This window comes from Procambarus clarkii, chromosome 6, assembly GCF_040958095.1.
Source record: "Procambarus clarkii isolate CNS0578487 chromosome 6, FALCON_Pclarkii_2.0, whole genome shotgun sequence".
Classification (NCBI taxonomy): Eukaryota; Metazoa; Arthropoda; class Malacostraca; order Decapoda; family Cambaridae; genus Procambarus; species Procambarus clarkii.
The window spans coordinates 32,255,734-32,387,705 of NC_091155.1; the positions used below are offsets into that span (position 1 = coordinate 32,255,734).

General features: G+C 44.3%; 4 protein-coding genes across 8 annotated transcripts; all 4 read right to left on the reverse strand.

Moving 5' to 3' along the window:
• Positions 1 to 10,113: 10,113 nt before the first annotated feature.
• LOC123753956 (lymphotoxin beta receptor inhibitor-like) lies at positions 10,114 to 22,960 on the reverse strand. Of its 2 annotated transcripts, none has more exons than XM_045735976.2 (3): positions 22,702 to 22,960; positions 14,257 to 14,442; positions 10,114 to 11,908 (listed from the first exon to the last, which is right to left on the reverse strand). In XM_045735976.2, exons 1-3 carry the CDS (start codon positions 22,864 to 22,866, stop codon positions 11,483 to 11,485), a joined length of 777 nt encoding a protein of 258 aa, XP_045591932.2. In that variant the 5' UTR covers positions 22,867 to 22,960; the 3' UTR covers positions 10,114 to 11,482. The 2 variants fall into 2 exon arrangements, with proteins under 2 accessions (XP_045591932.2, XP_045591931.2); XM_045735975.2 differs by having other exon boundaries at positions 14,254 to 14,442; positions 22,702 to 22,959.
• Positions 22,961 to 30,207: 7,247 nt separating this feature from the next.
• Positions 30,208 to 90,154, reverse strand: LOC123753955 (uncharacterized). 4 transcript variants are annotated; one of them, XM_069308018.1, is made up of 14 exons: positions 90,028 to 90,154; positions 82,075 to 83,432; positions 79,185 to 79,320; positions 64,933 to 65,145; positions 64,350 to 64,439; positions 63,286 to 63,414; positions 58,057 to 58,254; positions 53,504 to 53,626; positions 50,509 to 50,612; positions 50,016 to 50,175; positions 46,407 to 46,430; positions 44,900 to 45,054; positions 38,041 to 38,587; positions 31,158 to 31,446 (listed from the first exon to the last, which is right to left on the reverse strand). In XM_069308018.1, exons 2-14 carry the CDS (start codon positions 83,256 to 83,258, stop codon positions 31,306 to 31,308), a joined length of 3,204 nt encoding a protein of 1,067 aa, XP_069164119.1. In that variant the 5' UTR covers positions 83,259 to 83,432; positions 90,028 to 90,154; the 3' UTR covers positions 31,158 to 31,305. The 4 variants fall into 4 exon arrangements, with proteins under 4 accessions (XP_045591928.2, XP_069164119.1, XP_069164113.1 ...); XM_069308012.1 differs by lacking the exon at positions 90,028 to 90,154 and adding an exon at positions 88,765 to 89,634; XM_045735972.2 differs by lacking the exon at positions 46,407 to 46,430 and having other exon boundaries at positions 30,208 to 31,446.
• A 1,258-nt stretch (positions 90,155 to 91,412) lies between these two features.
• LOC123753954 (histone H1-delta) lies at positions 91,413 to 92,214 on the reverse strand. The gene has a single exon (XM_045735969.2). The coding sequence runs from the start codon at positions 92,135 to 92,137 to the stop codon at positions 91,580 to 91,582; it is 558 nt and encodes a 185-aa protein (XP_045591925.1). The 5' UTR covers positions 92,138 to 92,214; the 3' UTR covers positions 91,413 to 91,579.
• A 10,647-nt stretch (positions 92,215 to 102,861) lies between these two features.
• On the reverse strand, positions 102,862 to 103,404 carry LOC123753710 (putative uncharacterized protein DDB_G0290521). The gene has a single exon (XM_045735677.2). The coding sequence runs from the start codon at positions 103,402 to 103,404 to the stop codon at positions 102,862 to 102,864; it is 543 nt and encodes a 180-aa protein (XP_045591633.2).
• Between the last annotated feature and the right edge of the window lie 28,568 nt (positions 103,405 to 131,972).

Genomic DNA, 131,972 nt, shown 5'->3' on the forward strand with positions numbered 1-131,972 from the left:
CTGCTTGTCGTTTCCTGCCGACCTTTTGCTTGTTTTGGATCTTTCTTTGGACTTCTTCTATTTTGACGCCCGGGTGCTTGAGGAGGCATACTCTTGCACCCGTAGAACTGTTGTACCCGACGTCTCGAGCGAGGGGAACCTTTTATTGTCAATCCCCCTTTCGTCGCTGAACCCGATCTCGACGAACTGACGGTTCTTAAGGTGGCGTTTGTGGGGCGTATACTCACGACACACTCCTGGGGGGGCCCCGGCATGATCGGCGATAGCTTCCTGTTGGGTGTCCTGCCTCTAATTGTGGCTCCATGGTGGGTGTGGGGGCACATTCGTGGATGAGTTTCTTTCTCTTCATCTCTGTCGATAAATGTTTCCGTTGTACCCTCTCAGGCTCGTGGGGTGGGCGACCAAGCCCCCGAGTCGGCCTGAATTGGAAGACCAGGCTTTGTAGCTCCCGCTGCGTTGGGCCCCGACCTTGCTGCTCCTTTGACCGTCCTGACTTCTTCCCCCAGCCCCCCTCCCTCTGTGGTTGGGTCGAGCCTCCAGCCCCCAGTGGTGACCACTTCGTCCCCTGGTGCGGCTAAGTCTCTCGTTGTGACTACTGCGGCTTTTAACCACTCTCTCTGGGGGTTCTCAACGCCGTTCGCGCCCCGGCCGCACTCGCTCGATTCCTTCCCGCACTGCCGCGTATCAGGCCTTGTTTGGTCCCGCTTCATGGGCCAAATACTTTGATCTCCTCCCTCTTGATTCTGCGCCGCCTGACGATTTCTCCCTCCATCGGCATCTTGTTGATTCCGTGGATGCGTCCGTTACCTTCAACCCCACTCGTCTCGGTACGTGTCGTTGCTGCTGCTCCTCAGGATGCAGCTTCCCGCTTGGCTGCCTTATCCTGCCTTGGCGAGATCCCTGTTCGGGGCTCAAAGAACGCTCGGTTGAATGCCAGTGTTGGCACTATTCTCCTTCCGCCCCATGTTGCAACCGGTGTTCGGAATCTGCAGGACTGCCACGATGACATTCGGCATATCCTTGATGCCCAAGGCCGTTCTGTCCTCCAGGTAGACTCGTTTACTCGTCCCCCTCGTGGTCGTCGCCGTCAACACCTTCGAGTTGTGAAGATCACCTTTGATGGTAGGACCCTTCCATCCTCTGCCATTCTTACTGGTGCCAGGTGCTCTGTCCAGGAGTATATTCCTTCTCCTCGACTTTGTAACAAGTGCTGGAGGTTTGGGCATGGTGCCCTCCGCTGCTCTGGGACTGTCTCTCTCTGTCCTTTATGTGGGGGTGAAGGTCACTCTAAGTTGGAGTGCACTTCTCCCCAAGCTCGCTGCCTCAACTGCGGTGAGGCCCATCCTACCTTCTCCCGTGCCTGTATCCATTACAAGCTTGAGGCAGCCGTCCTCAACTTGAAGCACCGGGAGCGTTTATCCTTTCCGAGGCGGGGCGCCAGGTTCGCCGGCTCCCACCTCATGCTAACGTCTTATGCCCGCGTGTTGTGCTCTTCCTCTCCTCGTCCTTCCCACCTTCCTCAGACTCGACCGTTTCCGGGCCTTGGACCCTGATACGCCCACTGCCCCCTTCTGTTCCTTTGCGTTCTGCCCCGAAGGGTCCCCCTCCTGGTCCTCTGTCTGGGGTTCCCCTTCTTTCTACCCGGTCTGTCGTGTCTCCTGTATCTTCTTCCTCGTCTCCCTCCGATCCTCCTTCCCATCCTCTTCCTCCATCTATTGGCAATCCCCGCCGCCTGTCGGTGCAGGCGAATGTCCATCGCTCTCCTAACGGCCATCGTGTGTGCTCTCGTTCAGCTTCTGTTGAGACACTGGAATCCGTTGCCCGGTACATAGTTGCTGGTACACAGGTCTCTTTCAGTCAGAAGCGTAAGCCTGGCTCCTCTCCTTCCTCCTCCCCGGCGGGTAAGAAGGCTTTGCTTTCTTTCTCAGCCCCTACTTTTGGCTCTGTTGCTCCTTCCCTTCCCATTTCTGTGCTTGCGCCCCCTGTTCCTGCTATGGAGGTTTCTTTGGCCCCTGCTTCCCTTTCGGTTGCTGCTCTTGCTGAGGTGCGCTCCCCTCTTTCTACTTCCCCTCTTCCTGCTGCTCCTCCGTTGTTGTCTTCTCTTCCTCCTCCGGACCCCGCCCGCCCACCTCTGGTCTGTTCTCCCGCTTCCTTCCCTCCATCTTTGCTCGGTTTATCCATGCCCCCTAACCCTGACTTTGCTGACCCCTGATCCTGACCCTGATATTCTTTAACGTGCTGTGTTGCTCTTTCGCCTTTGTTTCTTCCTTGTTCTCTGTTGTTGTCCTTTCTCTTCTCGTCGATGTCTATTCTTCAATGGAACGTTCGAGGTTATTACGCCAATTTCCTCGAACTCCAACTTCTGATTTCGCGGTTTTCGCCCCTTTGTGTGTCTCCAGGAGCCGATGCTTGGTGCTCGTCCTGGTCGTTTTCGTGGCTATTCCTTTCTCTCCCCCTCTCCCCCAGCCGTTGCTGGGGCTCCTTATTCTTCTGTTCTCTTTATTCGCGCTGATGTTCCCTTTGTCCCCTTACTTTTTCCTTCCTCTCCATTGTTCTGCTGCTCGTATCTTTGTGGGGAAATGGTACAGTTTGTTCCATTTATATCCCCCCCTGAGTGTCACGTTTTCTCTTCCTGATTTGAAACACCACCTGGACACCTTGCCGGAGCCTGTGCTCCTGCTGGGTGATTTCAATTGTCGTCATTCTCTTTGGGGTGATGTTCTGACGAATACCCGAGGTTGCCATCTTGAGCCGTTTATCCTCTTCTGAATTCTGGTGAGCCCAATCATTTGGACTCTCGGACTCGCACCCTTTCCTGTCTTGATCTTTCTCTCTGCTCTTCTTCTCTTTACTTAGATTTCACGTGGCAGGTTCTTGATGACCTCCATGGCAGTGACTATTTCCCCATCCTTGTTTCCCTTTTCTCTTTTCGCCCTTCCCTCTCTTTCCCTAGGTGGCAGTTTGCTAAGGCGGACTGGAACCTCTTTACCCTCAGTGCTGCTCTCTCTGACCTCTCCCTTCTGCCTCTCCCTCGTGCTCTCCTCCTTTTTCATGACACTGTCTTAGACGCTGCCCTCCGCTCTATTCCTCGCTCTTCCTCTCGGGGTCCACGGAAGTGCGTTCCTTGGTGGAATGCGGACTGTGCTCGGGCTGTCCGCTGTAAGCGTGCAGCCTGGAAGAAGCACCGCCGTCGGCAGACGGCCGATTCTTTTCTTTTCTTTCGGAAAGCGAGTGCGGTGGCCCGTAGGGCCATCTGTACGGCTAAGCGTGAATATTGGGCATCTTATGTCTCCACAATTACGTCCAAAACTCCTCTGCCACAGATCTGGAAGCGTATCCGCAAGATAGCGGGCAAGTTCGTTCCTGATGTTTCACCGGTCCTTCACCTCCATGATACTCTTGTGGTGGACCCGTTGCAGAGACTGCAACGTTGCAGGGACTGAAACGTTGCAGGTCGCTTCTGAACTGGGTTCCCACTTTTCTTCTGTTAGCTCTGGTCTTCATCTTCCCCAATCTTTCCTTCTTCGTAAATCTGTCCTCGAGTCTCGTCCTTTAGATTTCTGCACTCGTCTTCCCTATGTAGCACCATCAAAGTGCGAAATAATCAGAGGGCGCTAAATATCGCCAAGAATGCCAATACGAGAACAAAAACGCATAAGGCGAACGATATCGGAAGTATCCGATTCACCTAGAATTCTATCGAGGGATAAGTGACCACGAGGGACGGTTGGAAAGCAAGACAGACGCTCGTCCTGGAAGTCAGGACATTCAACTAGCATATGCACAACTGTAAGAGGGACAATAAGGAGCAGGGCGGTGCTCCATTAAGTGACCGTGGGTTAAGCGAGTATGACCAATCCGCAGCCGCGCCAAAGCAGTTTCCCACCGCCGGTTACGGTGGAAGGAGGACTGCCACGAGGAAACAACATTTAGAGTACGTAGTTTGTTACCAGTAACAGACAACCAAGAAGCCTGCAAATGGGTAAGGACGGAGGAATGGATAACCGGGTAAAAGTCGGAATACCTTTACGAGAGATGGGACAAGAGCGGACAGCTTCCTTGGCGACAGCTTCCTTGGCGGCAGCATCCGCACGCTCATTGAAACACCAATATGGCTGGGAACCCAGCAAAACACTACTGATTTAAATTTACTAGAAATAAGAAAGAGCCAATGTTGAATCTCGATGACCACCGGATGGACAGGATTAAAGGACCCTAGAGCCATGAGGGCACTACAAGAGTCAACTACAACTACAAAGGAATGAGAATGAGAAAGCAAGAGACGAAGAACATAGAGAATAGCATAAAGTTCTGCTGTAAAGACGCTAGCCTCCGAAGGGAGGCGACACAAATAAGTAGGGTCAGGAAAAACAACAGAGTAGCCCACACCGTCCGCAGACTTAGACCCATCGGTGAAGATGGAAATAGAGTGGGAGCGCGAAGAAAAGTGCTCAAGGAAGAGGCTTTTCAGAATTGTAGGAGGGGTAAAGGCTTTAGTAATACACGTCAAGGACGTACAAAACTTGGGAAGGGGGACTCTCCACGGAGGTAAGGAAGGAACAATATGAGGAGAAACATTAGAAATATGAACAAAGAGAATCCTGTAAACGAGATAACCGGACAAAGTGGGAGACAATGAAGAACAGGAACCACAGGAGGAGGCAAAGTCAATGCACGACAGGCAAGAGGAAGGACGTTGGAAGGACCGCGCAAGATAGCGAAGACAGTAGCGATCACGGCGGTCCTGAAGAGAGAGAAAGCCAGTGTCAACATACAAACTGAGGGCGGGAGTCGAACGAAAGGCACCAGAGCTGAGACGCAACCCAATATGGTGCAAAGCATCAAGACGGCAAAGAGTAGGAGGAGAAGCAGAAGAGTATGCAGGGCAACCATAATCGAGTTTAGACAGGATGAGAGAGGAGTGCAAATAGAGAAGCGTGCACCTATCCGCTCTCCAAGAAGTATGGGACAAAACCTTGAGGAGGTTAAGGGCCTTAGAGCATTCAACTCGGAGGTAAGAGATATGGGCTGACCAAGACAAACGAGTGTCAAAGACTAACCCCAAAAGCTTTGCAGAATCCCTGTACACAATGGGATGACCATAAAGCGACAAAGAGGGACGAAGAACGACATGCTTCCGAGTAAAAGTCATAGCACAAGTCTTAGACGCAGAGAACTTGAAGCCATGATCGGTGGCCCAAGACACGGCATCAATCGCAAGTTGAAGCCACCGTTGAAGGAGAGGTGAATCATCACCCCGACAGCAAAGGGTAAGATCATCAACATAGAGAGCAGAGAAGACGCCAGAAGGAAGAGAGGAAAGAAGACCGTTGAGGGCAACTAGAAAGAGTAGTGTTCAAAACACTACCCTGGGGTACACCCTCATACTGCTGAAAAGGGGCAGAGAGAGCAGTACCAAGCTGCACACGAAAGGAACAACGAGAGAGGAAGCTCTGGAGGAAGAGAGGGAGGTACCCACGAAGGCCAAAAGAATGAAGTTGAGACAGAATATGATACCGCCAGGTAGTGTCGTAAGCCTTTTCCAGGTCAAAAAGGACGGCAACAACGGAGGTCTTCGCAGCAAAAGCAGTACGAATATAGACCTCCAAGTTAACCAGGACATCCATTGTGCTGCGGCACTTGCGAAAACCAAATTGAGAAGGGAAGAGGTGGTGATAGTGTTCTAAGCACCACATCAAACGAACGTTAACCATACGTTCAAAGAGCTTGCAGACAACTCGTGAGGGCAATAGGGCGGAAGTCCTTGGGGGATGACCCGAGAGACCCTGGTTTCCGAACAGGGAGGACAACAGCATCGAGCCAGTCTTCAGGGACTGATAAAGACTCTCGGACCCGATTGTACAGACTCGGTAAATACCAAGACGTGCACGGAGGGAGATGGCGAAGCATTTCATAATGAATGCCATCGGAGCCCGCTGCCGTAGAACCACAAAGGGCCAGGGCAGATTGAAGCTCAGAGAGAGAGAAGAGATCATTATAGGGAATTCTGTACATTATATAAGTACAGAAATTTAAAGACGAGACTCAAGGAGAGGCTTACGAAGAAGGAAGGATTGGGTAAGATGAGAACCAGAACTAACAGAGGAGAAATGGGAACCCAGTTTGGTTGCAACCTGCAACGGGTCCGCCACAAGAGCACTATGAAGGCGAAAGACCGGTGAGACATCGGGAACGAACTTACCTGCAATCTTGCGGATACGCTTCAAGACCAGTGGGAGAGGAGTTTTGGATGTAACGGAGACATAAGACGCCCAGCAAGCACGTTTAGCTGCACGGATGGTCCTATGGGCCACCGCACTCGCCTTCCGAAACAAAAGAATAGACTCAACCGTCTGCCGGCGGCGATGTCTCTTCCAGGCTGCACGCTTACAGCGGACAGTCCGAGCACAGTCCATACTCCAACAGGGAACGCACTTCCGCGTTTCCCGAGGAAGAGCGGAAGAAGAGTGGAGGACAGTGTCATGAAAAAGGAGGGGGGCACGAGGGAGAGGCAGAACGGAGAGGTCGGAAATAGTAGCACAAAGAGTATAGAGGCGCCAGTCAGCCTCGGCAAACCGTCACCTAGGGAAGGAGAGAGTAGGGAGAAAAAAGTGACAAGGATAGGAAAATGGTCACTGCCATGGAGGTCATCAAGTACCCGCCACCCAAAATCTAAGGAAAGGGATGACGAGCACAGAGAAAGATCGAGACAAGAAAGGGAGCGCGTCCGAGAGTCCAAATGAGTGGGCTCACCAGAATTAAGAAAAGACAGGGAAGAAGAGAGGATGAAAGGTTCAAGGAGGCGACCCAGGGTATTTGTCAGCACATCACCCCAAAGGGCATGACGACAATTGAAATCACCCAGTAGGAGCACAGGCTCCGGCAAGTTGTCTAGGTGTTGTTTAAGATCAGGAAGAGAAAGTGGGACATTTGAGGGGAGATAAATGGAACAAACCGTGTACTGTACCATCTATGCACAAAGGCACAGGCAGCAGAACAGTGGAGAGGCGAGGAAAAAAGTAAAGGGACAAAGGGAACATCGGAGCGAATCAATAAGCAGAAGAATTATGAATTAGGGGAGAGAAAAGAATAGCCACGGAAGCGACCAGGACGAGCACCAAGCATCGGCTCCTGGAGACAGACACAAAGGGGCGAAAACTGTGAAATGAGAAGTTGGAGGTCAAGGAAATTGGCGTAAAATCCACGGATGTTCCATTGAAGAAAAGACATCAGCAAAGAGAGAGGAGAGCAACAGAGAGCAAAGAAGAAAAAAAGGTGAAGAAGGAACACAGCACGCTAAAAAGCGCAGAGTCAGCGAAGTCTGGGTTAGGGGGCATGGGTAAACTGAGTAAAGAAGGAGGGAAAGAAGCGGGAGGATGGACCAGAGGTGGACGAGCAGGGTCTGGAGGAGAAGGAAGGGGAGGAGGGGGGGGGGCAGAAAGAGGGGAGCACACCTCAGCAGGGGCAGTAATCGAGATGGAACCGAGGGCTAAAGAAACCCCCACAGTAGGAACAGGGGCTCCACCACTGAAGCGGGAGGGGAAGGAAGGATAGAATCAGAGATAGGGGGGTGAAGAAGGAAGCAAAGCTTTCTTACTAACAGGGGAGGGGGAAGGAGAGGAGACAGGTTTCCGCTTCCGACTCAAAGATACAGGCGTCCAAGCAGCAATGTACTGGGCAACAGACTCCAGTGTCTCGATAGGAGAAGAACGAGAGCGAACAACACAACAATCAGGAGAGCGATGGACGTCGGCCCGCACAGTCAGGCGGCGTGGAGAGCCAAGAGACTGAGGAGAAGGACGGGAAGGAGGACTAGAGGGAGAGGAAATAGAAGACACAGGAGACGTGACAGACTGGGTAGAAAGAAGGGAAGCCCTAGACAGAGAACCAGGAGGGGAACCCTTCGGAACAGAACGGAGGAAACAGGGGAGGTGGTGGTGGGCGTGTCCAGGTCTAAGGCTCGGAAACGGTTGCGAGACTGAGGAAGGCAGGAAGGACGAGGAGAGGAAGAGCGCACCACGTGAGCATAGGAGACACCAGCGAAAGAGGGAAGACGATGAACTTGGCGCCAAGCCTCAGGAAAAGACAAACGGTCCCGGTGCTTCAAGTTGAGGACAGCCGCCTCAAGTTTGTAACGAATACACGCACGGGAAAAGGTAGGGTGGGCCTGGGGAGAAGTGCACTCCAACTTAGAGTGACCCTCGCTTCCACACAGGGGACAGAGAGAGACGGGACTAGAGCATTTGAGGGTACCAAGCCAAAACTTCCAGCACTTACTGCAGAGCCGAGGAGATGGCATATACTCCTGAACGGAGTACCTGGCACCAGCAAGAATGACAGAGGGCAGAAGGATCCTACCATCAAAGGTAACCTTCACAGCCCGAAGGGGCAGACGGCGATGACCTTGAGGGGGGACGAGTAAATGTATCCACGTGGAGGACAGAATGACCCTGGGCCTCGAGGATATGCTCGATATCCTCGTGGCAGTCCTGAGATCCCTAACACCGGTCGCAACATGGTGCGGGAGGAGAACAGTGCCAACACTGGCATTCAATCGAGCATTCTTTGAGATCCGAACGGGTTTCGCCAAGGCAGGATAAGGCGGCCAAACGAGTGGCTGCATCCTGAGAAGGAGTAGCAACGACATGGGTACCAAGACGAGTGGGGTTGAAGGTGACAGAGGCATCCACGGAATCGACAAGATGCATATGAAGGGAAAAATCGTCAGGAGTTGAATCCAAAGGTTGGAGGTCAAAGTACTTAGTCCATGTAGCAGGACCAAACAAAGCATGGAACGAAGTAGGATGGGAAGGGAGCATACGAGAGCGGCCGTGGCGGGTACGGCGATGAAAACCCGTAGAGACGGGTCGAAAGGTCCAGTAGTCACAAGAAGAGACAGAGCCGTGCAAGGGGACGAGACTGTCACCACAGCGGGCTCGGGGCTCGACCCAACCACAGAGGAGGGAGGGGAGCAGCGAGGAAGAGTCTGGTCTGGGCTTAAACCAGGCCCTGTAGCAGAGGTTACAGAACCCAGTCTTCCAGGATGGTCCGACTCAGGGGCCTGGTTGCCCACCCCATGAGCCTGGGTAAGAATAGGCAAGTCGTCATCCATACAGGAAACCAATATATAAGGGATGAGACCTGGAACCAAGGGATACCACCTACCAGGGCAGCCAGGAAGGCCGAGCACGGGCCAGTGCAGGAAGGGTGTGTCGTCCCCAGCGGTGCTCCCCCTTTTCAACAGGGAGTCCTACTACTTCGTTCATTCTCCCACACTGGTGCTAAGACCCCAGCCCCCCTATCGCCCCAGCCTGGACACCCAACCATCCACTCAGGGCGGCCTCTCACAGGCAACCCCTCCAGCAGGTGGTCCGATGGCTCACAAGGCCCCTACATGGTGCCCTTCAGCACGTACACCACCCAAAGAGGGGGCACAGGAAACCCACACCGGTCCCAGGGAGGTGTACGTGAGCCCCTCACCAAGGCAAGGCGGCACCACGGAGGGGTCTACGGGTGTGAGAGTATGCCTCCTCAAACACCCGGGCGTCAAAACAAAAAGAAGGTCGAAAGAATAATCAAAACAGGCAAAAGGTTGGCGGGAAATGACAATTAGAAAGAAGAGGGGTGGAGAAAAACGAAACATAATGAAAGGTCGCCAGGCAGAATTCGAAAGGACAGCAGCAAGAGCATAAGGCCACAGAAGGACAGAGGACTGTCCCACAGAGCATCACATTCAGCAGCCGCCCACCAAGCCCCCTCACGGCAACAACAGGCCAGACAGGAAGGGGCGAGGTTGGGATAGGATGCCTGTGTATACATACTCTATTTAGGCTTGTACCGAGGTTTTCCCTTCCCCACCCAAGGTCAAACTAACTTTCCCAAGGATGCAACCCCACAACAGTTACCCAACGCCCAGGTACCTATTTGCTGCTAAGTGAACAGAGGCATTAGGTGAAAGGAAATGTGCCAAACCATTTCTTCCCCCCCCCCCACCTCCCCCCTCTAGGAATTGAACCAAAGATCCCCAATTGAAAGAGAGATATGAAGATCATAATTTATATCAAGCCACCTTGCTGTAAATGAGATTAATAAGGTAAATAATATTCGGTCAAGTGAACTTAAATTTCAAAAGGCTTTATGGAAAGAGAGTTCCCTTTTATGCATAATTTACATTATAGGTTATACAAACAATTTATATATTCCCTCCCTCCCTTTTAAGACAAAACACCAGCCTTCTTTAACATATTGCCCTCAAATTGGACGTGTTTAAACACTTGGGTATTCATCAATAATCATAAAATGGGAATTAATTTTGCCTTACCACTAAAAAGATTGGATTTATCAGACTATAACAACTTAATCATATACCTTCCAGCTACTAAAACATTCATATATATGCTGATAAGTATCAGCAATAAATACTAGTTACACATCATATATATTCCAGTTTACAGGTTCATCATTGTTTCGCCAAATTTCAAGCACCTATAAATGTAATCATTTCTCTACACACAAAAGACAGACAATTAAAGGTACCTCTCAGAATGTTTGGTAATATGTTTATTTGTGATGTGTGTCTATGTATATATTAACACGTTGTACTGAATGGGGTGAGAATAGCTTGAGCTACCTCATCCCTGTGTGTGTATTTTACCTCAAACTTATTTCAATTTAAATTAAAGGTATCCTAAACCAATTTGAAAATACTGTAATACTAATGTTGGCACATTTTGCCAACATTGCCTTAAGCCTTTAATAATAGCCAAAATAACCTTTAATCCAGCAGACTCACTATCACAGATCCGTGGACTATACATTTACCTCAACAAGCACTTCTTAGTGATGCCAACCCAAAACCAAATTTTTTTTTATAAATTTTACCAACATTTAAAAAGATTTGTTCCTATTGATTCCTAATATTAATACAGTACATTGTATATTTAAAATTAAGACACTTGACAGTACTGTACAGTGAATTTAAAATGATATTCCTGTATATCAAACTGAAAATGAAAATTTGTAATTTTATTTATATATATAATTTATTTATTTATTTTACACAACCTAATTAATCCCCTAGTTTCTATGTTTACTAATTATGGTAGTAGTGCAACTGAAAAATTAGACAAGTACCTTTTTGACCCATATTATTCATTGTCAACTTTCACAACCACATCACAAGATGTAGTTTTCCTCATTAATATTGCACATTAAGATCTATAAAATACTATACAGCTTCATGATGTGCAGTTAACATTACTAAAAAATTTGTAAATAATTAACTCATTGTTTTCACCTTGTTCAAATTAACTAAACTACAGTATTAAAAAATATAGTAATATATGCTTGTAAAAAACTACCCAATCCCATTCAGTTTGTGAAATCAATCACAGCCTTTAATATCATTTTTACAAATAAATATCACTTTCAGAAAGCAATGATTATTAATGGCAATTATATTTTAATAATACTTGTAAATGAGTTAACCAGCATTAGCAGTTGCTGCTGCCGCAGCATTACGCTGAGCCTGGACAAATTCTGGATAATCAATAAAGCCATCTTTATTCTTATCATCTTGAAGCAGAATTGGGTCAATCATATTTACCAACTCATCATCAGTAAAGAGTTTTGGCTCAGGTGGAGCGTGGCCAGACTTCCCAGCATCATGGTTAGCTGCATCATGCCAATGGAAGAGAGATTTTATGAGTTCTTGTCCATCAAGCTTATTATTATTATCAGCATCGTGCATTTTGAAGTAATGGAACTGCAATTCCTGTTCCGACATTCCAGATGTGTCTATAGGAACCTCAAGATGATCCTTCAAATGGTCACGTTCCTGGCTCAAGTTCGGGTTGTGTAGGACTCTCTGGTTGTTATGAGGCTGATGGGCCACTCCACCCTGCTGTGGCTGTGGAAAATATTCATTTTGTTAGCAACACCAGGAAAAGCAGCACTGAAATGACAACCAAAGCAAGCCAAAGTAGCATCAAGAGAAGTACTGTACAGCATATTAGACAAAAATAATGCTAGCAAAACCAAATTGTCTGAAGAACCATTAAATTTTGATATAATGCCTGGTGAACTCTAAATTTAAATATGTATCCTATGTAAAAATATACAAAGAATAATTTAGAATGAAAATGTCAAATAAACTATCAACTTATTGTAATGTTTGAATCTTTAGAGCACTTTAATCCCTAAGCTGCTCTGGGCTATTTGACCTTTATCATCATCATCTTGAAGCAGAATTGGGTCAATCATTTACCAACTCATCATCAATAAATTGTTTTGGCTCAGGTGAAGCATGGCCAGACTTCCCAGCATCATGGTTAGCACAGGCGCAAAAAAAAAAAAAAAAAAAAAAAAAAAAAAAAAATTAAAAACCTGGTGTTCCCTGGTCATGGGAAAAATAAAAAAAAATCATAAATGGCATATTTTGGCCACAGTAAGGCGGGGAAGTTTGACAAAAGAGAGGCGCTCACTCGGCAAGCGTCGGGGAAGTTCTGCTCCGCCACAGCTGTCAGGCGGGAGTTGCCACAGATATAATTATCTAATTATTTCAATGTGTGATTTTTTTCTTTTTTTTTTCTGTAATATTACTCAATAGTGTGTAGTGTGATATATTTATATAATAAAGTGTGTGAATCATCGCTGTACTCAAAATTATGGTGTGCATATTACCGATTCAATTACAGTATTTTTCATAAAACAGACAAATACTTTGTCGGTTATTACATTATATACACAAGTTATATACGAGTATTTGCACGTTTTGTTCACCATAACGAATCACCAAGTTAATATTGCGAGTCAAAAACCAACGAGCAGTGGCCACCACATCTACCAGCCAGCCTTTCGCTGTCACTCCCTCCCTCAATGACTCCTCACTCGCCCACATCCTCCTCCCACCTTACTGTTTTTGCTTTTATTCACTATATACAGACATTATATACAAGTATCTACACGTTCTGTTCACCATAACTGTTCATCTAAGCTGGTATAAAGCACAAAAAGCATAGGCCACCCTTACACAGCAAGACAAAAGTCAGGAAGATACCACCTCCCTCACCAAAATGGCTTCTCCCAAAACTCCTTTTGCTGTTATTACACTATATGTACACGTTATATATAAGCATCTACATTTGTGTTCACCACAGTGAACCACTAATCTTGTATGGTGACGGCAGACAGTAACAGGTGGCCACACAACTAATGCTCCCTCCCACCCTCAGTGGTTCAAGGCCAGACGCACTAACATTCCTCCTTCCAGTATACCGTTTATGGTGTTATTACCCTATATACACACATTACATATAAGTATCTACATTTGTGTTCATCATAACGAACCACTAAGTTGGTATGCTGAGTGGCAGTGGCAGCCAGTGGCAGTGGCAGCCAGCCACTGGCTGCCACTCCCTCCCTCACCTGACTTGCCAACATTCTCCTCCCACCATACTGTTTTTGCTTTTATTCACTATATACAGACATTACATATAAGTATCTGCATGTTTTGTTCACCATTGCGAACCACTAAACTGGTATAGCGAGTCCAGACAGTAAAAGATGGTCACACAGTCAGCAGACAATGCTACCTCCCTCCTCACCAAGATTACTCCTCCCACTACAGCACTAATTATCACCACAAAACTGCTATTATCAGAATCCTGGTTATTTTTATCAGTCAAGGGTCTTCTGTAATACTATCATCGCTAATAGCACGTACAAATATATTTCAACATTTTTAGGCGATGCTGTGATCACAAGCTGAACAGCAATGCTGGAGCTCATGCTGCATGCGCCAGTCTTGGTTGCTCACTCAGTATTGAGGCCCTCACACCCGGGAATGTTGCCCATGATTAAAAAAAAAAAAAAAGGCGTCTGCTTACTAAAGCCCTGATGAAGGCGAGGTGAACCCCCATGTATCTGCGGGCCGTTTAAATCTTGCGTAGTACTCCAACATCATATGATGTGTTACGCAGTTTAAGGGTTAATAAATTCTTGGAGAGCAAAGTAGAAAAACAAAAAGGTACTTTTGGAATTCAAGACTAGCCAAATATAGATAAACATTAATTATTTTGTCTATTTAGAGGTTATAAAAATTTGTATAAACTTTCATCCTTCGGCAACCAACTTTTCATTTTAACAAGACTAAGCTCAAAATCCAATTATACTTTGAGTAACAAAAGCAGCTTTCAGACATAACTAAAAATTAACAAGCAAATTTGAAATGGAAAAAACTGTGCTTCAAAATACTGCCTGGTACTGCTGTTGTGGAGGTGGAGGGGGTTGTTGAGGTGGGGGTTGATATTGTTGTTGCACTGGCTGCTGGAACTGTTGCTGCTGCTGCTGCTGATATTGTGGCTGCTGATACTGCTGTTGCTGTTGTTGGGGTGGGACACCTGGGGCTTGCCGGTACTGCTGCGGCGACACACCAACATTACCCTGAAAACACACACACATTATGCACAGTACTTGTACTCCCTCACTCTCCCCTTCCCCCTCTCTATCCAAGTTCAAGTACATTTATTGAGGTTTTATTATAAGCCAGGTTTTATTATAAACCTGTTTAAAATTATTGTTTTACTGCCAGGTTTTATTATAAACCTGGCAGGTAGACCAGCATCGCTAAGTTCAGGCTCCCGCACAAGCCCTTGAGCAACCGCTGGGTGACCCGGGAGTCCCTCAGAAACAGGCACAAGCGGGACCGCACCTGAAGGAGAGACTCTGGAGGGAGAGACAAGGAAGCGGTTCGAGAGTCCCACACAAGACCAAGCCAGGTCCGAACCCGAGAGGTAACCAGATGGGACTTCCGCCAGTTGACCAGGAACCTGAACCCGGCAAGCTGGGAAAAAAACAAATCTCTATTGAGTGGACACGCAGACCGACTGGGAGCCCAAACCAGCCAGTCGTCGAGGTAGGCCAATACCCGAACTCTTAAGAGACGCAGACAGGCCACAACCTCCTAAATAAGGCGTGTAAACACGTGAGAAGCCAAGTTCAACATGAACGGGAGACAAGGAAAGCAGTAACCATGACGCCCCAAAACAAAAACAAGCCAGTCCCCGAACCTCAGATGAATAGGGACATGCCAATACACGTCCTCGAGGTCCAGGGACACCAAGCGTCTCGCCCCAACAGGCAGGAAACCAACTTGAGGGACGTCGTCGTTTCGACCACACCCAAGCGCACCCACTCCGAGACGACCTGACAGCGCGCAGGAGAAGAGGCCTGTCCTGCCAACCCCGAACCCCCCGAAGGAGGAGGGGGCCACCCAGCTCCACCGCAGGTTTTGGGAAACGACCCAAAACACCCGCAAATCGTGAGACCAGGCGCGAGCGAACGAGCTAGCCCCATCCACTCGTCAATGGGGCAAACCGCGAAAGGGCCAATGCCCCTTACAAGAACCCGACCTGCGCACAGAGCTATCACTGCGCCGACCAGACACAGACAGCTCCAAACGCGGCGCCGGACCCGAACCTGGCACCTGCGGCCCACCTCAACGAGCAGAACCCAGAACCCTGGCACAATCCCGACGGGAGGAACACCCATGGAACCCTCGAAGAACCAAGAAGTTGGACATTGGACGACAGTTAGAAGCTGCTGCCTGCAGAAACTGCTCCACCGCAGAGTCCGCAAACAGCAAGGGACAAAAGGGTGATGACAATCTAAGAGCCAGGGCCCAAGCAGATTTCAAGGAGGAAGCGAGCACCACCTGCCGACACGTGAAATGCACAGAGAAAACCGTGACACGGCATCCAGCAGGATCGGCACAAACAACTTCAGAAGCGCAATCGACACACAAGCAGCCGAGACCAATGCACCAGACCCAGGAACAGCCCCAAGCACCTTAACTTCCTCTGTAGGGTGATCGAAGTCCCCCCCCCCCCCGTATACAGAGCTAAAATTCCTTGAAACGTTGTAAAATGAAGCTATACGTCTCATCCTCAAGGCTCCAAAGTGCACGCGAATACTTAATATGAGAGCAGAGTTAAAATAACCTACCATAAGCAGGAGAATTTGGTCTATTAGCACAGTTTTCGGCGTGAAGGCATTGAGTAGATCTCGGCAACACGTGAAATTTTAAGGTAACCAACTTCAAAATATTAAATATTTACCCAACTCAATGATTAATCAAACAATTAATTCATGGAATTACTGGGATCTATCAGTTTATTTTGTAATTGCATCCAAGATAGTGTACACCCTACATTATTAAAACAGTTAACACTGAAAAGCATCACATAGTACCCAGGTTATGGGTAACGATGTTTATCAGTGCTATACCGACGGTTCTGTAAAAAGTGGAAGATGTACCGGATGTGCATGCAGTATATTTAAACAATCTTCTCTCGTAAATGCAGCAATGAAGTGCATCAATGATTGGGCAAGTACAACTCAAACCATACATGCAGCCATATACCTTGCCACTGAATTTTTAAGACAAAGGCAGTAGACTTATACTGTGACTCGCAAAATTCGCTCTTAGCATTTAACGCACATAGAAGTAACACCTAAAAAATAGCCAGTGATATACAAATACAGTGGTACCTCGGCTTATGAGCGCCCCTGGTTACGAGTTTTTCAGGCTGCGAGCAGGATTTGCTCAGAAAATTTGTATCGTGATACGAGGGTTGTCTCAGGATATGACCTAGCACATGGTGGAACGGAGATCACCACTCGGTTTACCAGTGCCTCGCAGCCAGTGACTATCCTGCCTGAATTCTTCATAAGAATTTACCACTAATTTTCAGAGTTTTTGCTATTTGAGCATAAAATTTGTTATACGTAATATACATCGCAATGGGTACCAAGAAAGCTGGTGGTAAAGTTCAAGGCAAGAAATCGCACGTGAGGATGACAATAGAGGAAAAGCAGGAGATCATTCGGAAGCATGAAAATGGTGCACGTGTTGTTGAACTTTGTAGGCAGTACAACAAATCCACGTCAACGATATGCACTATACTTGCCAAGAAAAAGGACATTATAAGAGCTAAAATGGCAAAAGGTATACCAACAATCACGAAACAAAGACCATAAATACTTGAGGATGTGGAAAAGTTGTTATTTATTTGGATACACGGCAAAGAGTTAAAGGGTGATAGTGTTTCAGAGGCCATCATTTGTGAGAAAGCCATGGTATTGCACGAAGATCTTGTAAAGAAAACCCCTGGAACGAGTGCATATACGAAAGACTAAGGCAAGCAGGGGATGGTTCGAGAAATTTAGAAAAAGAAGTGGTATTCATAGAGTTGTGAGGCATGGGGGAGGCTGCCAGCTCAGACAAACCAGCGGCTGAAAGATTTATTGAAGAATTTAAAGAGTTTACAGAGGCTGAGGGATACCTACCGCAACAAGTGTTTAATTGTGACGAAACAGGACTGTTCTGGAAAAGATTGCCCAAGAGGACTTACATTACCGAGGAAAAATCATTGCCCGGACACAAGCCTATGAAAGATAGGTTTACGCTTGTGCTGTGTTCAAATGCAAGTGGCAATTTGAAAATTAAACCCTTGCTAGTGTATCATTCTGAAAATCTAAGGGTTTTCAAACGGTATAAAGTGCAGAGAAACCAAATGTGTGTGATGTGGAGGGCTAATAATAAGGCATGGGTGACTAGGATTTTTTTTTTTTTTTTGAGTGGGTGAATGAAGTGGTGTGCCCTGCCATAGAAAAATATCTGCAGGAGAAAAATTTGCCACTCAAGGCCCTGTTTCTCGACAATGCTCCTGCTCATCCTCCAAGCTTAGAAGATGAATTGTTGCAGATACAGTAAATTTCTCACAGTAAAGTTCCTTCCTCCTAACACCACTCCTCTAATTCAACCTATGGACCAGAAAATCCTAGCAAATTTTAAGAAACTTTATGAAAGGGCACTTTTCCGAAAATGTTTTGAAGTGACTGAAGCCACAAAACACCCTCAAATAGTTCTGGAAACACCATTTTAACATTTGTAGTGCTTTAAAACTCGTTGACAAAGCCTGGCAAGAAGTGACTCAAAGAATCCTGATCTCTGGCTGGAGAAAATTGTGGCCTGAATGTGTGACAGAACTAGACTTTGAGGGGTTTGAGCCTGTAAATGATGTGCCTATTGTTGAGGAAATTGTTACTCTGGGCCAGCAAATGGGCATGAAATTGGATGGTGCTGATGTGGGGAGTTGGTGGAAGAACACAGCGAAGAACTGACCACCGAAGAACTCCAAGCCCTTCAAAAGGAACAGCAAAAAGACACGGCTGAGGATGTTTCTCCAGTGGAGGAGGATGAGGCTTCAGTGAATGTCCCTTCTGCAACCATTAAGAAGTGGTGTCAGATGTGGGAAGAAATGCAAACTTTTATTGAAACGACTCATCCAGAGAAAGCTGTAGTAGGCCGTTGCATTAATCTTTTCAATGGCAATGTGATGCCTCACTATAGACACATCTTGCGAAGAAGGTAAAAAAAATCTTCCATGGACAGATTTGTTGCGAGAAAATCTAGCAGTGAGCCACAACCAGGACCAAGTGGTATGCAGGCAAAACGTGCCAGAAAATGCACCCCAGAGGTCCTCGCTGCCTGATGTTATAACGGAAGGGGACTCCCAAACAGTAAGACCTCTCCTCCTCCCCCTTCCTCACCATCTTTCATATGCCAACAGCAGTCATCAGCAAGGGCAAGTAATAACTAACAGTTTTGTAGTGTAGATTTCGATGAATTAGGTATAAAATTTAGTTAGAAGTGAGGTTTTTGGGTAGTCAGGAACGGATTAATTCATTTCCCATTATTTCTTATGGGGAAATTAGTTTCGGTTTACGAGACGTCTCCAGGAACAGATTAAACTCTTAAACCGAGGTACCCCTGTAAATGTTTTAGCTGCTAAAGAAAACAGATTTGAAATTAAATTCCTTTGGATACCATCACATGTTGGCATCTCAAGGCATGACACTGTTGATATGCTTGCAAAGACAGCCTGTAGAAAACCCAGTAATAGAAATAGATACGGGCATTTCATTAGCAGTGACGAAGAGAACACAATCAAATATCTAATGAAAATTTCACTGACCTAACAAATTCACAAAGGCCTGAAAGTTGCAGCATTAAACATTATGATAAATATCGTGAGACATTTATATATGGAACTAATAGGCTAAGAACTCGGCAATGTGATGTTATAATGGCCAGAATACGTCTGGGATGTTGATGTATCTGGCAGCTCTCTCAAAACCCAAATGCCGAATACACCATGTGTCAACTTTTTGAAAGATAAAACATGCATTCCCTTGAACATTATATTGTAGAATTTCCCATTTTGACCGACTTTTGTCCAACTGGTCTGAGGTATGCTGAACTCTAAATACTATATGAATACTGCAATAATTGACATGTTGAACTTGTTCCCAAGATCGACTACATAATACACCTGTTATACAGTGTATGTAAACTACCTATAACATGAGTTTGTAAAAAGCATCTTAATCACCTTCCGTGGTCAAGTGTTTAATAACACTAGTTTCTATAGAAGCAATCTTACCCTCTCAAAGTAGGAGCAACATAGATGTATATATGTATGTGTATGTGAATATATGTATGTGTGTGTATTTGTATACAGGATATGTGGAAGCTGGTCAGAACTGCATTTCAACTTTTTAAGTTTACAAAGCATTGTAAAAAGACGCGATGTAAAAAGACACCTCGAACACTTTATGTAGGGCAGACGTAAATCTGTATTTATGTTTATAGGTTAGATTAGCATTTCAAAAGCATACCATCACTTTGTGGTTGATTTTTCAATAAATCACTAAATTATATGTTTAACAGATCTCTAACCCCTGTACATGGAGGACAGAAGAAAATTTATCTATTCTGGTTAGCATTGTATATGTGTGGCCACATTTGTGGCAAGAAAAAAAAAAATAAGTGCAGATAAAGTGAGAGTATATTTACATTTATTTAATATATTTATTGTATTTGTGAGTGTATTTTTGTGGTCTGGAACAGATTAATTTAATTTACATTATTCCTCAAGGGAAAAAATTATTCGGTACTCGAAAAGATTGGCACTAACGGTCTTCTGGAACCAACTAAGCAAATGTTGAGGTTTCACAGTACAGTACTGTAATTAAGATGATTCCTCTTGGCAATAATACAGTGCCGACACATGAAATGGCACAGACAAATATTTTGTGCAGCATACCAAGGACAACAGAATTTGCATTACAGATGAACAAGTCAACTTTACCGAACAATGTATCTTCCCTTGTGTGTGCTTTATGAAGTATGAAAATTGGACCAATGTTATTTGCAAGGCAACTATAAACTAAAAAAGGAGCTTTTTGTGTTAATCAGTTCTTCAAAGAAAACACAATTCTGTTTGACATGCTTGTACAACTGATTGAGTACCGTCAAGGAATGGTGATCTTTATTTTGTTGCTCTTTTTAAAGTCAATATAAAGCTAATATCTTCATTTATTGCATTATTCATCACCATAATGCAATGAATGGTGAAGATTTTGTTAGACAATTTATTGCAACCAGATGGAGTGATGCAAAATGTAGTAATTTATTGCAAAACACTATCTGGTTGTAATAAAATATCTTTATGACTACCTGCATAATTCATTGCACTCTCATTACTGCAGGTAATAAATAATATACCCCATTCGCTTAATAATCAATTCTGGAAGCTGTGTGTTGACAATACTCAAAATTTTAAATATTTACCATTTCATACTGAAGTTGTCTTTTGCTTGACTGTCAAAAGGCAACTATTTAAGAGGATTTTGCAAACGTTGTCACCAATACATTTCTGAAAACACAGAGGCTTTTCCTAGCGATAATTGAAGAAAGATTACGTCCAATTATCAGACTTGCGTGCCAAGTTAAGCAATACAAATATGTAGTTGCATGGAAATGAGATCAATACTTATTAAGGCTAAGTTGCTTATGTCTATTTCAAAATTTAAGATGTTCAAGAGCAATACGGGCTACCATGAGCTGTACCAATTTTCTAGCTTATTGAAACTAGAAAAAAGTGGGATGCACGACAACGATTTATGCAAGTGTAATCATTTGGACACACCGGGCAGGAGGAGCCCCACACGCCAGGCTGCCCCCGGGACACACCGGGCAGGAGCAGCCCCACACGCCAGGCTGCCCCCGGGACACACCGGGCAGGAGGAGCCCCACACGCCAGGCTGCCCCCGGGACACACCGGGCAGGAGGAGCCCCACACGCCAGGCTGCCCCCGGGACACACCGGGCAGGAGGAGCCCCACACGCCAGGCTGCCCCCGGGACACACCGGGCAGGAGGAGCCCCACACGCCAGGCTGCCCCCGGGACACACCGGGCAGGAGCAGCCCCACACGCCAGGCTGCCCCGGGACACACCGGGCAGGAGCAGCCCCACACGCCAGGCTGCTCCCGGGACACACCGGGCAGGAGCAGCCCCACACGCCAGGCTGCTCCCGGGACACACCGGGCAGGAGCAGCCCCACACGCCAGGCTGCCCCCGGGACACACCGGGCAGGAGGAGCCCCACACGCCAGGCTGCCCCCGGGACACACCGGGCAGGAGGAGCCCCACACGCCAGGCTGCCCCCGGGACACACCGGGCAGGAGGAGCCCCACACGCCAGGCTGCCCCCGGGACACACCGGGCAGCAGCAGCCCCACACGCCAGGCTGCCCCCGGGACACACCGGGCAGGAGGAGCCCCACACGCCAGGCTGCCCCCGGGACACACCGGGCAGGAGGAGCCCCACACGCCAGGCTGCCCCCGGGACACACCGGGCAGGAGGAGCCCCACACGCCAGGCTGCCCCCGGGACACACCGGGCAGGAGGAGCCCCACACGCCAGGCTGCCCCCGGGACACACCGGGCAGGAGCAGCCCCACACGCCAGGCTGCCCCCGGGACACACCGGGCAGGAGCAGCCCCACACGCCAGGCTGCCCCCGGGACACACCGGGCAGGAGCAGCCCCACACGCCAGGCTGCCCCCGGGACACACCGGGCAGGAGGAGCCCCACACGCCAGGCTGCCCCCGGGACACACCGGGCAGGAGGAGCCCCACACGCCAGGCTGCCCCCGGGACACACCGGGCAGGAGGAGCCCCACACGCCAGGCTGCCCCCGGGACACACCGGGCAGGAGCAGCCCCACACGCCAGGCTGCCCCCGGGACACACCGGGCAGGAGCAGCCCCACACACCAGGCTGCCCCCCGGGACACACCAGGCAGGAGGAGCCCCACACACCAGGCTGCCCCCCGGGACACACCAGGCAGGAGGAGCCCCACACGCCAGGCTGCCCCCCGGGACACACCGGGCAGGAGGAGCCCCACACGCCAGGCTGCCCCCCGGGACACACCGGGCAGGAGGAGCCCCACACACCAGGCTGCCCCCCGGGACACACCGGGCAGGAGCAGCCCCACACGCCAGGCTGCCCCCCGGGACACACCGGGCAGGAGGAGCCCCACACGCCAGGCTGCCCCCCGGGACACACCGGGCAGGAGGAGCCCCACACGCCAGGCTGCCCCCCGGGACACACCGGGCAGGAGGAGCCCCACACGCCAGGCTGCCCCCCGGGACACACCGGGCAGGAGGAGCCCCACACGCCAGGCTGCCCCCCGGGACACACCGGGCAGGAGGAGCCCCACACGCCAGGCTACAATATGTATTCAGATGATCCAAAATGGGGAGAAAATAGCAAGTTTTCAAGTACAAGTTGTTGAGTGACCTGAGGCTGAGCGGCAGGCTGGGGCGATGCAGGTGGCCGTGCCTGCTGCTGGACAGGACCTCCTTGCTGGTACTGCTGCTGGGGCACTCCCGGGGCCACCCTCTGCTGCGCTGCCGTCAGCACCGCCATGCACACCACCACCACGCTGCCTGCCACACTCAACATGGCCAGGTGTGTCACAGGTGTGAGAGACAGGTGTGAGACTCTTCAACAACGTCCCACCGTCACGACGGCCCAGTTGACACTACCAGTGACGTGTACCATCACAACATCCAACATATGCTCTTATCATTTCATATTTACACTCCTCTCTCCCCACTTTACATCACGTGAATAATTAATTTTATTGTTTGATAAAATAGCAAGTTGGCTAAACCCGAGAGGATATTTAAAAATATTAATATCAGCTTCTCTTGTTGAACCCCCTCACCCCCCCCCCACCCCACCCCACCCCGAGCCAGACTACCTGTTTATTTACCTGGTGGGCCACTTAAACTAGAGGGGAGGGGGGGGGTAGAAATAGCCTAAGCTACTCTATCCCTTTGAAATGTATTTCTTTCTTGTCTCAATAAACATACTTGAACTTACATTAGTAACCTCGACGAGGACAGGAAGCCGGAGGCTTGTCGAAGGTCTCCCCACTTGCCTTGATGATCTTTTTCAGCTGTACTTTAAAAGTTAGCAGAGTTTTGGCATTTACACCTTCGGCGGTTTAGTAGTTTAGTTCATTTATTATGCACCCCATACCCATCTTGTGGGTGGTAGTGGAAATGGTTACAAAGGCACATAATGGGCTCAGGGACTGAACCCCGGCGGGTAGGCGGTTCCATGGGTTAATACCTTCCTTGTAGCGAACATGGCCATAACACCACCAGCTAACAAGAAAATTACTTTTAGGTTACACAGTGAAGCAGCAATAGGCAATTTCACAAATGCCCTCCATAATATAAACTGGGAAGCTGAATTAAATAATACACAGGATATAAATTCGTTAACTCGCCTCTTCCTTTCCAAAATTCTAAGCCTTTACAATACTTATTGTCCTCTCCTCACCAAGCAAGTAACTGGCAAAAGTTAAATAATAACTGGCTCACTAATGTCATACTTAAAGCAATCGACAAGAAACATGAATATGAAAAACACTTAGAATTGGTCTAGTTGCAAAGGAAGTAGTTAAGAGGTACTCGTCAGTGCTTACCAGTATGTAACGTACGTTTAGTTACGTTGTTGAGTAGATTAGATACACAGTATTTAGTGGGTTTTCATAATTATTTAGTAGTCTTGGATACAGCAGTGTCGTAGACGTTGAGACGGAGCTTGGAGCAGAGAAGAGAGCTGAGTGAGAACGGAGTCGCAGCTCTATGTGGGAGAGCGTTGTAGCTGGATGCGGTCCTAGTCTGCTGTCTGTTCTGTGTCGAAGCTGTAGCGTCTTGGGGTCGATTAGAACTGCATACGCCGAGTGCTACATTATTGACTGGAAATTGTATTGTTTGCTCTTGATTGATGATTGATGCAGATTAAGCCACCCAAACGGTGGCACGGGCATGAATAGCCCGTAAGTGGTGACCCTTTTGAGCCATTACCAGTATCAAGAGCTGATACTGGAGATCTGTGGAGGTGCGACTGCACCCTGCGTGACGGGAGATGTCTCCCCCGTGTTTGCTCTTCTGTTGTTGTTTTAGATTCAGCTACTTGGAACATAAGTAGCACGGGCTATGGTGAGCCCGTAGTGGACTTACCTGGCACAGGAGCGGGGCAAGTAGCACGGGCTATGGTGAGCCCGTAGTGGACTTACCTGGCACAGAAGCGGTACTGTGTGTTGCTCTTCGATTGATGAAGATTAAGCCACCCAAAAGGTGGCACGGGCATGAATAGCCAGTAAGTGGTGGCCCTTTTGAGCCATTACTAGTATCAAGAGCTGATACTGGAGATCTGTGGAGGTGCGACTGCACCCTGCGTGACGGGAGATGTCTCCCGTGATGTTGCTCTTCAGATTGATTGATAAAGATTAAGCCACCCAAGAGGTGGCACGGGCATGAATAGCCCGTAAGTGGTACAATTTTTTTTTCTCAGTATTCTGAGGTTGCATTTAACCATCAAGCTGTTATCGCGGGGGAGGATACTGCTTCACAGTCTTTATGAGGGTGTCCAGCTGCTGGACACCTTTGTTGACCAGGAGAGTGGCTTTGTTGATGGCTTCAGGATGGCCACTGCATGATTCAGGAACTCTTAAAGCTCTTCTAAGGTCATTGGTTGCTTCACATTCCAGAAGATAGTGAAGTAATGGCTTTTCTGTGACAGTTTGGCAGAAGATGCACTCTCTCTGTCGGGGTTCACCAATCTCCCAGTTGCATCTGTAACCTAGACGTAGTCTATATAGCCTAACTGCTATTTCCCTGTGGATTCCTTTTGGGATATTTAACCTTTCTAATTTGGTTGCCTGAAGATACCATGTTGCAGATGGCGAACCTTCAGCTATTCTCTGGTGCAGGTAGGCTTTGTTGAGATGTGAGAGTTTTTTGGTGATGATGTTTTTTATGTTCTCTAGGCTGGGTGTTGCTCTTCGATTTGATTGATTGATGAAGATTAAGCCACCCAAAAGGTGGCACGGGCATGAATAGCCCGTAAGTGGTGGCCCTTTTGAGCCATTACCAGTATCAAGAGCTGATACTGGAGATCTGTGGAGGTGCGAATGCACCCTGCATGACGGGAGATGTCTCCCGTGAACACTGCTAACGATTGATTGATGAGGATTAAGCCACCCAAAAGGTGGCACGGGCATGAATAGCCCGTAAGTGGAGGCCCTTTTGAGCTATTACCAGTATCAATAGATGATACTGGAGATCTGTGGAGGCGCGACTGCACCCTGCGTGACGGGAGATGTCTCCCGGACCAAGTGGTGACCAAATGGTTGTTGTTGCTTTTCGATTGATTGATGATTGATGAAGATTAAGCCACCCAAAAGGTGGCACGGGCATGAATAGCCCGTAAGTGGTGGCCCTTTTTAAGCCATTACCAGTATCAAGAGCTGATACTGGAGATCTGTGGAGGTGCGAATGCACCCTGCATGACGGGAGATGTCTCCCTTGTGAATGTGTTTAAGATGAAGATGAAGCCACCCAAAAGGTGGCACAGGCATGAATAGCTCGTAAGTGGTGGCCCTTTTGAGCCATCACCAGTATCAATAGATGATACTGGAGATCTGTGGAGGTGCGACTGCACCCTGCGTGACGGGAGATGTCTCCCGGACCAAATGGTGACCAGATGGTGTTGTTGCTCTTCTCATATCGCTTGCTTATATATGGTGACTACACCTCAGCTCCCTCCAATAAGATAGGAGGATGGAAGAACTGTTAACTGTAAATAGGGATATGATTATAGCTTGTGTAGTTAGTGCTAATTAGTTACGCCACATAGTTTCTATGCAACTCTGAAATCAGTCCCATTTTCCTAAGCGGAGTTCCAGGCTTCTGGTGGAGGTAGAGGTGGGGTGGGTTGTTCCAACTTTAGATAAAAATTTGGACCACATAGTGGTCGCTTGTGAGTGTGGGCTCAACTGACGACGTTGCTGCATCTCTCAGGGAGGCTGAAACGAAGGTAAGGTCTAATCTACCTCCTTGGATGTGGGTGGGTTCATTCTTGTTTAGGATTTGGATTTCTGGAAGCTGGTCTAATAGATGTGCTATGTGAGTGCCGGCCTCATTTGTTGTGTTCGAGCCCAGTGCTAAACGATGATGGGCATTAAAATCGCCACAAGTTATTGTTTGAGGTGGTCGCGTGTCCAATTAACACAGAGAGATCAATTTCAGCACGTGGAGATCTGTAAACATTAAACACTTTAAGTTTGTCGTGTCTTAGCTCAATCCATACTCCCATCACCTCTGCCCCTGGCCCACAATCGGGTGGGCTGATTATGGGCTTAGAGATCAGATCACATTTCACATAGATGGCACATCCCTTGGATTGCCCGTTCACCCATGGAAGGAAGAAGCCTCGATAGACTGAGATTTTAGGTTCTAATCCGTCTCGAAGCAAGCTCTCCTGTAGTATCAGGATGTCTATGCCTTTGGTTATGCTATGCATTGCAAGTGTTGCAATTTTGTGCACTTTCCATTGCAGGATCTTTAGTCCTCTAGGTTGTTGGAACTTGCTGATATTACCGTGGCAGCCATGGAGTCAAATGAACTCGCCATGGAAGGTGAAATTGGAGTTGAGGATCTTGGTGTACCTGAAACTGACTCATCAAGGGCGCTTTCAGAAGTACTGGAGTGTTTCCTGCCCTGCGTTCTTGAAGGTGAGGATAATGTTTTTTCGAATTTCTCGAGCTTGGCCTCAATTGTCTCGTTGGTTTGCTTTATACCGCGTTTCGAAAGCAACCTTTCGACAAATTCCGTGACGAAGGCCTTAAGCATTGGCCAGAGGGTGTCTCGTTGTGCGGGAGCACTACTTACTGCTGTGCTGGTTTGGGGCCTGTTTACTCTTTGGAAAGAGTATTAGTGGAAACTCGGACACTTACCTTCATTGCCCCTAGTGTGCTTATTGGATGCAATGGGCGGGCGATTACGTTAAACTATTTTCTTGTACTATGTGTATAACATGATCATGATATAAGATAACAGCAATGATTACAATGGTGAAGTTGTATGGCATAGGTACATATATTGGGGAATTGGGTAGCACTAGATACAGAGTTTCAAGCACTAGGTAGGAGATTATGAATATGAAATTAGGTACTTTTTGGTTATATTTCTGAATAAGGCAAAAATTTGACAGCTTTTCAATTCGTTAGGGAGTGAGTTCTATAGACCAGGTCCCATTATTTGCATAGAGTATTTACACAGATTAAGTTTAACTCTGGGGATATCAAAGATATATTTATTTCTGGTGTGGTGATTATGGGTCCTATTACATCTGTCCAAGAAGTTTCAGAACAGGGTTTACACTTAAGAACAGGGTTTTGTAAATGTAATTGGCACAAGAGGTGTGGAGTGAGGTTATGTTTAGCATGTTTAGGGATTCAAACAGGGTGGGGGGCTGAGTGTTATCTGAAAGCAGAGTTTGTTATAATTCTTATAGGCAGATTTTTGCTGGGTGAAGATGGGCTTGAGGTAGTTTGCAGAGGTTGAGCCCCATGCACAGGTACCCTATGTAAGATAGGGATAGCATGTAGTATAGTGAAAGGAGGGCAGAGTTTGGAACATAATATTTGATTTTAGAGAGTATACCAACAGTTTTTGAGACTTGGTTTTGTGTTGTATGTGGGCGCTCAAGTTGAATCTCTTGTCTAAGTATAGTGCAACTTTCCATCATTTTTATTGCTGATGTTAACATTGTCTATCTGAAGTTGAAGTAGAAACCTTGTGTGACAGCCTGGGTGGCAGCAAATAAGGTGGTGAAAGTAATCTTCATTGATGATTTGTCGGTGCTGCAGAACCCTAGGTTGAATACACCCAGGTTCGGATTTTCGTCCTCGCCAGTTGTCGAAGTAAGTCGGAACCCAAACCCCTAACAGACGCAAACAGGTCACCACGACACAGGTAAGGCATGTGAAAATGTGAGGTGCCAGATTCAGGACGAATGGAAGGCAACAAAAGTAGTAAGCTCGCCACTCCTCGACAAAACCAAGCCAGTTCCTGGGATGAATCACGATATGCCAGTAAGTGTCCCGGAGGTCCAGGGACACCATCCAAGCGCCCGGATCCAAAAGCAGCCGGACCTGGGACAGAGTAGCTCATGCGAAAGGAGGTCTTGAACTGAAGAAAGGAATTCTTGAAGAAGTAAAAAAAGAGTCAAAGTATTATTCAATAAGTGTAGATTCCACTCCAGACATCTCACACACAGATCAAGTGATATTTACTCTCCAATACATTAAATGCTGCGAGCCTGTGGAACATTTCTTTATGTTCATCCCCATCTTTTCTCGTGGAGCAAATGATCTAGCAGACACTGTCATAGATTTTTTTTATGAGAACAAAATTCCACTATCAAACTGTCATATGATAATGCCTAAAATATGTCTGGACTATATACTGGAGTACAAGCATGGAATCAACTCAATGAGTTTGCCATCTATGTCCCCTGTGCTGGACACAGCCTGAACTTGGTGGGAGTAAAAGCAGCCCAGTGTTGTCTATAAAGTGTCAATATTTTTTACTTTATTCAGCATTTGTATTCATTTTTTGCTGGTACTACTCATTGCTGGAATGTACTGACATCTTTAGGAAAAGATTTTGTTGTTAAGTGTCTGTCCGACACATGATGGTCAGCACATTTTTTATGCTGTTTATGCTCTGTTTGGGGGATTTTGAGAAAATAAAATATACAATGGACTGCTTATCAGCTGACAATGAACAACAAGTGAATACAAGGCGAGAGGCAGAAGGATTGAGCAAAAAAAAAAAAAAAAAAAAAAGAAAACCTAGAAACAATCTTTCTCACAATAATTTTGAATGACATGCTAGAAAGAATGAACAAAACAATCAAAAGGTGTGAACATTCTTGTTGCCACGAATCATCTTGAGTCTATGATAACCTATCTTCAGAAAACTAGAGGCAAATTTAGTGAAAATAAAGTCAAAGTCAAGAGTATGTATCCAGATACAGATTAAAGTGATGGGAAAAAATGGGAACGAAAACGTAGTACAGTATACGTCTTGGTAGATATGATGGATCAGCAGAAGAGGGACTTCTCATTAAAATTGAAAAATTCAAGGTGGAAACTTTCCTCCCCATTCTGGACACTGTAATCTTTTTGCTTCTGATGTACTAAAGAAAAAGTGTGAACATTTGGCTAATATGTATCACAAAGACCTGAATTATGAAGGCATTTTAAATGAATGTGAGCATCTCACGCACTTCATGGCTCTTGATGAAATCTGAGACTCCCTGCACTGTACAGAGAAATAATTTGAGACAATTTGAAATCTGTATTCCTGAATGTTGAAATTGCACTCAAGTGCTCATTTGCACAATAGTGACCAACTGTACAGAACATTATTTTCCAAGACTGAAACTTATAAAAAATCTGCTGTGTAGCACAATGGGGCAGCATCGTTTGAACTGGCTTTCACTCAAGTGCATGGAAAATGACATCCTGAAGACCATTTACTTCAAGCTAATAATAAAGCAATTCTCTGAAAAGAAATGTTGCAAATGCAAGTTATAAGTAGTAGTTCGTAGTGCAGATATTTCATACTGTGGTATATAATCTGTGTAGCTTACTGAGTATTATTGTGTTTGTCAATCCTTGTGTATTGTTCAAATGTTTATCATGTTGATTAATTGCTGCTCTTCAGCATGTTTTTAATGTTTTAACACCAGTTTTGTTGAAGTGCCAATAAAATAAATATGTTTAATATTATCAACCATTCACTTTTTATTCCTGCGAGTGGTTGTTGTAGGGGGCCATAGCTCGCTGGTTTGCCCAGGGGCCCATAATGTTGTTAAGACGGCCCTGCAGCTAAAGGCATTATTTAGCTACCTATCTCAGTTGTAAATAAAATTGCATTTCAAGTTACTAAATTTTATTTAAAACTAAGCCCATTTCAAATACATAAATACACAGATCAAAATTTTAAAAAGAAATATATTCTTTGTGATCATGATTAAAATTAGGATATCATTAAATGCTCAAACAGATAAGAGGATTATCAGGTGAATATATGAAATGAATGAAGTGAGAACCATATCCACCATCACCACAATCCTCTACAAATCATGCTCCTAAATGCTAGGAAATGTATCTTAAATGGTCTGTCCACAGATCAAGTTAGTAACACAGTACTTTTAAACAGCTTTTAATCAATGTTCAGTATGCTTTAAAAATTAGCAACATTTAATAGTGCCATGTACACATTTGGGGGAGGGGGCCAAATATTTTTTATTTTTCAAATAATATTGATTAGAAAGAAACGGGTTAAAAGAAGAACCAAGAGAGTGGACGATTAACTGTAGGTCAAACAAGATATTGTATATTAAAGCATTGACCAAACAATCTTTTATTTTGGTTGCCAATTTGAAGAATGAATAATTGAAATATAAATTAATAAAATCATTAGCATAAAAACATTGTTTCAGGGATGTCACTATATATCTGCTGTGAGCATCAATTGAATTGCTCAAGGAAACTAGAGCCAACATGGGTCATAAAATACTGTCCTAATTCTCAAAAAATTAAAATTTAAAGAAAAGACATTGAAAAAGTAATGTAATCTCATTTACCAGTTTTGTGGGGTGGCGTGAAAAATGCCATCGACAGAATGGAAGCAAGAGGTTTAGTAAAGGCTTTAAGCAAACACTACTCTACTGAAGACTAAAAGCCAAATAACAATGGAATAGTGAAGCAGCTTAGCACCAGCCATAAAGTAATGACTAATGAATGATATGATAGCAAAATACGCATATGCAAATAATAATGAAGAATGAGAATGTCAATGAGAGCAGATAAACAATAATGTTTTAACAGGGATAATTATAACTTTAAGGATTTGCAACATTTGCAATATCACAGCAACTTTGATTTAACAAATTTAAGATCATAAACGAGCACAACTAATTAATAATTTTCATGGAAATGATAAGTATGAAATAAGAAGTTAGCCTTTCTTAAGATTGGGAAACATATTGAGAAAGAAGTGTAGACACTTGATTAAGCTTTTGCAAGGTAATACTTGCCGGGTCTTCATCAATGAATGTGTCATGAGTAGGAGCCTCTATGCCTGGTGCTTCTTTAGCAATGGTTTTCATCTGAAATTAAAGGCAAAATAAAATTTACAAAATACTGTAACTGAAATGAATCATCTACTTCATTACTTCCTGCGAGTGGTTGTTGTAGGGGGCCATAGCTCGCTGGTTTGCCCAGGGGCCCATAATGTTGTTAAGACGGCCCTGCAGCTAAAGGCATTATTTAGCTACCTAAATAATGCCACTCCTCCTCCTTTTTTAAGGGGGAGGAGTGGCAGGAGGGTATGGAAGGCACTTGCCCATAAAAGGTAGGAAACCACTATTTGGGGGGGAAAAAAAAAAAACAGCGTTGAATGTAATGAAACGCCATTTTCTGGGTGAGCCCCGGAGGCTCCCTGGAGCTTATCGGGTTAACACTTTCGCCCGGGCATGACGCAGCATTGCGTCATCCACTTTAAATAATCGCCAAAAATCAGGTTTTTATCCGATTTTTTGGGGACTGGTTTTAAAATGTGCGCCGATGTCTTCCCATTTTCTTTGTTGAGCCTCGTGGCCCTCAGGTGGCTTGGCACATGCCGTGGGCCCATTGTTTTCGCTCCACTGTTGTGACCAATGTCGCCTCCCCTCGCATCTCAAACGTGTGAACATTTCGGCTATTTTCCGTGGCTATATTTCTTACTGCGGCTTTAGAAACTATCTACCCTTACTCCACGATGGATAGTGATCATGAACAAGGCCCTTCCAGGAAGAAAATTGCGAAAGAAAGACTTGAAAAGGGAGGGAATTGGGAGTGTAGCTGGAAGGCATCTGAGCGCTCACTCCCGGCTAACGCGTGGCCCGTCTTCAACTCGTTGGCAGTTGGAGCGTGACCAGGTTTTATATTTTATATGCTAATGTTCCTCTAGAGAATTCTATTGCGAACCCATTGAGACCAAAAAGAAAGACCTAGGACAAAAATTGAGGTGACCAGAGTGAAAATAGTGAAAACATTTTATCGCGTTTGCACGCTCCTGGGTAACTCGTTCGTACTTTCTCTGTTTGCTGCGGGTAATTAGCCGGGCTTTTGGAGTTTATATGCATTTAGTGCTGTAGAGAATTCTATTGCGAACACAATGATACCAAATTTAATCTCGTAGGACGAGAATTAAGGTGACAAAGTTGAAGAGAATATACACTTTTCAGAATTTACGCGCGTTCCCGTGACACCCTGGGTCCCATATCGCACTATTGAGGGGTGGCGTGCGGGGTGAGCGAAAGTGTTAATGTATGTTATATTAGACCGGGGCATTAGCCAAGGAGTTCAGACCTACCAGGGACCAGCGCCAGAACCTGGCTGCTTCAGAGAGGTTTCAGGGAGCAATGGCCCTGAAAAACCCCCTTGTGATTGGGGTTTTCCTTATCTGCCATCGACCGGGGTTAGGCACCTAGAAAGGTAGGCATAACAAAAACCCCACATGGTAAAAATCTAAAAAAACAAACAAACAGAGAGGTAGAAACTCCATACAATCCCAAGGAAACAAGAAAACAAGCAAACATCACACTTTACTGCCGTGCCAATCGTCCGCGCAGCCCTCCCCGCCCCGAGAGGGAGAGGGGGGGGGGGAGCCCCGGACCTACCGTGCCAGCTGCCTAGCATCAGTTCTAAAGCTAAGCTTCAACCAACGCAAAAAAAAAACGCCGACTGGTGGGAGGGAGGGTTGCCAGAGAGCCTCCGGGGCTCACCCAGAAAATGGGGTTTCATTACATTCAACGCTGGTTTTCTGTGGGGAGCCCCTACAGCTCCCTGAAGCTTTATACCCAAAGAGAAGGAAATGAAAGGTCTGACCCGGGAGGCAGCCGCCATAAACTCAGCAACGCATAGCCGAGACAACAGGCTGCAACCTGCGACCCAAGGCAACAAGAACGCACAGGAGCAGACGTGCATAAAGAATGGGCGGCCAAGAACCTGTGCGACCCTCAAATCCCTGTGCCCGAAATGAGCCCTAGACTTCACAAACACAGCAGCAAAAGCTGCAAACATCCGAACAGCACGGGCACAAGGACAGACCACAGGCTGGAAGACTTAAAAACTCTGCAGACGACCTGAGAGACCCAAGCCCTGAAACAGGGAACGAGGGGAACCAGATCAACCCAAAGCGCAATCCCCAGACACGGTACGCAGGTAACGGCAAAAAAGCACAACTTGACAACACAGGATGCACCCCCGGCCGAACCAATCAAGCATCAATAACCCAAGAACCCCTCCGGAAAGCAGCCATCTCGAACGTCGCCAGAAGGACGGAGAAAGGCTGCAAACGTACAAACCTACCACTAGTACCAAAGAGCAGAAATCTGAACCGAAGGGGCTACCACAAACTGGGGAGAAGATAAGAAGGCACCCTGATCAAGGACCAGGATGGCTCAGGCAACGCATAAGCAGGCCGGAGGTAAAACAAAAAACACAAGAAAGCATACGAAACGGGGCAGATGTGATGTCCACCCCGAACGCAAGCCGGAGCGGCTCCGCCAGCGCCACACAAAATGAGGCGACAGTAAGAAACATCAATTAACTGTAGTCCTGAAAACCCAAGAAAGGACAAGAGAACCCGTTTCGAAAGAGAAGACAACCTACGAAGAGCAAGAATAGAGTGCATAGAAACACCAGGAACGTCATACTGTCGCCAAGACGAAGCTCGCAGGTGGGACACCGTCAACAAAGCCACCTGATCACCACAAAGATGGTGATACCCGTGTCAATATACCAGACGCGTAGAGCCGAGGAGAAGGCCGAACCAGTCACGTACAGGACTGGTCCGACCTGCCGAAAGAGGCGGAGCCGCGGGAAAATGCCCCGGGTTCGGACACCTATCAAGCAGTGTCTGAAAATAAAGCTGGGCCAGCCACCAAGGGACCATAAGGACTACTCTCGTGGGAATGGGCTCCAACCGAGCCAGAACCCGAAGCAACAGCTGGACCAGAAGAGGAACAGGTACCCCCACCTCGACCAGTCCTGCCGAAAAGCATCCACCATGAATGCCTCGCAGGTGGGAAAGGGCGCCACATAAAATGGGCAACGCCTAGACCACGCCGACTCGAAGACGTCCACGGCCAGGAGTCCATACGTCCGACAGAGCCAACAAAACGAGTCGGCGATGACTGGCCAATCCGCGAAGAGAAGAATGAACCGGGACAGCTGTCCGCCAGAACGTAGGACACACCCTGGACATGAACCTCATGGTTAGCCAAACCCCTTTGGTTCTGGCAAGAACCGCCAGAGAACAGTCCGAACAGAGATGAATGGTAGAGCACCGAGTGACCCAAACCCTCCGAAGCGCAAACCAGACAGCCACGAACTCTTGAACCGTGCTGTGAGCCCGACGGACGGACAGACTCCACCAACCTCGGCCGACCTGGTGAGCACTGGTCACAAAGCCCCAGCCGAGAGATGACCCGTCCGTGAACATGTCGAGCGAAGGCTCGGGGAGGTGCCAAGGCACGGAACCCCGAAAACCCCAAAGAGGAAGCTGGTGACAGCACAAACACAAGATCCTCGGAGGAACGAACCCAACGAATGCAAGAGGCGGAAGGGAAGTCTCCGAAGGAACCAAACAGACGCCAAAGCCAAACCCGACTCAGTGGGCAGACCAGCACGTCGAAGTTCAGACTCCCACACAACTGCTCAAGCAACCGCTGAGCAACCCGGGACCCCCTCATGTACAGCCGAAGGCGGGACCACAGACGCAGTAACACTTCTGGAGGGAAAGACAATGAGTGGCCCAATAGCCCTAAACAAGGCCCAAGTCCGAACCCCGGGACGGAAACAGATGGAATGGCCTCCAGATCACCAGGAAACCAAACCCGACGATCTGGAAAGAACCACACCCCTGGCGAGCAGACAAGCGGACTGACTGGGAGCCCACACCAGCCAGTCATCGAGGTAGGCCAGACACCGAATCTCAGACTCAGACAGGGCACTAAGATCTGGTAAAGATGCAAAAAAAAAATATACCAAGTGCCCATTACAAAATAGGGAAGGCAACAAAAGCAGCAAGCCTGAAGCCCTACCACCAACTGTGCCAGTCCCAGAAAACTGGAGAGGAATGTGCCAAGCAGTGACATGGAGATCCAGGGCCACCATCCAGGCACCCGGCCCCAACAAAAGCCGGACAGGAGACTGTATTCCGAAAAACTCGTATACAGGGACACTCGTATTTCGAGGTACCACTGTATATATAAAGAAAAAGGAGCTTAGCAAAATTAGTAAAGAAGGCTGCAGGACCACAAGGCTCTAAGAGGGCATGAAATGCCATCCAATTAAGCGTCACACCCCAGCAGCCACCCACAAAGCCCCCTCATGTCAACATCTGGCTAGACGGTGAGGGTGTATACTCATTCAAGTTTGACAGCTTTAATGCAAATATCAGGAAGAAAGTGCTAACAAAATTATTCTGCCAAGAGTCCAGTGCTTGCTTTCAAGGTGACAGGTGCATGGAACTCTTACTGCATAGGTCTGTGCTGGGAAATAGGTAGGGGAAGGTAGGGGAAGGTGGGGGGAGCTTGTTTAACTTGTCATATCATAACCCTCTGTGTACAGGTTTTGGCTTCCCCATTGCAGTCTATCATCAACTCTAGGGTTCACATACCCTTATTATGAACATATTCTGTATTATACACTATTCTACGTTCATTGTTGTGTGACTTTCATTCCCTGTCTTAACCACTGCACCTCACAACACGCCTTGAGGCTCCCAATGGGTGGTGCGCAATGTGCCTTGAGGCTCTCGTAAATATAGCGTAGCATTCAAAACTCCTGCAGCTACACAAGGTTCACATCAGCTTTCTCTCATAAACAGATGCCATTTTAAAAAAATCGTGGGCAACATTCCCGAGTGTGAGAGGCTTAGTTCTGAGTGAGCAACTTAAGGCTGGTACATGCAGCATGAACTAACAGCACTACTGCTCAGCTTGTGACCACAGCATCACCTAAAAATGTCAAAATATGTAACTGGTATTATTTAACCATGATAGTATTACAGAAGAGCCTGAGTGTGATAATGACTGTACAATGTTTAGATATCAGTGAATCAATGCTGCTCAAGATGTTCACAGCAATAGCAACAGCAGACATTATTTCGTCCATCTAAGAATCTTCAAATGACTTCTCATGTTCATTTACAAAATAAACTTGCTGAAACTTATTCATTTACAGGATTTAGTGACCAGGATTCTGATAATAGCAGGATTGTGGTGAGAATTAGAGATGTGCGTAGTATTATGGGAGGAGTAATCATGGTGAGGAAGGAGGGAGGAAGGTAGCGTCATCTTCCAGCGGCGACTGCTGGATGCTGTGCGCTTCTCATGCAGTGTTTGGTTGCAATTATGTTGTTTGGACACCATACCAGCTTACTTGTACAGTTTTGGTGAATAAAACATGTAGATACTTATAAATAACATGTGTATATAGTGTAATAAATCCACAAACAGTATTCTGGAAGGATCAATGTTGGCGAGGAAGGTGTTGAAGGAGTGAGAGAGGGCTGGCTGGGTGTGGCAGCCCACACCAACCCTTTTTTGGGTTCACCATGCCAACTTAGTGGTTTGTTATGGTGAACACATATGTAGATAGGTATATACAATGTTTATATATAGTGTAATAACAGCAAAAAATTGTTTGATTGATCGTAGAATATACTGTATACATGTGTCTCGTATATTAGTCCCATTATTTTGAGAATATAGATGTTCCACACATTGAACTAAATAAATTCCACAAATTACACACTTTTGAATAATATTACAGCAAAAAAAAAAAAAAAAAAAAAAAAAAAAAAGACAGAAGAAACAAATGTAAAACATCAAAATAATTGTGAAACATTATATTCGCGACACTTGTCTCCCTGCGGGGTGGCGGGGCCGAGTGACTTTCAGCACTCCTTCGCTCAGTGCCCATAATTTGCTCAACTTCCCAGCTCCACCATGGTTCAAGTATGTCATACAATATTTTTGTTTAGTTTCCTTCAATCAGGGAGTGCATTTTAACAACAGAGGAGAAATTAATTTTTTTAGAAAGTATTGATTTTTGGCACACCATGGGGGTGTCATATTTTAATGCAGAGCAGTGCAGTGGTTAAGTTAAGTATGGCTCACCATGTAACTACTGGCACGAGTGGTTATGGGTCACATCACCCACGCTTCGAGAGGAGAGGGGGGGGGGGGATGTGAGATGACGTCTAGGGTGGTGTACCACCAGACAGCAATTGATATTGGATGCTCATCTGGTGAAGGTTGAAATTCCACTGGTCTTAAGAAAATGCCCGGGCAGTTCGGCAAGATTTGTGGGTGTGGTAATATAATTTCCTTTTATTGCTTTATTGTTGTGTACAAGTCTGAGTCACTGAGTTATAATTTGTTTATCTGTGTTTTTGTGTCATTATTATCTTGTGTGTGCAAGTCAGATGTATTGTAGGTGATAGGTTTTATGTTTTATTAAAGTGATGTTTGTTTTTTATTTTGGATTTTTAAGTTTGATCCTGTTTACTCAGAAGCACATAAGACTTAAATGTGGCTTTGTTTTAATGTTGTGTTTAGCAGTCGATCAGCTGGGTAACCGCAGTTCCTTAATTAACGCTGCAAACTACATCAAGCTATTAATGAATGAAATACAAGTACTGTAATTACCATTTTGCATTTTTGAAAAATTCTTTCCATCTCTATATTTGCTTGTGCTTCTCCGCCATCTTCATCTGTATAATCACTGGCCTGGATAATTTCTGAAGCCATAAAGATTTTCTTAGAATATGATGGATGAATGGACTCTTGTGGAACTTCTTGATGGCTTATACTCCCATGTCTTGTTCTTGCCCCACCATATGTAGTTGCTCCTCTTGATTTACCATTTCCAGCAATTTTACCAGTATAATTATCTTTTAAACTGGACTTGCTTTGAAGATCTGGAAGTGACCTGTACTCCCTATCTGAATTATTAATGTGAAGATTTCCATTACAATGATCTGATTCAAGGTACCCAGCCATATTTTCACTTCTTGAATTCCAAAGCTTGCCTTTACTAACAATGTCGGCATTCAAGTTACCAGGGAGAGTACATAAAGATCCTCCATGCAAGGGTCTGACTGTCTGCCTGCCTTCCTGAAACATACTGGCATCAGAGTCACTGGAGGATGAGTTTCCAAGGCCAAGATGAGGAACACCACTGGCACTCTTGCCACTGTAAAGAAAAATAAATTATTAAAAATAAGGATCTGATTAAATACAAAAAGCTTATTTCTGAACAGAACACAGTTTCTCCCAATTGCAAGATCCCTCTGGGTCCAGAGTACAAGATCATGAACTGTCAAGGCAGATCAATATACTTCATATTTACTGCAAGGAACCTTTTAAATGTTCCTGCAATCATGGTGGTGCAGAAAAAATATAAAATTCACCCTACAATGATCTTCAAAAGGCTAATTTACAAAACTCAGCTCTTCCAAACACACCATTTCATCGCAAGTGACTGCCAAGGTGTGTACATTAACCACTGGTTGGCCAGCCAGGCCACACGAATTGACCTCCACAACTTTGTATCACCAAAACTACAACAGGTTTTCTTAACCCAAGCCATCCCACATACTTCCTGAAGTGATCTGCTCAGTGTCATTAACTGAAGAACCTTATTTTGGACTATGCCACTTAGTTGCTCTCTAAGGTAAGGACAAAAGGTGAAATATCCCTGAAAATAAAGTCATTGAATAGGTTCCCCTGCATTGCAGATGGTTCCCTGCAAGTTCCCTCTGCAGCTTACATCAGGTTTCCCCGATGGAAGCTGCAGAGGCATCCACAGTCACAGATCCTCTGGAGATACGCGTACCAAAACCTCCCACTAAATTTAATTCACAGTGGTTCCCAAACTTTACCATCATTAACCGTTTACATATAGCATCCCTATTAATGACCCTCTACACTTGGTAGAGGGCCATGCCTCCCACATATTGTAAAATAATATAGGCCCCCCCTTATGGCCCCCAGTTTGGGAACCAGTGGGCTAAAAGATGCCATGGGTAATACGAGGAGCCCAAATCCAGTGCCAGTGACAGCCCACATAGGGAAACTTTGGTAGGTAATGTCCCATACAGATACTGTATACTGATGGAGAGTTTAAATCAGATCCGGATAACTTTCTACCGATGTGTCCATATCTGGACTGAAATCTGGACAACCAGAGATTCTTCTGAATACATCAAGCATCAGGCCGCACCATATTAGTCCCGTACGACTGTGGCTCGAGGCGCGTGGTATAGGTGTTGGGGTGGCTGGTTTGAGAGTAGGGGGAGTCAGGAGAGAGGGGAGAGTTGGGAGGGACTACCTGTGGGGATAAGGAGCATGTGGAGGGGCCTATAATAACCAATAATTACTTTAGAACAATTCATCACAGTAAAAACTAAAGAAATATTATCTAATACAGTATATAACAAATACAAGTTTCTTAAAAACAATTTGCACAGGCTGAAGACTAGTTTGATTCTACAGTACTGGAATTTTTTCCGCCTGGTGGCCTATGTAACGTGCTTGCCTGTCCCAAGTGGACCCGTCTAGGCCTGGTCAAGCAAAACAGTTCATGTGCTCCCGACCCCTCTCGTTATACCACAGTCCCACGCCATTACTGAAATATTTTCTTACGTAACTTTTTTGTTTTCATACTACTTTGATCATTTTTTGCCAAGACTGTGTCTGGAAGCAGCAGCAATCGTTCTGGAGGTGTTAAGAGGAAGAAAAGTTGTGCTAACAATTAAGGACAAATTATGTGTTACAGAAGTCTGTGAAAGTGGCCGGTTGGCTGTAAATGTTGCCAAGGACTCTGGTATAGGCACTAGTACTGTTTCTGACGTAAGGAAACAAAAAGCTGAATACATGAAATACATTTCAACAAGGGAGAGTGAAGGTGAAAGCACTAGCAGAGGGTGCAGTAGAAGAACTTTGAAGCCTTCAAGGCATGCACAGTTGGATGAGGTTGTGTAGAAGTGGTTTGCTCAGCACTGCACAGCTGGCTTGACAATTCGCAGTCAAGAAATAAGAGATGCTGCAAGCAGCTTTGCAAGCAGCCTTGGAATACAGGATTTCCAAGCAAGTGAAGGGTGGATTGCAATATTCAAAGGGAGGCACAATATTGTGAAGAGGAAAATTGTCAGTGAAAAATTGAGTGCAGATACAAGCAGTTTAGAACCATTATTATTATATAAACCACAAATTAAGAACATACACTTTGTCTAATAATTTATATTCTTATCAAATCTATAACATTGATGAAACCGAGCTGTATTGGAGGAGTTTACCCGAAAAAACTCTAGCTATGAGGGGTGAGGGTTGTGTGCCAGGCCGTAAGGTTAACAAGGACAGGCTGTCGGCCATGATGTGTGCCAATGCCGACAGCACAGACAAAATCATGTGTGCAATTGTTGGCAAATCAAAGAAACCAAGAGCCTTGCAACACTGCTTGGACAGACTGCCTGTGAAATATTGTAACTCAAAGAATGCATGGTTTACACAGATGATCTTTCTTTCTTTGTTTCATGATGTGTTCTGCAAGGAAGTTCGCGATCATCAAGAAACTAAAATTAAGGCCAAACAAAGTTCGGGCTTTGCTGTTGCTTGATAATGCGTCAGCCCGCCCCAGAATTTACACGTTAATCTCACATGATGGCCCTTCCTCCTAATACAACCTCTCTCATCCAGCCTATGGATCAGAGAGTTAACGTTGACGCCCCACCACAAAACCAAGCCAGACCCTGAACCCCAGATAAATCGGGATGTGCCAATATGCATCCTTGAGGTCCAGGGACACCATCCAAGCACCCCAGCTCCAACAAAAGACAGACCTAGGACAGAGTAGTCATCCGAAAGGAGGGGCAAAAAACCCAGGGGTTCAGACAGTACAAGTCCAGAATGAACCTGAGGGCCGCGCAGTCCTGTTTCGGAACTGGAAACAGGGGTGAGACCCACCTGAGTGACGAGGTCGTTTCGACCATGCCCATGCGAACCCACTCCGAGATGACCTGACAAAGCGCAGGAGAAGAGGCTTGTCCCGCCAACCCCGAACCTCCAGGAGGAGGAAGGGCCACCCAACACCACAGCAGGCCGCTCGAAACGACCTGAAAGGCCCACAAATTGTGGGATCAGGCATGAGCAAACAGTGCGAACCTCCCCCCATCACTCTGTCAATGGGACGAACCATGAAAGAGCGGATGCCCCTTACGGGAACCCAACCTCTGCACAGAGCAAACACCGTGCCAACCAAACAAAGATGGTCCCGAAGGCTGCACCGGCTTTGAAACTGGCACCACTGGCCTACCACAATGGGAGAAACCCCAAAGCCTGACACAACCCTTCCGGGAAGACCCCTCATGGTCCCCTCCCCGGAGAACCAACAAATCCGACATGGGACGGCAACTAGAAGAAGCTGCCTGCAGACTCTGCAAACAGCAATGGGCAAAAAAAGGCAAAAAATCTTAAGAGTCAGGACCCAAGCAGATTCAAAAGAGGAAGCAAGCACCGCCTGCCAACACAAGAAACAGGAAGCAAACAATAGCGACACTGCATCCCGCAGGATCGGCGCAAACAGAGCAGCCGATACATGCACTGCCGGGGCCAACGCACCAGACCCAGGAGCAGCCCCAAGTGCCTCCACGTCGTCCTCAAGCCAGTCCGAGGACAGTTCGAGAAGGGAAAAGAATCGCAGGACCAAAGCTAACAGGCCACGGACACGCAAGTCCTCGGCAACCAATGCAGCCAAAAGGGAAGGAACCTGCATGTGAAGGTGCACCACATCAACATCCAGAGGAAGGGCAGGGGCGAACAAACACGCATAGAGGCGCTCAAAGTCGCCCCCCCCCCCCCCCAGGAAAACCTGGACCACTGCATAAGCCTCGTGCCACTCAAGTGCACATGACGGACAGAATGAATGCCATGTCTCCGACAAGAAAAAGGGGCAGTGGGCAAGCCAGGATGACTCCGGAATGCATGTAACGAACCCAGTAGGGACAGGAAGATCCATACACGAAAAAAGAGGAATCCATTATGACAGCGTAATCCAGGTCTCACAGGGGTAAGCCGCAATGGCCTCCTGCACAACATGAGGCGGGATGCAGGAGGCCGAAAACCTCTGGAAAGATGGGACTGAAGAACCCATGGGATCATGGAACCAAACCCGGGGAGGGGTAGATGCCAAATATAACTCATACGAGGACAGGGAAAACTCACTCCCTATTACACCAAGCCCCCTTAGGTGCAAAAACCCAAATGGAGTCCTACGGAGCCCAAGGCCCCCTCTAAGTCAACCCCCCCTCCGCTCCGGGAACCTCACCACGAGGACCCAGGGTTGAGCCGTCCTCCAAACCTCCCCCCTCGAAAGAAAAAGCAAGAGCAGCCGAAAAAGCAGCAACAAAGGGGGCCCACTGGTCAGACCCAGAAGATCTAGCTGGTGGACAAAGCTTGAATGCCTCTGTCGCCATACCGGAATGGGCACCCCCCCCCCACCCCTTGAGTCTCAACGCTAACTAAAACCTGCCCAGACTCTGAAACCCTCAGACACTTCGGAGCCGAAAGCAAGGGGTAAGAACCAGGATGAACAACAGAAAGGGAAGGACAAGGGGGTGCAGACGGAAGCAAAGTCGAGGCGACTAACACTCCCCCCCCCAAAGTCCAGGTCCTTATAACCAAAACGAGATACATGCCTGGATGCCCCAGTCTTGGGGCATCCGGGTTAGCAATCTACCTAGTGCACTGCAACAACTGAAATCGAGCATGCAACGCCGAAGCTGCCTGCACCCGCATATCATGATCAGTGAACTGGGTGAATTGGAGTACAAACAAGGAACAAAACTCGCAAGACTCTGGGTCAAAAGTGTCACCAACCCAACAGGCAGCATGACGGAGGCACAGCTGGTGAGTGTCACCCCGAGACATGAGGACAGAGCAACCTTCAAACTCGCACGAAGGGAGAGGGGACCCAGGGGTCACGTCCATTGGACCAAAGAGCCCCTGCAGGGTTTCCCAGGGCCCTTAGTCACATTATCTTGCTTAGGGAAGCCCAGGCAGGGTACTGTTAGTCGGCACCCAAAAACTTCCAAGCAAACTGCTAAAGATGAACCCTCGTGATGTGTACACTCGTGTGAGCCTAGTGGAGGACCGCCAAAATACAAAGGGTATGACCAAACCAAGGTGTAGACCCCCCCACCAGGCAGGAAAACAAAAATAAAAAGAAAAAACCCAGCAAGAGGACAAAGTGCCCAGGCAGAACAGAGCTGACCGCTATGAGAGCTTATAACTAGATGCACAGTACTCTGCTCCCCAATTATTGATGAAAACTACCCCCTACCCAGAGGCAAACGGGAGCAAGAAACACCCCTGCCGACCCCAAGGACGGTCAATTACCGATCAGCAAATGACACAGCGGAGGCACTGTAGATCCCAAGGTGACTTGTGAAAGGTAACCCAAAGCCCCCAAAGGCAGTACTTACAGGGCACCTAGGGAAGGGAACCCTAGGTGCATGCAGCCTGAATACTGAAGAAATTACTCCTGGCTACCACACCACCAAAGAGACAGCACCACACCACAAGGCACAGATCTGGAAAATTCTGGAGCCAGAGGCACACAACCTTGCCAGTTCCACATCAGCCACAGAAATGCAGGGTGGATAGCCGGCACTAAGGTCTGGGGTTCTCCCTTCCCCCTCCTGGGGAGGAGGAGGGGGGTTGCGCAGACAGCGGCGCGGTGACGTGGTGATATCATGCTCATTTGCTCGTTTTCAGTTGGGAGAGTTCTGTCCATCAGTTCGGCTTTCAGTGGTAATATTTTAACCAGAATAGGGGTTTGTTTTGGGGTGCTTAACTTTCTGGGTGCCTGACCCGGTCGATGGCAGACAGAATGCTTCCAACCACATGGGGGTTTCTATAGGCCATTGCTCCTCGTGCCTCTCTGAGGGGGCCAGATTCTGCCTGGAGGTCCCTGGTAGGCCACAATGCCACAAGTTCTAAGCCTAGAACTTCATGCACATTGACTGATGCCAGGGTCTAATACATTCGTATCAGCCCGGATAGCTCCGGGGAGCCGAAGGGGCTCACCCCAGAAAAAAATAAAAATTTGTATGAAATAATATGCAAATGAAAGGCATCTATATATTGAAGTAAAAGGAATACTAAAATATACACAGTGAAGCTCTAATGTTGGTCAGATAAGTGCATTCATATGTTGATAAGGGACGCCAGGAGTTGAAGTACCTCCGAATCAATTATTTTGTGGACTCTCATGACTGCTGGGAAACTCTATTGAGCAACTGGAACTGTATGGGCATCATAAGAACTCATATGCTCATGCACAATAGACATTTACTTCATGACGACCACATTCCCCTAAGCGATTAGTCCAATGAAGATAAAAACACTTTTGAGGGTTAATTAAACTTCTACAATTGAAACTAATTTTTGTTTTCTATATTACTCCTGATCTTTAATCATGTTCAAAATTAACACAAATAACACATACCTTGCAGGACGACTACCTCCTTGAGAGAACATCTTTCCTCGTGAACCTGCTCCTGACGCTGGTCTGTTTAACAGTTTACATCTTAAGTTGTTACTTGCCTCTTCATGATGTTTACCTTGTATTTTGCTTGAGAGGACATGTGTATTGTGGGTATCCTAGAAGGAAAAAAATATAAATAAACAATTTAGCAGTCTGCTTGCAACTAATTGGGGCCAAAGTTGAGTCCCAGGCTGGGAGAAACATTTGGGCAAGTTTCTTTATACCCCAATGCTTCTCTTCATTTAACAGTAAATAAGTACCTGAGAGTTATTCAACTGTAATGGGATCCATCCTGGGAAATAGGCGGTCATTGACCTAAATAAGTAACAGCTTCCTGGTCCCAACACTGGAAACATACTGTTATGTCAACAGAACAGAATCCTTATTTATATGTTGTCTAGATATGCAGAAACATATATAGTATATATATATATATTTTTTTTTTTTTCTACAAAAAACTGAGATATTGAGAGATAAATTGCCAAAAAAAGAACAAATATTCTGAAATCTAGATTGATGAACATCCAAACCGAGTTTCATTCATCATCCGGACCACGTTCCAATCATCATCCTCCAGATGTGGAGATGCTACTGTATTTGTAGTTAGTACATGCAGTATTTATTACTTAAAATAAAAATGAAAGGATTACTGAATTGTGTACAGCAACAACAGTATGGTTTTCGTGTTGTCAGGGACTAAGCCCATTAGACTTGTTGAGTCCATCCTAGCCAGTGACTGGCTAGTTGTTAGCTACTGGGAGAAGGGTTGACAACACATGATATGGTAAAAGATAATGATGGGAAGAAGCAGTTTACAAGAGGGAAATGAGTGTATTTCTAAATAATGTATATGATAATTCACAAACAACAAACAATTGCTGTACACACCTTCTCATGAAGCAGTTGGGAGGGTGTGTGCTACTGTCAGTGACTGCTCGAGTATAATAATGCTTGTTTACAATGATATAACCAACCAACAACTGATACTTTTTAATGTTTTATTATTTACAGTAATACCTGCAACTTCACATAAATAACGTAACATTTTATTCCAGGCTGATGCTGACCCATTCCATGACTGACCATTTCCAGCACTTCAACACTCACATTGATTTCACACAATTTTCCTCTCCCTCCTATACACAACAATAACTTTACAGTAACTTTGTTCACCTTAAGTTCTCTCTACACCTCAATATAATTTGAAAAGTCTGCACAGTATTTTTCACTCCGATAAAAGAACCATCTTCACACATCAAGCACTTAAGCAAACTTCAAGCAACACGTAAAAGATTTGGGAATTATGATGTCTGACGACCTGACATTTAGTAAACATAACCAAGCAAATTATGGCCAGGAAAATGATAGGATAGATTATGAGAACATTCATATCATGAGATCCCACAGCAATGCTAACACTTTTTAAATCACTGGTGCTGTCCCGTCTTGAGTATTGCTCGGTACTCACTTCACCTTTCAGAGCAGCAGATTTCTGAAATAAGAGGGAATACAGAGAACATATACGGCATGCATAGAAACAATAAAACATCAAAATTATTGGGACCATCTCAAAGCTCTCAAAATGTACTCTCTGGAAAGGAAACAAGGAAGGTATCAAATAACATATATGTGGAAGATACTGGAGGGCCAGGTCCCAAATTTGCACAGTAGAATAACAACATACTGGAGCAAAAGATACGGAAGAATATGCAGAATAGAACCAGTGAGGAGTGGAGGTGCCATCTTATCTTGAGGTTATCTAGAGATAATTTCGGGGCTTAGCGTCCCGGTCCTCGACCCTGAGCCCTGGACCAGGTCTCCTTTTTGTTACACATCCCCAGGAAGCTGCCTGTAGCACCTGTCCAGCTCCCAGGTACCTATTTACAGCAAGGTAACAGGGGCATCAGGGTGAAAGAAACTGACAATTTGTCTCCACCTCCACCAGGGATCAAACCCGGAACCTCAGGACTATGAATCTGAAGCACTGTCCACTCAGCTGTCAGGCGCCCCTAAGCACTAAGATGTGCCATAGGCATAATCAGAGAACACCGTCTGAACATTAGAGGTCCACAGCTGTCCAACACCCTACCAGCAAGCATTAAAAATACAGTGAAACCCCGGGTTACGAGTGTCCCTGTTTATGAGTTTTTCGGGTTACTAGCCCGATTTGGTTGGAAAATTTGCATCAGGATACAAACATTACATCGGGTAACGAGTTTGTCAATACGTGTACGGGCCGACCTAGCGTGTGGTGGCACAGCAATCGCGCCTCAGTTTACGAATGCCTCGCGCCCAGTTACTATCCCGCCTGAATTCTTCACAAGGATTTACACTTTTTTGTCAGATATTTGGCCATTTGAGCATAAAAGTTGTTTTAATATATCTCGCAATGGGTCCCAAGAAAGCCAGTGGCAAGGTTCAAACCAAAAAATCGCACGTGAGGATGACAATAGAGGAAAAACAAAAGATCATTTGGAAGCATGAAAATAGCACACGTGTTGTTGAACTTTGAAGGCAGTACAACAAAGCCACGTCAATGATATGCACTATACTTGCCAAGAAAAAGGACATTATGAGTTCTAAAGTGGCAATAGGCGTATCAACAATCACGAAACAAACCACAAATACTCGAGGATGTGGAAAAGTTGTTATTAATGTGGATACACAACAAGGAGTTAGTGGGTGATAGTGTTTCAGAGGCCATCATTTGTGAGAAAGCCAGGGTACTGCACGAAGACCTTGTAAAGAAAACCACTGGAATGAGTGCAGATACAATAGACTTTAAGGCAAGCGGGGGATGGTTTGACAAATTTAAAAAAAGGAGTGGTATTCGTAGTGTTGTGAAGAATGGGGAGGCTGCCAGATCAGACAAACCAGCGACTGAAAGATTTATTGAAGAATTTAAAATTTGTAGAGGCTGAGGGATACCTACCGCAACAAGTATGTAATTGTAATGAGACAGGACTGTTCTGGAAAAGATTGCCTAAGAGGACATACCCAAGAGGAGAAGTCATTGCCTGGACACAAGCCTATGAAAGATAGGTTTACGCTTGTGCTGTGTGGAAATGCAAGTGGCGATTTGAAAATTAAACCCTTGCTAGTGTATCATTCTGAAAATCCAAGGGTTTTTAAAAAGTATGGTGTGCAGAAAAAACAAATGTGTGTGATGTGGAGGGCTAATAAGGCATGGGTGACTAGGCTATTTTTTACAGAGTGGGTGAATGATGTGGTGTGCACTGCCATACAAAAATATCTGCAGGAGAAAAATTTGCCACTCAAGGCCCTGCTTCTCCTCGACAATGCTCCTGCTCATCCTCCAGGATTGGAAGATGCATTGTTGAACAGATACAGTAATTTTCTCACAGTAAAGTTCCTTCCTCCTAACACCACTACTCTAATTCAGTCTATGACCCAGAAAATCATAGCGAATTTTAAGAAACTTTATGAAAGGGCACTTTCCGGAAATGTTTTGAAGTGACTGAAGCCACAAACCTCACCCTTAAAGAGTTCTGTAAACACCATTTTAACATTTGTAGTGCTTTAAAACTCGTTGACAAAGCCTGGCAAGAAGTGACTCAAAGAACCCTGATCTCTGGCTGGAGAAAATTGTAGCCTGAATGTGTGACAGAACTAGACTTTGAGGGGTTTGAGCCTGTAAATGAAGTGCCTATTGTTGAGGAAATTGTTACTCTGGGCCAGAAAATGGGCTTGGAATTGGATGGTGCTGAGGTGGAGGAGTTGGTGGACAACACAACGAAGAACTCCAAGCCATTCAAAAGGAGCAGCAAGAAGAGTCAGCTGAGGATATTTCTCCAGCGGAGGAGGATGAGGCAGACGAGAATGTCCCTTCCGCAACCATTAGGAAGTGTTGTCAGATGTGGGAAGAAATGCAAACTTTTATTGAAACGACTCGCCCAGAGGAAGCTGTAGTAGACCATTGCATTAATCTTTTCAATGACAATGTGATGCCTCACTACTGTTCAGACAAATATTGCGAAGAAGGAAAAAACAATCTTCAATGGATCGTTTCATTGTGAGAAAATCAAGCAGTGAGCCACAACCAGGACCTAGTGGTATGCAGGCAAAACGTGCCAAAGAATGCACTCCAGAAAAATCCTCACTGCCTGATGTTATAATGGAAGGGAACTCCCCTTCCAAACAGTAACACCTCTCCTCCTCCCCCACCCCCTTCCTCACCATCTTCCATACACCAACAGCAGTCATCAGCAAGAGTAAGTAATAAGTTGAACATACTTTTGTAGTGTAGATTTTGATGAATTAGGTATAAAATTTAGTTTGAAGTGAGGTTTTTGGGTAGTCAGGAAAGGATTAATTCATTTCCCATTATTTCTTATGGGGAAATTTGCTTCGGTTTATGAGCCGTCTCCAGGAATGGATTACACTCTTAAAATGAGGTACCCCTGTACTGCAATGCCTGAAAGAAGGTGGATTTATTAAAGAGGCACTTGGACAGGTTCTTGCTAGAAATGCCAGACCAAACATGCTGTCGTGACTATGTGGGCCTGCGGGCCACTCCAAGCAACAGCCTGTTAGACCAAGTTACAACAAGTCGAGCCTGGCCTCAGGCCGGGCTCAGGGAGTAGAGCTCCCGAAATTCTCTTCAGATATCCAGGTATACATTAAATTTTCCAATACTTCATTTACTCATATTAGGCTTATACACAATGTCTACACCCTCATCACAAAACCCTTACATAAACCTACATTAATATTAAACCAGCAACACACTACACAACTCTTTATACATATACCTATATAGAAACTTTAGAGCATTTAACAGTACTTGTGGTGACTCCATACATGCTCAATCTCTAAAGTCCTGCACTTTAACTTTCATATAATATTTTCCAAATTAAAAAATGCCATGAATAAATTAGTAAATACATTAAGGTAATAACAAAACATTAGTGACAACCCTTTATTTAAAAGCCAAAGATCATCCAGAGCAAAATTTAATCTACAAGATAGGCTTATCTATAGACGTTTTCTTCACAGTAATCAATAACATCGTCAAACGTCTGCATTTCACACAACATGTACAATATGGCAAACATACCTCAGGTTGCAGGCCCAGGATGGAGGACACAGCAGTGACGATGCCCTGCCGCTGATCCTTAAGTTTCACATTTTCTTCCTCCAACATCTTTAACCGCTGCTGGAGCTCTAACAATTGTGTTGCATTAGATGATTTAATCTCCTTAATTTGTTTTTCATGCCTGTAACACAAGATGTATTTCCTATGAACATACTCTTACAACATGCCACTTCAGTATTGTGCGATTATACAACAGCAAACACTCCATCCACCTTTATAGCACAAGCCTCACTACCTTCCATACCATCCATAATCTTCCTCTTTCAGTCTTACTTTTCACACAAGTGACAAACAATTGCTTCACTATTAATGATGTTCATGCTAAAACAAAGATTCTCTTGGGAAAAAAATATAGAATGAAAAGGTAATCATTTAATTATTATTTAAATAAGCTGGCATATTAAAACAAAAAATACCAAAATGCCCCAAGACCAAAGATTGAAGTATTTCTCACTCTTTCTGGAGGTTTAGGCAGGCATGATAGTGGCTCTTTCGCTGAGCATCTAGCTGTTCTTCAAGATTCCTCTTCATGTTTATCTCCAACTTATTCAGCTGTTCCTGTAATGCACAACAATTATATCAATATAAAATTTCATTACACTATCAAAGTTTGCTCTTTATAAACTTACATTTTAATGAAATTGTATTACTGCACTTTTTAACCACTGCACTGTGCAGAGCACCTTAAGACTTTTGCACACATTTGCCGCTTGAGAGTGGCATACATTTTTCTCTTCAATCCGCATAAGTGCCACTCTCAAGCGACCAGAGAAAAAATATTTCTATAAAATCCATTTTTTATCTGATCGACTTGGGAATAGTTTCAAAGTGTGCACCATGAAATTTCCGTTCTCCCAAATAGGCGATGATATGGCATGGCCCATTCTCTTTCAAGGTATACTATTTCCAAAAAATCGCTGTGTGGAGCTCACGCTAGTGATCTATCTTGAGGTTATCTTGAGATGATTTCGGGGCTTTAGTGTCCCCGCGGCCCGGTCCTCGACCAGGCCTCCACCCCCAGGAAGCAGCCCGTGACAGCTGACTTACACTTAGGTACCTATTTTACTGCTAGGTAACAGGGGCATAGGGTGAAAGAAACTCTGCCCATTGTTTCTCGCCGGCGCCTGGGATCGAACCCAGGACCACAGGATCACAAGTCCAGTGTGCTGTCCGCTCGGCCGACTGGCTCCCATTATTGAATATTATTGAATAAAATTACTGCAAAATACTAGATATAAAACCATTCACAGACACTGAAATAATTGTATAAAAATGTATTTGGGGCAGCCCCTGCCACACTCGGCTGTCGATGGCTAGGCTGACCTTTGATTCTTTTTTTGTGTATATAATCTCTCAACACACAATCTTTGTGGTTCATTATGATGCACAAAAATGTAGATACTGTAGTTATATAGTGTGTGTATATCGTGTAATAACAGCAAAAACACCATTTGATTAATCTTAGAATATAATACACGTCACATATAAGAGCCCCATAATTTTGAGCATAGCGATGTTCCACATATTGACCTATATAAATTCCACAAATTACACACTCTTGAATAATATTACAGCAAAAAACTAGAGAAGAAACGAATAAGAGACATTGATATAATTGTGAAAAATTATATTTGTGGCAATTGTCGCCCCACGGGGTGGTGGGGTTGAGGGTCCCCAAGCAACTAATCACTCGGAGCCCATAATTTGCGCAATTTCTCAGATATTGGTGTACAGATATTGTATGATGGCCATCATACCATATCAGGTTATGCTACAGAGTAATGAAAACCTTATTGAGTTAGTACAAAGTTCATGAGTGGAAATGCCATCCTGGATGGAGAAGTGCACAGTGAAAAGGATCAGAACCTGATCTTAGTAACACTATGTGAACTCTGGGAAGGAACCAATCAGGGAATAGGCCAATGAAGATGCTACTCTCTGAATGGTGTACTCTGTAGAGGTTCATTGAAGTTGGCAAGGCAGACAGCTCGAGTCATCGTGACAAGCATCATTTTGAGGTCAGCCACAATAGACAAACATGTTTCTATCCCAGCCAAGTAAGAGCAATGTGGCCTTAGAGTAACAGACTGTATCAAGTAACACCGCCTGAATTATCACTACTGTTATCACCATGATCCCAGAACCACTCTTGGGTAAACAATAATACAAGTTATGGAGAACAATTGTGTGAGCAGCCGTTGTCATATCGGACACATTATCCCAATATGTGCAGAGAACGAGGATATGGGTCAATGGTAGCAATTGTTAGGGTAGCTGTAATTATTCATTAACATGTGACCCCCCAATTCTGCTCACTATCACCTACAACCATTCAATTAGCTCACCATTAATTTCCTCCTGCCAATGGTATGAGAACACCAGCAATTGAAATGCTAATTACCACCATGGTCCAACCCATCCTAACAGAGCATCACTTTTTGACAGACACTCTACCCAAGGTAAAAAATCATCGTGCTAGAAAATGGCAGCAGCTCGAGAAATTGACATATTATTCTGTTTTCTGTTTGGATCCTCTGGAAAGTTAGGAGAGGACACTTTAGTAAGACAGTTTCTTGACATTGGGAAACCTTAGGAGGACATGCAACATAGTCAGCTATCTGTTATTGTGTGAGGACTGAGGAATTATGTGCTGGGAGTAAAAGTACATGCCATTGATTTTGTACACTGTCTCGCATCTGCGGCTGTCCATGAGGCTAGCCAAGGTTGATTAACCTGCAAGCAACTGGACATGTGGGTGGTGGTGGAATCCGAGAGACTGGAGATATTTCAAACACAAATCTGATGTATGATTGCACTGAGTGAAGATGCACCACGTGAAGATCCTCACAAGCGCCACCAATATAGTAGTCTTTTTCATCATAATTATACCACATCAACATAGGTGAGTAAAGGAGAAGAGGACCGACTCCTCTTACCAGTCGATCTTTAGCCTTATCATACTGGTTTCCTTAGAACACAATACAAAAACCTGTTTACAATCAAGTTCCCAATTACTGCTGGGTGAACAGGAAAAGTTAAGAATTGGTACCCAATCATCCTTGTCTATCCAGGGCTCAAACCAGTCTTTGCAAATACTTCTCACTTCTCAAAATGTTCCTTTTACAATGATTACAAATCCAAGTACAATCAATTATACCTATTCATAAAACTAATTACCTACACAAAGGGGCCTCGTAGCCTGGTGGATAGCGCGCAGGACTCGTAATTCTGTGGCGCGGGTTCGATTCCCGCACGAGGCAGAAACAAATGGGCAAAGTTTCTTTCACCCTGAATGCCCCTGTTACCTAGCAGTAAATAGGCACCTGGGAGTTAGTCAGCTGTCACAGGCTGCTTCCTGGGGGTGGAGGCCTGGTCGAGGACCGGGCCGCGGGGACACTAAAGTCCCGAAATCATCTCAAGATAACCACAGAAAATATTTGTAAAACTACCTGGAGAGTGCGAGACTTCTTCCCCATCATCTCCTCTAACTGGGCCTGGTAGTGATGATGAAGCTCATTTCGTGTGGCTGCCACTTGAGATGAGAGATCCTTCATTTGCTCTTCTAAAGATGCCTGAAAATTTGAAATAAATCAAACCCTTTTCAAAAAGTAAATTACAAAAATTGTCATTTGAATTAGATTCTGAACAAAAGTCTTCATACAGTACAATCTTAATAAGCCAGTAACCAGTAACTAATAAACTGAGCCACATAATTAATCATGCTACACACTTGTTTTAAAGCATGTAGCATGAAGATATTTATCCAAAGAACAAGCAAAGAGCTGGTGCAGTGCTTACAATATAGTGAATCAATATTAGGAAAAGTTAAGGAGTGTTGAAGAATGTAACTCGTGACTATGAAAAGCCTACAATGATGGGCAGCTTATCTTTAACAAAAGAACGATGACAGCAGTGATCATCACTGAATGAAGGTGAAAATGTACCAATTGTGGCAGTTCTGTACAAAAAGTCAAATTGTTTGACAATTTATGTGGATCACCTCAGTTTAAACCAAGAAAATAGGAACATGCAAAACACCATGCACATCCTAACTCCTAATTGGTTCTCTCTCCCCGCACTAAAGGTTATAAGAACCTGTTAATGAAATCTTGAAACAAAATTTTATACTGTCTACTTTATGGCATCCTTTTCCGTAAACATTTATTGGCTCATACATTTTAAAGATTGACTGGCTATCCAAAGTCCAGAGCATTTTTCATACATACAGATCATGTTACCTTTAGTAACTTTCTCTCCCAACCCTACAAATGAGTTTCCATTCCGTTATCTGCTAATCTATATAAATAAAAATGGAAATGTTCGTTTGTTCAAAATCGCTAATCTCCGAAAGTTCTCCACCAATTGCTTTGAAATTTTCACACAACGTTCCAATCGCATCCAAGTGGGTTTTTATATACATACTATATAGATGTCACGCCTGTGACGAGAAAAGCCATGCTTTTTTTAAAAACTGTGTTTTTCCATGTGAGGGGAAATCATCAAAACCTCTTTACCGATTGCACTGAAATTTTGACAATGTTGCATTCAAAAAGACACGTGTTTTTATATACCTATTATATACATGTCTCACCTGTGACAGGAAAAACCAGCATTGAATGTAATGAAACACCATTTTCTGGGCGAGCCCCGGAGGCTCCCTGGAGCTTACCGGGCTACTGTATGTTATATTAGACCGGGACATTAGCTAAGGAGTTCAAACCTACCAGGGACCAGGGACCAGCGCCAGAACCTGGCCCCTTCAGAGAGGTTTCAGGGAGCAATGGCCCTGGAAAACCCCCTTGTGGTAGGGGTTTTCCTTATCTGCCATCGACCGGGGTTAGGCACCCAGAAAGGTAGGCATAACAAAACAAACCCCACATGGTAAAAAACTAAAACAAAAAACTGAACAGACAGGTAGAAACTCCCTACAATCCCAAGGAAACAAGCAAACATCACACTTTACTGCCGCGCCGATCGTCTGCGCAGTCCTCCCTGCCCTGAGAGGTGGAGGGGAAGCCCCGGACCTACCGCGCCGGCTGCCTAGCTTCAGTTCGGAAGCTAAGCTTCAACCAACGCGAAAAAACCGCCAACCAGTGGGAGGGAGGGTTCCCAAGGAGCCTCCGGGGCTCACCCAGAAAATGGTGTTTCATTACATTCAACGCTGGTTTTCTGTGGGGAGCCCCTACGGCTCCCTGGAGCTTCATACCCAAAGAGAAGGAAAAGAAAGGGCTGACCCGGGAGGCGGCCACCACAAACTCTGCAACGTGAAGCCGAGACAAAAAGGCTGCAACCTGCGACCCAAAGCAACAAGAACGCACAGGAGCAGACGCACATAAAGAACGGGCAGCCAAGAACCTGTGCGACCCTCAAATCCTGCGCCCCGAAATGAGCCCTAGACGTCACCAACACAGCAGCATAAGCTGCAAATGTCCGAACAGCACAGGCGCAAGGACAGACCGCAGTCTGGAAGACTGAAAAACTCTGCGGACGACCTGGGAGACCCAAGCCCTGAAACAGGGAATGAGGGGAACCGGATCAACCCAAAGCTCATCCCCAGACACACAGGTACACAGGTACGCAGGAAACGGCAAAAAACGCAACCGGACAACACAGGACGCACCGCTTAGGTGGCAGGCCGTGCAACACCTTGACGCCCTAACCAGCACAATACCAGTCCCTACCCAGGGCCAAACAAAGGCCCCAAGCCCCAGCTGGCCCCAAGGGTGAGGTAAATGCCGAGCAGCAAGAACCTCTACGGGAATGGTTCCTGAACGCCCCAGGGAAGATAACCCTGTCACGCAGGGGCAGTACTCACAGGGCGCTTAGGGAAGGAAGCCCCTAAACACATGCAGCCCCGGCACTAATGAGGTACTCCTGGCCACCGCACAACACAACACACGGCAGTGAACACCACACAAGGCAAACACTGCCTAGGAAACTGTGGCCAGAGAAGCGTCTATCCCGATTGAAATTAGCTTACGAACTGAAGCTAGGCAGCCGGCGCAGTAGGTCCAGGGCTCCCCCCTCCCCCTCTTGGGGCGGGGAAGGCTGCGCGGATGATCTGCGTGGCAATAAAGTGTGATGTTTGCTTGTTTGCTTGGGATTGTAGGGAGTTTCTACCTCTCTGTTCAGTTTTTTTTTTAGTTTTTTACCATGTGGGGTTTATTTTGTTATGCCTACCTTTCTGGGTGCCTAACCTCGGTCAATGGCAGATAAGGAAAACCCCAACCACAAGGGGGTTTTCCAGGGCCATTGCTCCCTGAAACCTCTCTGAAGGGGCCAAGTTCTGGCGCTGGTCCCTGGTAGGTCTGAACTCCTTAGCTAATGTCCCGGTCTAATATAACATACATTAGCCCGATAAGCTCCAGGGAGCCGTAGGGGCTCCCCCACAGAAAAACATGCTTTTTTTTTTTAAAACAACGCCATCTGTTGGACGTAAGAGCAACACATGCTGTAATCTCCGAAAGTTCTTCACCAAATGCTTTGAAATTTTTATTAAACGTTCCATTCGAATATGCACGTGTTTTTATAAACTGTACCTACTATATAGATGCCACTCCTGTGACAGGTAAAAACATGCTTTTTGAAAAAACAGCACCATCTGTTGATTGTAATAGCAATATACGCTATATTAAATATGTTATGATTCCATTTTAATGTTTCCAACTGCATTGATAAATTGAATTTTTATAGATTTCTATTTATTTTCATTTTTATTTAATTATTTTGTGTGACATTGCATTGAAATTGAGCTGTGTTGTTTACCATACCGTTAATTTCCTAAGTATAGGTATTGATGCCACACCTGTGACAGGTATAAACATGTTTTTTTTTTTTTTAAACAGCACCATCTGTTGCATGTAAGAGCAACACACGCTATATTAAATATGCTACGATTCCATTTTAATGTTTCCGATTTCATTAATACAGTAATTTGAATTTTCATAGATTTCAATTTATTTTCATTTTTATTAAATTATTTTGTGTAACACTGCATTGGAATTGAGCTGTGTTGTTTACCATACTGTTCATTTTGTGAGTATAGTTTATTTGTTTAATTTATTGTTTTTCCATTTTTTTTTTTTTTAACTTTTTCTGATATTTCAGTGATAGGAACATCAGATCATTTGATGTTCCAAATTTTCTAATGGGAACATCAGATCATTTGGGAATGATCAGACGAGGGAGTGGGGAATGGTGGGGGAGGACATGGTGATGGGAGTGGGGACGAGGATGAGGGGGACAGGAGGGGGTAATGGTGAGGAGGACGAGGGGAAGGAAGAGTTGGGGGATGGTGGGGACGAGGAGGATAGATGAGTGGAGAATGGTGGGAAGGACAAAGGAATAGGGGAGTGGGGGATGGTGGGGAGGGCGAGGGGTCTGGGGAGGGTAAAATAGTAGGGAAGATGAGGGGACGGTTGAATGGGTAATGGTTGGGAGGACAAGGGGACAGGGGAGCGAGGAATGGTTGGCAGGACGAAGGGAAGGGGGGAAGTGGTAATGGTGGAGAGGACTGGGAGACAGGGAAAGTTTGCTGTAGCTCAGCAATGCACATGCGTTGCTGAGCCACAGCAACACGTGGCCGGGTACAGCTAGTTCATTTATAAAACTCTAAATGATCCTTTTTCCATGCATCTAATTATTTACTTAATTTCCTCACTACCTTCTTGGTGAATTCTCAGCCACTTCCTTTAAACATGGGTTGATGTGCTGCAACTGTAAACTTTAATTTAATCCAATCTAATGGGAATTCAATTGAGGTCACATGTATGCACTTTAATGACCTGTCTAAAGTTTGTTCTATTCTTGGGTGTGGACAGACATAAAAAACCTGTAATGCAACCACCTTGCATTCCAAATTAAACTAAATTCACTACATCGTGCTCAATCGTGAACAGGCAATAAAGAATATGCCTCTATATTCACTCTATATCACCTAAAATGCTGAAGAAAACAAGGCAAAGATTTAAAAATCATGACATGAAAAACTTAAAATACTAGCATTTTCCTTCAAGGCTTTCTCTTTCATTTCTTCTTCATCAACCACTTTTTTTAGAAGTATTCTGTGTTGCTCCTGTAACACATGAAGGTCATCCTCCAAGTGAGCATTTATTCGTTTTAGTTTGTCATGAGCTTCCTCGAATCCATTGGCCTTGCTCTCGACCCTCTTAAGCTCTTGCTGTATTTGCGGAAGATGCACCTGTTGCAAGATAAAAAAAAAATCAGCCTTGAATGTAATGAAACGCTATTTTCTGGGTGAAACCCGGAGGCTTCCCGGAGCTATCCAGGCTGATGTGCTAATATCAGACTTTGGCATCAGTCATGTGTATGGAGTTCTGTGGGCCTACCGGGGACCACAAGCTAGAGCCACGAGGCCCCCCCATCCTCCGAGGCACAAGGAGCAATGGCCTATAGAAACCCCTGTGGGATTGGAAGCATTCCATGTCTGCCATCGACCGGGTTAGGCACCCAGAAAGGTAGGCGTCCCAAAACAAACCCCTATTCTGGTGAAAATTGCTACAAAAAGCCGAACGAGTAGATAGAACTCCCCGAACAGAAACAAGCAAACAGGTATGACGTCACATGTCGCCGCGCCACCGTCTGCGCAGCTCCCCCCTCGCCGGGAGGGCTAAGGGGAAGCCCCAGACTCTCGCGCCGGCCATCCACACCACAGTTCTGAGGCTGGATATAAAAAACACACGAAAAAAACGCCGACTGGAGGGAGGGAGGGTTGCCGGGAAGCCTCCAGGTCACACTCAGAAAATGGCATTTCATTACACTCAACGCTGGTTTTCTGGGGGATGCCCCGTCGGCTCCCCGGAGCTACCTACCCAAAGACAAAAACAAGAGGGACCTATCCCAGGAGGCGGAAGTCGCACACACCTCAACGCAAAGCAGAGACAAAACACTGCAACTGCCAACTCAAGGCCACACAGGCCCGACAAGGCCCAGGAACATCAACGAAGGAATGCACAGCCCACCTAAGAAAGACATGGGCATGGGGAGAAACAGCAGGCTGGCAGGACCAAACCACTCCATGGACAACCCGAGAACCGCACCCTGGAACAGGGAAAAAGGGAAACTGGAAGAACTCAAAACATGACAGCAGCTGTGGCGCGAAAAGAATGGCAAAACGCCGCAACCAAACACAACACATGATGCACCCCCGGCCAGATCAACCAAGCATCAACAACCCAAGGACCCCTCCAGAAAGCAGCCGTGTCAGTCTTCGCCAGAAAAGAAGGAGATGGCCCCAAGCGAACAAACCTATCAGGAGAACCAAAAAAGCCGAAACTCTGATATCGGAGGAGAGCATGAAGCACCCCGACCCAACCCCCAGAGGCCAACGCCAACAAAAAAGAGCCTCGGAAAACAAACCAGAACCGAAGGGGCCACAACAAACCGAGGAGAAGAGAAGAGAGCACCCAACCAGGATGGCTCAAGTGGCACAAGAGCAGGCCGGAAGTGAACCACGCCAGACAGAGCTCGCAAATTGGTGCAGAGGAAACACCAAAACCGAAGCAACCTGAAGCGGCTCCGCCAGCGCCGCATGAGACAAGGCGACCGTATGTGGCAAGATGACGGCCCTGAACCTCCACAAGAGAAGGACAAGACCACGCCAACAAAACACAGCAAACCTACTTAGAAACAAAAAGAAAAAGGAAGGACCAGCAAAAAAAAAAAAAAAAACCATACCGCCGCCGAGACTTAGCACGCAGGTGGGACACCAACAACGAAGCATCCTGATCACCAACAAATGGCGAGAGACTCGAGGCAGAACCGAACCAGCCCCGCCACGGACCGATCGAGCATAGGAAGAGACGGAGCCACAGGAAAACCTCAGGTGCGAACACCGCGCAAGCAGAGCCGGAAATCCAAGAGGGCAAGGAACCAGATGGAACGTCTGCCGTACAGAAACTTCCCACTGTTAGCTAGCTCGCCAAGAGATCGGAAACACTGTGGTTCTGACGCGAGACTCGTGAGAAGCGACACCGTGAGATCATGAAAATTAACTGGCAGAGTAAGCCAGAAAACCTGGAACCCAAACCCGGCAAGCCGGGAAAGAACCAACCCGGGCGAGCAGAAAGCCTCGTCCGGGATGAACCCCCGGGGACCCCTGAAGGACCAACAAGTCCGACAATGGATGACAACCAGAAGCCGCCAGCAGAAAAAACGCTGAAACACAGATGCCACAACCAGCAAGGACAAAATTGTGATGAAAAGCAAAAAGCCAGGGCCCAGGCCGAGGCCAATGAGAAAGCGACCACCATGAACCAAAACACAAAGCGAAAAGCAGGGACACAGCAACCCACAGGAGCGACGAACGCAGCCCCAACAGGGCAAACGAAGCAGGCAATATCGAGGCAGGTATGAGAAGAACAAACTAGGACGTGAACAGCATGAAAACAAAAATGCACCGCTGAAAAGGAACACAAAGAAAAAGGCCGGAGCCAGGGCCTGAAACCTAGCACCTCCCGGCCCAACGAAAAGAAACTGCAGGGGCAGGAGAGGAAGAACAGAAGCTACAATCACCTGCATACAGGGCAACCCAGAAGCTGGAAGTGCCAAACAAGGGGAAGATGAAAACTCAGGACCAGAACTGAACACAGGGGCGGTGCAAAAGCAGGAAACTGAGTATGGACAAAGTTCAACCTAGCATTAGTAGAGCCAAGAAGCACATACTAAAACACACAACAATATATAGAATGAGAAAAAATGAAAAAATGCAAGGAAAACACCAGGAAAAGAACCCAAGAACCAGCAGCTAGGGACAGGAGTGTAGAAGGAAGATGAAGAACGAAGAAGACAGGCAGCAAGCGGTACCAAAAAAGTCATGACCTACTACACAGAGAAGCCAATGTATATGGAAGGGCTCAGTCAGGCACTGCACAACGGTCAAGGGATGAGTGTCAAAGATAAGATCATGAAAGACAGGGCCATGCCCCACAATATTACAAATAACACAGACGAACAAGGAAGGCCACAGGAAGAAGCACGCAATGGGCCAAACAAAACACCACAACCAATCCTCAACGCTCATTCAAAAACCATGAACTAGCGCCTGGCCGAAAGAGATGCCCGACCGCATAAACTCACCTGCAGAGCGTAGGGACGAACGTGTCCCGACACATCGTAGTCGAGAATATTCCAAGAGCACCAAAAGGGAAAATAGGCCAGAGCCGCACATGCAGAAGAGAAGGGTAGAGGCAAATGCGGCACACCACACCCGTATGCAGAGAAAAACTTGGTATAGTTCTCATATCGGTAATCCAGAACACCCCCGGTATCTACGGGGCCCGGACAGGAGAGATAAGAGGAGCGAGAGGCAATGTACCCAAGGAAAAAAGGGTGCGGAACACCAAACTTGTGTACACCGTCCATGACAAAAACTCCCACGCCGCATGCGCAGGATGCACGAGGTCCGAACCGCACAACCTGCCCGGCGGAGAGAGCGTACAAGGAGTACAGTGGTACCTCGGATTATGAGCACCCCTGGTTACGATTTTTTGGGTTACGAGCAGGATTTGCTTGGAAAATTTGCATCGGGTGACGAGGGTCGCCTCAGGATACGAGTTTGTTGATACGCGTACAGGCCGACCTAGCGTGTGGTGGCACGGCGATCGCGCCTTAGTTTACGAATGCCTCGCGCCTAGTTACTATCCCGCCTGAATTCTTCACAAGGATTTACCGTTTATTTATGGAGTTTTTGCTATTTGAGCATAAAATTTGTTATAATATACATCGCAATGGGTCCCAAGAAAGCCAGTGGTAAGGTTCAAGGCAAGAAATCGCATGTGAGGATGACAATAGAGAAAAAGCAAGAGATCATTCGGAAGCATGAAAATGGTGCACGTGTTGTTGAACTTTGTAGGTAGTTCTACAAATCCACGTCAACAATATGCACTATACTTGCCAAGAAAAAGGACATTATGAGTGTTCAAGTGGCAAAAGGAGTATCAATAATCACGAAACAAAGACCACAAATACTTGAGGAAGTGCAAAAGCTGTTACCAATTTGGATACACAACAATCGTGTCCTCCACCAGGCAGGACAGAAACTAAAAGAATGAGGAAGAACCCCAAAGGAGCTCCACAACCACAGGAGGCCAGAGAGAGAGGCATGGCCACTGCTGGTATGCAAGCTGTGCAGCCCAGTGCGCCCCAACCAGCAAAACACACTCCCTACCCAGGGCCAAATGAAAGCACCAAGACCTAAGCTGACCCCAATGGCGAGGCAGAAGCGAAGCGACTGCTACCCCCTATGGGAGTGGAAACCCAAAAGTCCCAGGGAAGGTAACCCTGAAACCCAAGAGATGTACTTACACTTAGGGAAGAGAACCCAAAGCACATGTAGCCCTGGGTACTGGAACTCCTGGTCACTGCACCAACACAGCAGGCACCACCACATGGGTGAAAATCCTGTCAGATAATCAAGACCAGAGTAGACATCCACCCCCAGTTGGCTTCATTCAACAAACTGGGGACAGATAGCGGGCTCAGGTGGGGCGGTGCTTCCCCCTTCCCTTCTGGGGGGTGGGGGGTGTGGGCAAGCAGCACATCAGGTTGATGACAGTTTACTTGTTTCCTTGTTTTTCTTGGGGGAAGATTTTAGCCTGTTTCAGTCTCGAATTGCACTTTTCTACCAGCTGGGGTCTGTTTAGGGCACCTACCATTCTGGGTGCCCAACCCCAATCAATGGCAGACATGAATATACTCCCAAACAGTGGATTTTCATAGGCCATTGCTCCCTTCGCCTCTCTGAGGGAACCATGTTCTAGCTAGTGGTTCCCAGTAGGTATAACAACTCCATATGACTGAAACCCCCTGACTAATATAGCTAATATCAGTCTAATAAGCTCCAGGAAGCTGATGGGGCTCCTCACAGAAATACCAATATTAAGTAATCTCACAAACCCATTGTGCCTTTTTGTAAATAAATAAATGAAACAAAATCAACGAGTGCCTAGCAGGCAATAGCAGTCCTGAGGGGATCATATAGAAGCTGGCAATAGAAGTACTGTATCTGAGGAATCTTTGTTCAGAAATAATTTTAATATGCCTTTTTCCAACTGATAACTCTTTACCCAACATTTTTATTTCATTCTTATATAAAGGCCTACCTAACTTCCACACTTTTCTAACACTGCATTATGAAGGACCTTGTCATTCTATAAAGGACATTATCATAAGGTCCTCCACTAAAGTCAGTAATCAATTTTCACAGCTTTACCTCCTCAAGCTCCTCCAAGTATCTTTGTTTCTCTTGCAAGCATTGATTTAATATGAGATTTTCTTCTGCCATTTCTGAAGTTTGCTTTCGGCTTGCTACACACTGGTCCCGAGTCTCTTCCAATGCAATCTTAAAGAACACGAGGAAAAAGTATTAAATGCAAAAACAATTTTATTCTAGCTTTCAGTGCATAGGAAAGATTAAATGGAGTGAAGAGTTTTTATAAAAGGAAGAGGAGCACATGTTAAGAACTGATGGCATAAAGTGTCTGATTATTAAGTGTATATATTTATAGAGTGAGTCAAGAGATATCTAGGGGCCTACATGAAAATATTAAAATAAGGTGTATACTTAATTTAATGAATGGAAGAAATCTAATAAATCTAATGTGATTTATGTAGACAGCAGTCTAAACACAATACAAGATATGCAAGACAAGGGAAAATTTTTGTCTGTATTATGAGAAAACAATTTACTTAAAAATATATTAATGAAAGCAACACATGATAAAATCTATGAGTGCAGATGAATTTAATTCTGTTAATTCATGGGACATATTGCTATCAAAAATAGAAATTCATGCTAGTGAAGTCGAGATTGAAATACTGAAGGCAGGCGACTAATAAATATGCCAATTAGAATGAGGAGGATAAGAAGGAATGACAATTAGATGGCAGTATGCAAGGGGTGACTGTTTACATTTTCATGTATTGGTGTAAAGCACTGGTCTTATTTTTTAGTTTTAAAGCACTTTTTTTTTAGTTTTATACAAAACTAAAAAAAAAAAAAAAAAGAGTTGGTTTTAGGCCAGAGTTCTTTGATCAGTAAGATGGAGCACTATGATGATTTGGTCAATATGTTTAGATGTATGCATGTACAGTATGTTGTGTAACAATATCTTATCAAGGACAAAATGGCTGAAGAGAATGCATAGAACTTATTATAATTGAAAGAAATGTCAGCATGAGTAAAGACTTTACTTGTAGTTACAAATAGTCAACTCTTGGTGTTTCAATTTACTCAGCGACAAAAAACAATAACTCACTCAGAAGACTATAAAGTACCTTCATCTTCTCGTAATCCCTCACAGTCTGTGTCAGCTTATCGATATTCCCTTCCATAGCAATGACTTTATCTTTCAATATATCTCTCTCCTGAAATAATGTAAAGACATAATATATGCCAAGAGATATCAGTTAAGCAAGCTTTCACTTGCAAAACAATAGTTATATAATTATCAGAAAGATACAAAAGTTGATACATACTGTACTGCAATGTATTGGCATAATATATAGCATAAAGGTGGTACTGGCCACCTGTGGCCAAGCTTAACCAGGAGCCAGATTCACAAAGCAGTTACGAAAGCACTTACGAACCTGTACCTCTTTTGCCAATCTTTGGCGGCTTCGTTTACAATTATTAAACAGTTAATGAGCTCTGAAGCACCAGGAGGCTGTTTATAACAATAACAGTTGATTGGGAAGTTTTCATGCTAGTAAACCGTTTAAAAAATGTAACCAAAGCTGTCAAAGGTTGAGGAAAGATGTACACGTTCCTAAGTACAGTACTTGCATAACTGCTTCCTGAATCTGGCCCCAGGAAGACATCAGCTGCACATGGGAAGCACACAACAGAAACAACGTATACCTCCTTCAGATGACTACACTGAGCAGTAAGCTGCTTCATTTCCATTTGTATTGCTTCTTGGGCTTCCACCCACTCTTTCTGAATAATACCAAGTTGTTTATCGGCCTCAAGTAGTCGAGTTTCCCTTTTCTCATACATACTTTGCCGAATATGAGCTTCATCGCTCATTTTCTTCAGTAGTGCCTTTGTTGTTAAAACTTCATCCTCTAGATGCTGGTTGACAAATTATAGTATCAATAAATACAGTTATCAATAATTATTGTACAAAAAACAATTTTATGCATACAATATTACACTACATAAATTACTATGCAGTACTGTAGTGTAATGTAAGTGGTACCTCGGTTTACGAATGCTCCTCTTTACGAACTTTTCGGGTTACGAACTTTACCTCCTGATACGAGTTTGTTGATACGTGTATGGCCGACCTAGTGCGTGGTGGCACGGCGATCACTCCTCGGTTTCCCAGTGCCTCCCGCCTAGTGAATATCCCACCTGAATTCCTTGCAAGGATTTACAGTTTTTTGGGGAGGATATTTTTGGTTATTTGAGCATAAAAGTTGTTATTATATATCTTGCCATGGGTCCCAAGAAAGCCAGTGGTAAGGTTCAAGACAAGAAAACACATGTAAGAATGACCAGAGAGGAAAAAACAAGTGAAAATTCGTAAACATGAAAATGGTACTCATGTTGTTGAACTAGCTAGGCAATACAACAAATCAATGTCAACGATATGTACTGTACTTGCCAAGAAAAAGGACATTTTGAGTGCTAAAGTGGCAAAAGGCATATCAACAATCACAAAACAAAGAGAACAGATACTTGAGGATGTTGAAAAGTTGTTATTAATTTGGATACACAACAAGGAGTTAGCAGGTGACAGCGTTTCGGAGGCCATATTTGTGACAAAGCAAGGGTATTGCACGAAGACCTTATAAAGAAAACTCCTGGAACGAGTGCAGATACGAAAGACTAAGGCAAACAGGGGATAGTTTGAAAATTTTTAAAAAACCAGCGTTGAATGTAATGAAACGCCATTTTCTGGGTGAGACCCGGAGGCTCCCCGGAGCTTTACCGGCTGATATGCTAATGTCAGACTTTGGCATCAGTCATGTGTATGGAGTTCTAGGGCCTACCGGGGACCACGAGCCAGAACCTGGCCCCCTCAGAGAGGCAAGGGGAGCAATGGCCTATAGAAACCCCCGTGTGGTTGGAAGCATTCTATGTCTGCCATCGACCGGGTCAAGCATCCAGAAAGGTAAGCATTCCAAAACAAACCCCTATTCTGGTGAAAATTGCTACCTAAGCCGAACTAGTGAATAGAACTCTTCAACAGAAAACACGGAAACTAGTATGACGTCATACGTCACCGCGCCGCTGTCTGCGCAGCTCCCCCCTCCCCGGGAGGGGGAAGGGGGAGCCCCAGACCCCCCACGCCGGCTATCCACCCATCAGTTCTGAGGCTGGATGTCAAAACACGCGAAAAACGCCGACCGGAGGGAGGGAGGGTTGCCGGGGAGCCTCCGGGTCTCACCCAGAAAATGGCGTTTCATTACATTCAACGCTGGTTTTCTGGGGGGAGCCCCGTCGGCTCCCCGGAGCTAACTACCCACAGAGGAAGGTCAAAGGGACAAAACCGGGAGGCGGACACCACGCACCCCCCAAGGAGGCGAGACAACCGGCAGCAAACGCCAACCCAAGGCGCCACAGCCCCGAAAATCCCGGGAACAACACGAGAACCACGAGCAGCAAGGCCCCTGCATGAACACCAAAAATCCATGCCCGAAAGACTGCAAGGCCACGTCGCCCAGACGGCAGCGAGAGCAGCGAAGCCACGAACGCCACAGGCATGAGGGAAGAACACAGGCAGCTTAGCCGCAAGAACACGGCTGACCACCCGGGACACCATCACCCGCGAACCGGGAAGAACAGAACCGGATCAACGCAAAACGCGCTCCGGACCCAAACGCCGTGGCACGCAAACAACAGCAGAGGGCCGCCACTGAACACAAAAACGACACACCCCCGGCCCGACCAACGAAGCACCAACAAACCCTGGACCCCTCCAGAATGCAGCAGCCCCACCCCGCGCCAGAAAAGATGGAGACTGCTGCCATCAAACAACCAAAAGGCTAAAACCGAAGGAGCAAGAAAAACACAGCGAACCGACCCCCAGAGGCAAAGGCCCAAAGGAAAGAGCCGACGAAAAAACACACCGGAACCGAAGGGGCACTACCAACCGAGGAGAAGACAGAGCACGCTGACCAGAGACCAGGATGGTGCAAGCGGCGCACGAACAGGCCGGAGGGGAAATGACGCACAAGACAGCTGACTAACGGTGCAGAAGCAACACCAAGACCGAAAGCAAGCTGAAGCGGCTCCGCCTGCGCCGCACGAAAAGAGGCGACAGTATGTGGCAAGACGACGGCCCCCAACCCCTACTAGAAAACCAAGCCGAGAGTAAACCAAGCCAACAAGAAGGACCCACCGAAGAAGGGACAGGAAAAGGAAGGACCGCCAAAATACCCCATACTGCCGCCAAGAAAGCACGCAGGTGGGACACCTACCACGAAGCCACCTGACCACCAACCGGAGGCGAGACCACGAGGCAGAACATAAGCAGCCCCGACAAGGCCCCCCCCGAGCCCAGGAAAAAGGCGGAGCCGCGAGAAGATCTCGGGCGCGACCACCGAAACCCAGGCGGCACAAGGAGATGGAACGTCTGCCGAACAGAAAAACTCCGAAGCATGCAAGCCCGCCAGGAGTTCAGAAACGACGGGTCCGACGCGAGACATCGCAAGAACCCCCCCAAAAAAAGTAAAACAACAACAACCGGCAGGGCAAGCTAGGAAAACCAAAGAAGGCGGAAGGGTCGCCGCCAGAACAGGACCCGAACCAAGGGGCACGAACAACTGCAACAGACCGAGACAAAGAAGCACATCACAGGACACAGGCTGACCAACGCCTAAGAACACACGCAGAACATTCCTGCTGCAGAAGAGGCAGGAAGAAAGAGCAGAAGCACAAAAAAAAAAAAAAAAAAAAAAAAAAAAAAAAAAAAAAAAAAAAAAACCAGGAGAACAACCAGGGGTGGACAATCAGGCAGGGACAAAAAACCCCACGCAATCCCCAGGCACAAAACGGCAGCAAAGCGCCACTCCACAACCGGACACAGGAACAAGGACACGCCACCGTGAAACACGGTACCAATGCTCACGTGCAGCAGCAGCAGCAACAGGCACCACTGCAACATGCAACATGTAAATAGCAACTCCCCTCTGCAAAGGCAGAGAACGGAGCAGGCAGACCCCAGACAGGGCCAACGGAGACACGACAAAACCCTGCAGGCCCAGAAACCTGCACCAGGCGACCGACGGCGGAGAAAACCCCGCTCGATACCTGCTGGATGAGGTACTGGGAGCTCTTTTACACCTCAAGCCCGGCCCAAGGTCAGGCCAGACCGGCCAGAGGATGGCCCACCAGGCAGCTGCTAGGAGCAGTCCACCGGCCCACATACCCCCACAACCAGGACGGGCCGGAACTGCCATACGAAAACAGGCCAGTGCGCCCTGGAAGTCCACGGACGCACCAGCAAGAAGGCTTATGCTCGCAAGTAGGTCGTGTAACAAGCACAGACCACTGATGGTAATACAGTGTTCCCCAAAAGTGCCAATAGCACCACTGCACTCCACTGGTACTATCCCGCAAGTTCTACCAGATAGGCGGGACCCAAGAGCCAGAGCTCAAATCCTGCAAGCACAGCCAGGAGCCTCACCAGGTGAGTACAGAACCAACCCTACAACCCCCACACCTCACAACATTAAAAAAGGAGGGTCCCCTGAATGACTCCAGCATGGGTTGGACATGCACATGAGGGGGACAGGAAGGGGTGATAAAGGGACAGTCACTGGTGTGCGAACGGTCTCAGTCGTACAAAATTATACCTAAATAAAAACTGGTATATGAACACCGCCGCATCCAGCGCCCGGCCAAAAGACGCCAGACCGCAGAAACTCACCTGGCGAATGGTGGCTCGAACTCGACACGACTCAACCGTGCCCAGAAGAACTTGGGAGCACCGCCAGGTGAAGACGCCAGAGCCGGACCCGCAGGAGAACAGGGAGAGGCGAAGGAGGCGGTCCACACCCATGACACAGAAAACCGCGGTGTCCTCCCCACAACTGGGAACCAGGACACCCCTGGTGCAAAGGGGCACATACCGCAGCCAGGGAGAAGAACGAGAGGCGAAGCACTGTAGCAAAAAAGGGCGCAAAACCCCAGCACTGAACCATCGCCCAGACCAAAACAAACTCCACGGCGCATGCGCATAACACGCTGGCCGAACCGCACACCCTCCCTGCGGGAAGGCGCCAGCCAGGACTATTGCACGAGAAAAAGGAGCCAAAAGAGGAAGCAGGAACAATAAAACCGGCCAAAGAAGCAAAGAGCCCAAAAAAAAAGGGAACCCAAACGGGCGACAAGTAGCCCAACCGGGCGACAAGTAGCCCAACCGGGCGACAAGTAGCCCAACCGGGCGACAAGTAGCCCAACCGGGCGACAAGTAGCCCAACAGGGCGACAAGTAGCCCAACAGGGCGACAAGGAGCCCAACAGGGCGACAAGTAGCCCAACAGGGCGACAAGTAGCCCAACAGGGCGACAAGTAGCCCAACAGGGCGACAAGTAGCCCAACAGGGCGACAAGTACTAGGAGCCGACAGACGTTCCAATAATGCGGGAAGTAGCGAAAAACCTTCCCGTACCCTCGAGAACACAGAAGCCAACACTAGTCCCGAAGGCACACGAAGGCGCAGGCGCACCCGAGATCAAAAGTCACGCAGAACCCCAACGAACGGGGAAACATGACAAAAACACCGTCCCAAAAAGCGGGGGAGGAAACATCCACCCACAGGACGGAACCAACCGACTCAAAGGCCAAGGAACCGAGCCCGGGGAGGGGCCGACGTCCAACAGCACGTACGGCGAGTGGGGAGGAAAGACCCCACTCCGCGTAACCACAAGCCCCGCCTAGAGGGGGATAAAACCCCCCACGGGGTCTAACGGGGCCAAGGCCCCCCCCAAGGCAGCCCCTCCCCAGCCCCGGGAACCTACACGACAGGCCCCGGGGCCGAGCCGTTCCCCCAAAGCCCCGGCCGTACCAGAAAACCGGGGCAGCCGTGAAAACACTAAGGAAGGGAGCCCACTGGCAGACTCATACAACACGGCTGGAGGAACAGGCCCAAATGCCCCCGTCACTACCCCGGAAGGGGAATTCCCCGAGACTGCCCGAGTCTCAACACCACGAAACACCCCGCCCTGAACCTACAGACGGTAAGGAACCGGATGCAGGCAGGAAGGGTGAACCAGGGGAAAGACAAGGGGGCGTGGATGCAACCAACACCCCCAAGTCCCAAAACGAAATACAACGGGGCAGCCCCGGGGCTCCCGGGGAGGAAACCACGAGAACGTTGCCACCACCAAGGCTCAAGTGCAACGCCCCTGCTGCCCGCACCCGCTTTGTTAGCACAACTGGGTAACCGAGCCACAACGAGCAACCAAACTCGCAGGACACCGGGTCGAAGGTGTCACCGACCCCACAGGCAGCAGACGGAGGCAAAACAGAGAGTCACCCAGAGACAAAAGGTGAGAGCAACCCTCAAACTCGCTGGAAGCGAGGGGGGGCTCTGGGGTCACATCCATCGGACCCGCGCGCCCCCAGGGGTTTCCCAGGGTCCCGAGCGTTTACTTTAAGAGGACTCGCGCTCAGGTAATCCCAGGCAGGGTACTGCTAACCGGCACCCAAGCTACCAAACAACTTTCTAAGAGCTGAACCCCCGGGACGTGTACACTCACGGGGACCTAGCAGGGGGTACCACCAGAAATACTCAGAACACAAGGGACACAAGGGGCAAGAACGAAGGCAGACCCCCCCACCAGGTATATAAACAAAAGAAAAAGAAAACCCCGCAAGAGGACAGCGTACCCAAGCGGAACAGAGCCGGCCGCTATGATTGGTAAAGACAAGCTGCACAGTACCCCGCGCCCCACCAGTGCAAACACCGCCCCTTACTCTAAGGCGAACAAGGGAGACAGAACACCCGAGCACACAAAGAGCGGCCGAAAACCAAGCGGTAAACGGCCAAGCAGGGGCAGGACCCAAGGAACTTGTGGAAGGTGGCCCCAAGCCCCAAGGGCAGTACTTACAGGGCACCTAGGGAAGGGAACCCTAGGCGCATGCAGCCCGAGTACTGAAGAATCACACCCGGCTCACGCACCACCTAGAAAACAGACACCACACTCTAGGTACAGTGCTGAAACAACCACTGGAGCCGGAGCACATAACCATTGCCTATAGCATCAGCCGAAGAACTGATGGGTGGATAGCCGGCGTGGGGGGTCTGGGGCTCCCCCTTCCCCCTCCCGGGGAGGGGGGAGCTGCGCAGACAGCGGCGCGGTGACGTATGACGTCATACTAGTTTCCGTGTTTTCTGTTGAAGAGTTCTATTCACTAGTTCGGCTTAGGTAGCAATTTTCACCAGAATAGGGGTTTGTTTTGGAATGCTTACCTTTCTGGATGCTTGACCCGGTCGATGGCAGACATAGAATGCTTCCAACCACACGGGGGTTTCTATAGGCCATTGCTCCCCTTGCCTCTCTGAGGGGGCCAGGTTCTGGCTCGTGGTCCCCGGTAGGCCCTAGAACTCCATACACATGACTGATGCCAAAGTCTGACATTAGCATATCAGCCGGTAAAGCTCCGGGGAGCCGACGGGGCTCCCCCCAGAAAAGAAGTGGTATTCATAGTGTTGTGAGGCATGGGGAGGCTGCCAGCTCAGACAAGCCAGCAGCTGAAAAATTTATTGAAGAATTTAAGGATTTTGTAGAGTGAGGGATACCTACCACAAGTGTTTAATTGTGATGAGACAGGACTATTCTGGAAAAGATTGCCTAAGAGGACATACTTTACCCAGGAGGAGAAGTCATTGCCCAAGCACAAGCCTATGAAAGATAGGTTTACTCTTGAGCTGTATTCAAATGTGAGTGGTGATTTGAAAATTAAACCCTTGCTTGTGTATCATTCTGAAAATCCAAGGGTTTTCAAAAAATATAATGTGCAGAAAAGCCAAATGTGTGTGATGTGGAAGGCTAATAATGAGGCATGGGTGACTAGGCTATTTTTTACGAAGTGGGTAAATGTGGTGGTTTGCCCTGCCATACAAAAATATCTGCAGGAGAAAAGTTTGCCACTCAAGGCCCTGCTTCTCCTCGACAATGCTCCTGCTCATCCTCCAGGCTTGGAAGATGCATTGTTGGATAAATTTAAGCTTGTCATAATAAAGTTCCTTCCTCCTAACACCACTCCTCTAATTCAGCCTATGGACCAGAAAATCATTGCCAATTTTAAGAAACTTTATGAAAGGGCACTTTTCTGAAAATGTTTTGAAGTGACTGAAGCCACAAAACTCACCCTCAAAGAGTTCTGGAAACACCATTTTAATATTTGTAGTGCTTTAAAACTCGTTGACAAAGCCTGGCAAGAAGCGACTCAAAAAATCCTGAGGCCAGATTCACAAATCAGTTACGCAAGCACTTATGAACCTGCACATCTTTTCTCAATCTTTGGCAGCTTTGTTTACAAATATTAAACAGTTAATGAGCTGTTTAATGTGGAGGCGTTGGTGGAGGAACACAGCAAAGAACTCCAAGCCCTTCAAAAGAAGCAGCAACAAGAGGCAACTGAGAATATTTCCTCAGGGAAGGAGGAGGCAGTAGAGAATGTCCATTCCTCAACAATTAGGAAGTGGTGTAGGCTGTAGGAAGAAATGCAAACTTTTGTTAAAATGACTCATCCAGAGAAAGCTGTAGTAGGCTGTTGCATTAACCTTTTCAATGACAATATGATGCCTCACTACAGACAAGTGATGCAAAGAGGCAATCTTCAATGGAACGATTTCTAGTGAGAAAATCAAGCAGTGAGCCAGAAGCAGGTCCTAGTGGTATGCAGGCAAAACATGCTAGAGAGCACACCACAGAGAAGTCCTCACTGCCTGATGTTATAATGGAAGGAGACTTCCCTTCCAAACAGTAACATCTTTTCTCCTCCCCCTTCCTCCTCACCATCTTCCATATTCTAACAGGAGTCATCAGTAAAGGTAAGTAATAACTTGTACATACTTTTGTAGTGAAGATTTGGGTGAATTAGGTATAAAATTTACTTTGAAGTTAATTTTTGGGGGAGTCAGGAACGGATTAATTCATTTCCCATTATTTCTCATGTGGAAATTCGCTTCGGTTTATGAACCGTCTCCAGGAATGGATTAAATTCGTAAACTGAGGTACCCCTGTATATCCCACAAGGCCCAGCAAGAATAAAGTCTCACTCAAAATGCAATGGCCAAAATTAGGTGATGTACAAGTCAACCCACCAACTGGATCACAAGAGATGGGAATGTGTACCATTTATCCTTTGATTTTACTAGATATTTATGAACAAACAATTTGTGGAACAATCTATCTAGAATATATCTTTTTTCATTACTATGATAACTAACTTAACCAAGATTTATGTGCAAGAAACTACAAAGATTATTGAGCAAACAATTTTTATATATATAAAAAAACTGAAGCAGTTTATATTTTTACTGTAGATAATATATAAATTTACATTAAGTTTACATTAGATATTGCACCTTGCTAACCATTATACAATACCTTAAACTGGTGAAGATTTGATATCATATGTCACTTGTTTCCAAATTTAAAATTTTTTCTACCTATTTACATACAGTATCTATATTCTCATAACCTTGTTGTATAATAAATTAGTGTAAATTCAATTCAATAAAGCAATGGTAAAGCAAAGTAACCTGTACACAAACATTGGCAAATGTTACTTATTACATTCATATGAAGGATCCCTGCAGGTTGGACACAGTAATGTCTAGCACAGTTATATAAAAATATTGCCTCGTTGTCTGCAGAATAATTGGACTTGTGTATCAATCATCAAAGGTAGCACATGGAAAAGTCATTTTAAAAAATAAGATGAAGAAAATCTAGAAAGCACCTTCCCAAGCAGAATCAGTCAGCTGCTTCATAAGACAAGATTCTCTGCCCTTCGATAGAATCAAGCTGCAGTTTAACCCCTAAACTACACTGGACTATATGGCCTTCAACACCCACAGGAGCAAAAAAAAAAAAAAAAAAAAAAAATATTTTGTCTTATAAAAGTTCCCATTTGTGTTCCCTGATCACAGGAAAAATAATAAAAAATCATAGGAGGTATATTTTGGCCGCAATAGGGCGGGAAAGTCTGGCAAAAAACCAACGTTGAATGTAATGAAACAACATTTTCTAGGCGAGACCCGGAGGCTCCCCGGAGCAATACCGGGCTGATGTGTATATATTACACTGTGGCAACAGTCAATCAAAGGAGTTCTAGGCCTACCGGGGACCAGAGCCAGAACCTGGCCCCCTCAAGAGAGGCATGAGGAGCAATGGCCTAAAGACACCCTCATGTAACTGGAAGCAGTCTTTTGTCTGCCATCTACCAGGTCAGGCACCCAGAAAGGTGGGAATTCCAAAACAAACTACTGCTCATCAAAAAAAAATTGCAAACTGAAAGCCACACAAGCAACAGAACTCCCCAATCAAAACCAAAGAAACAAGTATGACATCACCACAAATGCCGCACATCCGTCTGTGCGGCCTCCCCCCCCCCTCCCAGGATGGAAATGGGAGGTCCCAGACCTCCACGCATGCAACTCTCCTCAGTTCAGAGGCCGAGTATCAAAAATGCCGACCAGAGGGGAGAGGAATGCCGGGGAGCCTCCGGGTCACACCCAGAAAATGGAGTTTCATTACATTCAATGCTGGTTTTCTGTGGAGAGCCCCTTCGGCCAGAGCTACCAAACCAAAGATAAAGAAAAAGAGAGACTTACCCGGGAGGCGGTCGTCACTCGCTCCTAAACTCGAAGTCGAGACAATTGGCTGCAACCTGCGACCCAAGGCTACACACGCCCGAAAAGTGCCAGGAACATTAACGAGATACAGTGCAGCCAGGACCCTGTTCGACCTCCAAAAGCTCCGTGCCTGAATGTCAGCCCAAGACATATTCCCAAAAACAGCAGCCAAAGCCATGAACTTACGAACGTCGTGGGCACAGGGATAGACCGCAGGCTGGCTGGACCGAATAATTTTGCGGACGACCTGGGAGACCGGTGCCCTGGAACAAGGAAGAAGGGAAAGTGGGTCAACCCAAAGCACGTCCCCAGCTACCAAGGCCGTGAGGCGCAGGTAACAGCGAAAAGCCATCATAGATATAAATTAGCTAAAGAAAAGAGCCTTAGAAAAACAGTCCTGAACCGAGTGGGCCACCACAATCCGAGGAGAAGAGAGAAAAAGAGAGCCCCCGGTCCAACGGCCAGGACAGCTCAGGTGGTGCATGAGCAGGCCAGAGGTGAAACAACGCCTGAGAAAGCTTGCAGAACAGAGCAGAAGTGACATCCACCCCGAATGCAAGCTGCAGTGGCTCTGCCAGCGCCGCACGATATGAGGTGACAATATTTGGCATAAGATGACGGTCCTGAAACAACAGAGAGAGAAAGGACAAAACAACCCGATCAGAAATCGAAGACAGCCTACGGAGAGCCAAAGAATGCTGAAAGGACCGCCAGGAAATTTCATACTGTCGTCTAAACGAAACTAGTAGGTGGGACACCATCAACGAAGCCACCTGATCATCATACAAGTCAAAACACCCGCCTCAAAAAGATTAGACGCGAAGAGTGGAGGAAAAGACCGAACCAGCCACGTACCGGACCGGACCGATCTGCTCAAAGAGGCGGAGCTGCAGGAAGACCCTCGGGTTCGGACACTGAGCAAAAAGTGCCCGGTTCGGGGACCGTGGGCCGTGGACCGGCCCTTGGTGGGCCTAACCAAGGAGCCAACATGACTACTCTCCCCTGGTAAGTCTTTAAACAAGCCAGGATCCGGAGCAACAACCGGACCGGTGGGAAGAGGTACAGGTAACTCCACCTCGACCAGTCCAGCCGAAAGGCATCGATCCCGACGGCCTCGCAGTCTGGGAAGGGCGCCACAAACTGGGAGATGCCTCGATCACGCCGATGCAAAGAGGCCCACCTCTGGGTGCCCGTACGTCCGGCAGAGCCAACAGGACGAGTCGGCGTTGACCGTCCATTCCGTGGAAAGGGGAATGAAGGTTTGACACCCCCTGAACATGAACCGCCAGGACAGCCAAACCCCGAGAACTCAGCAGACATGTCACCCGAAACGACCAGCCCCAAAGAACCAAGGACCGCATTGAACCCCCGCGGTTCAGGCAATGAACCACCGGGGAGCAGTCTGAATGGAGTCGGATCGTTGCTCCTCAAGCGACACAAATCCTCTGAAGTGAATGCCACATCACTGCAAACTCCCGCACTGTGCTGTGAGCTTGACGGAAGGACGGATCCCACTGACCTTGGCCGGCCTGGTGAGCACTTGTCACAAAACCCCAGCCGAGAGACGAGGCATCTGTGAACACTTCGGGCGAGGGCTAGGCGAGGCGCCATGGCACAGAGCCCCGAAAAACCCGCAGAGGAAGCCGGCGACGCAACAGCCGACGCAAGGCTCTCGGGATCCGAACCCATCGATTGCGAGAGTGATGGAAGAGATGACCCCAAAGAAACCAGAACATCCACCGCAGTCAGATCAAACCCAATGAGTAGACCAGCACAGATCCTCCAGTTCACCAAGAACCCGAACCTGGAGAGCTGGTAAAGAACCAAATCCCTGGCGAGCAGACACTCTGACTGGCTGGGAGCCCACACCAGCCAGTTGTCGAGGTAAGCCAGACCCCGAACCCCTAACAGACACAAACAGGTCACCACGACCGGATAAAGCGTGTGTGAACACTCGATGTGCCAGATTCAAGCTGAATGGAAGGCAACGAATGCGGTAAGCTTGTTGTCCTGAGCCAGTCCCAGAACCCCGGATGAATTGGGACATGCCAATACGTATCCTGGATGTCCAGAGACACCATCCAGGCATCCGGCTTCAAAAGCAGCCAGACCTGAGACAGTAGTCATCTGAAAGGAGGGGCAAAAGACGCAGGGATTTAGACGAGACAAGTCCAGTATGAACTGCAGATCCACACAGTGCCGTTTCAGAACTGAAAACAGGCGGGAAACCCACCTGAGGGACGTTGTCGTTTCGACCACACCCAAGCGAACCCACTCCCGGATGACCTGACAGAGCAAAGGAGAAGAGGCCTGCCCTGCCAACCCTGATATCCCCGAAGGAGGAGGAGAGACCCAATGACACCGCAGGCAGGAGGAAACGACCCGAAATGCCCATGAATCGTGGGACTAGGCGAGAGCAAACAGCGCAAGCCTCCCTATCACCCCGTCAACGGGGCGACCCGCAAAAGGGCCAACGTTCCCTATGAGTCTGACCAACGCTCAGAGCGATCACTGCGCCAATCAGATGCCGATGGCTCCAGAGGTGCCGGCCCCGAATCTGGCACTACTGGCTTACGACGACCGAAGGAATCCGAGACCTGGCACGACCCTTCCGGGCAGGACCACCACGGAGAACCAACAAGTCCGACATAGGCCGACAACTAGACGAATATACACTAGAATATGCATCTAGACTATATACAGCTTATATATAATTAGCTCCATGTTTTGTTCACAGTAACAAACCACTAAGTTGGTATAGCGAGTCAAAAAGCAACGAGGAGTGGCTGCCACACCAGCCAGCCACTCGCCACCACTCCCTCCCCCAACACCACCACACTCACCAACATCCTCCTGCCACCATACCGTTTTTTGCTTTTATTCACTATATACAGATGTAATATACAAGTAATCTACATGTTTTGTTCACCATAACTGTACAACTAAGCAGGTATGGTGAGTTCAGACCAACACAGGTGGCCACACACAGCTGATGCTCCCTCCCCTCCCCGGTTCAAGGCCAGACACACTAATATCCCTCCTCCAACTATACTGTTTGTGGTGTTATTACACTATATATACACACACGTTATATATATATGTATCTACATGTTCTGTTCACCATAACTGTGCAACTAAGCTAGTATAGTGCCCAAAGAGCATAGTGGCCATCCTCTCCATCCTCTACACAGCATGACAAGTCATGCAGATGACCCATTATCAAGTAGATTGAAAATCTACTTGATAATGGTCCTGGACAGACCAAAACATCATTGTCTCCTCATCTTCTGGTGTGTGATTTGTTATCGATGGGTACCTGGATTTTAATAAATTTGGCAGGTCGTATTCCAGGGAAAAATTAGAATTGAGGACCTACCTGAAACGCTATGAGTGCTAGTGGCTTTACAAGAATACAGTATAAGAACTCTTCTACAGTATATATATAAATAAAGAAATAAAAAAATCTGAAAACATCAGTTTGTCACCAAAAACACAGAGCTCTAAGTCTGATCAGGATGTGGCAAACATGGCTTTGTGGGACAACTTCAAAAAGCGAGCTTCCCAGGAAATGCTTGAGGCTGACATACCCTACCTGTCCAGCAGCCAGATGTGGGCCTTGGTACAACAAAGCACTGTAGTGACAATGGGTGTAGAACATACTGAAATACATTTCAATGCCATATGTCTCTCAGTGGTGAAGAAAATAGAACTGAGCAGAGGAAGCAATACACCCTAAGGAATACAGCAGTGTTGTCTCAGTTGGGTCAGTTGTCTACGAAGAAGTGAGGTCAAGCTCTTTATCATTAAAGGAAGAGTCATGGCAAGGTTGTGGGAACGACTGCCGGAGTTCTCACGGTTATCTTGAGATGATTTCGGGGCTTTTCAGTGTCCCCGCGGCCCGGTCCTCGACCAGGCCTCCACCCCTAGGAAGCAGCCCGTGACAGCTGACTAACACCCCAGGTACCTATTTTACTGCTAGGTAACAGGGGCATAGGGTGAAAGAAACTCTGCCCATTGTTTCTCGCCGGCGCCTGGGATCGAACCTAGGACCACAGGATCACAAGTCCCGCGTGCTGTCCGCTCGGCCGACCGGCTCCCTGGTCCAGCACCAGGTTAATTTACATGTTCCAGCTCTTCTTTTTTTGACTGGACAACACAAGTGTAGCTCTCATCCTGTTACTACACTTAGGTAATTACCCTGGATTTTTTTTTATATCGCCTGTCCTCAATGTGTTTACAAACAGCTTCGTATACTGTATTTACAAAATTACTGGCCAGTAAAAAAAAAATCACCTTTTTTTCTAGTTGATGAACCTGGAGCATATTTAACAGCTGATGAACAAATGCGAGCGAGCTCCTGCCATTTTCTGGTGGGCTAGCACCCACATCCTCCCAGCCAAGAAGTCTCCATCGCAGCCCTGAAAGTTGTCTGCAAATACATTACAAGACTATTACCAAGTCTAAAATGATTTTATTGATTGCATATTATACAGCCTATTGAAGTTTGATCCAATTTTGCTTAGAAATACATAATAGAACACATTTTATTTAATGTCCCTGGATACAATAAATTAAGATTATACAAAAACCATTGTCACTGAGTGTATGTGACATTAAATTTAGAAGTATATTGCTGTAATTTGTTTATATAGGTGGCACTCAGTCAACATAACTTCAAACAATGAGAATTAGTACCTTAGTGAAGTTATGAAAAAAAACAGCTTTGAATGTAATGAAACACCATTTTCTGGGCGAGCCCCGGAGGCTACCTGGAGTTATCGGGCTAATATGTGATACATTAAACTGGGGCATTAATCTATGGAGTTCAGCCTACCGGGGACCATGAGCCAGAACCTGGCGTCGTGCTCCCTTAGAGAGGTGTAGGGAGCAATGACCCTGGAAAACCCCTGTGGTTGGGGGGAGGGGGTATTCCTTATCTACCATCGGCCAGGGTTAAGCCCCCAGAAAGGTAAGCATAACAAAACAAACCTCACATGGAAAGAAAATTACAACTAAAAACCAAAAACAGAGGCAGAACTCTCTCCAATCCCCAGGAAACAAGCAAATGTCACACTCCACCACCTTGTTGCTCGTCCACTCAGCCCTCCCCTTCCCAAGAGGGAGAGGGGGGGGGGAGCCACGGACCTCTCTGCGCCGGCTACCTAGCACTCCAGTTCGGAAGCTAAGCATCAAACAAAGTAAAAACCACAGACCAGAGGGAGGGAAGGAGGGTTGCCAGGGAGCCTCCGGGGCTCACCCAGAAAATGGTGTTTCATTACATTCAACAATGGTTTTCTTTTGGGAGCCCCTACAGCTTCCTGGAGCTACATACCCAAAGATAAGGAAAAGTGGGACTTACCTGGGAAGCAACTGCCACACAAACTCTTCAACATGAAGTCAAGACAACTGGCCGCAACCTGCAACCCAAAGCAACACAGGAATGCCCAGGAGCAGGAACGTTAACTAAATAACAGGTGGCCATGACCCTGTTCGACCTACAAAATCCCTGCACCCAAATATCAGCCCAAGATATGTTGCCAAACATGGCAGCCTGTGTAGCAAACTTTCTAATGTCATGGGCACGAGGATAGACCATAGGCTGGCTAGACTTAAAAACCCTGTGGACGACCTGGAAGAACCGAGCCCTGAAACAGGGAACGAGGGGAAACCGGGTCAATCCAAAGCGCATCCCCAGCCATCGAGCTGAAGTGTGCGGATAACTGAGAAGAGCCGCAACTGGACACAACACATGATACACCCCCGGCCTGATCAACCAAGCATCAATGGCCCAAGGACCCCTCTAGAAAGCAGTTGTCTCGTTCTTCACCAGAAAAGAAGGAGAAGGCTGCAACCGAACAAACCGACCATCAGGACTGAAAGAGCAGAAGCCTAACCTGGTAGATGGCAGAAATAGAATGCTTCCATCCACATGCGGGTTTCTATAGGCCATTGCTCCTCGTGCCTCATTGAGGAGGCCAGGTTCTGGCTCATGATCCCCGGTAGGCTAGAACTCCAATCGAATTGACTGATGGCATAGTCTAATACATACACATCAGCCAGGTATAGCTCCGGGAAGCCAGAGGGGCTCTCCACAAAAAAATTATAATGCCTGGAGAGTAAATTTACAAGCAAGCAAATTGCCATGTGTAGTTTAATTAAAACAGTTATGTTTTGTTGCATTATGCCTAAATACCATACTCTGGCATCATGCTTTCAAAATAAGCTGATGCTTTACACACTTTCTAAATCAAATTCTTTAACTTGGCCCTTCTCAAGTGTTCTTTTCTTCATTATATCTTTTCATATTGCTGAAAAGTTGGAGAGCAGTTACCAATAATTTTAAGGGAGGTGTATTACTGAAGAGTAGAAACAAGGTACTGTATCTATAATTCATTGTATTTTTTCCCCTAAATACGGAAGTTCATTCTGTGTTAATTTGCTCAGCATAACGTTGTCCAAAAATGCATCTCTTAGACAAATAAGATCAAGGTCTTCTGTATACAGCATTCAACACAGCATGAACACATGCAGAGCATCAACAGCAGCAGCATGAACACAGGCAGAGCATCAAGAGTAGCAGCATGAACACACGCAGAGCATCAAGAATAGCAGCATGAACACAGGCAGAACATTAAGAATAGCAGCATGAACACAGGCAGAACATTAAGAATAGCAGCATGAACACAGGCAGAGCATCAAGAATAGCAGCATGAACACAGGCAGAGCATCAAGAGTAGCAGCATGAACACAGGCAGAACATTAAGAATAGCAGCATGAATACAGGCAGAACATTAAGAATAGCAGCATGAACACAGGCAGAGCATCAAGAATAGCAGCATGAACACAGGCAGAGCATCAAGAATAGCAGCATGAACACAGGAAGAGCATCAAGAGTAGCAGCATGAACACAGGCATTGCATCAAGAATAGCAGCATGAACACAGGCAGAGCATCAAGAGTAGCAGCATAAACACAGGCATTGCATCAAGAATAGCAGCATGAACACAGGCAGAGAATCAGAGAAGTAGCATGAACACAAAAAATCTATAAGTAGGCAACAACAGCTTACTCCCATTAATGGTCATATACAAGGCTGTGGAAAAATTTTCCATCAACCATAGTCAATAAATTTATATAAAAAAAATACAAAATTTAACCAAAACATAAACCTTAAATCAACTTACTTCAAAACTGTATTAACTTTTATATCACATTTCTTAGATTCCATTAAGCTTGCAGTCTGTAGCTGACTTGGCACACACTTGTCAGTTGTGGATATACTACTGGGATTCACTTCTGCTGGTGTGTGCTGAAATTGAACATGTCTCTCTGGATTCTTATCACAACCCAATTCTTCTATAAAGGGAGTGGTAGTAGCAAACTTGAATAAATGTGAACTAAATACATCATTACTCACTTGGTGAGGTATTATTTCCAGGTTATCATGATCTCCTTCATTATTACTGCCTGCCTGAGGTCTCTGAGAATCTTGCTGTATGTATCTCAAATTATCATTTGTTAGGTGCCCTTGACTACTGCTCGTACCAGGAATGGATGAAGCAGGATTGTAACACGAAGAACTTTTGTGATTTTGTACATAATATGGATCATGTGTTAATTGTACGTATGAACTATCAGATGTTGCAGCGTTTTGTGTCATGATCCCTACATTAGCCTTGTTTGATGATTTACAACCAAGGCTGGGTCCTGGATCTCTGTTGGGTGGCACAAAATATTTTGGATACTTCTGAGAAGCGAAGATGCTAGAAGAGGTACATGTTGCAGAATCGTGGCCAATTTCTTCATCCAAAGACTTCAGCAGATCATTTAATAAATGCCTGTCACTTAAAAGATTGCAGTTTTTCTGTAGTGCGAACCTAACATCATCAAGGGACAGGCTAGTTACAGTAAAGGGTTCTTCATGCTCGACAACAGGCACTGTAGAATAAGAAACACCAGGTATCATCTGCATGTTTGCATTATTTGCTTTTAGACTAGATGAATCTGTAGTGCTGACTGGAACTCTGTCATTGTGCATATAGTCTCGATACGTGTCCTTAACATTTGGTTTTCTGTCATCAATATCAGTTGATCTAGGAGGGGTTGAGGACCTAGAAGGTACACTAGCAGCAGCAGCTGTACCCCTCTCTCTAGTAAAATGCAAATCAGTTTTCATTTTACTTTGAGTACTTGAATCAAGCACTGTCTCTTCATTTTCAAGCTCTGAATCTGTGATGTCTGAGGTTATACTGATGTTTGCTAGCTTGTTTCCTGACGGAAGAGACATTACTCCACTGCTCTGTGACAAATCCAATTGCTGGCTGGCAGTTGATAAGAAATCTTCTCCATCGTGAGATTCAACATCCATCTTACAAATAATTTGTATCCCTCAACAAAATTCTTCAATCGTGTATACTTTTTATCTTGCTTTATTAAATTTTTTTCTGCGAGATAAATTTTATTGTACAAGTAGGTAGTGCAGGAATACAATTATTCAACTGCTGTTAGTTGAGATTCCTGCTTCTGGAGTTCACTGCTGCACCTGATAAATGAGAAATACATTACATTACGTATTTACATTTAAAAAAGAAAGTGCTGTACACTATGTGAGCAAGGTCAGTATTCAACTTAAAGCCTGATTTTTCCCCTTCATATACCTGTACTGTACTGTATAATTTTATTGCATATTATATTTTATTCATTAAAGTTTTAGTTTGTGTATACTGGCAGCAGGTTTCATTTAGACCCATTTCACTGAATATGACTCCATATTCATTGTTTGTTATTTTATTGTTTAGGGGTTCTATCCCTCTAATTTGTACTCTTACATCTTGGTTTAATTGGAAGAGGATTTCTTTGAATGTCATTTGTTCAAGGTTAATGAAAAGAATGAAAATTAAATAATATATTCTACTTATTATAATTTACACAATGTTTCAAATCTACACGGTTCATTCTCAAGTGAGGAATAGCCAAGACATGAGGAAACATCTCATTTATAACATTAGAAAGTCAGTTGCATTAAATTATATCAGGTGAATGGCAAAAGAAATAAGAGTAGAGGGAAAGTGAGGCAATATGCTAATAAACTTAAATTTGTAAACTTTATTGGCCCATCATCTCACTTTACCTCTACTCTTATGTCTTTTGCCATTCACCTGACAATTTGTATGTAACTGACTTCCCAGTGTTATAAATCAGATGTTTCTGCATGTCTTGTCACTCCTCACTTGAGAATGAACCTTGTAGGTTCGAAACGTTGTGCAAGTTATAATAAAGAGATTGTAGTTAGTTTTCGTCATTTTCGTCAACTCTGAACAAATACGGCATTCAAAGAAATCTTCTTCCAATTAAACCAAGATCTAAGAGCACAAGTTAGAGGGATAGAACCCATAAGAAATAAAACAATAAACACTGAATATGCAGTCATAGTCAGTAAATATATCTAAAGTTTTATTAAGACAATATTTCCCTTGTAGGGTAAGAAAATGGTTAAAAGCCACAACATTTACTCAATAGTAAATCAAAACAAAAATAAAATATGGATTCAGTAAAATATGGGCCCCTCTTTCTTTGAAAATGAGATTTTCAAGGCTTGGGCCTGGGAAACTTGCTAGATGTAGTAAAATCTCTTTGCAGATAGGTACTCTTGGTTGTTGCTCTTCACAGGTCGGGTTGAAATTATAATTTCACTCAGTAAAATCAGCTTATAGAACATGGAAAATATTAAGTATAAATGACTCTTAATATTTTGTAGTAATATTGGTAGTTTTCCTTCATATGACAGGTGTAAATTAATATTTCACTCAGTGAAGTCAGCCCATAGAGCATGGGAAATATTAGGGCATGAATGGTGATACTAAATATGGCTCCAATCACATTGTTTATGTTTTTTTTGTAGATGGACTCGACACTACAAGAACAGTTGGAGCCTTGGGAAAGCTATTGAAAATATTTAAACCAAATTCTATGATTTATTTTAATTTTCAGTTCGCAAGGTTTTTGTTCATCCAGGTATGATACTGCTACCTTTTTGAAAACGAATTTTGATGCTAGGGATGAGTAAAATGAGCTAGATGTAGTTACTTTTTTTTTGCAGATGTGTTCATTTGGTAGTTGTCTATTATATTACAGGTTGAAATTAAAATTTTGCCAAGTGAAATGCCCATAGGGCGTGGGAAATGCATCCTTGAGGCATCTCCGGTTGCAACGAATCCCTTACTGCAATGAATTGGGTTTGGTACCATATAGTTCACTAAATAGTTTGTACTGTACAGTGGAATCTTGCTACAGCACTAAAACTTAATTGGTTCCAGAAGGCCATTCGAGTACTGAATAATAATTTTTTTCCACAAGGAATAATGTAAATTGGATTAATCCATTCCAGGCCTAAAAAAAAAAAAATGTACAATAAACAAATTAGATAAATGCATGTGTATTCTCACTTTACCTGCACAAAGTTACCGATCCCTAAGGTGACCATATTTTCATTTTTTCCATACTGTAGGGACGAGTAAAATAAAATAACTGTATTGCTGATGTTGTATTGATTTGCTAATGAGGATATACATGTACAGTACTGAAACACCCGGCATAGCTGTTTGTACATGCAAAATTTATTACTAAAAATTATAGAGATATTTGGCACAACAGGAGCTAAGACTGTGGTATGAACTACTGTATGTTCGTGCCAGTAGAACATACAGTAGTTCATACAGATGTGGCATACAGTAGTTCATACAGATGAACTACTGTATGTAGTTCATATAGATGAACTACATACTGTACAATGACCAATATCTAGAGGCCAGCAGCAGATGCCCCCCCCCCCCCCATGTTCAGTGTCATATCCTAGGAACCAGTGAGTGTTACTATCCAATTTTTACATGCCATGTGCTGTAGTACAGTCTTACATTTCACTTTTAAATCAGTGGCATTCCCAGGTGATTTGGAGCTTATTATCCCATCCCAAGATTGACACTGTCATTTTTTTGTGGGATCTTTCCAGACATCATATTATACTTTAGTACAGTATTACCCTTTCTAGGTGTCTACCAATATCGGTCAAAACTATGGGGTTCCTATATCTACCTGAAAAAGACTACAAACCCATATTGAATATTTAATTTTAAAGTCATCATTTAGGCAATCAAAATATTTTCCTTGTGCACCAGGACATCAAAAATCTTGGTCACAATTTTTTTTAATAATATATTATCATATTAATGTACTGTACTGTATATAGTTGTGTAATGTATGGAGATGCTCTGGTATTTTTTTCTCTCCAAATAATGAAGAGAACATATTTTTTTTAAACTAGCAATGTCTCGAGACCAGTGACCATCTGGATACGGATAACATTCCCCTAGCCTGTTTAACTTTTATGCTCTTAAATAGTAAAATTACACTTTGTAATATTGTTTTGCACATTTTTGTACCAAACTATATTAAGTGCAATAATCCCAGGAAACAATTAAAGAATAGTACAAAAAAAATCTCTTATTTATCCTACAGATTGTGGATAAATTGTATACAGGTCCATAGGCGTGCCAATTGATTGATTGGATTTTGACACTGGGAACCACACTGGGTAAAGTCGCCAGTCCCAAAACACTAAATTATTTACTATCCTGGTTTATTAAAAATTTGCTATATTAATTTAATAATTATTAGACATTATTCTATATAATAACACTAGAATTGACTCTGTATATGCAAAACCCAGAGATATGCTGTAGTATTGTATTAACAAAAAGAAGTGGCACCCAAAAATTCCTAACAAAATCTCTGAATATCCTAGTGCCAAACTCCAGATGGCAAGGCATCACATCACCCATTTGTAAGGAAATTCACCAGCATTATCATTATATAACTTTCATCATTATATAATGATAATGATTTTCACTATCAATTGCCACTGTACGTACTACTGGAAAAAGAGTCTCGGTAGTGCAACCGGATTAGTTCTCCACTCACAATCGAGAATTCCTGGTTCGAATCCAGGGTGGGACAGGAATGGTTGGGCACATTTCCTATCACCTATTGCCTCTGTTCACCTAGCTGTAAACTTGTACCCAGGAGTTAAGTCAGCTTGTTGTAGGGTTGCATCCTGGGGAGGGTCAGTAATTTGAATAGCAGTCTCCGTGGTGTAGTGGTAAGACACTCGCCTGGCGTTCCGCGAGCACTATGTCATGGGATCGTATCCTGGCCGGGGAGGATTTACTGGGCGCAATTCCTTAACTGTAGCCTCTGTTTAACGCAACAGTAAAATGTGTACTTGGATGAAAAAACGATTCTTCACGGCAGGGGATCGTATTCCAAGGACCATAGGATTAAGGACTTGCCCGAAACGCTACGCGTACTAGTGGCTGTACAAGAATGTAACAACTCTTGTATATATCTCAAAAAAAAAAAAAAAAAAAAAAAAAAAAAATATGGTGGGGAAGGGGCCTCAATATATGCCCAACATATACTGCTTGCATAAACTGGCTGCATGTCCCCCAACACAATGAATTAATATTATAAGAACCATGTACTGAATCAAGTATATATTAATGTTAAAATATTTATAACAGGTGGTTCCTATACAATTCCTTATGGTATAGGTTTCAATATGATTTTGGACAATATTCGTCAAGTTACTGGTTTTGTTGATGTCAATGTCTGTAGGACAGTGGCCAACACTAAGTTAAGAAAGTGTTCTCTAGAATCATATGATTTTAATGTGGGTATGATTTTTTTTTATTTGAAAGTCACTAGGGTAATTTTTCAATCCACACTCATTTGCTTAAATTATTGTGCAAAACAAGAGAACCTGGATCTTTATTTAAGGATTGTCGGCATGTTTGATACGTGGTCATTGAGCACTTAAGAGATTACATTTCACATCAAACCACCACAAAAACCACGCTATAAAACAATAACGAGGGTCTATGAGCAAGTTTTAGATAAAGTTCTTCCCTTTTCCAACTCTAAAACCTATCATACAAACTCAACATACATTTGGTATACTAAACTACAAATTGTCATCCACACTTTCGTGGAAATAAACATTCCATTCACCTGGGCTTTATCGGTCTAGAACAGTGGATTGCATGGTTCGGAATTTTCCAGTTTGGCAGCAGGATGCTGCTTCTAGAAACTTTCCTTTTTAAGACTACTCATAGCCCAGTCGATAGAGCTTCTGCCTCACACACGTGGGGTCCACGGTTCGAGACACATACAGCCCAGATAAATGGAGTATACTAAGCTACTCAAACCTAGTCTTTAAATAACCAAACCTGACTTTTATCCAAATTTATAATTATTTCCTGTTGTATAGGACTCAAAGCCTATTCAGAGATTTCTCAAGCTCCCCTAGGCACATACTGGCCTAACCCAGGATACAACCCACAATTGCCTATATCTTATTTTACTGCTAGGTGAATAGAGGCATCAGGTGAAACGAAACGTGTCCCTACTCTAATCAGAAATTGGGGGGTCAGGAAGGTAACCTAACCTACCCACTATGACCTAACCTCATGTCACAGTAACCTGGACAATGAAAACAACATAGGCTAAGACAGTATGACTATACAATACAAAATAGTCATCTCCAGTATAGTACAGCACAATACATAAAGCCACATACACAGGTACACGCTCAACAGCCATGGAAAAGTTTCAATCTTGGTTACAATAGTGAACGAAACCTGAAACCTATAGCCCGAAACCCCACAATGTACCCATAGCCCATAGTGTACCATAGCCCGAAACACTATGCGTATTAGTAGCTTTAGGTATTGTATGTACTATCTATAAATCCATCTTTATGTTTGCAAATTATCTATGTATGTACTTTTCCTGAATAAAAAATTTGAATTCAAATAATTTACCTAAGGCAAGACAACTAGCATAGAAGGATGACGATGAGAGGCACAGCAGGCTAACACCTCACTGTACAGGCACCACACTGTACAGTACTGAGGCACCACACTGCACAGTACCGAGGCACCACACTGTACAATACTGAGGCACAACACTGTACAGTACCGAGGCACAACACTGTACAGTACTGAGGCACAACACTACAGTACAGAGGCACAACACTGCACAGTACCGAGGCACAACACTGCACAGTACCGAGGCACAACACTGCACAGTACCGAGGCACAACGCTGCACAGTAGTCACAACACTGCACAGTACAGAGGCACAACACTGTACAGTACAGAGGCACAACACTGCACAGTACACTCACAACCCTGCACAGTACCGAGGCACAACACTGCACAGTACAGAAGCACAACACTGCACAGTACAGAGGCACAACACTGCACAGTACAGAGGCACAACACTGTACAGTACAGAGGCACAACACTGCACAGTACAGAGGCACAACACTGCACAGTACAGAGGCACAACACTGCACAGTACAGATGCACAACACTGCACAGTACAGAGGCACAACACTGTACAGTACAGAGGCACAACACTGCACAGTACAGAGGCACAACACTGCACAGTACCGAGGCACAACACTGCACAGTACCGAGGCACAACACTGTACAGTACAGAGGCACAACACTGCACAGTACACTCACAACACTGCACAGTACCGAGGCACAACACTGTACAGTACAGAGGCACAACACTGCACAGTACACTCACAACACTGCACAGTACCGAGGCACAACACTGCACAGTACCGAGGCACAACACTGTACAGTACACTCACAACACTGCACAGTACCGAGGCACAACACTCACTACAGTGACACCTGCGGCGTCAGTTTTCAAATTGAAATCAGTTTAATGAGGTATAAACACACACACATGAGAGATGAGTTGTATTGAACACCCTAGCTGTTCAATACAACGTGTTCATACACATCACAAACAATTTTAGAGGGGTAGAAATAGCCTAAGCTACTCTATCCCTTTGGGATGTATTTTTTTCCCCTTGTCTCAATAAACATACTTGAACTTGAATCACAAATAATGAACATATTACTGAACATTCTCAGTACACCGGTAGTTTTAAGCTGTGTTCCTCCTCCCCCTCCCCAATGTACACTTGTATATGCAATTAGAAACAAAGAGCCCGTTGTTTGAGTAAAAAACACGTAATAATGACTGTACAGTTGTTATTCTACTAACGTTTATAGCGCCAAAGTAACGAAAACACTGGCCACAGTAAGCGGTGTTCAGTTCGTTTGCTGTTTGAATTTTTAAATTTTGGCCGCATCCGATCCCTTGGTGGTGGTCGTCGCCACTCACTCAACATTTTAGATCAAAAACCTGCTCTAAGTTTATTGTGTGATCTTTCATATAGAATAAGTTAGCAGCACATAGACCTGTTTATACCTAAGTTTGGTAATAAAAAAAATAATAATTTTCGTTGGCAGCCCTTCCGGTTCATGCAAGCGATTTATTCGTTGACACTTTATAAGAACAAGGTAAAATTAGCAATAAATTTGAATATATTTCATATGAATTTATCTAAACTTTACTTAACGAGTCATAATTAACTGAAAATTTGACATTCTTTGGAACGTGATTTTTTTTTTATATTCATAATACACCTAGATACGTGTTGGGCTCCTAATCTACGCGATCATTTGCGCTTTACACAAAAAAACATAATAATTGTGGTCAATTTTCCTTTAGTCTCAAGATGTTGGCAGTGAATAAAGGTTGATTTTATGAGAGTACAGCAGGGAAATTCATGTACGCCGACACAAGTAGCATGATAATATATTATTGCCATGCTTCACTACTTAGCTCTTATGAAAATCGTTAAGTTATTATTTATAGTCAAAGTTAATTTATTGTTCTATCGAGGCAGGTATTTTCTCCCCTGATTCCATGTATGACTAACCATATTAGTTTCCAGTAATTGGAGACACTTATTTCGCGATTTGGCTTGGCGTTTCACCTTTCCGGGTACGCTGGGGCGCATTCGACCCGTCGTCGCCCCTAAATCAACAACTAACCATCCTGTGAGATTGGAATATTAAATTAAGTCATAGCTACTTTTTTTCTACACTGTAATCTTTCATCTAGAATAAGGTAGCAGCACATTGCCGTGTATACCAAAGCTTGTTAATAAAAAAAATAAAAATAGCATCCAAAGTTGGCAAGGCAGCAGTATGGCGGCTGGAGCGGGAGGTTTGAACCTGGAGCCACGCCCAACCCTCATCACACTTTCATCGTATATTCATCTTAACACAAATTCTATAAAACTTCAATATAAGTAATTATCAAAGTATCAAGCCGGAAACACTGCTAGAGTCAATACCTTCGATAATGTACTTTACTTTCAAATAGCACATTGAATTTAGATACAATATTTTATTGAAATTATAATTTTGTTGGGCTTCATTTTCATTTTTACGACTTTCAGGTTTATTGACCTATTAGGAATCATACTTTTGGCATATCAGTTTAGTAGTATTTATAGCACTGCAGTTTGTTAATCATTCATGTCTTAGTATTACAACCATTGTGCATAGATGTGTAAAGGGATTAATAATACATAAATATAGAAAAACACATTTAATAAAACATTCTCATATACAAGAGATCTCCTGCCCTTACCAAGGGCTTTTCAGGTACAAGTTATCTTAATATACTATACATTACTCCAACGGAGTTATAATTATAAAATTCACCTTAAGATGACAATACACTATAGTCTACAGCACACGATCTACTTTTTGGGAGTCTTCTTGGCAGTTTTCTTTGCAACGGGCTTCTTTGCAGTCTTCTTAGGCGTAGACTTAGCGACCTTCTTAGCTGCTGGTTTCTTGGCGGCCTTCTTGACTGCGGGCTTCTTTGCTGTAGTCTTCTTAACTGTGGCCTTCTTGGCTGCGGGTTTCTTGGCAGCAGGCTTCTTGGCTGCGGGCTTCTTGGGAGAAGCTTTCTTAGCTGCAGGCTTCTTGGCAGCGACCTTGGGCTTGGCATCAGTGTCGGGCTTGTTAATTCTGAACGAACCTGAAGCACCAGCACCCTTGACCTGCTTGAGGGCTCCAGAGGTAACACCACGCTTCAGGGCAAGCTTCAGGTGGGTAGTAGCGGCCTTCTCTTCAACCTTGTAGGTGGCGACGATATACTTCAGAATGGCTTGACGGGAGGAGCCGTTGCGTTCCTTCAGGGCACTGATGGCATTTGCAACCATCGAAGAGTACTTTGGATGAGCGGCAGTTTTCTTAACTCCCTTCTTGGAGGCCTTCTTTGCTGGGGCGGGTGAAGCTGCGGCGTCGGCCATTGCGTTAGATTGCGTGTTGATCAGGATACGGGTATGATGCACAGGTCGTGAAGCTAGAGAGGCGAGTGGCGCAAAAATTTTGATGTCCAGGGTATATGTGCGGATGCGGACGCAAAAGTAGCAGATCGGTTCTCGCGCCCGTTTTCGGTGAGTTTCAGGGGCTGCGCGCAGACATCTGTGTTTGTTATGATTACTCTAATAATACATTTACCGCCGTAATTTTAACTACACTTTGTTCCAGACTTGGTTATATGTAGAATGGTGATTGGCCTTTCGTTTTATGTTCGAAAAATGAATGTGCGATCTTGTCTGTTGGAATTATATGGCTATTTCTTAGGGCAGTTCCAGCCAAATACACTACATATCATTACTAAAAATTAAATATAATAGCTAATTCATCGTCAGAACATTATTTTTTAATTTTACATGAAAGATTAATAATTCTTCTTTACGCTGATATCAATGAAAATAGTGTTTAATTGAGTGTTCTGTACTATATAACGATTAAAGTGGACGGAACTAACACAAACTCCTGGCTCCTCGCCATGTCGACATCGCCCTCAGAGAGATGTAATAATTTGCTGTATTTTGCACTACACAGGACATATTGAGTATTATTATAGAGTATATGCACAGTATATGAATATCTATTCTTATGGTAAGAATAAAACAGCTCTTAAACTAAGATAACAACGGTTTTTCCTTCAAATAAGTCTTGTCCCTATGGCCAGCTAGTCTGAGTCAGAGCTGCGTACGACGGGAGAGCCATTAGCAATGTTGGGCTATGTTACTAAATAAAGTGTCCTTTATTTGAAATATTAGACAGTTTTTTCCTACTTAATATAAAGAAAGCTCTCAATTAGGGTCTCATGTGTAGTGTCAACATCTAAAATTACGGAGTAAGAGTGATATAGTGGTGTTTCTCCGTCTCCCTGTGCTAAGCCCAATTGAGGGAGGAGAACGGGCTGGAAAATTTTCACCTTTAGTTCTTTAGAATTTCTTCATAAAATAGCAATATTTCCTAGCTTTCATTACATCAGACGTTTTGAAAAAAAATTAATTGCATGGCTAATAATTCAGCTTTTGTTTCGATAATTTTACTGGAGTACTAGGGCCAACACACTGAAAGTCGTGACGAGGCTTATAGAAGCCAAGTTCCCATGGTACGGTGCATGAGGCCGGAGTGTAGATGGTATTCCTTGACCTGGATTAGAGAAATAGAGGTCATTGTTCCTATCATTCAGTCAGATATAGCAGCTTTGCTAACAAAATTATCACCATATAATAATATAAAGTGCGATATATACTGTAGGATTCTTAGAAATTATGGCCAATCAGTACGAGTAGAGTAAGTACTACCTTACATAGCCCGAGGTGAAATAGACACATAAATAGATATTTACATACGTATATTTAAATATTATATTATCGTCACATAAACATTTAGTAAAATTGATAGCTCATCGCACACAACAATGATACCATTAATTAAAAGCAGTGCCAATCGTGGGGCATAGTACTGACTGACAAGTGCCTATTCTCCATAAATTCTCCAGATAGTCTTACTTATCCCTCCTACTTTTACTCTTCGTTATGAAATAAAACAAATTATATATTTATTAAATTATAATATTTATTACTAAACAATAAACTAGTTAAAAGATCGTCTAAGGCTTAATTAGAAAGATAAAGATTTGCTGATGATTAGATTCATTTATTATACGCAGCGCTCAGAAATCGTAATCCAATGAGCCCGGGTTCAATTCCCAGCCCTTTGGGAAGGCACAAACATAAGAACAAAGGTAACTGCAGAAGGCATATTGGCTCATACGAGGCAGCTCCTATTTATAACCCCCCAATCTCACTCATATACATGTCCAACCCTCGCTTGAAACAATCGAGGGACCCCACTTCCACAACGTTACGCGGTAATTGGTTCCACAAAACAACCCTGTTACCGAACCAGTATTTACCCAAGTCTTTCCTAAATCTAAACTTATCCAATTTATACCCATTGTTTCGTGTTCTGTCTTGTGTTGATACTTTTAATACCCTATTCATATCCCCTTTGTTATGTCCATTCATCCACTTGTAAACTTCTATCATGTCACCCCAAACTCTTCGCCTTTCCAGAGAATGCAATTTAAGCTTTGTTAATCTTTCTTCATATGAATGATTTCTAATTTGGGGAATTAACTTAGTCATCCTACGTTGGACACGTTCAAGTGAATTTATATCCATTCTACAGTACGGCGACCAAAACTGAACTGCATAATCTAAATGGGGCCTAACCAGAGCAAGATATAGCTTAAGAACCACACCAGGTGTCTTGTTACTAACGCTTCGATTAATAAATCCCAGTGTCCTATTTGCCTTATTACGAACATTCATGCATTGATCCTTTTGGTTTAAGAACATAAGAACATAAGAACAAAGGTAACTGCAGAAGGCCAATTGCAAATTTGCAAATGTTGCTACTCAAACCTAAATCTAAATCATTTATATATATTATAAACAACAGAGGTCCCAGGACAGAGCCCTGAGGTACTCCACTTACAACATTATTCCACTCTGACTTAACCCCATTTATACTAACACTCTGTTTCCTTTGGAATAACCATGCCCTAATCCAACTTAATATAGCACCCCCAATACCATGAGCCTCTATTTTTTTAATCAGTCTTTCATGTGGTACTGTATCAAAAGCTTTGCTAAAGTCAAGGTACACAACATCACAATCCTTACCACTATCAACTGCCTCAACTATGCTGGAATAAAAAGATAGCAAATTTGTTAAACATGAACGGCCATTTGTAAAACCATGTTGCGACTCATTTATTAATTTATGTTTTTCACGATGAAGACGAATTGTATTTGCAATTATCGATTCAAGCAACTTTCCCACAATAGACATTAGGCTAATTGGCCGATAGTTTGACGAAAGTGATCTATCTCCTTTCTTAAAAATTGGTACCACATTAGCTACCTTCCGTGACTCTGGCACTCTACCTAACTCTATTGATTTATTAAATATGGTAGACAGTGGTTCGGAAAGCTCCTCTTTGCATTCTTTAAGCACACTGGCAAACACTACATCCGGCCCTGGGGATTTGTTTGGTTTTAGTATTACTATTTGTTTAATTACATCCTCCCTGGTAACTGCTAAACTAGTCAACCTATCCTCGTCCCCACCCACATATATTTGTTCGGCTGAAGGCATATTGTTAAGTCCCTCTTTAGTATATACAGATATAAAATATGTATTAAAAATACTACTCATCTCCTCGTCATTATCCGTTATTTGACCTTTCTCAGTTTTTAATGGACCTATCCTTTCCCTAGTCTTAGTTCGATATAACTGAAAAAAACCTTTAGGATTTGTCTTTGCTTGCTCTGCTATGCGAACTTCGTAGTTTCTTTTTGCTTTCCTTATCTCTTTTTTAACATTTCTAATCAGTTGTACGAATTGAAATTGAAATTAAAATAAGTTTATTGAGGTAAAATACACACAAAGGGATATTTCTGTTCTAAACTAACTTCCCATTCTTAATCCTTTTGTACCACGCTCTCTTTTTACCTATAAGGTTCTTCAGATCCTTTGTTATCCACTTTGGATCATTAGTATTCGATCTATTCAATTTATATGGTATACTACATTCCTGGGCTTCGCTTAGAATATTTTTAAATAGGTTATATTTTGAATCCACATCGAAATCCCCTTTTCCGTCACCTGTCGCTGGGTTCACGTCTAGCCCACACCCCATCCCCAAGACATTCCAATCTATTTGACCCAAAAAAATTCTTAGGCGATTGAAATCAGCTTTTCGAAAATCAGGCACTGTAACAGAATTTTCTCCTACAGATCTATTCCATTCTATGCTAAATCTGATTTCTTTATGATCACTGTTCCCTAGCTCACTCCCTATTTCGATGTCCTTAATTTGTGTCTCCCTGATAGTTAACACTAAATCTAAAATATTATTTCCCCGCGTTGGTTCCTTAATGTGTTGCTTAAGAAAGCAATCGTCAATTAATTCTAGAAAATCTTCTGCTTCATTATTCCCTGTTTTGTTCACCCAGTTTATTCCACTAAAATTAAAGTCACCCATGACATAAATACTGTTAGATCTAGATGCCCTAGATATTTCATCCCATAGATGCTTTGCTTCCATTCTGTCTAAATTTGGTGGCCTATATATAACTCCTATCTTGAGGTTATCTTGAGATGATTTCGGGGCTTTAGTGTCCCCGCGGCCCGGTCCTCGACAGGCCTCCACCCCCAGGAAGCAGCCCGTGACAGCTGACTAACACCCAGGTACCTATTTTACTGCTAGGTAACAGGGGCATAGGGTGAAAGAAACTCTGCCCAGTGTTTCTCTCCGGCGCCCGGGATCGAACCCGGGACCACAGGATCACAAGTCCAGCGTGCTGTCCGCTCGGCCGACCGGCTATTATAATATTATTATTATTATTTTTTTTTTTTGAGATATATACAAGAGTTGTTACATTCTTGTACAGCTCTAGTACGCGTAGCGTTTCGGGCAGGTCCCTGGAATACGATCCCCGCCGCGAAGAATCGTTGTTACAACCAAGTACACATTTTACTGTTGCGATAAACAGAGCCTACAGTTAAGGATTTGCGCCCAGTAAATCCTCCCCGGCCAGGATACGAACCCATGACAGCACTCGCGGAACGCCAGGCGAGTGTCTTACCACTACACCACGGAGACATTGTTTTTTTTCGTTTAATTCTATCCAAACAGTTTGTGTGTGTGGCTCAGTTTTGATTCCCTCTTTGAGACTACATTTCAAATTGTCCCTAACATATATGGCTACTCCCCCTCCTCGTCTAATATATCTACTAATATATCTATCTGTGTGAAATAGTTTAAATCCATTCATTTGATATTCAGCTAATAGTTCTCTATTTTCTACATTCATCCACGTTTCGGTAAGTGCAATAATATCTATTTTTTCTGCACAGACAAAAGCATTTAACTCGTTTATTTTGTTTCTTAGATTTCTATTGTTAGTGTAATATACCCTAAAGTGAATTGTTATTTTGAGGCCCTTCTCTTTTCCCTGATCATTTTGCCAATTAGTTTCTCCAACAAACATACTTTTATTATCTCCTTCCTCCCTATCAATTCCCATACCACTATCTACTAACAGTTTAAACCCAAACAAATGCCTCTAACTATTGGTTCCAACGAGTTCGCAACAGCAACAACCCCAGCCCTCGATAGATGCACCCCATCACGAGCATACATTTCATTTCTCCCATAGAAGTGTTTCCAGTTGTCTATGAAAGATATTGCATTTGATTTGCAATATCTTTCCAGCCGGCAATTGACACCAAGTGCCCTCGACAACCATTCATTCCCAACGCTCTTTCTTGGAAGAATGCCACATATGATCGGGATTCCTCCCTAGCTCCTAACTAATTCTATGGCTTTGCATTCACTGGAAAGGCGAAGAGTTAGTGGTGACATGATAGAGGTTTACAAGTGGATGAATGGACATAACAAAGGGGATATTAATAGGGTATTAAAAGTATCAACACAAGACAGAACATGAAACAATGGGAATAAATTGGGTAAGTTTAGATTTAGGAAAAACTTGGGTAAATACGGGTTCGGTAACAGGGTTGTTGATTTGCGAAACCAATTACCGCATAACGTTGTGGATGTGGGGTGCCTCGATTGTTTCACGTGGGTTAGACATGCGTGTGAGTGGGATTGGGTGGTTATAAATAGGAGCTGCCTCGTATGGGCCAATAGGCCTTCTGCAGTTACCTTGTTCTTATGTTAAATTTCTTTATCAGTTCCTCACTCCTAACTCGTCCAACATCATTACCCCCTGCATTAATACAAATAATGGGTTTGCTCCCATTTCCCGTTATAATATCTTTCATGTTGTCAACAATATCTCCAATTCCAGCTCCCAGATAGCAAACCCTTAACCTGTTGCCCCTATCTCTGGCACAAAACGTCCTGTCTAAATACATCACCTGGGAATCTCCCACAACCAAAATTCGTTTAGGTACCTCCTTAACTTTCTGAGCACTTTGAGGGGCCTGTGCTTCGTTGCTCTTCGTTGATTTCCGTTTCGAGTGAACTGCAGGCTCACCACAGCACTCGTCTTCCAACACGGCAAATGAATTTGATGTCTTTAGGGCGTCTGTAGGCAGCCTTGTGAAGGTCTTCTTAAGATCCCTGTCCTTAACGACCTTCCAAGACGAGGTCTTGTTAATATTGGTCTCCTTCGTTTCTTCCCGATGTTTCAGCTGTCGTACCTCCTCTCGGAGGGAATCCATCTCTGCTCTCAGAGTTCCAGCTAGATTCATCAATTCCTTCACTAATCCTTCCATTATTGCAATAATAATGTTACTACAATCGGAGCTCCAGCTAACACAACCTCTCACTGTATATATCTCAAAAAAATTACAATGGTAAAGGTGTATGGCATAGGTACATATTTTGGGGAATTGGGTAGCACTAGATACAGTGCGAGTTTCAAGCCTAGTCACCTAGCAGTAAATAGGTACGGAGTTAGCTGCTAAGGGATGCTTCCTGGGGATGTTTTTTTTTAGAATGAGGGAATTATCAGGAGAAAGCGCGATGCCGATTGATTGACTGATGAAGATTAAGTCACCCAAGAGGTGGCACGGGCATGAATAGCCCGTAATGCGCGAAGCCATTACGACTACTGCAATCAATTAGCAATTGAAAGGGGACAGGATAAGAATTTGGGATAGGACGGGGGAAAGGAATGGTGTCGAACCACAGGGACGGTCGGGGATTAAATTCCGACCTGCTTGAAGCCAGACCGTTGCTCTACCGTCCAGCCCAAGTGGTTTCATTGATTGATAAATATTAAGCACACACAAGAGGTGGCACGGGCTGCCAGATTGCGCTACAAGTAGCGAATTGGGCTACTTTTGAAAGCCCTCCGCGCTCCCAATTTTTTTATTTTGCTACTTGCGACTTTTTGGGCAAATTCAAAAGCAATTTGGGCTAATTTGGTCTATTAATGTTAACAAAACTCAATGATGATTATATATGCTTTATAATGTAATGTGTACAAATCATAGATGCGTCCAACAGCCTGATTGACTAGACCACTTACCGCAGGAGCCCTGGTCAGAGACCAGCCCCCTGGGGACGTTGATCCTAGGGACCTTCGAAAGAAAAAGGTAACCACAAGGCAAGGTAACCCTCCCCAGGGACCATAGATTTTCCCAACCTTAATTGTCATGAATACTTCATCCCGAAAGCTACAGCTGGTTCCACAGATCTTCATCAAGGAGAGAAAGTTATCTAGAAATTTACAGATAGATAAATGATGGGAAAGATCCCTTACAGTTAATACCTTTGTCAAGAAGACGATGGTTGGCAGGGAGCGGTAGTGTAAAGCGGCTGTTAGATCAGTGGGATTCTTTAACGACTCATTACCAAATCGCTTCTTGCTCTTGTGATAAATATGTTGCAAGACAACTATTTTCAGTGTACTCTGTTCTCACCAATTAGCCATATTTCACATTTCTCAAACCAATCCTAAATGATTTTGAAAAGATGAAATTACCTTGTAGCGAGTATAAAAAGATGAAGCAGATCAATGTAGCTTTCACACGACTTAGAAAACTTCACTCTTAGAATGCTCAGAAGAATCGTTCATACTCATCATGCAAAGCTTCATGATAATTTGGACTACAATTCCATATGTCTGCCCTTGGAGAAAGTGGACTTTGGTTACGAATTTTCAACACTTCTGGCAACTAAGAGACAAAACAATTTTATAACTCTGGAAAAGTTTCAAAATATTCAAGAAAAAAGCCATAATTTTTTAGTGAAAGCTTGCAAATAGCTTCTTTCTCGTATTCTAAGTAATGCTGAAACTTTCAAAAAGGTGAATTTCCGGGCAGTTTCCGAGCAGGACGGAAACGGTTAGGAACGTTTCCTTTCACCCGATTCTTCTGCTCACATAGGTACCGGGGAGTTAGATTGATTGATGAAGATTAAGCCACCCAAAAGGTGGCACGGGCATGAATAGCCCGTAAGTGGTGGCCCTTTTGAGCCATTACCAGTATCAAAAGCTGATACTGGAGATCTGTGGAGGTGCGACTGCACCCTGCGTGACGGGAGATGTCTCCCGTGTAGGGGGAGTTAGGCAATTGTTACATCTTGTGGGAGTTGGGTATAGTTGCCCCTAGCCCCTACAGGGGGGGGGGGAATACCCGACACAGGGGAATTAAATTATAAAATGGCATTTCTGAATAAAAATTAAACTTACTTAAGTTTAGTTAATTTATTAGTTTACTGAGCGGCAGTGTAAAATTATAGAGGGTTCATCAACATCATGAATTCAGTAATTGAATCCCAAAATTAATTTAGCTCGACAAGTTACAGGCTTGATCAACTAGTTACATCACTTAATATATATATCAATAGTTGTTTAAGCATAATGAGTTGTATCTACATAAGAACATAAGAATAAAGGTAACTGCAGAAGGCCTATTGGCCCATACGAAGCAGCTCCTATTTATAACCACCAAATTATCAATTTAGTCAATTATTATTTTCTAAAGTAACTTCATCAATTTATCTGATGAATTTTTTGGTTTCACATGATTTCCTTGGCTATACATGGGATATATTTTTAATTTATCAAGAAATGCACTTTCTGACTTAACCGCAGTCGAGAAGAGTCTGGGCTACTCACAATGTCCATTACGGGCTATTCCTTCCCTTGTCACCTGTTGGGTGGCTTAATCTTCATCAATTAATCACAGTGTCCAGCAGTTACAGCCACGCACCTGTGCCAGGTAAGTCCACTACGGGATCACCATAGCCCGTGCTACTTGGAACTTTGTGTTCCGAGGGATTGAACAAAAATCACTAATCATCATGACAATGTGGCGCCCAGACTCTTCAGGATGTTACACGGCCACAGACCACATTCACTCCAAACATCTACCACCTAACTGCCTACCTAACTGCCTAACTACCTACCACCCATGGCTAACTGCCAACAAACTCACCCTCAATATTGACAAAACTTTCTATATTTTGTTTGGCAATAAATCCTCAAATCAAATAAATCTCAGGATTAACAATACCCAAATTTGTAACAAAGTAGATGGCAAAATCCTTGGCATTCTCATTGACCACAACCTGAATTTCCAGGGACACATTCTAAATATATAAAAAAAAATTCAAAACTGTTGGCGTTCTTTCTAAGATCAGATATTATGTACCACGCCCTGCCCTGGTGACACTCTATTACTCTCTCATCTATCCTTATCTCAACTATGGTATTTGTGCTTGGGGTTCTACTACCCAAAATCATTTACGTCCTCTAATTACTCAACACAAAGCTGCTATTAGGACAATATCTAACTCTGGCCCCGGACATCACTCGGTAACCTTACTCAAATCTCTGAATATGTTAGATATTAAGTCACTGCACATTCTCTCATGTGTATTATACATATATAAAACGCTGAACTGTAATGTCAATCCTGACCTTAAAAGCTTCCTAGAAGGTTGTAACAGAACCCATGAGCACCACACCAGAAACAAATACCTATTTGATATTCCAAGAGTACGACTTAGTCAAACTAGAAATGCTTTACAAATCAAGGGACCCAGAATGTGGAATGACCTTCCCAATTATGTTAAAGACTGTACCTCTCCCAACCAGTTTAAGATAAAAACTAAGTACCACCTAATTAACTCAATGTAACCTACGTCACCCCTAAATGTCAACCCATGTCTACGATTTTAAACAATGCTGTTTGTTGACCAAATTGTATTTTTGTTTTTTTCTGCCATGTTCCCCCCCCCCTTTTTCATTTTTTTCTGATTTTTCCTCAACACAATTTATACTTTAATCTAAGTTAGTATTAAGTTTTAGTCTTTGTGTTTTTCCTGCCCGAAACGCTTTGCGTAATAGTGACTTTAGGCATTGTATGTACTAGCTCTATGTATGAATCCATCAACTTTTGTATTTCACCTTGTATGTATGTACTTTACCTGAATAAATATTTGTATTTGTACCTCCGGGCTACTCATGCCCGTGCCACCTCTTGTGGTGGCTTAATCGTCATCAATCACTCACTATGGCGTAAGATCCATCGGGATGAAGGGGAAGACTGGTCTGTGGTGCAAGTTAACAGTTGGAGGCTTTCTTTTCTTTTCTTTGATGTCCAAAGAGCTTGGAAAGGATGTGGGAGGAAGAAGGATGGGGCGATGAAATTCTTGGAAGAGGATTTGGATGTGGAGAGAGGAGGCTTGAAAGTTCGGTGGCCTGTCCACCGTGGATTGGAGATGTTTTTTCAGTCAAAGCCTGTGGCTTGAGTTCTTCTTACGCAGCAGGAGGCTAGTGGTGAGGGGGAGTGATGCAGTCCTGGTTCACTTGAGGTGTTCTGTCTGGCTTGGAGGAGGCGTCTTCCTTATGATGTTGTTGGATCTGTACGTTCTCTTAGCTTAGATACGATCTTGAAGTTTCGCCTGAAGTATCCGAGCGTGAGCTTTGGTGTTGGGGTTCCTTCTGGGTCTTCAGCAGCGGTAGAGAAGTCGATTTGATTCATCTTTTCTTCCCTGAAGATTGGGTCGATGTAGTTTATGTTCAGGATGGAGAGGCCGATGTATCGCTCCACTGTGGAATAGTGGACGAACATGTAGTGGGGTAGTTTGGCTTTGTTCTTGCTGTAGATGCGCCTGTTACATTCTATGGCACAGGGCTTTTCTAGTAGTGCTGTTGCCATTGAAGACTACCTCCTGGTCGATAAAGAGGCAGTAGCAAGGTTTGCTTCTGTCCGGTATGCCTGGTATGGCTAATGGTATTGGGTGGATGTAGGTGACTTCCAGCTCTTCAAGCTCTTCAAGTTCAGTGTCTGGTGCAGATGCTTGCTGTGCTGCTGCTATGGCCGGGGTCTGTGTCATTGGAGTGGGTGCCTGAGGTGCTGTTTCAGTTGAGGTTCCAGTTGGTATTCCAGAGGTTGTCGGTGTTGTGGTTTGTACTGGTTCCATGATAGATGTTTCTGTTTCTGCCGGTCGGCGTTGCTGGAGTGCTGTCCATGAATGGGGGCTGCTTCTCCTCCTTTGTTTTTTGGGTGGAGGGGTCTGGGGTGACGACCGTTGGCCTGTAGATTTTGTTTGTTTCTTGTTGGTGAAGCGGGAAGCGGTAGCCGATGGTCGAGGTACAGTTCTTGTAGTGGGTTCTGAGGCTGGTTGAGGCTGAAGTAGGTCCTCAGGGATTGACATCGTAGGTAGGTTGTGCTGGGCGAGAAGCATGTTCAATGCTCTCACGTATTTGGCGATGTCTGCTCCTGCCTCCTTCTCAGCTACACTGATCAGGCATGGGATAAGAGAGGTGTTGGCCGAGGTCGCTGGTTGTCGAGTTGGTTGGCTGAGCTGCAGTCGCCTGTGTCCTGGGACCCCATTGGGGGGTGGTCTGGCCTGGCGTGGCAGTAGGAGGCGGTCTCCCTCACAAATCTTATCGAAAATGTAATTCGGAGTCAGAATCATAAACTATTCGTAACAACCTATACGAACCGTTACAGTTACGTCTGGTCTGAGCAGCAATATAAATCAAAGACTTTTCTTGGCATAATGTGAATAAATAACATTAGGCTTACAATATGAATGCTTATATATACTGCAAGTAAAACACTGTTTAGTTTAACATACGCGTTATCGTATAATTAAATTATTCATTGATACGATCTTGATATTTCGAAGGAATAAAAGAATATTATAAATTAATATTGCCCTGAATAACTTGGGATAGTTTCAGCTTTAACCTCGTGATTACCAATATTCCGCTCACATCTTTAAGTTAACAATTGGCAGGAGCTACAACACCTATATGTAGCAGGAAAAGAGATCACTGTGATAATGTTACTTGTCTCAGTAAGTATAACAAGTATCAACATTTAACAAGGTAAATAACAGACCCTTCTGGCTAGACTGAGCACTAGATACAAACACACTTGGGAACATAATGGCATCTATGACCCTTTTTACACTCAATACAGACTATATGTTAGAGACCTGCCTCGCATACACCTGTCGCAATATTTTGTATTTTTTACAAAAATTGGAAAATGTATTTTTTCTTTTATATTTTTGTTTAGTTCACTTATTATCCCCCATCCTGTGGGTGGTAGTGGAAGAGATCACAGAGGCACAGATAATCAACTTTCATTATATTTAATCAGAACTACTTCAGCAGGCGATGCAATCTCCCAGAGGTACTTACAGCTGAGACTGTGATCAAACCTCCACCCACCTGTCACTCCAAGGATATACTACTCTCTAAAGCAACACCTTTCATATCTCTTCACTTCTGGGGAAGCATTAGATGTCATTAAGAGATATACTAAACTTGGGCTTAATAGTTAATGTTGTAACACTCGATAAATTACGTCTCTCTAAACAGTGACAGTACTGGGCAGCGTCACTCATCCTGTGAGTGAACATAGAACCATAGTGACAGTATTGGGCAGTGTCACTCATCCTGTGAGTGAACACACCACCATAGTGACAGTATTTGACAGCGTCACTCATCCTGTGAGTGAACATACCGCCATAGTGACAGTATTGAGCAGTGTCACTCATCCTGTGAGTGAACACACCACCATAGTGACAGTATTGGGCAGCGCCACTCATCCTGTGAGTGAACACACCACCATAGTGACAGCATTGGGCAGCGTCACTCATCATGTGACGATGGGATTCATTATATTGTGTATATCTATAATATCTTATAAATGTGTAGTGTCTTGCGTAGTGGTCAAATACAGTATCCACATCTCATGCCGCAGATTCTGCAGCTCTGTCACAAAACATCCACTAGCCTCATCCAAAGTGGTTAGGCCACTACTCTTTACCTCTCGTCTCTATATTTTACCCTTGACCTTACTCAAGATTTCCTGAATCCTCAATCTCCATATTTCATCACCAGGAAAAGTTGGTGGTACTTTTGACCCCGGCTTCCTGTCCACGTGAAGGTCACTAGACATGGTGGCCCTCAGGTAAATAAATCCTTTGGTCATCAAAACGAAATCAAATAATTCGCCAGACATTGTATGGCAGTTAACGATTCCTTGATAAATAACTTACGGCCTCACGACATTAAATTAATGAGATGGTGGCCCTCAGGTAAATAAATCCTTTAGTACATCTCACAATCGACTTGAGAATGGTCCAGGACGGACTGAAACGTCGTCGTCCCTTCACCTTCTAGTGTGTGGTCTGGTCAACGTTAAATTAATTAATCCCACAATGATGAGCATTTCAATTGTAAACTCTGTGACCAAGAGCTGGACTTACTCTCCAACACTATACTTTATCTTTGATAGTCCTGTTATCAGACCAAGTGGTATGAGGTACTTCGAGCTCTGTAACTACTTCATACACTTAGGAATATTGGAAAATATTCTTGTGTTGTACCCAAATTTTGATAGTCGAGGCTGATAGAGCAGCCTTACATTTCATGTTCTTCCCTGATTCCATGTATGACTAACCATCCTGTGAGATAGGGAAATTTGCTTACTGTAGGTAATGCATGCACATGACTGTAAAGCTGCCGCCCAGTTAGGTGGGTGTGGAGCAAGACTAGTAACTGTGACTCACCATAGATGTAAAGTGCCTTGTATAGTGACTGTTGTGAACCTCTTGCTGATCACGTGTGACACAAAAGATTATTGATGTGTGTATTTGTGTGGGTGATTAATTATGTATGTGTATGTATATATGTATACGTATATATATATATATATATATATATATATATATATATATATATATATATATATATATATATATATATATATGCGAACAAGCCTGAATGGTCCCCAGGACAATATGCAACTGAAAACTCACACCCCAGAAGTGACTCGAACCCATACTCCCAGGAGCAATGCAACTGGTATGTACAAGACGCCTTAATCCACTTGACCATCACGACCGGACATAATGAGGTGATAGCCGAGGCTATTTGAACCACCCCACCGCCGGCACTCGGATAGTAATCTTGGGCATAGCGTTTTACCAAATCACCTCATTCTTTGGGGCACACGTGAGGAACACAAATGCGAACAAGCCTGAATGGTCCCCAGGACAATATGCAACTGAAAACTCACACCCCAGAAGTGACTCGAACTCATACTCCCAGGAGCATTGCAACTGGTATGTACAAGACGCCTTAATCCACTTGACCATCACGACCGGACATAATGAGGTGATAGCCGAGGCTATTTGAACCACCCCACCGCCGGCACTCGGATAGTAATCTTGGGCATAGCGTTTTACCAAATCACCTCATTCTTTGGGGCACACGTGAGGAACACAAATGCGAACAAGCCTGAATGCTCCCCAGGACAATATGCAACTGAAAACTCAACTGAAAACCACCCCACCGGCGGTGGGGTGGTTCAAATAGCCTCGGCTATCACCTCATTATGTCCGGTCGTGATGGTCAAGTGGATTAAGGCGTCTTGTACATTCCAGTTGCATTGCTCCTGGGAGTATGGGTTCGAGTCACTTCTGGGGTGTGAGTTTTCAGTTGCATATTGTCCTGGGGACCATTCAGGCTTGTTCGCATTTGTGTTCCTCACGTGTGCCCCAAAGAATGAGGTGATTTGGTAAAACGCTATGCCCAAGATTACTATCCGAGTGCCGGCGGTGGGGTGGTTCAAATAGCCTCGGCTATCACCTCATTATGTCCGGTCGTGATGGTCAAGTGGATTAAGGCGTCTTGTACATACCAGTTGCATTGCTCCTGGGAGTATGGGTTCGAGTCACTTCTGGGGTGTGAGTTTTCAGTTTTATATATATATATATATATATATATATATATATATATATATATATATATATATATATATATATATATATATATATATGAGAATGTGTACATGTATATATAACATTAATAATTTTGTAACTAGCGTCAAACATTGTTATTTGCTTAGCTAAACGAACTAGAGGGTTCAGTTCCTGAACCGATTATGTGCCTCTGTAATCCTTTACACCACTGCCCACGGGATGGGTATGGGGTGCATAATAAAGAAATTGAATTGAATTGAGATGGGGATATTAGATGAACTGATAGCTAGTTTTATATTTACACTTTGTAAGTCTTCGTATAGAATAAGGTTGCAACACATTGAGTATACTTAAGCTTGAAAAAAAAAACATTTCCCGCCATAAATGTTGATAAATGTCCCTTTGTTGATAAACGTTATTTAAACTTCATATTTTTAAGCCATATAACTAATCGAATGATTACGGGACATTAACGTAAATCATAAACATTTAACTTCATTGATACACAATTAAGTGCAGCAGGGACATTCCACAAATTTAATACAAAAATAGTAGTCTAAAAATAATATCTGGCATCGTTTCGTCCGCCTCGTCACGCCCACAGACGCCATAAAAAACGCGGGAAATCTCCACCCCTTTACGGGCTCACTATACCTACATGGTCAATTCGTTCGCTAAATCAAAAATAACAACAACATATCTTTGACTCCAAACATATACTACTCTCTAAAGCAATATCTTTCATATCTCTTCACTTCTGGGGAAGCACTTTATATCATTAAGAGATGTACTAAACTTTGACCTAAATAGCTAATGTTGTAGGACTCGATAAATTACGTCTCTAAATAGTCAACCCGTTCTCGCACTTTCGTACAGTCAATATTGACTTATTAAGTAAGTGCATATGTGACATACTAATTTATTGTGAATATTTTAGTTTACCTTGAAAAGCTTCATAGAAAACACCAACCTTACCTAACCTTCTTAGTATGTTAAGATAAGCATCTTATTGCTTCGCAATTACAATTATTACTTAACCTATATCTATAATAGGTTAAGTATTAATTGTAATTAAGAAACAATAAGATGCTTATCTTAACATACTAAGAAGGTTAGGTAAGGTCGGTGTTTTCTATGAAGCTTTTCAAGGTAAAATAAAATATTCACAATAAATTAGTATGTCACATATGCACTTACTTAATAAGTCAATATTGACTGTACGAAAGTGCGAGAACGGGTTGAAATAGTAGACATTTCCTTGTAAAACTGTTAGCCATCACTCCACACAAAGTATGAGTGAACATACCGCCATAGAAACAGTACTGGGCAGCGCCACTCATTCAGTGAGTGAACATACCGCCATAGAAACAGTACTGGGCAGAGCCACTCATTCAGTGAGTGAACATACCGCCATAGTAACAGTATTGGCAGCGTCACTCATCCAGTGACAACATACCGCCATAGTGACAATAGTGGACAGCGTCACTCATCCTGTGAGTGAACATACCGCCATAATGACAGTATTGGGCAGCGCCACTCATCCTGTGAGTGAACATATCACCATAGTGACAGTATTAGGCTGCGTCACTCATCTTCAGTGAACATACCGCCATAGTGACAGTATTGGACAGCGTCACTCATCCTGTGACTGAACATACCTACATAAAGACAGTATTCGAGAGCGTCACTCATCCTGTGAGTGAACTTCCCGCCATAGTGACAGTATTGGGCAGCGTCACTCATCCTATGAGTGAACCTCCCGCCATAGTGACAGTATTGGGCAGCGTCACTCATCCCGTGAGTGAACATACCGACATAAAGACAGTATTCGAGAGTGTCACTCATCCTGTGAGTGGACACACCGCCATAGTGACAATATTGGGCAACGTCACTCATCCTGTGACGATGAGATTCACTATATTGTGCATATCTATAATATCTTATAAATGTGTAGTGTCTTACGTAGTGGTCAAATACAGTATCCACATCTCATGAGGTGGATACTGTAAGTGGTATGAGGTACTTCGAGCTCTGTAACTACTTCATACATTCAGGAATATTGGAAGATATTCGTTTACTGTAACCAAATTTTGCTAGTGGGTTTAGGATTTAGGCTATGACTAACCATCCTGTGTGATGGGGATATTAGATGAACATATAGCTAGTTTTATATTTACACTTTGTAAGCCTTCATATAGAATAAGGTTGCAACACATTGCTGTGTATACTTAAGCTTGAAAAAATCATTTCCCGCCATAAATGTTGATAAATTTCCCTTAGTTGATAAACATTATTTAAACTTCATATATTTAAGCCATATAACTAATCGAATGATTACGGGCACATTAAAGTAAACCATCAACATTTAACTTCATTGATAAATAATTAAGTGCAGCAGGGACATTCCACAAATCTAATACAAAATAAGTAATCTAAAAATAATGTCTGGCATCGTTTCGTCCGCCTCGTCTACCTCAAAGACACCATGAAAAACGCGGGAAATCTTCACCCTTTACGGGTTCACTATAACTACATGGTCAATTCGTCCTGAGGAGTTAAATCTGAAATAACAGCAACTTCACCCGATTGATTGATTGATGAAGATTAAGCCACCCAAAAGATGGCACGGGCATGAATAACCCGTAAAACTCCACCCCATCTTAGGGGCTATTTATGCCCGTGCCATCTCTTGGGTGGCTTTCAGAAAAACCTACAGTATAGAACAAGCTCATGGATGGATAATGTGGTCAAGATTTTAGAGAAAATGTACCTGAAATGGACCATTAAAAACAAAGGGGAAGATAGACCATATCAACACTTTCGACAGCCTCCTCCATGGGAAGAATCGAATCTAAAGATAATCATTGAAAGATTACCAGTTAAAAATCAGCATGTGACCCGCAGAGGCTCAAGGAAGTAATAGAGCAACAAATGGAAACTATCTCTAGACCCACAACGACTCACATCTTCACAGACGGATCAGTTGACCAAGAAAGAGGTTCTGCTGGGGCAGCAGTTTACACTACCAACCATGAAGCTTACTGGAGCATGAATAGTGGGTGCTCAACATTGCAAACAGAATTATATGCCCTGAAGGAGGCAATAAACTATACAACTGAGAATATTTTACATGATGCCATCATTCATACAGACTCTAAATCTTCGCTTCAGGCATTGTTATCCAGTCAGCACAGAGATAATATACAACTCCTCACAGAAATTCAACATATAGGAAAAGATGCCCATAATCGAGGGCTGTCAATCACCCTAAATTGTATACCAAGTCACATTGGCATAGATGGTAATGACTCACTAGCAAAAACTGCCACTGCTCTACCTGTTGTACAGGTTCAAATACCTCCAAGTTTTTCACAGATAAAGGAGCAAATCAAGAAGAAAATATTCTCAACTATCAAAAGTCGCCACAGAGCCAAAGTAGCGGAAGGGGGATCCTCTGCGATATGGTATGAACAAGCCACTGGTTACTCCTCTTTCAAGCCTGGCAAAAAGATATCCAGAGACATTGCAGTAGCCATACACAGACTCAGACTTGGTTACAAGTGCTGGTGGGAGGCGCCACTATTGCACAACTTACTGGAATATGAAGCTACCAGTACGCTTCAGCTTACTGAAGATTAACTTCAGATTAACTCAACATTAATCCAACGACAGCAGCTGCATTAGATGCACATTCCACCGCGACTACAATGAGTAGAAAAGCTGTCGAGGAATGGGACTCATTAGTGAGCATTCTGCATCTACATCCGCCACCAAGATAATGTTAATAAAACAAGATTAAAACCAGTGCACTAAAACAGAAGCGATAAATAAGCAGGGCAAAAGGAGAAGTCCTCTCCTCCATTTTAAACTTAGACCCAAATATCACAGGAAAATGGTTATCATGTAAAACCAAACTCAATTACGGGCTCACCATAGTCACTCACCATAGTCACCAGCCATAGCTACATGGACACTTCGTCCTGAGTAGCTAAATCTTTAACAACAACAACAACATCTTGGGTGGCTTAATGTTCATCAACCAATATTGGGTGGCTTAATCTTTATCAATCAATTAATTCACCCCTTAACAGTCCCGTTATGGAACCAAACATTAGCATTCATTGCTAATTGTATTCAGGCAGTTGACATACTACGCTTCAAGATCACCCCCCGAAGGCTGACATTATATATGAGTGACCATATAACAGGTAAGTTGTAAAATCAGGAACAACTAAATAAAGATATACAGATTCTAGAACTGTACATATAATGTGCCCGCGTCATTTATTATTGTATTTTATTTATTTATTATTTTGGGGAGCTTTTTTTTCGTTAAATGAAATTCACCATGATAAGAAATGTGTAGATGATATCAAAACGAGGAAACACAAATTGAAACTCATCACACATAAGATAAAGCGATAAGCCACAGAGATAAAGCAAGACATATTTTCATTGTGAGGCTCGTGAATGCTCTTCCAAATAAAGCAGGGGCCAGATTCACGAAAGCACTTACGAACGTATACACCTTTCCTCAATCTTTGACGGCTTTGGTTACATTTATTAAACAGTTTACAAGCATGAAAACTTGCTATTCAAATGTTGTTATTGTTATAAACAGCCTCCTGGTGCTTCGGAGCTCATTAACTGTTTAATAATTGTAAACAAAGCCGCCAAAGATTGAGAAAAGATGTACAGGTTCGTAAGTGCTTGCGTAACTGCTTCGTGAATCTGGCCCCAGGAGACTAACGCTTTCGGGAACTGTAATAAAGTGGGATACTCCACGAGAGAAAGAACTGTAATAACGCCATCCAGGAACTGATATTAACCTGTAAATATTCCCATTTTAGTAATGTTATAATTTCTTTTATTAAGCTTAGGTATACACATCAGTATGCTGCTACATAATTCTATATGAAAGATTTCACAGCATAGATAAAAACCTAGCTATAATTTCATCTAATATTCCCATCTCACAGGATGGTTAGTCATACATGGAATAACAGACATCCTTGTGTTAAAAACTAATGTTAGTTAAATGATGTAACGGGGGGGGGGGGGGGAATTGCGTATATTAGAGCGGAAATAGCGTTAGCCGGCAACATGCCGTAATGGTTGAGTCATTATAAGCCAAGTATAATAGAAAATGGCATATCTAATGATCTCGACTTTTGTTATATAATAGATATACTATATTTTATTATATATATAATAGACATATATAATAAAATATTGAAAAAAGTACTCATACGTATTTAGATACAAACGTCAATAATTTCTTTGAATGCTCTTAATTTCCTTCACCGAGGTTAAGGAGCCCCACAATTGTACCAGAGAAAGATATATTGCATCTAATAGGCCAAGTTGCCTAACAAGCCGTTTTCCTGAAATTATATATTTTAAATTTTTTTCTTATGGAATGATAAATCTTTCTATTACATTATATGATTGATTTTTTTTAAATTGAGAAATTTGATCAAACCTAACCTAACGAAACCTATCCTAACCTAACAATGTCAGTAATTCATGTTCTTAATATAATATAATAATATTACTTAAAATAAGTCTATTTAAAAGAAATATTTAAAAATTACGAAAATCACTCTGCCTGTTAGGCAAATCGGGCTTTGCATACTAGTGCATTCTGGCTATTAGGTGCGACATACACATATATATATATATATATATATATATATATATATATATATATATATGCAAACAAGCCTGAATGGTCCCCAGGACTATATACAACTGAAAACTCACACCCCAGAAGTGACTCGAACCCATACTGCCAGGAGCAACGCAACTGGTATGTACAGGGACGCCTTAATCCGCTTGACCATCTCGACCGGACATAAGGAAGTGATAGCCGAAGCTATTTGAACCACTTCCCCGCCGGCACTCGGATGGTAAAAATTACCATCCGAGTGCCGGCAGGGAAGTGGTTCAAATAGCTTTGGCTATCACTTCCTTATGTCCGGTCGTGATGGCCAAGCGGATTAAGGCGTCCCTGTACATACCAGTTGCGTTGCTCCTGGCAGTATGGGTTCGAGTCACTTCTGGGGTGTGAGTTTTCAGTTGTATATAGTCCTGGGGACCATTCAGTCTTGTTTGCATTTGTGTTCCTCACGTGTGCCCCAAAGAATGAGGTGATTTGATAAAATGCTATGCCGAAGATTACCATCCGAGTGCCGGCGGGGAAGTGGTTCAAATAGCTTCGGCTATCACTTCCTTATGTCCGGTCGTGATGGTCAAGCGGATTAAGGCGTCCCTGTACATACCAGTTGCGTTGCTCCTGGCAGTATGGGTTCGAGTCACTTCTGGGGTGTGAGTTTTCAGTTATATATATATATATATATATATATATATATATATATATATATATGTATATATATATATATATATATATATATATATATATATATATATATATATATATATATTGTGACGGTAACGCGTTGGTGTTCGGCTGTTTAAGGCTAGGGGTATGGCCTCGTCACATAGTTATAAAAAAAAAATAGAAAAACTGGAACTTCGTCTGTGGTAAGGTAAGGAGAAGACACACAAAACACAAGTAAAACTTTAACAATGAAATTTTAATTACGTTAAATAAATCAAAACATGAAAATATGGACAGACAAATATGTATAATAAAATCAATCAATCAAAATAATAAGAATACTTAAATGACACAATGAAAAGTTACGTTAAGGCAAAATAACAAGAAGTGCAATACAACAGTAAGTGGGAGGTGCTGGAATATTGGCTTAAAGCCACCACCTCTCTCAGTACACGCTAACGTCTAGCTGGGAGGAGTGCTGGCTACGAAAGCACGGAACATTCTGAGGACTGATGTTGGGGCGACCCCAGACATCAGGTAGTATTGGGGGGCGAGTGCAGGTGCAGCCAGACCGGCGACCAATCAGCGGAGCCGTAGCGATCAACGGGTAGTTTGGTGATTTGGGTCCGAACAGGTGGCGGGCTGCATACGTTTCTGCTCACCCTTGCAAGCCTTGCTGGTGTTGTTGTCGTTGTTGGACATTTCTTCCATAGTCTTTTTATATAATTGTGAAGACGTAATTTTGGAGGGAAGAGCAGGCTCAATCTCTTGAAGGAGATTATCGTCACAACTCTCCCCCGAAGCCTGCGGTTCTGGAAGAAGTACGTCGTTATGTGGTGGAGTAATGGATGGAGTCGCTTCTACTTCATAAACTCTGGAGAGGGCATCGGCTATGGTGTTGTCAGAACCCTTGATATAGCGGATCTCCAGGTTGAAGTCTTGTAAATACAGAGCCCATCGTAGAAGACGCTGGTTGGTGAATTGGGCTTGATGTAGGAAGCGGAGAGGGTTGTGGTCTGAGAAGATGGTGGTAGACCTGGCGCCTTGTAGGTACGGAGCGAAGTGTTGGAGGTTCAGGACGATGGATAGTAGCTCCTTTTCAATAGTGCTGTAGTTCCTCTGGTGTGGTTTCAGTTTGTAGCTGTAGTAGCTGACAGGTAGAACCTCCTCGCCTCGTAGTTGCATCAGGACACCACCAACGCCGGTACCACTGGCGTCGACATGAAGGACGAAAGGCTTGGTGATATCTGGAGAGGCGAGAATGGGGTTAGAACAGAGGAGGAATTTGAGTTGTTCGAAAGCAACGGTTTGCTGCATGGTCCAATTATACCGTTGCTTGGGACTGGTTAATAGAATTAGAGGTGTGGCGACTGTACTGAAATTCCTCACAAACCTACGGTAGTAAGAGGCAAGACCAAGGAAGCGCAGGAGCTGCTTCCTGGTGGTAGGCTGTGGATACTGTAGGATGGCTTGAGTGTGTGAGTCTAACGGAGCTATGCTGCCACTCCCAATAACATGACCCAGATAACGCACTTTACCTTTCGCGAAAGTGGACTTGCCCAGGTTGATGGTGAGGCCGGCTGTCAGGAGCTTGGAGAACAGACGTCGCAGCTGGAGCAGATGTTCACTCCAGGAGTTGGAGGCTACGACGATATCGTCCAGGTAGGCGTATGTGTTATCCAAGCCCTGGATGACACGGTTGACAGCTCTTTGAAAGGTGGCCGGGGCATTACATAGTCCGAAAGGAAGGCGTTCATATCTGAAAAGTCCAAAAGGAGTGATGAAGGCAGATATCTCTTTAGCGCGCTCCGTTAGACACACTTGATAGTACCCCTTAAGCAAGTCCACTTGGGACAAGTACTGGGCACTACCAATGGCATCAAGGATGTCATCTATCCTTGGCAAGGGGTAAGCATCCTTGACAGTGACAGAGTTCAGTTTTCGATAGTCAGTGCACAACCGCACCTTACCTTGGGGTTTGGGCACCAAGATACAAGGTGAGGCCCAGGGGGACTCACAAGGTGTAGCCAGTCCATGGTCCAAGAGGTACTGCACCTCAGCACGCATGACTTCCTTCTTGCTCGGGCTGATTCGGTAGAAGGGTTGACGAATCGGCCGGGTGTCGGGGAGCAGTTGGATGTCGTGCTGGGTAACATTACACTCTTGGGGATCATCTCTGAACAACTCTTGATGTTCTCTGAAGATCTTGACGAGAGGTGCACTATGATTATCCTGAAAGTATTTGGGAAGATCATTAAGGATTTCGGAATTAGAAAGCGCTGACTCCTTGTCAGTGCTTTCGGGAGGAGAAGCTGGGAAGGTCTCACTGTGGATGTAGGGTTCTGTGAATGTGGAATAATTAGTCAAGACAGTGGGAGGAGTACCATTATATTGCTTCAGGAGGTTGACGTGGCACAGCTGGGTCTTCCGCCGCCTATCTGGAGTCTCTATCACATAATTATTATTATTCCTGCACTCTTTGACGCAGTAGGGTCCTGAAAATCTGTTTTGTAAAGGTGAACCTGGGATAGGGAAATAAGCAAGGACGAAGTCTCCCGGCTTGAATTTTCTTACTTTGCTGGTCTGGTCGTAATGAGTCTTCATTCTCACCTGGGCTTTCAATAGATTATCATGGGCAAAGCGGTGGACTCTCTCTAGAATGTGCTGAAGGTTTTGAAGAAACTGGGGCACATTCTGATGCTCACTGAAGGTGGCATCTCTGAGAGAGTCTTTGAAAGCCTTAAGGGGAGTACGGCACTTACGGCCGTAGAGCATCTCATAAGGAGATACTCCTAGGGACTCATTGGGGAGACTTCTGAAAATACACATTATTAGGTCAATCTGCTTATCCCAATCCTTCGAGGTTTCACTACAAAACTTTTTCAAGAGTGCTTTGATGGTCTGATGACTACGTTCAAGAGAACCCTGTGAAGCAGGATGATAGGGGCTGGACAATACCTGTTTGATGTTGAACTCCTCCAGTGTCCTTTTGAAGAGATCACTGGTGAAGTTGGTGCCACAGTCACTTTGAATCTCCCTGGGAAATCCGTATTGAGTGAAGATCTTCAATAGATGTTTGATAACCGTAGCAGCCGTGATGTTCTTCACTGGAACTGCTATGGGAAATCTGGTGGTAGGACACAGGATGGTTAGGATGTAGGCGTTACCTGAACTGGTCCGAGGTAAAGGACCAACACAGTCTATTATGAGTCTGTGGAAAGGTTCCGCAGGCACCTGTATGGGAATCAGTGGTGCTCTGGGAATGGAGACGTTCGGTTTGCCTGCCATCTGACATGTATGACACTGTTTTACGTACTGTTTGACGTTGTTTACCATACCTGGCCAGTAGTAGTCTTGGCGAATCCCATGGTAAGTCTTGTTGAAGCCGTAGTGGGAGAATGCTCCATGGGCCAGGTGTAGAATAGTGGGCCGCAGGCTGGTGGGAATCACAAGTTGTTCGGTGTTGGCCCAATCGTCGTCCTCCTTCAGTTTACTGGGTCTATATCTGCGGTAGAGCAAGTCGTTCTCTAGGAAGAACCCAGGAATACTGTCGGGTTGAGTCTCAGCCTGGAAAAACAATGGTGTTAAAGTAAGATCTTCCCTCTGCAACTTACGGAACTCCAACTTGGTCAGATGCGGGGGTAGTTTCTGAGGGTCTTGAGGGACAGCGGTAGCAGTAGAGTCAGCTGGCTGTGGACGTGCGGCTTGTGCACGGGTGGTCACGAGAACCGGAGGAGAAACTTCATCACTCTCTTGAACCTCTGCTGGAACATACTCGAGAATAGGATTTATGGGCACAGAGTTACACACCTGGGGTTTGTCCATGACGATCAGGTTGGTCGGTTGCAGGTCTTCTGCCAAGTCGTTGCCTAGGAGAAGTTGCACTCCAGGCATGGGAAAAGGCTTTTCCCTGACGGCGACTTGGACTTCCCCGTTCACGTAGGGACAATTCAGGTGGACTCTGGCGAGAGGGTATGGAGTGGTAGCAGTGAGGTCAGTGATGAAGACTGTTTCCCCGGTGTAGACTATGTTGGGCACAGCCGACTTCAAGATGATCGATTGTAGAGCCGCTGTGTCCCTCAAGATCTTCAATTTGAAACGTCCCTCCGGATTTGAACCGTTGGCAGAGACAGTTCCAGTATACAGGTGGTTACTGAAAAGAGAAAGATCATTAACATCAACACCAACATTCATCACAGGCTTACCGGACTTAGGAGGAGTTGGTTTGGGTCGTTGTTGGTCAGTGGTTCCCTTGTATTGAGACTTACCACACTTGTCTATGGTATGTCCATAGAGTCTACAATATTTGCAGTACAGTTGTGAACCAGCTTGATCGGGGCTCACCTTCTCGTAACTGTACCACGACTTCTTACTGGAGGATGGTTCAGGTGTCAGCCGGTGGATGAGGCTGTAAGTGTCAGCCGACTTAGCACACTTCAGGTAGTCGGTTTCTTCTTTATCTGCTAAGTAGAGGCGGACAGGAGGCGGCACACGTCTCAAGAATTCTTCAACAAGCATCAGGTTCACGAGTTCTGTAAAAGTAGAGACATGTGCTGCTTCCAGCCATTTCATGAAATACCTCCGTTTCGTGTTAGCAAACTCGAGGAAGGTAGTGGTACTTGCCTTCAGGTGGTCACGGAATTTCCTTCTATAACTTTCGGTGGAAAGTAGGTAGGCGTCTAACACTGCTTGTTTCAGAGTGTAGTAGTCATTCTCAGACGCCAAAGTACTGAGTGTGACTGCAGCTCTACCTGTAAGATGGACTCTGAGAAGTGTGGCCCATTGGTCGACAGGCCAACCGAGTTGATTAGCAAGGGTTTCAAAGGTGGTAAAGAACACATCAACTTCTGCTTCTACAAAGGATGGCATTAACTTACTTGCATGTGATATATTAAAACTGACGGGAAGATTGGCAGTAGCTTGTTGGCGTTGAGTGAAGTGTGAAGTTTCCAAGGCGATTTCACGTTGACGACACTCTAGAGCCAGAGTCGCTTGTTGCTTGTCATGTTCGCGTTGTATTTCCAACTCGCGTTGTTTGGTTTCAAGCTGTAAGCGTTCCCGCTCCTGGAGTGTTTCAAGCTGTACTCGTTCACGTTCACGGAGTAATGCGACCTCACGTTCGTGTTCTTCTCTCCTCAAAGCAGCTTCACGTTCTCTGAGGGTGATTTCTCGTTCTTGTTCTTCCCTCCTCAAAGCAGCTTCGCGTTCTTGTTCTTCTCTTCGTATGGCAGCAGCTTGTTCTTGTTGTTCGAGGGCTTCCCTTTGCTGTTCGCGGGCTTCCTTTTGCTGCTCACGTTCAATCTTAGCCAGCTCTAGTTTAAGTTTCATCGTTGCCAAGTCAGTTTTATCTGCAATATAGTAAGTTTCATGAGTTTCAGAGTCTATCTTACCTTGCTCTAAATAGTAATCCAGCAACAGGTTGTGTAGGTCATTTTTGTTGGCTTGATAGGGAACTTCTAGTTGATACTCATGTGCAAGAGTTTGTAGTTCAGTCCTCTTGGCACGACTTAAAGTCCCTATTTCACCTGCTGGATTTGCACGGAAAGTTTGGAGACGAAACATGGTGAAATTAGCAAATAAAGGTACACGAATGTTCAATAATGAAATGTCAGAAACAGGACAACGTGGCAACTGGTACCTATCCTGTGTGATCTTTAACAATTAACGTTAAGTGAAAGATATTAAATTAAATCAAGGGCGCAGGAAATCTTGTACCCGGTACTCATGTAAGAGAATAAGGGCAAGAAAATCCTACTAACAAATGAAACAAAGTTTCGAAAACAAATGAAACAGTTAAATGCTTCAAAAGTAAAATTGGTAGTCCAAGGATGTAGGCATACCTTGCCAAGTCTCTATAGGACATAAAGCAAGTTTTTCCCACTGAATTTAATATGATACTTACAGAATTAGCGAACTTTTGTGCTCTGAAAAAATAAGCTAATTCCCTACCGTTGTATGTATCATCATCTCTGACTGACGTGTAGGGGTGCGAGGTGTCAACTGGTGACGAGAACTGCTGCTGAGGTCCCAATTCAGCAACTAAAGTTCGAGCTAGAGGAACTATGGCCCTCTTTGTCCTCCTACAGTCAGATTGCAGAAGATTGGGTACTCTTGACCCGGGGCAGACCACAGTACCAGGGTACCAATATGATGATCTGTCAGAATGAGAAATATTCAAGGGACATAGATGGTAAATACGAGTAATAACATGGAGGGAGAGATGACCAATTAAGAGTATGACTGAGGCCTACAGTCACCACGTAATCCAAAGTTGTCTCACCTTCACTATATGTTACTCTCGTAATGCACAATACACCGCACCTTATAAAAAATGAAATTGAATGAAAAATAGTAAAGCTACGTTAACAAAGTTAAATACGCTTACCATAAATTACCACTTGGCACCAGTACCTGAGTGAAGCTCCTAGGACAGGCCCCCATATAACTTGTGACGGTAACGCGTTGGTGTTCGGCTGTTTAAGGCTAGGGGTATGGCCTCGTCACATAGTTATAAAAAAAAAATAGAAAAACTGGAACTTCGTCTGTGGTAAGGTAAGGAGAAGACACACAAAACACAAGTAAAACTTTAACAATGAAATTTTAATTACGTTAAATAAATCAAAACATGAAAATATGGACAGACAAATATGTATAATAAAATCAATCAATCAAAATAATAAGAATACTTAAATGACACAATGAAAAGTTACGTTAAGGCAAAATAACAAGAAGTGCAATACAACAGTAAGTGGGAGGTGCTGGAATATTGGCTTAAAGCCACCACCTCTCTCAGTACACGCTAACGTCTAGCTGGGAGGAGTGCTGGCTACGAAAGCACGGAACATTCTGAGGACTGATGTTGGGGCGACCCCAGACATCAGGTAGTATTGGGGGGCGAGTGCAGGTGCAGCCAGACCGGCGACCAATCAGCGGAGCCGTAGCGATCAACGGGTAGTTTGGTGATTTGGGTCCGAACAGGTGGCGGGCTGCATACGTTTCTGCTCACCCTTGCAAGCCTTGCTGGTGTTGTTGTCGTTGTTGGACATTTCTTCCATAGTCTTTTTATATAATTGTGAAGACGTAATTTTGGAGGGAAGAGCAGGCTCAATCTCTTGAAGGAGATTATCGTCACAATATATATAAAACATATGTGGTTGAATATGACCGAAAGGGTAAGATTAATGATTCTAACACGAATCTTCTCAATTTTTCTTACGTTTTTTTCTTCACTGTCGGGGGTAATTGAAAAATTAACTCTCCAAAGTTCATTTTCGCATTTTTATTTATGGACTAACGCCTAGAAGCGTTTTGCAAGGACTTCTCACATTTTCAAGGACAGATTTTTACACACATTATTTCATGCTTATATTCGTTTTTATGAGGTGATATGACACAAATATTTTTGGGTGAGGTGACAAAAGACAGAACACGAAACAATGCGTATATTGCATATTTGCTGCTTCTGTATTGCTATATTGCTCTTGCTGCTTCTATGTTGGTTCGGGGTCTTGAACTGGGTAGAATATAGTTATGTGTTAATTGGCTTTTGATTGCTGGTGTTGATTTTGATGTGTAGGGCCTCGCTTATGTCGAGTTTTCTGCTATCGATGATTTCTGTGTTGCTTGTTAAGATTTCTCTGGTGATGGTCTGGTTGTGAGAAGAGATTATATGTTCCTTGATGGAGCCCTGTTGTTTGTGCATTATTAATCGTTTAGAAAGAGACGTTGTCTTGCCTATATACTGAGATCTTTGGGGCTGACAGTTCCCAAGTGGGCATGTGAAGGCAAGTGGGTATGGCATGCCTACTTGGGGACTGTTGGAACCGAGGATGCAGCAGGCGTTTACCCTCTGGATCGCCACACTGAGGCGTTGAAACAAGAAACTGGCAGCCCTTGGGCCTGGTGACGTTAATGAGCCTTGAGCCCAATTCCTTGAGAAATCCCAAATCACTCCTTCCCATATACATATTTATATATATATATATTCTTGTATGGCCTATTTATAATTCTTTTCCGAGAATATTATATTACAATTGTTTTCCCCCAAAGTAAATCGTTTCACTGTACAAATATTCCAGAGGGATGGAATAAAAATATGCCACAGACGGGAAAGGGAAATATGTAAAGGGGAGAATGTCAGGAGGGAAAATGCCCATGAGTAAAGTTCCTCAGCACTTGGCTGTAGCAGATGGAAGGGAAGGGAAGGGGGGGGGGGGTGTCCGGATTGGAAATGTCACGACGGAGGGAACGTCCAGAGGGAAAAATTACCTTCAGGCGCTATCACTACTGACTCCCTCCACACCATTACCAACCTTACCAACACTATAGGCTCTCTCCTTCCTATTGACCTTTATTGTCTCTAGAAACATTCTATATTGGTCCTTAACCCTCAGCATCTTAACTTGTAATGTTTCTTCTTTTAATTCTGTTTCCTTCTTTGGATATTCCCATATAAATGATCTTTATTCCTTGTGCTTGGTTCCCAGCGTTATAATGACCTTAATACTACTACTACTACTAATAATAATAATGCACAAATACATTTTATCATTGATATAAAGATGTATCAATAAGAAAATCAGTTGGAGCCACGAGGAGGATTCGAACCTGCACCCTGGGTACATCACGTTAATGTGGTTTCTTTGTGCACTCGAAGTGAGCGTTGGGAGAAAGTGTACCACACTAAGAGTGTAGGCAGTAATGTGTAAAACTTTGATTTGGTATCAGCTTGATGCCTCAGGACCCCTAGTTGATTCAGCTGGATCCCAGGTTACATTACTTGGCAGTTGGCAGTCCTCGTGGAGAAGTGGTAATACACTCGACCGGCGTTCCGCGAGCGCTTATTTGGCCTGGGTTCGTATCTTGGCCGGGGACGATTTACTTGGCGCAAATCCTTAACTGTAGCCTCTGTTTATCCAAGAGTCAACGGGTTAAACGATTTGGCAAATCGTATTCCGGGGAAAATTAGGATTAAGGATATGCGTGCTATTAGTGGCTTTACAAGAATGTAAGATTGAAGATGTGTGCTTGAGAGTACCAAGGGTGCATGTTCGAATCCTTATCATAGCTCCGACTGATTTAGAGCAATACATCAACATTACCTGTTTTCAGTTGCCTATTTTACAGTATATGTGTTGACGTCGCTAAAAACTAGAGTACTCCCCTAAAGAGAGAGGACGAGAGATAGAAAACGTGAGTGTGGGAATTTGGTGGCGTGTTGGGGATGGGGGTTGTTGGGGTGGGGGGGGGGGATGGAAGGAGGGGAGGACGGGAATATTATCCGGTGGACAGTTGTCAGTGTGTGAGGGAATTACCGTGGGACAGTTCCGGCTTGGTCCCAGGACTCTCGAGGATCAAGAGCACTTGATACTGGTATTTTTACACCAGGGATAAACACAACACAAATGTCTTGGAATATTACAGATTGTGTGTATTATAGGCTATGTGTGTATTACCAATATTATCCTAGTTGGGTCCTAGTAGGTCATGGGTCCCGTACCTGAACCCATTACTAACGGTTTCTAGAAAATGATAGTACTTATTGCAACTATTTGATCGAACGTACAAAAACGGATTGTTGCAGATAACAAAAATAAAGTTAACGGTTTGTACTAAAATTTTTGTAGATTAAAAAAGGAAAATTCCATACTTGAACTTTCCTAGGCCTAGTGCAGCACATACATGTATTAATAAGCTAGACCTAATATAAGTATATTTAGGACAGGTTAGGTTCTTTAGTTACTGTTCCACTTTAGTGTGTCATTTGTGGTAATCTAATAACACAAAACGTTTATGTGCCACTACTACAGTCTCCGTGGTGTAGTGGTAAGACACTCGCCTGGCGTTCCGCGAGCGCTATGTCATGGGTTCGTATCCTGGCCGGGAAGGATTTGCTGGGCGCAATTCCTTAACTGTAGCCTCTGTTTAACGCAACAGTAAAATGTGTACTTGGATGAAAAAACGATTCTTCGCGGCAGGGGATCGTATTCCAGGGACCATAGGATTAAGGACTTGCCCGAAACGCTACGCGTGCTAGTGGCTGTACAAGAATGTAACAACTCTTGTATATTTCTCAAAAAAAAAAAAAAAAAAAAAAACTTGTGCGCGGCGCTTCAAATAAACCGCTGATCATATGTTTTTCTTCCCCCATAAATTTCTCAGCTTTCTTTAAAGCAGTGTCCATATTTGTCAAAATAAATCTCACTCATTGTATCATGGCATCTTGGTGTTACAGTGGTATTAAATTGATAAATTGTGAATAGACCGTTGATGTATGCTAATAAACGACGTATCTAGCTTATCTAGGCTTTAACTTGCTTATAACTTATAGGCTGTAACTTCCTACACAAGGAATATTAGGATACAGCTCCCGCTCCTCTTATGTGCCTCTGTAACCGTTGCCACTGCGTGTATGGGGTTCTCTACCCCCCCCCCTCACAGGATTAGTACCAAACTAATTTGGTACTACTATTTACTCGATGGGTAATGGGGGTGCATTACCGCTCACAGGATTGGTATCGGATGCATAATAAATGAGCTAAACTAAAATCTTTGTGAGTGAGGTGGAAGCTGGTGAATAGTGGAGAGGCAACACCCTCTTCTCCTGTTTAGATAGTACTTTTTGCAACTATGTGCACCATAGTACAAATATTGACGTACTAAGTAAATGGATAGTAGAATTTGGTACTACTCACTTTATAGTCCCCCAAAAATGATGCTAAAAACCAAACTTAAATATTCTAAGGCCTAGTATAGCACACATGTACTATATTAGGCCTCAAATACCGTGTATTAAGCCTAGGAAGGTTAGTTTAGTTTAGTTTGTCGTTGCAACATATAAAAATTTTAAGATTTTAAGTTTAAATTTAAGATTTTAAATATAAAATCTTTTTCGGTTTGCCAAATTCAATAGTACCAATTTCTATTTACTAAGTACATGGGTATATGTACTATGGTCCTCGTCATTACTAGAGGTACACCAAGACAGGAGGATGGGCTGGGAGCGGAGGTGTTGACACAGGAGATAGTGTCCGGGGTGAACCCTGCGGTGAGGGCGCGGTATTCAAGACAAAGAGGCAAGAGACGCATTACCCGAGCCGTTATTGTGGTGCTATAGTTGTTATTCACGAATATTGGGGGTTAGAACGTTGCACCATGATCATGTACTCACCTAGTTGTGCTTGCGGGAGTTGAGCTCTGGCTCTTTGGTTCCGCCTCTCAACTGGTGTACAGATTCCTGAGCCTACTGGGCTCTATCATATCTACATTTGAAACTGTGTATGGAGTCAGCCTCCACCACATCACTTCCTAATGCATTCCATTTGTCTACTACTCTGACACTGAAAAAATTCTTTCTAACGTCTAATGTGCTTACCTAACAGGGTCTTCGGGGCTCTTAGTGAGGTCCAGCTATATATGGCCCGCCTACTAACCCTGTTGTTGTTGTGCCAGTTGCTCAAACATGAATGATATCATTAGGGGTCATGCTCCCAGACGAGACATTATGCTAGTTTGATGAAGTTGTGATTTTGGTCAGCTCGAGTTATATGTACATAGGAGTTGGTGTTGTGCCACTCAAATCACATGTATATTTAACACAAACCAATAGCTGATAATAACTTTATTTATAAAATATACACAAGAACATGTTACAGTGGTTAATTAGTAGGTATAGATATTATATATAGAAATTAAATAAAGCTTCTATTACGCACAGTGTTTCAGTTTGGTAGTGACGGGCTCCTTTAGGTGGTAGGCTACAAGAATTATATAATATATATATATATATATATATATATATATATATATATATATATATATATATATATATATATATATAATATGAATTTATAATAATTCATTTTGTCGGGGACAGGAAGCCCGAGTGTGTTCAAACACGTTAGGTTTTTATCGAGGTTCTCCCCCCCCCCAAGGCCGAATTACTGACCCCGCCCAGGATGCAACCCACACAACAAGCTGACTAACTCCTGAGTACCTAATCACTGCTAGGTGAACAGAAGCATCAGGTGAAAGGAAATGTGCCAAACCATTTCTGTCCCGCCCAGGATTCGAACCCGGAATTATCGATTGTGCGTCGAGAACGAACCAGACTGTACTACCGGGGCCCTAAATATAGTGATCACTATACTAAGAAGTATAGTGATCACTATACTAAGAAGTATAGTGATCACTATACTAAGAAGTATAGTGATCACTATACTAAGAAGTATAGTGATCACTATACTAAGAAGTATAGTGATCACTATACTAAGAAGTATAGTGATCACTATACTAAGAAGTATAGTGATCACTTTACTAAGTATAGTGATCACTATACTAAGTAGTATAGTGATCACTATACTAAGTAGCATAGTGATCACTATACTAAGAAGTATAGTGATCACTTTACTAAGAAGTATAGTGATCACTATACTAAGAAGTATAGTGATCACTATACTAAGAAGTATAGTGATGTGTTAATAATAACATCCGCCATTAATGCTGCGCGGGTTTTATCAAGATCTCCCGATTTTAAAATTGGCGGCAAAATTTGAATGATGTGGATATGAGCGGACGCGTCTGGGAGTGTTCCCTTTGTCCCTAGCTGGCGGTCCCGCCCACAGCCCGGCCCGTGGTCACCACCAGCGGTCCGTAGGTAGTATTATCCGCGGGGACCCGCAGGTGGCCGGCAGGTGGATCACAATTTGCCCTGTTGTCGACCCACGGGTGACCCAATAGTCGCCTGCAGGTGGCCTGTAGTTTGGCCTGCAGCTGTACCCCGGGGAGGTCTTACCCGTGACCACGCCCATCCTCTCGCCCAACACATCCCCGCTGATTCACCAAATTACAGCGCACGTTTTCTTTTATGATCAGTTACCCAGCTGGTACGCTCTAATCTCTCTAGTATTTATAAATCCTACGATTGCAATGAAACCACAGTGGCGTGATGTATTAATGAAAAACATTTTGAGGCAAAATCATTTTGCCTCAAAATAATTTTCATTGATATATCACGCCACTGTTATTTCATTGCGATCCAAGTATGGCGAAAGAGTGTGAACGTCATTACTCTAGGCCGGAGCGTGGTCGGGTCGACGGTGAAACCCTGGTGGGGCTCCGGTTCGGGATCCTCCAGAACTTCCCAGTGAATTCAGTAGAGTTCCGGATTGGTCGACTTTTGTACCATCGTGGCCGCGTCGGTTAAGGCAGGTGTCTGGGAATCACCAGAACATGAGTTCAAGTCATTCTAGTACCTCAAAATTATAATCCTTCTATTATAAATATCTATGTATAAATTTGACGTAACAGCCTTTTAAAATTAGTTGATCCTGACAACTTCTTCAAAAGATCAGATGTAACACAAACAAGGATCAACGGCGTCAAACTCAACAAGCCACAATGTAGGACTGAAAACAGGAGATGCTTTTTCACCCAAAGGGTTATTAACCCATAGAACCTCTTACCCGCCGATGCCGTAAGCGCCGAAACTCTGCTGAACTTTAAAATCCAGCTTAAAAAATCATCAGGACAAATGGGGAACCTTTGAGAAGCTGTCTGCTTCCTGTCTTCGTCGAGGCCACTAGAATGTTAGTGGCTCTCAGGTAAATTCTGAAAAAAATAGGTGTCTAAAACTAGTCTCACAGAAAACGGAGGTGGCGGGCCACATGCCATTGAAAAACATGACGCAGAGCTCAAAGAAAGGAGGTTATCTTGAGATGATTTCGGGGCTTAGTGTCCCCGCGACCCGGTCCTCGACCAGGCCTCCACTCCCAGGAAGCAGCCCGTGACAGCTGACTATCACCTAGGTACCTATTTACTGCTAGGTAACAGGGGCATTAGGGTGAAAGAAACTCTGCCCATTATTTCTCGCCGGCGCCCGGGATCAAACCCGGGACCCCAGGATCACGCGTCCAGTGTTCTGTCCGCTCAGCCACCGGCTCCTAATAATAAAAGGAAGAATAATATTCAATATAATAATAATAATAATAATAATAATAATAATAATAATAATAATAATAATAAAATAATAATAATAATAATAATAATAATAATAATAATAAAATAATAATAATAATTTATTTACACAAACGTACATACTTTTGATACATGGACAGAGTGAAATGTTGTACATGATGCTCATCAGGTCACTAGTCGACTACCATGGCCTGCACCTTATTAATCTCCCCAGCAATAGTCTGAAAGCTTTAGAGAACATTCAAAATGAAGCCATGAGGCTAATTCTTGGAGCCCCCAAATGTACAAGAATCATCAACATGAGGGAGGAGCTGAAGCTCCCAACCATATGTGAAAGAAGTGAGCAGCTCAGTACTACCTTCTGTGTAAGGGTGATGAGAGACCAACATCACCCTTACTACTTAAGAGATAAACTGACTAGTGTTGTATGTAGGCGGGAGAGTGTTGCCAACGCACCAGCAGGCAACCTATATGTAAGCTGACTGAGTAGAAGTGTTGCCAATCTCATTACACTGAATATTCCTATTGTATGCAATGTACTAGCTAATGATATTCCATTATATCTGTACTCTGAAGTACAAGTGTCTTCCAAGCCCATCAGCAGAAAATGTAAGGAAAACCCAGCACTCATCAAAGTAACAATATTTGAAAATTATGATTCCTTAATAAATAACTAACGGCCTCACGAGTACTATGCTTAAGCTGATGGGTGTGTTCAAATGTCAACAGGTAGCACTGCATCAGCCTGTAGAATATACAAAGACAACATATGCACACAGACCACAAGTGTGAGACTGAATAACTTAACTAACACACATACAAAATAAGCTGCACTACAACTTGCCTCTATCGCACTGAAGAATACGTCAGTGGAGGAGTATTTTTCTGTGATTCAAAGTCAGCTCTTCAAGCACTTAAAAACCCAACATGCAAAATAGATACTAGAAATGTTGTAACATCTATTATAAACGTCCTTATTAATACACAGAACAAGAATTAAGTCTCATTTGTATGGATATCCTCACACATAGGTGTTATCCAGCATGATAACATGGTCACGGTAGCCAAAGCTGCATGTGATATGCCTGAAATTGAGTGGGATATGGGCATTCCAATCTCTGCTGTAAAAGCCGCAGTATTTCAGGAAATTAGAGTATAGTTATAATGTTTAGAACCGAGACCTACATGTACGAATAACATAAAATATCCACTAGACAGTGTGACATTGTAATTGCCAGAATTAGGCTGGGATATCGATATCTCTGGCAGGTGGTTGCAGGCTGCAGGTAATAAATCCCACAATGGATTTTTTGCTTTGCCCGGGAGCCGGTCGGCCGAGCGGACAGCACGCGGGACTTGTGATCCTGTGGTCCTGGGTTCGATCCCAGGCACCGGCGAGAAACAATGGGCAGAGTTTCTTTCACCCTATGCCCCTGTTACCTAGCAGTAAAATAGGTACCTGGGTGTTAGTCAGCTGTCACGGGCTGCTTCCTGGGGGTGGAGGCCTGGTCGAGGACCGGGCCGCGGGGACACTAAAAAAGCCCCCCGCGTGCTGTCCGCTCGGCCGACCGGCTCCCTTTGGAAGTTAATAGATCAGCCTCACATTTCATGTTATTTCCTGATTCCATGTATGACTAACAATCTATCATAAGTTTAATAAAATTGTATAACTAAGTCACAAAGATTAAGCAAGAAAGAGAAGGGTAGGTTGACTGCATTTTCTTGGACTGTCAGAAATCCTTTGATACAGTACCCCATAAGAGGCTGGTGCATAAGTTGGAGAAACAGGCAGGAGTAATAGGTAATGTGCTCTAGTGAATAAGGGAGTACCCAAGCAATAGGAAGCAGAGAGTTATTGCGAGGGATGAGACCTCAGAATAACGTGATTTCACCAGCGGTGTCCTACAGGGTTCTGTGCTCGGATCTATCCTGTTTTTGATATACGTAAATGATCTTCCAGAGGGTTTATACTCATTTCCCCCAACGTTTGGTGACCATGCCAATATTATGAAAAGGATTAAAACAGAAGAGGGCAGCATGAGGCTACAAGATGACCTGGGTAAACTGAAGGAATGGTCTAAACAAATGGCAGTGAGAGTTTAACCCTAGCAAATGTAAAGTAATGAAGCAGGAGTATAAAGTAATGAAGCAGTATAGGGAGCAGGAGGCCAGATACAAGGTACCGTTTAGGAGATGAAATCCTTCAAAAATCAGGTTGAGAGAAAGATCTTGGGTTTAATATCACGCCAGAACTGTCAAAAACTCTGACGCCTACATCAAGAGGATATCATTAGCGACTTGTGCTAGGTTGGCCAACATAAGAACTGCGTTAAGAAACTTGCGTAAGGAATCATTTAGAACTTTGTATACCACATATGTCAGACCAATCCTGGAGTATGCAGGTCCAGCTTGAAGTCCGTATCTAGTCAAGCACAAGACTAAATTGGAAATGGTTCAAAGGTATGCCACCAGTACCCAGAGCTGAGTACTCATACTCGGATACTAAGCACAAATTTTCCACATGGCCCCTACTGATTTTTCATTTGCACATCATATTAATGTGATTTCATTGTGTACCTATTCCCTCACCTACCCACCAACTTACTAAATGCCTACACAAACCACACGCGTGCAATTGTATATGTAAAACCTCCACATCACGACAATCCCATCACGTCCACTACAACCATCACCTCCACCACTCAACGTACGCGAACAAGGGGACACAGGTGGAAACTGAGTACCCAAATGAGTCACATGGACTTTTTCTGAAAGAAAAACACTGAAAGAACTTTTCAGTGTCAAAGTAGTTAACAGATGGAATGTATTAAGATGGAATGCATTAGGCAGTGATGTGGTGGAGGCTGACTCCATACACAGTTTCATATGTAGATATGATAGAGCCCAGTAGGCTCAGGAATCTGTACAGCAGTTGATTGACGGTTGAGAGGCGGGACCAAAGAACCAGAGCTCAACCCCTGCAAGCACAACTAGGTGAGTACAGGAAAAGGGCGAAAAGGCAAGGTGACAGTCCTCCCCAGTTGGGGTGACTGAGGGTATCAGCCCCGGAGCCTCTGAACTGAGCGACGGGTCACGCTCTCACCATGATGCTGTCTTGCGAGCATCATATATGCCAAAACAACCCCATTTTCCTATATATCATTGCAAATTGAAGAATTTGTTGTCAAATGGCATCTGTATAACGAATGAACCATCAACAGTATGTCAATTAAGGAAGGCATAATGTATATTAAGTAAACGGTAAAATATGCAAGCCGTGGCAACACTCGCGTTGGTCAAGGTTGCCAGCATCGACAGCTGACATTCTGCAAGCAAAAAACGATAGCTTAAGGCAGCTTTTCACTACCTAATGATATACTGCATGTGCAAGTCGAATGGTTTGAATAAATACGGATGAAAAATTTACAAGAGATTTAAACATTTAAACAACATGATATAGAGAGAATGTGTAACTGAATATTTTTTTAAATTGTGTTAATTTATTATGCATCCCATACCCATCCTGTGGGTGGTAGTGGAAAGGGTTACAGAGGCACATTCTGGGCTCAGGGACTGAAGCCCATAATTAATTTAACAAAGCAAGTTACAGTCTTGACGAGCTAGTTACACACTTTGATGTATATACCAGTAGTCTTTTATTGCACAATTGGTTCAAGAACTGGACCAAGAGTGTATTTAAACTGAGTTATTTACATGTGTGGCGAGCCAGTTACATATTTACTTGTCATGCACCACACACCCATCCAGTGGGCGACAGTGGGCAGTTATCAACCATGTGCATGTACTACCCACTGTAAGCCAACTGAACATGTTGGGCTAAGATTTCTGGGGTACTATCACTCGTTTCCAGCAATTCCAGATTATTTACAACATGACTGACATTGTGCAAGGACTTACTTTTTGTTTACTGGATTGCCTGGATGGAGTTCTGGGAGTTGTTCTACTCCCCAAGCCCGGCCCGAGGCCAGGCTTGACTTGTGAGAGCTTGGTCCACTAGGCTGTTGCTTGGAGCGGCCCGCAGGCCCACATACCCACCACAGCCCGGTTGGTCCGGCACTCCTTGGAGAAAACTATCTAGTTTTCTCTTGAAGATGTCCACGGTTGTTCCGACAATATTTCTTATACTCGCTTGGAGGATGTTGAACAACTGTGGACCTCTGATGTTTATACAGTGTTCTCTGATTGTGCCTATGGCACCCCTACTCTTCACTGGTTCTATTCTGCATTTCTTCTATATCGCTCACTCCAGTACGTTGTTATTTTACTGTGTAGATTTGGGTCCTGTCCCTCCAGTATTTTCAACGTGTATATTATTTGGTATCTCTCTCGTCTTCGGTCTAGGGAGTACATTTGGAGAGCTTTGAGACGATCCCAATAATTTAGGTGATGTATTGCGTCTACGTATGCTGTATACGTTCTCAGTATTCCCTCTTATGTCAGCACTCTCTCCTGCTCTGAAGGGGGAAGTGAGCATCGAGCTTTACTGTACTGAATGTATATATACATTTTCTCATTACTGTACTATGTTAGCACAGTGAGGTATAATGACTTAATTACAATCATTGGAAAAGTAAGAATTGCTTATATTTAAAAAATATATATATACCTATTTGTTGCCGGTATCCAATTTTGGGTCAACGAAAACAATAATTGAGGTTTATTATGG

What these genes read in the sequence shown, in the direction of transcription:
- LOC123753956 (XM_045735975.2), bottom strand. Translation starts at nt 22,866, where the DNA reads ATGTTGAGTGTGGCAGGCAGCGTGGTGGTGGTGTGCATGGCGGTGCTG. An exon ending in AGCCTGCCGCTCAGCCTCAG is followed by an intron (nt 14,443 to 22,701) that starts GTCACTCAACAA and finishes GTGTGTTTTCAG; the next exon opens with GGTAATGTTGGTGTGTCGCC. An exon ending in CACAACAGCAGTACCAGGCA is followed by an intron (nt 11,909 to 14,253) that starts GTATTTTGAAGC and finishes TATTTTCCACAG; the next exon opens with CCACAGCAGGGTGGAGTGGC.
- LOC123753955 (XM_069308018.1), bottom strand. Translation starts at nt 83,258, where the DNA reads ATGGATGTTGAATCTCACGATGGAGAAGATTTCTTATCAACTGCCAGC. An exon ending in AGTGTAGTCATCTGAAGGAG is followed by an intron (nt 64,440 to 64,932) that starts GTATACGTTGTT and finishes ACATTATTTCAG; the next exon opens with GAGAGAGATATATTGAAAGA. An exon ending in TTTTTCAAAAATGCAAAATG is followed by an intron (nt 31,447 to 38,040) that starts GTAATTACAGTA and finishes CTTTAATTTCAG; the next exon opens with ATGAAAACCATTGCTAAAGA.
- LOC123753954 (XM_045735969.2), bottom strand. Translation starts at nt 92,137, where the DNA reads ATGGCCGACGCCGCAGCTTCACCCGCCCCAGCAAAGAAGGCCTCCAAG.
- LOC123753710 (XM_045735677.2), bottom strand. Translation starts at nt 103,404, where the DNA reads ATGTCAATCCCTGAGGACCTACTTCAGCCTCAACCAGCCTCAGAACCC.